Source organism: Vipera ursinii (genome assembly GCF_947247035.1).
Source record: "Vipera ursinii genome assembly, chromosome: Z".
Classification (NCBI taxonomy): Eukaryota; Metazoa; Chordata; class Lepidosauria; order Squamata; family Viperidae; genus Vipera; species Vipera ursinii.
Genome location: NC_139517.1, coordinates 49,811,510 through 49,926,649, shown reverse-complemented (window position 1 = coordinate 49,926,649; position 115,140 = coordinate 49,811,510). Strand labels below are relative to the sequence as shown.

The 115,140-nt window shown below is 40.6% G+C and overlaps 1 protein-coding gene across 1 annotated transcript; it reads right to left on the bottom strand.

Moving 5' to 3' along the window:
- Nucleotides 1-29,119: 29,119 nt before the first annotated feature.
- LOC310648746 (zona pellucida-binding protein 1-like) lies at nucleotides 29,120-106,611 on the bottom strand (the record flags this gene model as incomplete). The annotated part of the gene is made up of 8 exons (XM_083376770.1): nucleotides 29,120-29,214; nucleotides 39,211-39,388; nucleotides 48,582-48,658; nucleotides 56,767-56,985; nucleotides 61,706-61,855; nucleotides 84,660-84,785; nucleotides 90,872-90,934; nucleotides 106,506-106,611. 8 exons carry the CDS (start codon nucleotides 106,609-106,611, stop codon nucleotides 29,120-29,122), a joined length of 1,014 nt encoding a protein of 337 aa, XP_083232896.1.
- Nucleotides 106,612-115,140: the final 8,529 nt, after the last annotated feature.

The following is a 115,140-nucleotide window of genomic DNA, read 5'->3' as shown; positions in this document are numbered from 1 at the left end:
ATCTGAGGTCTGCATCTGAGCATCTATTTGTGACACTAGATGAGACTCTTCTTTTGCTTTCCATAAGTCAAGTAGAGAGGCTTTTGGCAGGATATTCATTTGTGATGGTCGAACTGACTCTTCTAGTTCAAGTGAAGTCTGCTGCTGAAAGTCAGCATGCAAATGTGAAGGAATGCCAGTATCTGATGTTTGCACTTGAGCATCATCAGTCTGAGATACAAGAGAAGGTTCTTCCATTTCCTCTAGTTTATCAGCAAAGGAAGTTTGTGCCTGGGTGTCCAATTGTTCTTTTTTCTTCCATATATCTGTCAAAGATGTCTGCATTTCAAAATCAGCTTTCAGCTGGTGAGAATGCTCCACTTCTGCCTCCTCTAACTTAGTGTCAGATGTCTGCTGCTGCATGTTAATCAATTCTTTGGCTTTCCATATATCAGTAAAAGAGGTCTGAGCTAATTTGTCTATCTGTTCTGCAGAAGGAGATGTAATTCCTTGCTTTGAGAATTCACTTACAGAAGTTTGTGCTTGAACATCCATTTGTTCTTTTACTTTCCAGATGTCAAACAGTGATGTTTGTGCTTCACTATCAACTACTATTGGAGGAGACGATTCCACTGTCTTTGGTGAGTCTGATACAGAAGCATGTTCCTGGACATTAGCTAAGTCTCTTGCTTGCCATATTTCAAGCAAAGAGGCTTGTCTCCGAGGTTCACATTGTTTTGGAGAAAGAGATTTTGTTTCCTCTGTACTCAATTCAAGTCCTGAAGTCTGAGTTTCAGTTTCAGCTTGCAGGTGTGATGCCCGCCACCTATTTCCAAGTGGTATCTCAACATATGATGTTTGTACCTCACTGTCAACTGCTGGAGACCAAAGATGGTCTCTTTGGAAAGGAGTCTGAGAAGCTGATGTTTGAACTTCTGGAAGCTCAAGATACCACTTGCGGATCTGAGCTTCTATTGCTTGTGGTGTAATAAGGTACTCCTGTCCTTCTGTGATCTCTTGGTTTTCATTTTCAGCCTCAATTAAGGACAAAGAGGAGCACTGCTCCTGGAGTTTGGTCTGTGACAAAGAACAGAGTTTTTTCATTGGTTCTAAATCAGATGTTTGCACTTGAGCTTCTTTTTTGAATGAGGAGGAAGAAAATGGTCTTGCAGATTCATATTCTGAAGTTGGTAACTTTTGTGCTGAAAAGGGACACTTCTCAAAATGCTCATCACTGAGAATCATGTCTTGGGTCTCAATATCTGACCAAGAAGAAGCCTTCCGCATTAATTCATGACTTGGCTGTTGCAACTGGGGTTCAGCCACCAATAGTGAAGAAATTTTCTTTAGAAATTCAGCATAAGAAAGTGGTTCCATAGCCTCAATCTGTGACAGCAAAGGAAGCTTCTTTAACAATTCAACAGTTGATGTTTGGACCTCTGCACTAGCTTGTGGATGTAATAAACACCACTTGTCCCACTGCTGGATCAAAGAGTCAGATGTTTGTGCAGAAGCTTCAATCAGTTGAAATGGGAGAGCTTTCTTTTCTATGAGCAGAGGAGCCCCCAACTCTTCTCTTTCTAATTCAAGCTCTGATGGTTGTACCTGGATTTCTGGTGACTCTATTACTGAAGCAAATGAGGTCTGAACCTGGGCCTCAGCATTCAATCGAGCAGCACGCCAATCATTCCCAGAAGGTGTTTCTACAGGTAAAGTCTGCACTTCAGCATTAACATATGTAGGGTATAAGTTACTCGGTTCCACCAGTGATGACTGGGTAAATGACAGCCTACTCTGGAACTCATTCTCAATAGAGGACACATCCTCCTTTTCTGACATGTAGTCTGAAAATGAAGTCTGTACTTGCATGTCTGTCTGTGAAGGAATGTGCAAATCAGTAGGTGAAGTCTGCACTTTAGCCTCAAATAATATTGGCAAAGAAGCAATCTTCTCTAACAATTCTAGATACAAAGGTGGAGACTGGATACACTCTTTCAAAGATTCTGCAGGCTCCCTATCTGGTAAGGAAATAAATGAGGTTTGCGCCTCAACTTCCTTTTCTTCAGGTAGTGATGATAATGATGTTTGCACCTGGGCCTCCATTCTTTCTGGTAATGACAATAGTGATGTTTGCACTTGGGCCTCTTTTTCTTTTGGTAAAAATAGCAGCGATGTTTGCACCTGGGCCTCCTTTTCTCCATGTAATGACAGCAGCGATGTTTGCACCTGGGCCTCCTTTTCTCCATGTAATGACAGCAGCGATGTTTGCACCTGGGCCTCCTTTTCTCCATGTAATGACAGCAGCGATGTTTGCACCTGGGCCTCCTTTTCTCCATGTAATGACAGCAGCGATGTTTGCACCTGGGCCTCCTTTTCTCCATGTAATGACAGCAGCGATGTTTGCACCTGGGCCTCCTTTTCTCCATGTAATGACAGCAGCGAAGTTTGTACCCGGGCCTCCTTTTCTCCATGTAATGACAGCAGCGATGTTTGCACCTGGGCTTTCTTGTCTTCTGGTAAAGACAGCAGCGATCTTCGCAGATGAGCTTCAGCCTCACAGAGTCTTCTTAATTCTGCGAATGAAGTTTGGATTTGGGCATCAGTATCAACTGGGGTTGGGCTCCGCAGGGAGATACATGAAGTTTGCGCATGAGCATCAACTTCTGTAGGCAAGCTTGAAAATGAAGTCCGGATCTGAAAATCAGCCTCAGAGGGTGACTCTGCTTCTACAATGGGTACTGAAATAGTGGAAGTTTGCAACTCAACTTCTTTATGTAGTCGTGACCACCGCCATCGGTTTCCTTCTGGAATTTCCACATTAGACGTCTGTACCTCAGCTTCAATATATAGATCATCTTCCTCCTGTTTGGAGAAAAAATGATTATTTTGTATTGAAAGTTAAGTAATCTTTGGGAGTTGAGAAAGTTTCTTTTTTGCTTGCAAGAGCAAAAAATCTGGATTCCTACATAATGTACTGCTTGACCCTTTAGAGGTCTGCCTAAAGGAAAGGAACATTAAATTAAATAAATAGGATTGTTTTCTTCTAGCTGCACCGAATTGTTAATTCACATGAATAAGTAGAGGTCTAGTATTTGTGCATGCTAGTTCTTAATCTGGTTTGACTTAAACTGTCTAATTTTCCTTAGGAAACTGTCTGTAATAATACTCTTGCCAAACTACAATTTCCTGCCTCCTTTAGATGATGCTAAGGTATTATATATTTATCTGTGTGTATATGCATGCATGTATGATTATATTTCATAGATTTATGAAAGGACCCCATCTCAAATAAATGATTCTGGACACCCTGCAACATTAAAATAAGAAACACATCTAAAATCTAAAATTCATATGAGCAAAGAATCATTAACAACAACTGCAATTGTCATGGCTTCATCAGATCCTGATTTGGAGGAGGTGGCAGCAGCATTGGAACTGAGACCATACAACAGGGAGGACATGGTCCTCTCCAAATGAGTGAAAAGTCCAAAGGATGAGGCAGTCCCAGGCCTGTCTGGCAATTGGTGGCTGGGGGGGGGACAGGACAGGGAGCTGCCTGCAGAAGTGGAGCACTTGTAGAGATCCAGAAGAGAAGACAGGCTCCAGACCACCTCTGACAAGAAACAGCTCCCTCCCGTATCCGATCCATAGGTGAGGAAAATAGAGTGAAAAGAGGTAGAGGATGTCAGTGAGCCTGTTTGTGAGGAAGCAGTCCTGCCCCTCCTCACAAGGAACAGTGGAGAATGGTGATTTAACCAGAGACTGGGAGAAGGTGTGCTTAAACATCTGCTCGTTTTGATGTGCACCTTCCTGGCTTTGCTGGATCCTGTTTCTTGAATTTTGTACTGTGTTTTTGGGCTTTGAACCTCGGACTCTTGTGGACTTTGGATTTGACTCTTGGACTTGGACTGTGGTTTGGTGATTGGAACTTTGAACTTTTGGGTATGTTTCTTCTCACTTGCCTCATGGGTCAGCTAGGACTTAGGACTTATTTTGTGAATCCAGCTGAGGGAAAACTTAGGGCTGAGGCAGAGCTTCACTGGCATCATTGGTGGGTCACTTAACACTTTAAGTGAGCAATAAACAGACCCTCATTAACCTCTGCCTTGCCAGCATGACTTGGATCAGAACAGGAGTCAATATAACCAGAAGATGAGTCCCTCAAAGGCTCAAACACCCTAACCTCAAGTGCCAAAACACACCATCAGGGCTTTATAGCAGATATGAGGCCAATTTAATCTTTAGGGGGATGATATTCCAGAAGCAGATGTCACTACAGAAAAGGGTCTCCTGGGCCCTGCCAGTTGACATCCTTGGCAGATGGGATGCAGAACATACTCCTTCCGCCAGGTCATTAAAATTAATATAAAATGCATTCAGTGACATTATAAGAGCAAACAAATATGTGGCACTATTTTTTAAAAAGAAAGTCTAATGCTAGCTTAAAATTATTGGTATAAATCTGTGATATAAATCTTACTGAACAGTTGAATCTGGCTCTCAACCACCAAATTTAGATCCCATCACAAAATACTTTATTTTTGCTGCAAGAAATTCTAGCCTATCTAGAATTGGAATCTGCTGCTTCATAACATAGTGTTAGGATTCTTAATGGCAAGTTGAATCATCTCTAGAAAGCTCCATACTCAACACATGAAATGTTTAAAATATTTTTAAACATATTTTAAATATTTAAAATGTATCAGTAAAGCAATAGACCCCAACATATTCATACTGTTGCTCAATTTTTCAGTTGCAACTTTAATTGATGGCTTTTAATTTTTGATGCCAATTTAAAATGGAGCAATTACTTTTTGAAATAGAAAAATGACAATATTCATATTTAAGTAAATAAAATAATAGTATTTTACTATTTTACTAAAATAATATTATGTATTTTACTCATTAAAAAAATCAGAATATTCTCTTGCAGTTCATTTCCCTAAAAAGTGCAGTACAAAATTGGAGAGAAATAACTGATACAATGCATCATATCAATACAGTACAGAAATGGTTAATACCCAGGAATTGAGTTCAACTTTTAAAAACCATATGTTCCTTTACAGGTAAAAGTCCTTTTCTCATGGTGGAAAAACTATTGATTGTTACTGCTTTCCTAGACAAAATAAAATATCATTTCACAGAATGGAATAAAACACTTTAAGTTATCTGTCTTTTGCTCCTCTCTTTATGGCATTTCTGGTATTTTTAAAAGAAGAGTTTTGAACAACACAAAAATTGGAATTTGATATCAAAATGATGTTGAAACATAGGAATGTGGACTTGTAAGAAGTTTATTCATGAAGCCAAAGGTACTAATAAACCTGTATCAGTGATGTCATGCAAGGGCTACCAACACATAAATAAAACACCACTAATTATTCAAAAATGAATATTATACATAGATCAAACAATAAACACAGACAAAATATTGCAACATGGAATGTTCTTCAGGATTTCAATTCTTGGATTATTTTTAGTCTCTGTTTTGTTTTCAATTCTTTGATTATTTTTTAGTCTCTGTTTTGTTTTCCCAAATGTTGTTTACTCAAACAATTGCGAAGGTTATAATTCTATTGATGTGTTTTTAATATTATTTTGGTTAACCAATAGCATTTAATTTATTTATTTTATTCTGACTATTGGAAGTAGAGGAAATTACAGTACAAGGACATTAGCAGTATTAATTATTCTGATATTCAAAAAACATCCATAGCTAGAAAAGATGAGTTTGATTCATTAATAAAGCTCTCCTGATATTTAAAGTTTTCTGGCAATTAAATGAAGCTTCATAAATTAATATTTCTTTATAACCTAATGATTCTGAACTCCTGTAAAAGTTTGGCAGAAAGCTAAGCATTCTTCCTACCTCCCTTTCTTTAAATTACAATGTAATCAAGCTCATTTTCCTATTTTATATATGTACAAGAAAACCATAAAAACAATAGTAGTCAATGACTGACTAGTCATATCGGTCATGATAGAAAATACACTATGAAGCTAACACCTTCATTAAACCAACTGAAAGTTCATAAAATAGTTGCAGACTTTCCAGTTTTCAAGAATTAATTAGGCCAGGTAGAATTAAAAGAAGACAGAAAGAGCTAGGGCACTGAAGAAAGCCCAGCTTGCATTTCTAACCCACATATGCACTGTTTCCTAGCTGTTTCTTTAGTGAACTTAACCGTAAAATATGGTGCCAAACACTTAAGGAAGATCTTAAGATAATTAATGTCCCTTGGAATGATGCCAAAGATGCTCTGAATGATTGAAACCACTGGAAAACATTTGCTGCCCAACCACTGGAAAACATTTGCTCTGCACAGGATCTAATGATGATCCTGTGTTCTCCTAATGAAGAACTATCCCAAAACTGAATTTGTCTGGGTAAAGAAAAATTAATCATATGCAGATTTTCAAGAAAAATAAGTCAATTATTCAGTGATGAACTTTGAAAAGGAAGACAGTTCCCCAGGTACCAAATCTCCACAAAATGTCACTACATATATTGTTTTGATTGTTTCAATGCCTAAAAAATTCATCACCAGGAAAAGAAAGCTTCAATAATTTTATTTAGCAAACATTCATTCAGCCTTGTGCATCTCCCAAATTTGGGAACCATGTTTCTGTCCCCATAAAGGAAATAAAATTTCCTTTATGGGGGGTAGAAGGTAATAAAGAAATAGTTATTCAGAAGGAAGTCTTACATTTATTTTTCTCTTTCCTTTTCTCATAATGTAGAAACCATTATTTAGCTAAGCAGGAGAGGGGGAAAAAGTGTTTTTCTAGTAAAGGTAACTTGTTGCCAGAACCATTTGGGGATCAGTTTATCAGCAGTATCAACTTTCAAACTTTAAAAAGAGATATTATCAAAATAGATGTTGTAGTTTTTAAATATAAAAGGCAGAAAGCAGCCATCTATAAGCTATTGCTATAGGTTTTAAGTATAAAAGGCAGCAAACAGACATTATCACAATTTTTCCTAAGTGTAATGACTTCATGACTTGCTCGTTTCCAATTTCGAGGAAAACATTGTAAAAGCTATCTTCTTTAGTGAATTACCTCATTGTGGTCTAGCTCCAGGTCCGGTTCAGACAACACTGAAGAAGATTTGAAGTGATCAGGCCCAATAATATTAATGCTGAAATATATATGACACAAAAAGTTTCAGAGCCTGCTAAGCAACCTCATCTTTATCAGATACCAAAGACTAAGGTAAAGGTAAAGGTTCCCCTGCACATGCGTGCTAGTCGTTTCCGACTCTAGGGGCCGGTGCTCATCTCCGTTTCAAAGCCGAAGAGCCAGCACTTGTCCGAAGACGTCTCCGTGGTCATGTGGCCAGCATGACTAGACGCCAAAGGCACACGGAACGCTGTTACCTTCCCACCGGAGTGGTCCCTATTTTTCTACTTGCATTTTTATGTGCTTTCGAACTGCTAGGTTGGCAGAAGCTGGGACGAGTAACAGGCGCTCACTCTGCTATGTGGCACTCGGGATTCGACCCGCCAAACTGCCGACCTTCTGATCGACAAGCTCAGCATCCTAACCCACTGAGCCACCGTGTCCCAAAGACTACAGAGGCATAAATCAGGCTCCTCTGACCCACTGCGGTACCTCATGCTTCTCCTCTCCATCCTGCCCCACCAGGTCTCCACAGGTTTCTGTTCTCTGCACTAAAAGGTTTTCCAAAGGGAGAGAAAGCTTTTGGGGAGTGATCTTGTGGTGCTTCAGGCCTCTGCCCCTTTGCAGAAGCTATTGGCGTGGAGAACAGAAGCCTTTGGAGGCGCAATCTTGCACTCCGTCAGGACTCTCTTCTCCATGCCAAAAGCTTTTAAAAAGGGACAGAAGGCTTCAAGCAGTACGAGATCGCTCCCCCAAAGCCTTCCATCCCTTTGCAAAAGCTTGTGGTGCAGAGAAGTGTGAAGGAGCCTGATCTCGCACTCCTTCAGACTCACGGAGGCTAACTGGCGCTCCACTTTTGAAGCGCTGTGAGCAGGCAAAGAAACCGGGCTGCTGTGCAAACCCCTCAGCAGAGAGGCTGGAGAGGAAACAGCTTGCTTGAGGAGAGAGGAGGAGCAGTCAGCCTATTCTGGAACTCTGGATCTTCGAAAGGTTAAGTGAGCCTTTGAGGGTAACAGGATAGGGAGCCAGTGGGCTAGTATAGTAGGGCCAGTCCCTGTTAGATCCCGGGGATGGGGGAAGTAAATAGGCAGGAGGAATGTTCTGCTGTCTCTGAAATCAGTTGTAAGGGTGAACGACTGCCGTGGCGCTACAACATTCATAACTTCTGGACTGTATCGTAAGTACTTTTAGGGGGAGCTGTAACTTTGAACCACTGCTAAATGAACTATCGTAACTTGAGGAGTACCTGTATAATATCATCTGCAAAGTCAATTTATCTTTAAGAAATTGTTTCTCTATCAAATCACTATGATAATACAGTGTACACGCATCAATTTTACTTTTTTGTTTTAATATTTCTCACATTAGATTTATCTCCCAAGCAATTTTTGACAGCCACACAAACAAGAGGAAAAGTATAACCATACATCCAGTGTATTCATATACTGGGCTATTATGTAGTCCAGTATTATACTGAAACGATATTAATGTCTAAGGCAAGCCTCTAAAGGTGCCATTGGCTATTAAAGAGGGATGGATCTTACCAAGTTGAGGACTGACTTTCTGATGGAACAGCACAACAGAAAAATTTTCTCCAACTGCCTATAAAACAGATGGAAAACAATTTTAGAAAAATATTTTTTGATCTGCATTTCATTAAGAAAGCATCCCAGGTCATAAAAAGGAAAAAATGTGTGAGAATGCCTTTAACACGAAGTTTCCAAGAGCATTCACCTGGTCCCAAAGGCATTTTTTAAAAAATAGTAATAAAATGCCAAATTTCATGGCACACATCACACTCACACATCATAAGAAGTATCCCAACTGGTGACAGATCTAACACATAAAAACTGTAAATATTTTTACAGTTTTTTATTTCTGAATTTTTAAATAAGACATAGTCAAATAATCATGAGAAGGATAGACAGATTTTTCTTCCAACAGGCTGGAAGGGATATTGGAAGTCTTCTACTCTAACCCCCTGCCCAGGGCAAGAATTCTTATATTATCCTGGGCAAATGCATGTGCAATCTTCTTGGAAGCCTCCAGCAATGGAGCATGCACTTTAACTGTCAGGAAATTTCTTCTTAGTTCCAGGTAAGATTATTTTTTTAATCTAACTTCTACCCATTGCTTCTTGTCCTTGTGCTTTGGAGCATATGTCAACCCCCTCTTTTCTTGACAGCCCCTCAGGTACCTGAAGACAGTTATCATGTCTTTAATAGCCTAGACCAGGGGTGTCAAACTGCCGGCTCACAGGTTGGTTGCATCATGCGGAGGCCGCACCCAACCCAACTCCAGCACTGAAAAAAAAGTCATGATACATTGTGAACACGTCACGTGACGCAGCAAGTTTGAAACCCATGGCCTAGACCAAGGGTAGGCAACCTCAGCTCTTTTATAACTCATGGACTTCAACTCCCAGAATTCCTGAGTCAGCATCAGGAATTCTGGGAGTTGAAGTCCATGAGTCATAAAAGAGCCGAGGTTGCCTACCCCTGGCCTAGACAAACCTAGTTCCCCTAAGCATTCATTATAAGGTTTAGCTTCTTTTCATCTTTGTTACTCTTTTTGGCACTCTTTCTAGGATCTCAGCATGATGTAGCATGTTGTATCATGGAGACTAGAATTGGATGCAGTATTTCAAATGTGTTCTTACTAAAGCAGTATAGAACGGTACTATCACTTCATGCAGATGCATATTGATTTCCTTACAAATGATTCATTAGAGAATATTTCTAAAACCCATGCTAAGAAAAGCTTTCAGACAAGAAACTATAAGAAGCAGATTTGGCTATGTTGAATAGAGTAGAGTGAAGTAGAATAGAGTAGAACAGAACAGAATTATTATTGTCACTTTAAATGTACACTAATCAGCATACATTAAAATGAAATTTATAAAGATTTGGATATAAGCCTGGTAGGTGGTTGGCTTACCAATTAAGGAAGAAACAGAAATTACGTACTATAGATAAAATAGAATATAAAGGAAAAGAAGTCTATCAACAAAAGCTGATTAAGAGGAGTTTAGATTTTTATTCGAAATTATATTCTAGAGAAAACATACAAGCTTTAGATATAGATAAGTATTTACAGGAAGCTCATTTTCCGAGACTCTCAAAAGAACAACAACTTGAGATGAATCGCTTAATAACATCAGAGGAAATCTCTTTAGCTATTAAACAGTTGAAAGTGGGCAAGGCCCCGGGAACAGATGGATTAACAGCAATTTATTATAAAATGTTGTTGGTTGAAATGATTGAACCTTTAAAGATCTTGTTTAATGAAATTCAGACTGGAGGAGCAGTTCCTCCATCTTGGAGGACAGCTTTTGTATCATTGATTCCAAAGGAGGATCAAGACCTTACTCAACCTAAAAATTATAGACCTATATCGCTTTTGAATACAGATTATAAGATTTTTGCTAAAGTATTGGCTAATAGATTAATGCAAGTTTTGAAACAAATGATTCATAGTGATCAATCGGGATTTATATCTGGAAGGTATATGAAATATAATGTAAGACAAATTGTAAATTTGCTTGAATACTTGGATAAGAACAACCAAGTCCCTGCAGCATTGATATTTTTGGATGCAGAGAAAGCTTTTGATCAATTGAATTGGCAATTCTTATTGAGAGTTGTTGAGGAGATGAATTTTGGAGAAGGATTCCTACATTCTATTAAAGCTATATATCAACAACAAACTGCACAAATTATAATTAATGGGGGGGCTAACAGAGACGTTTAAAATTGAAAAAGGTACAAGACAGGGATGCCCCCTATCACCATTATTGTTTGTTCTAATGTTAGATATTTTATTAATTAAAATTCGAGAGTCCTCTATGATAAAGGGAATTAAAATAAAACAGAATGATTATAGATTGAGAGCTTTTGCTGATGTCTTGGTTGTGACAGTATCTCAACCGATACAATCGGTTATAGATTTGATGGAAATTATAACTCAGTATGGTAAGGTTTCTGGGTTTAAGGTGAATATTAATAAGACTAAGATATTATCTAAGAATATGCCTATGAGTGAAAGGGAAATGTTAATTAAATTAACAGGTTTTGAAATAGTAAAAAAGGTTAAGTATTTGGGAGTGTATATTGCAGCTTCAAATGTAAAATTATATAAGAATAATTATGAAACATTATGGTTGAAGATACAAAGGGATTTAAATAATTGGAAAAAATTTCAATTATCTTTATTGGGAAGAATCGCAGTTGTTAAAATGAATGTTCTGCCAAAGTTTCTCTTTTTGTTTCAAATGATACCTATATTGAAAAAGGATGCCAACCTTGATGAATGGCAGAAGGGTATTAATAAATTTATTTGGGCGGGGAAAAAACCAAGAGTTAAATTTAAGATTTTACAAGATGCTAGGGAAAGAGGGGGACTCAAGGCACCGAATTTGAAACTGTATTATGATGTGGTGGTCTTGACATGGGTTAGTGATTGTCTTAATTTAACTAATAAGAGAATACTTCACCTTGAGGGTTGGGATTTGGTATATGGATGGCATGCATATTTGCTTTATGATAAAAAGGTGGATAGGGCTTTCAAATCTCATATTCTTAGAAGTGCCTTGTTGCATGTCTGGAAAAAGTATTATTATAAGTTAAATTATAAAATACCAATTTGGGGAATTGCTGGACACGCGATAGAAGGTGTATCTATGGGAGTGAGTTTGGATATGTTTTCCTATAAGGAATTACTTAGATTGGAAGGGAATGATTGGCAACTTAAATCATTAGATGAGTTAAGACAAGAAAACATAAGTTACTCTTGGTTTCAATACACCCAATTGAAAGCTAGGTGGAAGTTGGATCAGAAGGTTGGTATCACAATTACAGATGAAAATTTAGTAAAACAAATTAGAGATTTAAATTGTGCCATATAAAGAGGATATATAATGTTTTAATTGGACTCGGAAACGGAATTAGTTAAAGACTGTATGATAAAGTGGGCACAAAATATCCAGGAACCAATTCCGTTGGATACTTGGGAGGTAATTTGGGTTAGAAATGTTAAATTTACTCAGGCTCAAAATTTAAGAGAAAATTTTTATAAAATGTTTTATAGATGGCATCTGGATCCCAACAAGTTGTCTAACATGTATCCTAACTTACAGTCTAAATGCTGGAGATGTGGTAATTTAGAAGCCACCTATTTTCATATGTGGTGGACTTGCAGAAATATAAAAGCTTTTTGGGTTAAAATTTGGTGGAACATTCAAAAGATTTTTAAGAGAAAGATAAAGTTCTCTCCGCAATTGTTTTTATTGGGCATTGTTGTAGATTGTGATGTTAAAGAAACCAATTTGATGTTGAATTTGATAACAGCAGCACAGTTACTGGTGGGACAATACTGGAAGAAGGATAGTTTGCCTACTATAGAAGAATGGGTGTTTAAAGTTTCGAATCTTGCAGAAATGTCTAAGATTTCTGCTTATTTGAAAGATCATTCACAGGAAAGATATATTTCAGTTTGGAGGAGATGGATAGATTATATTCAGAATAAATATGGGACTAAAAAATTCCATTTAGCTTATGAGTAGATTTTAGAGGGATATTGTTATTAATTTTAGTACTTTGTATGTATCTATGTTAAAGGGGAGTTAAAGCACATTATGAATTTGGTTAATTTTATATTATGGATATTTTTAGTTAGAATATGATTATTATAACTATAACCCTGTATTTAGCTCTGGGAAGTGGGGGAGGAAGGGGGGTGGTTTGGGGTGGGTGGGTTTTGGGGATGTATTGTAAAATCTTTTTTTGTAAAACTCTTTAATAAAAAAAAAGATTTGGCTATGTTGGAAGAAAGCCTATGGGCTCATTTAAAATGTTATCCCCATTATGCCTGAAATTGAACATTAAATCAGAAGGTATGTCATTCACAATGACATTGTTATGCAAATGACATAAAATTATGTGAACACAATGAGAGCCCAGCTCCTGTATCTAAGTGCTGTTATATCAAAGTCCAATAAATCAAAGTTTTATTATATTTTAAATCATAACAGCAAAGAACTATCTAAGACTGTCTCAGAAATGGTGTAGAGATGAAGAACATTTATGGCCAAAAAGAAATTGCTGATATCACAAAAGGATTCTTTTAAATTTTTACACTGTTCCCCACAGTTCATCTGCTAATTTCACAGTTTCAGCATTGCCAGCCTTTATCCCTCATTCCAAAATACTGGATGTCAACCAATCAACCTTTTCTAACATTTTCCCAATAAAAAGATCTGGAGATCTCAAAACTTGTTTATATTTGTGATATCTCCATTAGTCTCATAATTGTTTTATCTTCAGAATGATTTTGTTTGTATTTATCTGTTCAATTTATATCCCAGCTTTCTTCCAGGATCTCAGGAAAGCACTATCTGCACTATTATTTACCTCTGGCAATAGCCTTCTAATGTAAGTGGACTCATGATTTATCCAAAGCACGGAGAACTTTACATTTTTTCTGCAGCTGCTTCATTTTTGTTAATTATGGAAGGTTATTTTGAGAAGAGCAGGAGCCAGAATATGTCAGCTTTTCCTCATTCCTCCCCACCCCCCTTTTATTTTCACAATCACTATCCTATCCTGGAAGCTGGAAACAAGCTTGCTCATCTTGGTTCAGTCATAATGAAGTTTGTTTACTCTTATCTTAGTATGCAATATGTAAAACTGGTTAATGAATGACTCAGAGAACTTCTGGGTTGACTGAAATTGGCTTTCAAGTTATCTTCGGATTCACTTTCGAACTCTTCGCCAGTACACCAAGTCTCCTATCGCTAAAACACAGATGTCGCTTTCAGTGGTAATAAACCGGTACTTGGACCTCTCTTGCTAGCACATTAGCAATCCAATTCTTCCAGCGGGCTCCCCACGTGCGTCGCTCACCTTTCTTCTTCCCCATGCTTTCAACACTCGCTGTATTCCCGCATGTAGTTGGTAACACGGCAGCAGCAGAAAGGTGCGGATTGCTGGCTTTCTCCGGGCCCGGCACTGAGCGTCCCCAGCATAGCGCCTGGCTTACCAACACACGGCGCCTAAAGGACAGCAGGTCCGACGTCACGGGAGGCTTTTTGACATCACGATTCCGGGATTATCTCCCAAGGCCTTGCAGCAGCCGCCGCCGTCCTCCTCCCAGTGGACATCCGGACGGCCGTAGCTTCTCGGCGATCCCCTCCAAAGTCAGCATCTGCTCATATGTTTCAGGAGAGAATGTGCACTTCGCCGAAGCGCACGTCGCACCACACTACACATAGGCCTTGTTTCGAAGGCAGAAAACAGTGCTTTTGGACGTCCTCATTAACTTAGGCTTGAACTTTTTGAGGGGTGGGAGGCTAGGAGTAACGCCTCATGCGTTTGCAGCGGTTCAATGGATCAATATTTTTCATTCAAGATAACAAAACTTGTGATGTATGGAGAGGACTCAGATGAACCTCTCCCTAGGAAAGGGGTAGGCAACCTCGGCTCTTTTATGACTTCAACTCCCAGAATTCCTGAGTCAGCTATGCTGAGAGTTGAAGTCCATGAGTCATAAAAGAGCCGAGGTTGCCTACCCCTGCCCTAGGGTATCCTACCTTCGGTATATATTTTTTTTTGCCCATCGATGTCTGTAGCCTTGATAATCCCTTAGCTTTTGTTTGTTCATCATCTTCCCCACCTCCTTCCTCAGAAATGGCCAGTTCCTGTGGCTGGGAAGGAGGCTGGCTGGCTGCAGGCAGAGGGTGGTTTGGGGGGAGGGAATCTCCCACCAAATCCCCCCAGAGGCCCCCCTTGAGATCCCCCAAAATATCTTCTGTCCACCCTGCTCTGAAAGGGGGATTTGAGGTTTGTCAGTCTTCGGTAGGGGGGAGAAGCTCTTCCTTCAGGGGATTCTGGCAGTGATGGGGAGCAAATGGCTGCCCCTCATTGGGGTCCTTTGCCCTTTCCTTAAAAATGTCTCTGTGTTGATGCTGCCGAAAATTGTTGGACTTTGCACTTTCCCCCCTTCTTATATTGTGGGTCACAAAGGCAAAACAGGGAAAGTGAAAAGGAGAAATTTTCTTTCTCCAAATAAAACTTTTTGAAAAGTGATTGAAACACAGGAGAAAATTAGGAGAAATATGGGCCTTGGCTTGAACCATTCAAGCTTTCCTTTTTTTCTTTTTTTTCTTTGATTTTCTTTCTTCTCTCATGTATTTAAAATAGTGTTGTTATTATTATTATTTTAAAAAAGATATCTGTGAATCAACACAGTATTATGGAAGGCATAGCATTCTTTCTTCCAGCATTCTGCAAAGTTTGTCCTCACAGCCTTCAGCTTGCACCTTCATCAATTGTGGCATTTTTATTGATGTGACCCCTGCGGAGGGGAGGTGGAAGAGCAATGGTCATCCCAGAACCCCTCGTCATTCAGAGGCTTCACTACCCCCCCCCCAGAGTTTCCATGTCTGGGGCTCCTGGGGTCAGCCGGGAGTGAGGCTGCTGTCCCAGTCTCTGCCCACCGTTCAGTCAGTTTCAAGAGCGAAAGAAACTGTTTCTTCCAGAGCGGAACTGGACTGAGATTAAACCACAGAGGCACAGAAGCAGCAGAGCTGGTTCTGAAGTTTTTGCACGAAAACAGCCTAGGTGAAATCCCATTTTTTCCCCTCAGACTTACATCTGCTCATCATCCACCAATCAATTGCCTTCGTTTCTTTTTGGGAAGGATCAGAGGGCTTCGGAATTTCCCTGCATTTAGCCTGGGGGTGCATGGATGCACACGTGTCCCTCCCAAAACTCTCTTCCTGTCTAGAATCTGGGATCCCTTTGATCCCTCCCCCCTGAAAACCCACCCACATATGTGTTTGGGGGTTGGGATGAGAATCCAGCAAGCTCTCTCTCTCTGATCTTCTGCTCACTTCACACTCTTCTCCGACAAACTGACACACCGCGGACATTCTGATTGGACTGGCTTTAAATTGGCTCTCTTCTCCTGCCCTTGCTGCATCTCCCTCTTCCTTCCTGGCAGCTGGGACTCTGGCATGCCTTCCCAGCCAGCGGGGCCAATGATAGCACCTGCTGGGGATCTCAGGGACTGCACTCCCTTGGGGCCGCGGCTTGCAAGGGGGCTGCCCTGCTCAGCAGAGGTTCCGATGGACCATTCTCGGGGGGAACCCAGGGCTGCCCCACGCAGCTCCCCGGCCATGTGCACATCAGATGGGGCCACCCAGGAAAGGGACTTCCTGGCTCTGCTTTTCCCGGGGGGGGGGCGCCTAGGCGCTGGCTGGCCAGGTGAGCAGAAGATTGGAGAGAGAGAAAGAGGGAGAAGGGAAGCGAAGTGGAAGGCTGAAAGACCCACAAGCGGCTCCAGAGCTGCGGGTTGGTGACCCATGGGCTAAAGGGTTGGTATTTCTGGATCATGGACTGCATTTCCTATGCGAAGGACTCTTGACAAGAGATGGGCTGCACCTCACTAAAACAGAGAAAAATGTACTCGGAAAAAGACTGGTCCAACTCATCAGGAGGGAGAGTAACCAATCTTTAGAATCTCTAGAACCCAAAACCATCATAAATCCCAAGAAAACAAATCAAAAAATGAGGTAGAAAAAAGAAAAACCCAAACAACAATCAGGAGATGCAGGAAACATGCACAAACAGGCATAAAAGTCTTAAATGCTTTTAATACAAATGTTCAAAGCTTGGGAAACAAACAGGGCGAACTAGAAGCAATAGTACGTGAGGGAGTTGGCATTACAGAAACCTGGTGAGATGAAACCCATGAATGGAATGGACTGATGGATGGATACAAATTGTTCAAAAGAAACAGGTCTACAAAAAGGGGAGGGGGAGTTTCACTATATAAAAGAGAACACTAGAGAAATGCACATAATCCAAGATAAAATTCCTCCAGAATGTATATGGGTCAATATAAAAGAGAAAAAAAGTGACATTACCGTATATTACAGGCCACCCAACCAATCAGAATAGATGAACTCTTTGCCAACCAGTTAACAAGTGTATATAGGAAGCATACCACAGTAGTAATGGGAGACTTCAACTCTCCAGATATCAACTGGGAGACAAATTCTGCAGCGAGGGGGAGATCAAATAGATTCCAGACCAACCTAGCTGACAACTTTGTCATCCAAAAGGTGGAGGAGGGAACTAGACATAAAGCCATACTGCACTTAATTCTAACTAATAGAGAAGAAGTGATAGAGGGAGCTGAAGTTACCAGAACCGTAGGTGAAAGTGACCACATCATAATGGAATTTAATATAACTCAAACACTAGCAATAGAAAACAATCCAACCAGTGTCTTGAACTTCAAAAGAGATGACTAACAAACTCAAAGAGCACCAAGAAAAGATTCCATGGATGAAAATCCTAAAGGGGAAAGCAACCCAAGAAGCGTGGGAAACTGAAAAATGCAATCATAAACGCCCAAACCAGCACAATATCATTGAAAAAGAAAAACAAGAAATTCAAGATGAAACCAGCATGGCTGCATTAATATCTCTCTGACAAACTGAAAGACAAAACGGACAAATACAAAACATGGAAAGAGGGGCACATAACTAAGGCCAATTATCAGCAGGCAGCCAGAACATGCAAAGATAAAGTCAGGAAAGCAAAGGCTCAGAACAAACAAAGACTTGCAACACAAATCATGGATAATAAAAAAGGTTTCTTCCAATATATTAACAAGAAGAAAAAAGTCAAGGAAACTGTAGGTTCACTAAAGAGAAAAGATGGCAAGAAAATAACAGGCAACAGGGAGAAAGCAGAGCTGCTTAACTCATACTTTGCATCAGTCTTCACACAAAAAGAAACTACAGCCCAACATAACAAAAAATCACTGCAAAAGACAAATTAGAAACAAAAATTTAAATAAGCAAGAAAATGGTAAAAGAACACCTATCTGACCTTGACGAATATAAATCACTGGGGCCTGATAGATTACATCCCAGAATTCTGAAGGAGCTGGCAGATGTTATCTCAAAACCATTGCGCCATATCTTTCAAAAAATCTTGGAGCACCGGGGAAGTACCTGAGGATTCGAAAAGGACTGATGTGGTTCCCATTTTCAAGAAAGGAAAAAAACTGTACCCAGGAAACTACAGACCAATCAGTTTAGCATCAATACCTGGAAAGATCCTAGAGAAGATAATAAAAAAACAGATCTGCAAACAACTAGAAGCAAACAAAGTTATAACCAGTAGGGTTTGTTAAAAACAGATCATGCCAAACCAAGCTTATTTCATTCTTTGAGAAAGTGACTAAACTTAGACCAGCAAAATACTGTGGACATAGTATATTTATACTTCAGTAAAGTAGACCACAACCTACTGCTTGGTAAGCTAGAAAAAGGTGGAATAGACAACATCACCACCAGATGGATCTGAAGCTGGCTGGCAAAGTGTACTCAACGAGTAGTCCTCAATGGCATTACATCCACATGGAGAGAAGCAAGCAGTGGGGTACCACAAGGTTCCATCTTAGGCCCAGTACTCTTCAATATCTTCATCAAGACTTAGATGTGGGGATTCAAGGGGAACTCATCAAAGATGCAGATGATGCTAAACTGACAGGAGTAGCCAACACCCCAGAAGACAAACTCAGGATCCAAAAAGATCTTGACAAACTTGAACAATTGGCCTGTCCAACAAAATGAGTTTCAATGTGGAGAAAAGCAAAGTTTTACATTTAGGCAGGAAAAAAAATCAAAGGTATAAGTACAGATTGGGTGAGACCTGGCTTAAAAAGTGAGAGGGATCTTGGAGTCCTAGTGGACAATCACTTGACTATGAGCCAGCAGTGTGCAACAGCAGCTAAAAAAGCTAATACAATCCTGGGTTGCATAAACAGAGGCATAGAATCAAGATCACACAAGGTATTAGTACTGCTTTATAAAACCCTAGTAAGACCACACCTGGAATACTGCAGCCACTTTTGGTCACCATATCACAAAAAAGATGTTGAGAATTTGGAAAAAAATTCAGAGAAAAGCAACTAAGATGATCAAAGGCCTGGAGACTAAAACATAAGAAGAATGGCTGCAGGACTTGGATTTGGCTAGTTTAAAGAAAAGAAGACATAAGGGTCTCATGATAGCATTATTTCAGTATTTGAGGGGCTGCCACAAAGAAGTGGGGGGTCAAGTTATTCTCCAAAGCACCAGAGGGCAAGACAAGAAACAATGGTTGGAAACTGATCAAAGAGAGAAGCAACCTGGAATTAAGAAGAAACTTCCTGACAGTGAGAACAATTAATAAAAATCATGAGTGTTCCATCACTGGAGATTTTTAAGAAGAGGCTAGACAGTCACTAGTCTGAGATGGTATAGGTCAGTGATGGTGAACCTTTTAGAGACTGAGTGCCCAAACTGCAACCCAAAACCCACTTATGTACCATCGGGTGCCGGATGGGCATGGCCCATTGGGTGGGTGTGGCAAATTGGCTGGGCGTGGCTTATTGGGTAAGCATGGCTGCGGTGGTAACAGCAGACTGGGTGGGACTAAAAAGTTAAATCAATCAATTCCAACTTTGCGATATCTTTTTTTTCCCATGAGAAGTTAAAATTGATTGATTGAACTTTTTTTTGCACACGGCGCCAGAGGCCTAAACCGAAAAGGTTTTATAAAACCCAGCTGAAGGCCTAGGACTGGGGCGACAGTGCGCGTGCCCACAGAGAGGGCTCTGCATGCTACTTGTGCAACGCATGCCATAGATTCGCCACCACAGGTCCTCCTGCTTGAACAGGAGGCTGGACTAGAAGGCCTCCAAGGTCCCTTCCAGCTCTATTTTATTCTAGACTATATATTAGATTAAAATATAGACTCTAAAATTCACATTTATGATGTAGCACAATTTCAGTGTTTAGAATGAAAGTCCAGAAATAGTTTCCAGATAAGATTAAATTGCATATCAGATTTTTGAAATATGAAGTTACTCTAGACATCGAAGCATATTTGTTTAACTTTGCAAATACTGTAGGTGATCAGATTTTCCCCCAATAAAAAGCATAAAATATTTTACAGCTTTTATCATATACAGTGCCAATTCAATATATTTTGAATAAATTTATGGTTTAGTGAAGTTCAATAAAAATGTCTCTAATTTGGAATGGAACTATGATTTTCAAAATTTCCTCTTTGTAAGTCTAAATCATTAGTCTGATTTTGTTCTGTCTCCCTTCATCTAGATGTTGAACATATGACATAGTCGTTGTCCCACAAAGTTCCTATTGTTTCTCCCTTACCTTCATTGGTAAGAATTAAGTCCAGTACAATTGTCTCTCTAGTTCCCTTCTCTACCTTTTGTATGATAAAGTTGTCAGCTAGGCAAGTCTGGAACCTGTTCAATCTTCCACTTCCTGTAGAGTTTGTTTCTTAGTTGATGCCAGACTAAAGCCACCCATTACTACAGTGGTGTTTTTCCTGCAGCTAAATGATTAGCAAAAAAGACATCTATTTCCTTTGCATGTTTGTATGGCTTATAATACACATCTATAGCAAAGTTGTTTCCCCCCTAATATTTACCCAAACATTTTCAAGGTTTTTATCCTTAATATTGTGCTTTTCTGTAGAGCCATAGTAATTACTTACATAAAATGCAACCTCCCCCTTTTGTTGGGTCTGTTTCTTTTGAAGAATTTATATCCTTCTAACTGCGTGTTCCAATAATAGGTTCCATCCCATTAAGTTTCAGTGGGATAGCAACAATACCATACTTGCCTTCATATACTAGGATTTCAAACTCTCCATTTGTTCCCCATACTATGAGCATTGGTATATAGGCATCTGAGTCCTTTATGCTTGACCCTGGATTTTCTTCCTATGTCTTCTGATTTGTACTTGTGTGTCCCTTCTCTCTCACCATTCCTTTTCTCATTGGCCGATTTGTTGTGTTGGGCTCTATGCTTTGGGTTTAGTCCTAAAATTTGGTCTCCTTCCCTCCCTATTTTAGTTTAAAGCCTTTTGGATGAACTGAGGCAGTTCATGTGTTTTCCAAATACTTTCTTAGAATCATAGGCTGGAAGAGACATTTGAGGTCTTCCAATCTAACTCTCGCCCATTATAGGAGACCCCTCCAGAAAAATGGTTGTCCAATCCTTTATTGAAAATGCCCAGCAATTATGCATCTATAACTCTGGGAGGAAAGCTGTTTCATTGCTTGAACCCCTTCCTAAAGATAATTTAAAACCATGGTCTAGAAATCCAAAGTTCTTGCAATAGCACCATCTCTTGAGTTAATGGTTTACTACTAAAACTACTAAAACCTTCCATTCCTTCATTGGGGGGTTGACTTTCCATTGGAAGTACAGACAAGAATAGAATCCAAGAATTCAAATCCTTTGCTTTTCTGCCTGGTTGCTCATAGCCCTTTAAAACTGATTTCAAACTCTTAGTTGTAGCATTTGTCCCATGTGATATTTAGAGTCTGATCTTATCCCAAAGATGCTTTTTCACAAGGTAACTGGACTTTGTTTTTCTTTGAAGACATTTTGCTTTTCATCCAAGCAGCTTCTTCAGCTCTGACTGGATTCTGGGGAATGGAAAGATTTATGTTCCTGCAGACAGCTATTCATTTGCATTCTTTTAGCAAGTCATCAAAAGCTACCTGAATGCTTATCTGTGTTTTCAGGGTCACCTGAGTAGTGCAAATGGGTTTTGAGCTTTCTTGGAATTATTAAAAGGACTGTGTTGTAGATTGGAGATAGATGATGTTGGACACAGATGGCCTCTTTTACCCCTCTTTCAAACCAGCAGTCCTCTCTGTCCAAAATGTGAACTTTGCTGTCTTCAAAAAAGTGTACTTTGTCTTTTAAATGCAGGTGGACTGCTGACTCTTGTCCTGATGGGTTTGTTCCCCTATGTTGTGCCATACATTTATGAAGTTGTTGTTTCATTTCCCCAATGTACACATCTGCACATGGCTCACTGCATTCTACTGCATATACAACATTGCTCAATTTGTGTCTGGATGTTTTATCCTTGGGGTGGACAAGCTTCTGCTTTAATGTATTCTTAGGTTTGAAGTGTGCACATATGTTGTGTTGGTTGAAGATCCTCCTGAGCTTTTCTATATTCCTGCAACCTATGGAATGACTACATTGCTTCGTTTATTGTTTTCTTCATCTGTTACAGAGAAACTCCTGCTAGGTCTTTTTTGAGATTTGATGAAGCCCCATTTGGGACAGCCACACGTTCTGAAGGCTTCCTTGATGTGTTTTATTTCTCTTTCTTTTCCTTCCTTGCCATTAGACAGGTCTTCAGCTCTGTGGTGGAGGGTTCTGATAACTCCCATTTTGTGTGCCAGTGGGTGGTGTGAATCAAAATGTAAATATTGATCCATGTGAGTGGATTTTCTATAAATTTCACTGTTAAGGCTTCTGTCTTCCTTAATGTATACAACACAGTCCTGGAAGGCTAGACTATTTTCCTTAACAGCTTCACAGGTGAATTTGATGTATCTGTCCACCAAGTTGATATGTTTGGTGAATGCTTCCAATTCCTGTGTTTTGATCTTGACCCAAGTATCGTCCACATACCTATACCAGTGAGTGGGTGGAATTCCTGTGAAGGAGTTTGGGGCTTTGGTTTCTACCTCTTCCATGTAGAGATTGGCTACAATGGGGGACATAGGTGAGCCTATGATGCAGCCATATTTTTGTCTGTAGAAACCTTCACTGCATTGAAAATGGCAGTGGTTGGGCAGAGGTCCAGCAGGGCACATATGTGGTCTGGGCTGAGGTTGGTTCTGTCACCTAGGGTGCTGTCTTGTAGCAGATGTTTTTTAACTACCATGAAAGATTTCCCAAATCTTGCTGGCAAAGTTGTGTCAATTATTGATGTGATGTAGTGTTACCAATTAGAGGAGCTAGTATGGTAGTTAGATGGTCAAAGAGGTGATCTATGTCAAAACTGAACAGTGTTCTCTCAACAGAGGGGGAGGAATCCAACATCATTTATCTTCAATCTACAACAGAGTCCTTTCAACAGTTCCAAGAGGGCTCCACGCCCACTTGCACTACTCAGGTGGCCCTAAAAACACAGATAAGCCTCTAGGTAGCTTTAACGACTGGCTAAAAGAATGCAAGGAATATAAATCTTTCCATTCCCCACCATCCAGTCAGCTGAAGAAACTTGTTGGATGAGAAGCAAAATGTCTTCAAAGAAAAACAAGAAAGTCCAGTTGCCTGGTGAAAAAGTTATCTTTGGGATAACTATGACTTGGATGACTGAGAATCTCCATAGACAGACTCTGATCTTCTTTGCAGTAGTTATAAATACAATTTTAGATTTACCTCTCTCTTAAGTTACATTGTAACTTTCTTCTTTCTAAAATCTATCCTATCTAATCATCAAAACCATAGATTTAAAAAAAACGCAAAAAATCCAAGTCTAGCATTTTCCTTGACTACTGGTACCCTTACTGTTGATAATTGATTCATAAAGGTGGAAGCCAGCAACCTTTTCATTGTTGATAGTCATTGTTGATTCTAAAGCTGTTTGTTGTACTAGTTCTCAATAGCTTGTCCTTTGTATTTACATTTTTTCATGGATATTTTTTATTCTGAATACTAGTTTTCCAGATCATTTGCATTTTCACTAGTCAGAATAGTGGCATTATTAGCATAATGCAGGTAGATATTTCTTTTTTCCCCATTTTTTTATTGATTTTTAAAAACATAAATCACTTAATAGTTGGTAAACAGTGTGTTTACTGGGTTTACATTTGTAAAGAAGAATCATTAACAGTATCTATAATCCATAATCCACATAGTAGATTTAGTTGATTTCCCTTTCCCCAAAATGTCTTCTTTGCAAACCTTGAAATAATACAATTATTATTTTGATACATAACAGTTACATATTTGATTTTTCCCCAATATTCCTAGAAATAATGATCACATCAATATAATATTTCTTTTCTATCTAATCATTCTGGTTGCCTCATCTTATATCCTGTTACAGTCCTTATTTAGATTTGTTTCTGTTGTGTCTGTAGATTAATTAAATGGGCTTTCCTAGAAGCGGGAAACTCTGAGTGCAATTATTGGTCGGTGCAATTTAGGCGGGAGTTTCTGGGCTGGGGATTGGCCACTGTTTGAATGTAGCAGACTATATAAGGGGGAGTTAAACGGTTAATTGCCCGTTGACTTATGTGTGTGTTAATAAACGTTCTTGCATTAAACCTCACGGTGTCGATCGTCTATTCGAACCTAACAGTTTCTCCCGTAAAGTTCAAAGTATTCTTGCTGGTAAAGATTTTCTCAACAGTTAATTATATTTAAAATTTTAAATCCATTTTTCCCATATAAACCATCTCAACACTTTTACACTTCTTAAAGAACAGGTAAAAACAGTAAAGAAAAGGGGGAAAAAGAGCAAGAGTAAAGAAACATAAAAAGTAAAATACTACTTAAAATATATTTTCCTCCTAAGCTAATATATATTCATTCCCAAAATTTCTTTTTTTTATTGAAAAGTTTTACAATACATTTTATCTTTAACAATCCCTCCCCCCCTCCCCCCACCCAACCCTTCCTAACCCTCCCTAACCCTCCCCCCACCCCTTCCCCCCTCCCCGACTTCCCAGAGCTAAATACAAGGTATAAAGGTAAAAACAATCATAAACAACCATGTTAACAACAATAAACTATTAAGTCTATCGCACTCTAGCTCATATAAAATGACTACAAGCAATACTAATATCACATCAAAACTTATACAAATGCTAAATGAAACTTTTTAGTCCCATATTTGTTCTGGATGTAATCAATCCACTTTTTCCACTCCATAATATAACGTTGTTGCGAATGGTCTTTCAAATAAGCCGAAATCTTTGCCATTTCCGCCAGGTCAGAAACTTCTATAGTCGGCAGTTCCTCCTTCTTCCAATATTGACCTACTAAAAGTCTTGCTGCCGTAATTAAGTTCAACATCAACTTAGTGTCCACAACAGTAGTATCCATAATTATGCCCAATAAAAACAATTGCGGACAAAACTTTATCCTTTGTTTAAATATCTTCTGCATATTCCACCAGATTTTAATCCAAAAAGCTTTAACCTTTTTACAGGTCCACCATATATGAAAATACGTTGCGTCTTCGCCACCACATCTCCAGCATTTAGGTTGATAGTTCAGGTACATACTTGCAAGCTTTTTAGGATCTAAATGCCATCTATAAAACATTTTATAAAAGTTCCCAAAATTTCTTATTCTTTTTAACCATAATTAAAATATATTTAATCTTTATTTTACTTTTTATAAGAGTTTTTATTGAATTTTATAGAGTTAGGAAGATGATATAACCAAGGTAAGGATCAGGATTTGGGACAGGTTTAGGATTGAGATTGGGGTAGGATTGGGCAAATGCTATTGGGCAAATGCTATTCTTGCTGCTGTTAATACATGTTGTTATTGGGAACAACATTGTGGTTGCCTCCCAATAACATTTTCAAGCTTTAGCAAACAGACTATTGTCTGGGTACATATGTTCAGTTAACATTAATTAATATAACAGTAAATAGCTATAATATAAATGCTAAATGATAAATATCAATTAGTCAATAGATATCATTCTCCTTACTAATATATTCAAAATAACCTATCACATTCATTTCTCACTAGTTCATTTTCCTAATCATTGGTAAAATTTATCCCATATTTTAAAATAAATTGAATCCTCTTTCTCTTTAATCTCTAAGGTTAATCTGTCAATTTCTGCACACTCTAAAATTTTCTTCATTAAAATCTCCTCAGTTGGTAGGTTTTCATTTTTCCAGTATTGGGCAAATGCTATTCTCGGTGCTGTCAATACGTGCAATATTAGATACTCATTCTCCTTCTCATACTTAGCTCCTAATATTCCTAACAGAAACAGTTCTGGTTTAAATTCAACCTGTATTTTAGTCATCTTTTCCAACCATGTATGTATCTTAAGCCAGAACTTTTTTGCTTTAGGGCAAACCCACCAGATATGGTAATAGGTACTTGGTCTTTGTTTACATTTCCAGCAATTATCTGAAGTATTTTTAAACATTTTAGCTAATCTTACTGGTGTCATATGCCATCTGTAAAACATTTTATACAAATGTTCTTTATATGAAACTGCTTTAGTCAATTTAATATTTCTATCCCATAATTTTTGCCAGTCCTCCAAATCTATAGAATATCCAAAGTTTTTTGCCCATGTTATCATTGTATCTTTTACTTGTTCTTTTTCCATCTTCAAGTTTAGCAGAAATCTGTAAAGTTTCTTAATTAGGTTTTTGTCTGTTTTTAATAATATTTGATCAAATTGAGCCTGTTCTTTATAAAATCCCATTGTCTTTGCATCTTTTCTATATCTTGTTTGAATTTGCAAATATGGCCACCTTGCTAAGTCAACTGTCTGTTCTTCCTGATCCTCAGGTTTCTTCTGGGTTATATAGAAAGTCTTTTCCATTTTCAAAGTTGTCAATCCCTTTTCTGGGTTTTCCGTTAACTGTTGATCAGTTGAATCTTCTATCATAGTATTTAATTGCTCCACTTCTTCTATTATATTCTGTGTAGTTAATTCTTTGGTTGTGATCAAAGTTTGGGTTCGTTTATCTAGTCTGACAACTTGTTCTTTTCCATAGCCTCTTATTTCATCAGTGGCTTTAAGAATATTTTCATGAATTGCTTTCAACATAAATAAAATCTGTTCTTTTAGTGGTGTGAATTAAAAGCTTTACAATCAGAAAGTAAAAATAATTTTATCACTGAGTATAGAGCACAACTGGGCTTCTCACAGCTGATAGCCAAGGTTACAAAAGTCTTATCATGAATATGTGGTCTTCAAGCCAAGTCTCTTTTAGACAATAACAGGTTGTAATATCAGGTTTAGCCACAAGATGTCGCCCATACCATTTAGGATTTTCTTTTTTAAATCCAAGATTTTTATAGTCCTTTTTTCAATTTTATTTCTTTTTTGTAAGTAAGAACCCAAATCTTCAATAAGAATAGGAAATCTTTTAATCCTCAAGTTTTAGAAAAATAAAAATCAATTAAAATCAGGCTATTGTTTCAATGTTTTAAACTCCCCTGGATAGCCAGTCACTACTGTTTCTAGAGGGTGGGATAGAATTTCCCTTCCCTCTCTACAGGGGGGAAAATACCTTGGGCAGTTTATACAGGTGGAAAAAATAGGATTGAAGAGAGGTTCAAATCTCACCCAGTCTCATCCGCACTGCTTTGTAGGTGCCTGGTGGTAAGTTTGACTTCGGCTGTCTGCAGCCTAGTGGCGAGCCATTTTTCTATGGCTGGTCTTTTGTCTGCTGGTTTGGATTGGGCGGATGGGCTACTGCCCTCCTGTGATCAAGCATGGATCCCCTCCTTGCTGGTCACCCCTACCAGGTGACTTTTGACCCTTTCCAGGGTCCCCCAGCGTCGGTAAACCAGAAGTCTGGACACAATATATTTCTACCGCCATGCATGCGTATAATAGCATGAAGAATGACACCACTGGGTATTCCCCGTATCGCTTCATGTTTGGTAGGGAAGCCCACCTGCCTGTAGACATTGGCACCTCATTGAATGAGACCTCACTTAGGTCACATCGTAATTATGTAGATAGATTGAAGAACAATCTGAAGGGGGCTTATGAAAAGGCCTCAGTGGCCACAGGGGTTCAAGAATGGTGGAATAAGAAGAACTATGATTTGAAAGTGAGAGTTCAGGATTTGCAGTCTGATGATCAGGTGCTATTAAGGAATTTAGGTCCCTCTGGGAAGCACAGCCTGACAGATTGGTGGGGCTCCCAGTTGTATGTTGTTAATGAGAAGCTGCCGGGATTACCAGTGTATCAGATATGACCAGAGGGAAGTTCAGGATGTTTGAAGGTGTGGCATCAAAACCATTTATTGCCCTTGAATAAGGCAATACAAGTCATCCAGCCACCCAGAATTTTTTTAAAAATATTTTCAGTTTTTCTTCTTGTTTATAAGGAAAAACCCAAATTTTCAACAGAAATAAATAATAAAAAGTAAAGAGTAAAAAATATTTCAATCCACAAGCTTTATGAAATAAAATTCCAATTGGGATCCAGTTATTTTTTCAAACATTTTAAACTGGTTTATTTCTATAATGCTTTGTTCTCTCATTGAATGTTAATCTTCCCATGAAAATACCACTTATAATCCCAACTCCTTAACTTTCTTGCCTAAATAACTTAAATGATACCTGAATAAGAGCTCAGTGGTTTTTCTTATCAGATATACTCTGAACCTCCAAATATCCAAAAGAACACAAAAAGCATTTTTAAAAGAATGGAATGGTGAATTAGGTTTTCCATTTATGTCAGATGGAAGGGAGGTGGTATCTATTATAGTTGTAATGTAAACAAAATTAATGGAAACCTTGTTTAATAGAGCAATTCTAAGTATTGTATTTTTGCTTTTAGTGTTATTTACTATTTTTTTACTGAATAGCAAAATGCATCTTAAACGAAGAAAAAATCCATTTTTTTCTCATACAAGATTGAAGTGTTGAATCAGCAAGTATCAGGATCTATCATTCTTTGCATACCATAAGACTATGAAACTGAAGATGATATATTATGTTGTCATGTTTCCTATCTATGGTTTTGAATTTTCTAAAACCAAAGATACTTGAAAGGTTCCCCGCTTGAAATTTAAACATAATTGCATCTTCAGAAATATAAAATTGCCAGGGGAATGCAACTATTTTTTAGAATGAAATAGAGTAAATGAGATGGAAGGGACCTTAACAGTCTTCATCCCCCAGCTCAAGCAGGAAACCTTATACCATTTTGGACAAATGGTTTGCTTCTTAAAACCATCAGTGGTGGAGCACCCACAACTACCGAGGGCAAGCCATTCTACTAATTAATCACAGATAGGAAATTTCTCCTTATTCTCTTCTGCCACATATCATTCCTCATATAAATGTAATCTTGTAATATAAATTACTTTTTTGAAAAATCCTTTTATTTGGATTACAGAGATGAAAGTACAGGAAAGTTACTAAACATAGCGAAAGGATTATGCCGACAGCCTAGTAACAATGTTTGGCTCCATATGCCAGATTTGTGTTGCATTGAAGACAATGAGTTCCTTCATGAGGATTGAATGATCCTGGACTGCAAACCACTATAACAAAAGAAAGGAAAACAAAACAAACAAAAATAATCATGTCATCAAATATATTGCAATTTGCTGTAATAGAATGAAAATTTCAAATTCAAAGCCAGTTAATTGCTTCAAGATTTATTTCCTAAATTTGGGGTTCACACTCACAAAAATGTTTTAAGAAAAAATAAGGAAATAGTAAGCATAAGCAGAAGTAAATGTAAAATGTGTAAGACAGCCATCATAGGTGCAAGAAACTTTGAGACGACTCCATCAGTTATCTGCAACACATTGTATACAGCTAACATCTCTGCTCCATCCCATCATATTCTGAGATTTATCTTCAACTATATTGTGAATAATTACAAGTACAGAACATCTGGTATTGTTTTTCTTGGGGCTTTGTATTGTATGAAAACTCATAAATATTTCACAACTACGGTGTTTCCCCAAAATAAGACCCAATCTTATAATTTTTTTTGATTCCAAAAGAAGCATTAGGTCAGGAGATGTCTTATTTTTTCCACTGTCTTGCCTCACAGCGGCAGCACCAACAGCCATGCCATTGGCCCACTTTTTCTGTGGCTGCTCACTGCTGCTTGCACACATCACCCCTAGCCTCACTATTGCCAATAGAGGCCTTTAGGAAAGGCCTCTGCAGCGGAGAATGGAGCCCCAGGTTAATGTGTGCGTTGCCTCCGGGCTCCATTTCGCCATCAGAGACCTTCAGGAAGGGCCTCTGCAGCCAGGATTGGAGGCCTGGGTTTCCTGAAGGCCTCTGCCGGTGAAACAGAGGCCAGGAGGGTGATGCACACATCAACCTAGGGCTCCATTCTTGGCTGCAGAGGCATTTCCTAAAGGCTTCTGCCAGTGAAATGGAGCCCGGGGGGGTGGGTGATGTACATGAGTGGCCACAGAAGTGAGCTGGTGGTGGCCATGAGAGCTCCTGCTGGATGGGGCTGTTGATGCCGCCATGTGGCAAGTGTCGGGCGTGGTAGGGATGGCTGCAGGGCCCCCAAAGTAACTGGGTACGGAGCGCATGGGGCAGCTCCACCCCCTCTCCCACTATGAACAACCAGACTGGGTGGGCAAGTGGCCAACTGTGCAGGCTCTTAACTAAGGCTTACTTTGGGGGTAGGGCTTATATTAGGCACAGGTGTAAATATCAAGCCAAAGTTTATTTTTGGGGAAACACAGTAATACCAAAATAAAATATAAATCTTGTAATGTTATGTACCTACTATTTATTATTATGGTTGGCTTAGTTTGTTATGTAGGTATGCTTCCAACAATTCTTACAAACAAAACTATTGAAACTCAGTCCTTGAGTGATTTCTCCAGAAATTTAATGTCAAAGAACTTTAGAAAATATAGTAAGACAGGGTCTGCACTGTTCATTTGCTTCTAAGAGTAGGATCTTCTTGAGTCCAAATAGCCCTCAATTTACAATCATTCATTTAGCAACCATTTGAAGTTACAACAGCATTGGAAAGTGACTTACAACTGATCCTTGCACTTATGACCATCATAGCATCCCCAGAGACACATGATCAAAATTAGGGCCTTTGCAACCAGAATGTATTTACTATGGTTGTAGCATCCTGGGTCAAGAGATTACCATTTGCAACCTTCCCAGTCTGGAATGGGACAATTAGCTATAACCACATTGCCTCAGCCACTTCACTGCAGCCCCCCCCAGCTGCCCCCAACACATTGCCATGGCTACCCAGCTCCCAGTGCACCACCACAGGCTCCACACCCTGGGTGTCCCTTCACCACTGGCCTTCTCCTGCTCCTCATCCCGTCCCCCGCTGCCTTGCATTGGGTGATTCACTGTAGAACAAATCTCCCTGGCCACTCTTCCATGTGGGACACTTAGCCATGGTATAACTCACCAAACACTGGTGTGGGGAGACCAGGAGGCTGCTTCCTTCCCCCCCCCATGTGTCATTGGTCACTGGTGGAAGGATGCACCAGCTGGCCCCCTTGCCCAGATTCGGCCCTGCATTCCATTTGTAGATTTCTTTGGTCATATCCTCAAATGGTAAGGAGGACAAAAATAAGAGAATGAAAATAAAAATATCTATCTCTAACCAATTAATTCAGAATTTAGCTTACTTCTCACCCAGGATAGTATCTTACTCAAGTCCAAAGCCTTTATCTACCTTTGGGCAGTATGTTGTTAATCATCATCATCATAACCCCCTGCTTTCAAAGTTTTCATAGATTGTAAAATTCTCAGCTTTGACTTAATCTCACAATCACCTCCCACAACATTTTCCCCTTGCAGAGGGGTCACTACCTGAAAGAGGAACTAGGGGGATCGGGGGAAGGAGCACCTTCCCACTCGGCTAATGCAGCAGCTGAAAAGCTGCAGCTGACACACTCTTCTTTGTCTCCTCTTCCTCTTCCTTGCTGGCTCCAGCCTCTGCCTTGCTGCTGCCTTAGTGGGGGAGCCAGGTAGAAGGAAGCCAGGAGCAAGCAAGGACCAGCGGAAGGAATTTAGGCCCTTTTCCAAAATTAAGTTTAAAAAAAGGAGAAAATGAGTCATGCATCTGTAAGATGAGCGGCCATATAAATCTGAGAAATACATCATATAAATTTAGCAACAGGCTGGAGCAGCAGAGAGAGAATGAATTGTCCATAGTATCTACAATAACTATATTGGTGGTTCAGTGGTAGAATTCTAGCCTGCCATGCCGCAGGACTGTGTTCGATTTCTGGTCAATGCAACAGATCTTTTGTAGTTCTAGGGTTTCATTTTGCTAGAAAAATATATTTAGCCATAGATTAAATAGCTGCATGTTTTCTAGAAAAAAAGTTATATTTAGCCAGAAAAATAGATTTTACTTGCCTAGCTGCCTTTTCTCCCTAGAGTTGGACCCACAAAGACCATTTAATTAAAAGAAATATGTACAATAAACAGTAAAAATATTCATTGTACAAGTGAATAAATTAAAGTAGCCAGAAAGGAAAGAACTAAAGGAAGGCAGCAAAAGCAGCAGCAGCACTCTTGTTGGCTGGGAACTGAACCCAGGCTTCCAAGTGGCAGGTGAAAATTCTACTACTGAACCACCAAGCTGGCTCTTGGGAAGAGCTGGATGGCTGCTTTGATGGAATAAAAAAGGCATTGTTGGTCAAGCTAGAAAGCTGAAGTGCAATAATGATTTTAAATATTCTCTTCATGCATTTGCTCTATATGAGAGTTTCTACCTGCTCTCTGCACATGCTTTAAATGCTTAGAAGGATAGCTTTCTTTACATAAATTCAAGAACCCCATGCCTCTGAGCAAGTGCAGAAAATGCCTTGTCCATCCGCTTGGCAGATCGTGCTATGTGGTCTTGCATCACTGCCTTTGGGATTCAAAGCTGCCTCACCCAGCACTCATGCATCTCACACACACATGCAATCTCCCCCGCTCCTTAGCCCAACTTTTGTGCACCAAACTGAACAGTGGAACAAGGGGGAGGGTGTAACATGGGACATGTGAATGCTCATGTGAGCTTCCAGCGAGGTGCAAATCAGTCCCAATGGGAGACCATCAAAGGATAGGTGACTTTTGACACTGGGGCATGTGGAAGATTTTCCGAGGCTCTCCCAGGGGATGGAGGGAAGCAGATCCCAGCACATTTGCTGGAGGGGAGGGAGTGAAGGGGGAGAATCAGGTGGTATATGAAGAAGCACACAGTCCTGGTCTCCCTCTACTGCTGTTCCCCTGGCAGGCTCTGAGGTCCTGCACACGTAGGTAACTCTACCAGAGAGGAACACACTCCTTCCTTCCCTCCCTCTCTCTCCCCACAGGGCACAGCGGCACTCTCCCTATGCAGGTGTTTGGTGAATTATCTTGTGTAGCTAATTGTCCCATGCAGGATAGCAGCCAGGGAAATTTGCCCCACAGTGATGTGAGGCAGTGGGGACAAGGGATGGAGAAGAGAAGTGCTGGAGGATGCCTGGGGCATGGAGCCCATAGCAGTGCCAAAAGCCCTTTATTGAAAGAAATTAAAAATGGCAAATGTAAAGAGGAATAAAAATATTTTTAAAAATGCCAAACCAAGGTAAGGATAGAAAGAACAATTTTGGATCATTTTTAATCACAATATACTAATCTGCACTTCCGTTTATCTGGATATACTTCAAGTGTCTTTTCTACTTAAAAAAGGTTTGTTAAGATACAGCCCTTTCAGCTTATTCATGGTTTCTTAAATTGAAAATGAGAGTTTTCGGCAACTGATTCCCTGTCCTCTTTCTCTCATATACCAGAACTGAAATTATGAAAATGAAAATTATTAGCTAACAATTTCCATTTTATGTCCATACCAGAAAACTATGGGTTGATCTTGGAAGTAAAGAAAGTGCAAACAGAGTATTCATACTCAAATTCATAACTCTTGGTTTCTTATATCAACACTGTTGAATGTGAATTGGTCCCAACCAATTATTGTAAATATTTGTAGGTGTCAGAACCCATTCCTATTTCATTTCTATCTATCCTCTCTGACCCAAAATCAAACCTTACATTTCTTTAGGTTCTGCCATACTCCCAAGGGGGAGGGGTTAGGAGCAAAATATGCAGAGTAGCAAGCAAGATTAATCCATTGCTTTGCAATATTGTGATTTTGGTATGAAAAACTTCAATATTCTATTGCTTGCACTGATGAAGAAGAAAAAGGGTAAGGTTTTCACAAGAAGAAAAAATAGATACAAGCCAATATATTAACCATAATGACAATCATAATACATTTTGATTTAAATTTGATGTTATACTGGCACAGAATCTATCAGTCACAAAGAACAAATGCCAACAAGTTAGTCTATCATAGTTACCAATTCATTTGCAGTTACATTCCATTTCCAAGAAATAATAATAATAATAATAATAATAATAATAATAATAATAATAATAATAATAATAATAATAATAATAGAGAATATAATAGAGACAAGCCGGGGGAGTTGGCAGTGAAGGAATCCAGCAAGATATACAACTGTTCTCATTTGGAAACAGGAAGAACAAATCCCTCTAACTAAAGAAATAAAAGAATTGAAACAAAGAATAACTGAGCATCTAGAACAGCACAAAAACAACAGAATAAGGCTGCCTGCATTGAAGCTTTTCCCAAAGAAACAGCTAGCACAAGCATTAAAAGATGCAAATACTGCAATATCAAGTATAAGCACCAATTCACTGCAAGAAACAAACCAACTAATGTACAGCACAGCTGCAGTTATAACTGAATACCTGGGATGCAAAATCAACAAAGAAGAAAAACAAACAAACAGTGCACCACAAAAATGGAAGGTTAGACTACAAAATAAGATCAGCAAGTTAAGATCACATGCAAGCAAGCTAGAACAGATGAAAGAAAAGAAGCTGAAGAACAAGAAGACCAAAGAATACCTAATCAAGAAATACCACTTAGAAACAAGGAAGATCAAGGAAGCAATGGAAATAATAAAACAGCAAATGACAGTATAGCCAGGAAAATCAGTAGATATGAAGCTCGAATTGCAAATTATAGGCAGAACCTCCAATTTTAATCCAATCAGAAAAGTTTCTACCAATCCATCAATGAAGAAAATGCAATGAATCAGTCAGTACCTGACAAGGAAGAAAGAGTGCAGTTCTGGAAGCAGATATGGGATAACCCAAAGAAACACAATAAGGATGTGGCTTGGTTAAAAGAGGTGGATGCAAATAAAACAGAAGTTGAAATGAAAGAACTAGTAATTACAACAAAAATGGTAGAAAAAAGAACAAGGAAGATCAAAAATTGGTCAGCACCAGCTGAAGATGAACTGCATGGGTTTTGGTTGAAACATCTGTTATATACCCATCATTGCCAAGCAGTTCAGAAATATACTACAAGGAGGAGAAATTGAAAAGTGGCTCACAACTGGGAAAACTTACCTAATAATGAAAAATCCAGCAAAAGGGGCAATACCAGGCAACTACAGGCCAATTACCTGCTTACCAACAACTTTCAAATTGCTAACTGGTGTGGTAGCTGATGCAGTACAACATCATCTAATTGAAAACAATCTCTTTCCACCCGAGCAGAATGGAAACCGCCCCAATAGCAGAGGAACAAAAGATCAATTCTTAATAGACAAAATGATCTTGGAAAACTGCAAGAAAAGGAAGACCAACCTGAATGTGGTATGGATTGACTACAAAAAGGCATTTGACTCTTTGCCACATGATTGGATAATCAAGTGCCTAGAAATAACAGGAGTCAGTAGAAACATCAGAAAATTTGTGCAAAGAACGATGGCACAATGGAAGACACAGTTGCAGGTCAATGGTGACAGACTAGGAGAGGTTGATATCAAGAGAGGAATATTTCAAGGAGATTCATTATCACCACTACTATTTGTTATTGCACTGTTTCCTCTGTCAACAATACTGAGTAACTCAGGACATGGCTGTCAAACATCAAAAACATCTGCCAGACTATCCCAGCTCCTTTACATGGATGATCTGAAGCTGTATGGAAAAACATCATCTGAAATAGAATCACTGCTGAACACTGTCCATATATATAGGCAAGATATTGCAATGGAGTTTGGCTTGGACAAATGTGCCACACTTACTCTCAAACAAGGAAAAATAGTGAAAACTGAAAGAATCAAGATGCCCCACGAAAATAACATTAAGAGTCTGGATGAGGAAGATTACTACAAATACTTGGGTATCCTTCAAGCTGACAACATCAAGCACACTGAAGTCAAGAAAAAGATTAGAGGTGAATACATCAAGAGAGTGAAGCTCTTAAAATCCAAACTCAATGGAGGAAATATTGTGAAGGCAATCAACACCTGGGCAATTCTAGTCATTAGATACACAGCTGGAATAGTGGACTGGACTCAAGCAGAACTAAAAGCAATGGATAGGAAGACCAGAAAAATAGTGACAATGAATCATGCCCTTCATCCACGCAGCGACATTGACAGACTCTATCTACTAAGGCAAATAGTGGAATGCTGCAAGTACACCAGATGGTTGAAGAAGAAAAAATGGCTTTGGAAGAATATCTGAAGGACAATGATGAAGATGCACTGAAATTAGTATATCAGGAAGGCTTATAGACTACTGGAGGGAACTAAACTGGCCTACAAGAAAGACCAAATGAAGAACAGCACTACATGGCCAGTACATTAAATAAAATAGCTGGGAAAGCAGATAATAACAAGACCTGGCAATGGCTAAGAGCAGGAAAGATGAAGAAAGAGACCAACGGACTAATTCTGGCTGCAAAAGACCAAGCCTTAAGGACAAATGCACACAAAGTCAAAACTGAGAAGACAGCAACAGACAGTAAAGAAGCTGAAGAAACAGTGGATCTCCTGGTAAGCTGCTGCAAGAAGATCGCACAGACTGACTACAAGCAGCAGCTTGACAAAGTAGCAACAATGGTGCATTGGAAGATCTGCAAGAAATATCATTTGCTTGTAAGCAAGAACTGGTGAGATCATAAATTAGAGAGTCATAGAAAATGATAAAGTTAAACTGCTCTGGGACTTCAGAATTCAAACAGACAAGCACTTGCAACATAACACTCCGGACTTAACAATTTTTGATAAGACAGACAAAAAAGTCTGGATAGTGGACGTGGCAGTGCCTGGAGACAGCAGAATAGACAAGAAAGAACTGGAGAAGATAACAAAATACAAAGACCTACAAATAGAAATAGAACGACTGTGGTAAAGGCAAGCAAGGGTAGTACCAATAGTAATAGGCGCCTTGGGTGCAATGCCAAAACTGGAACACCACTTGAACACCATTGGCATTGACAAATTCGCCATTAGTCAATTGCAAAAGGCAGCCTTACTAGGAACTGCTTCCATCCTGCGATGATATCTGTAATACCATCAAACATCCACATCTGCCTATCCAAGATCCTTGGTAAGGACTCGATAGGTAGACAAAAATGCCAAATCCAGTTTGAACATCTGGCTGACTGTGCGATGATCAATAATAATAATAATGGTGATGATGTCGATGATGATGATGGAAGGAAGCTTGGAGGTCTTTTAGTCCAACCCCGTTCAGGCAGGAAACCCTATACCATTTCAGACAAATGGTTGTTGTCTCTTCTTTAAAACTTCCAGTGTGGGAGCATTCACATTCTGGGGGAAGGTTGTTCCGCTCATTAATTATACTGTCAGAAAATTTCTCCTTGGTTCTGGGCTTCTCTCCTTGATTAATTTCCATCCGTTGCTTCTTGTCCTGCCTTCAGGTGCTTTGCAGAATAGGTTGACTCCCTCTTCTTTGTGGCAACCTCTGAGATATTGGAACACTGCTATCATGTCACCCCTAGTCCTTCTCTTCGTTAAACTAGACATACCCAATTCCAGCAACCTTCTTTATGTTTTAGCCTCCAGTTCTCTGATCATCTTTGTTGCTCTTCACTGCACTCTCATGGTGACCAAAACTGGATGCAGTATTCCAAATGTGGCATTACCAAGGCATTATAAAGTATTAACACTTCACATGATCTTGATTCTATTCCTAGCACTGTGTTGGGTTTTTTGGCAGCTGCAGCACACTGCTGGCTCATATTTAAGTGACTGTCCACTAGCATTCCAAGATCCCTCTCACAATTACTACCATTGAGCAAGGTACCACCTATATTGTACCTATGCATTTGGTTTTTATTGCTTAAAGGTAGAACCTTAGTTTTTTTACTATTGAATTTCATTTTGTTCAGTAGTACCCAATGTTCAAGTCTGTCAAGATCCTTCTCTATCTTAAGCCTATCTTCTGGAGTGTTGGCTATTCCTGGCAGCTTGGTGTCGTCTGCAAATTTGAAGAGTTCCCCATCTATGCCCTCATCCAAATCATTGACGAAGATATTGAAGTGCACTGGGCACAATATACACTTCCCTCCATGTAGATGGAGTTCCATTGAGGACCACATGCTGAGTACAGCTGGTCAGCCAGCTACAAATCCATCTGGTGGTGATGCTGTTTAACCCACATTTTTCTCTTATCAAGTAGTAGGTTGTGGTCTACTTTATCAAATGCTTTATTTAGGTCCAAGTAAATTATATCCACAGCATTCCTCTGGACCACTAATTTTGTCACCCGGTCAAAGAATGCAATAAGATTTGTCTGGTATGATTGTCAAGACCCACTTCAATCCCACATCTTAAGAAAGCAGAATTCTTGGAAGTGATTTCTTCCAACAGGAACTTTTATTAAGAGTAGTTGCTAGCAGGTATAATAGACAGAATCTGAGATTTCCTGCACAGAACGATACATTAAGGTATCCCCAAGCAAGATCCCAACCCATAGTCCGCCCGACCGGTATGGGACGGCCAATCCCCAGGTGTTAGGTCCATCGTGGGAAAAGGGGAGATAACATTGACCCATCTCCAGTTCATATAGCGATGGTTGGCAGCTTCTTCACACCTTCCTCTGAGAGTGTAGAAATAAACCAGGCACTGAGGTTACATTCCTTATTTTCTCCCTTGTTCTAGCTGTCAGTTTAGGGAGATAAAGTCAAAGAGAGAGATAACGCAGGAAGCAATATTTTACATTGTAGCAGGTAGAGGACACAGAGGCAATAAATGAAAGCAAAAGGTTATATTGTAACAGATAGAGGAAGCAGAGGCAATAAACCCATGGGCACATCCCCCCTCCCCCTTGGGAGTATGGCAGAACCCAGGGAAAGGTGAGATTTGATTTTGGGTCAGAGGGGATAGATAGAAATGAAATAGGAATGGGTTCTGACAATGATCTGTTTTTGACAAACCCATGTTGGCTTTTGGTTATGAGTTTGTTTGCTTCTAGGTGTTCACTGATTCGTTGCTTGATTATCTTTTCCAGAATCTTCCCAGCTGATAGGTCTGTAGTTTCACCATAAACTATGCAACAAAACCATAAGAACTAACCAAATTAGTCACAAGCAATAAATCTACTATCTCTGTTGTAATAAATAGTTAACTAGATAATTCCTCTAAAATATCTAGTAATCTGTATTTATAATTCTGAAAACTGTTATGTTTCCAACCTACCACAACAATTAGGGCAATCTGGATGTAGTAGAGAATTAATTCCATAACCTGGAAAACAGCGATTAATCCACACCATTTGCAGAGTGCCTTCAATGTAGTATATTTCAGGTAGTGGTGCTGTTCTTTTTCCAAGAACTTCAACTTGTTGGCTAAAGAATTTCTTTATTAGGTCTTTTGCCTGAAGTAAAAAGAAATTACTTTCTTGATAAAGATAAAAATCAGCATTTTTTTACTTGCTCCTTTTCTTACTTGTATAAAAATACAAACTGTATCAATAACATTAAGTGTTTATCCTTGGCTAATGTATTTATTGCAATATACAATGAATAAATACTCTTATACATGAGAGAATGTCTTTGTGACATGCTGGTTCAGAGCACTAAAAACTAAATTTCAAGAAAAAGGATTGAAGGAGTTATGTTTGTTCACCCTTGAGTAAAGATGACTAATGTATGTGGAGGGGAGAGAGAAAAACACTTTTCAAACACTTGAAAGGATATCAGAGAAATTTGTCCTTTCTCATCCTAGAATGCAGGTTGTATAATACTGAATATGTTGCAGGATATTTGAAATACAGAGTATTAGAAATCTTGCAATGATTAGCAGTTTGGATTAAATGGCCTTAGTGGCCCATTCAAACTTCTTGATTCTCTTACAGGACTCTGGGTATCAAGATAGTAAATGGTTATGATGGTTGAGAGAGATATCTTAATCTTAGCTCCAATTATCAAATCTGATAGATCAAGTTTCTTAGTTTGGCCTGGTATTCAAATAGCTACAGACTTCGGCAAAAGTGAGGATAATTAAATACATCTCTCCAATGAGAGGATGCTGTCAAATCTCTCCCAATTTCTCCTTCAATTTCTTTTCTTTCAGAGGGTGGATACATTTTTTTCTAAGAACTAAATGGAAAAAGTATACTTTTGTTCTTGCTTTAGTTTTTCCCCCCCTTCTGGTCTCCAAAAAAGATTATCTCCTAAAGTATCTAGAGCAGTGGCCCCCAACCTTTTGAGCACCAGAAACAGGCTCCATGGAGAGAGTTTTTTCCATTGACTGGAGGGGGCACGGTTTTGCAAGCTGCCTGCATCCCAGATGGGGCTCCGCTTGTTTGTGTGGCCCGATTTCTGGTATGCCATGACCAGGACTGGAGGTTGTGGACCCCTGGTCTAGAGGGAGAAGTGGAAGATTATTTATAGAATCATAGGACTGCAAAAGAGTTTGGAGATCTTCCAGTCCAACACTGTACTCAAGGCAGAATTCGTTATACCATCTTCGATGAATGGATGTCCAATTTTTCTTGAAAGCATCCAATGATGGAGCACCCAAAATTATGGGATGCAAGCTGTTCCTTTGGTTAATTGCTCTCACTGTCAAGAAATTTCTCTCTTTAATGAGCTGCCACTCATTGCTTGTTGTCCTGCCCTCAGATGGTCTGGAGAATAAACTGATCAACTTCTTTCAAATACTGGAAGACAGCTATCATGTCACCCCAATTGTCAGATCTGCCAGCTTCAGCACTTCAGACTGCACTTCTGCTGACATCAAAGGACAGGAGGGAGGGGAAGGCTATGAAATGTGGATTAGAACAAGCGTAAGAAGGGAAGAAAGGAGATAGGAGGGAGGGGGAAATTGACAGGGGTAAGAATAATCAGGTGCCTATATTAGTTTGCTCCAAACTTCAAGGACAACCGGCCTGAGAATGAGCGAATGAACTGCCCACCATAAAACAGTGCACAAAACATCCAAATGACTTGCTATTGGACACTGGTCACTGGCTCAAGGAGGGTGAACTAAGAGGAAAGGAGAAATCTATTGCTTTCTGCAGGAATTCTTCAGATCCCACCTTACTTGCCTTGCAATCATTCTACTCTAGTAAAAGTACCTATTACTTCAAGCAAATGGAGTCTATGGTCATTCTTTCCTAGAGTTAGATTTGGGACAGTTTTGACATTAGGCAGGATCTGCAAAATCGGTCAAGCTGGAGACACCTTTTACCATGTAGATCGTGCACACAATGTCAACTCACGACAGCAAACAGGAGGAGGGAGAAGACTGGGCTGAAGCAGTGGCCAAATCCCAGAGTGAAGATCATGCTGAGTGGCTTGTGGAACTCGAAGCCTGTGACAAGCAGCCGAAGCCCAGGTGGTCCCTAGGTATCTGGAAGGAAAAAGATTGGGAGTAGAAGCCTTCTGGGATTCACTTCTGGGATCCACAAAGGGGAAGTTGTGGAAGCTGCCGCAAAGAACCCACTGCTATGAGGAAGAGTTCATAGCACCTGACAAGCCTGAGCCCAAAGATGTGCTATTTGAACAGGCACTCAATTTCCTTAGAGGAGCATTTGGCAACTTCAAGGCCATGGCCCAGATGGGGCTTCTTGCCAGTCACTGCCACATGGATGATGGAATAGCTGCAATCTCCCCTGTGGCCACACTTTCTCCAGTGGCTACAGCCAAAGCCCCACCATCTTAACCACAGATTGCCCCAGCCCCAGTGGCTCAGCATACTCAAGCCCAGTGGGTTCCTGCACCAAGGAGAAGGAGCAGAACCCCCTGCCCTGGGGGTAAAGTTTGGTGGCGATCCAAAGCAGTTGGCCTTCTTCCTGATGCAAATGTACCTGCAGGTGTATGGGGAAGATCTGCCCACCAAAGGAACAAAAATGTAGTGTGTTACCCTTGCCCTAGAAGGAGCCGCTCCAGAGATGCGCATTTTCAGTCAGTTCATGGTGGCCCTTTGTAAGACATTGGAAGACCCCCTTGCAGGCCAGAATTTGCATGAACACCATTAACCAAGGGCAAATATCTGTGGCTGCCTACACCCAAGAATTTTGTACCCAGCCTGCAAGCTGACCAACTGGCTGCAGGACATGCTAATCTAGACTTTCCAGGACAGCTGAATGATGATGTATACAAAGCCTGCCTCTCCTGAGGAGCCCCTCGCACGCTACATGCATGGTATGTCCTCGCTGAGGAGATAAGAGATTAATTTAGCCAGATCCTGAACCCGTGCCAGCCACGGATGGAGAACATCCCTCACCATCGAAAGTGAGACCTAGAAGCTGCAATCAATGCTCCACTGGTTGCTTCAAGTGTGGAAAGGAGAGGCACTGAGCTACTGACTGCTGCGTGTCAGTCCAGGAACTCATGATGGGTCCTGCCAAGAAGCAAGGGAAACCGGCGACAAGAACCCGAGAGTTAGCTCTGAAAAGGATAGAGGACACAAAGTTCACCCGTCCTCCCACTGGGGACATGGGAACTTCGACCAGGATCCAAAGAGCTCAGGTGAGAGCAGACGATGACCCCTTGGTAAGTTGCCCCGATACTGATGACTGTACAAGTAGAGCTAATGGTTCGCTCATCAGGTCACAGGGGAAGTTGGTACCTTTCTGGACTTAGGCTACACCAAGTGCCTGGGCAGTCCTGTCTAGTGGAAGAAATGGGCTTGCACCTGAGGCAACTTAAAGTGCCTGTGGCATTCTGCCAGCTGGATGGGTCAGTGGCTGGTGGAGCCCTTGCCACATTTATCACTGAACCAATAGAAATGAAGATGGGGGAGCAGACAGATAATTGAAGTTTCATTGTGGCACCTGGCATGGAAAGGCCCCTTGTGGTACAGTTAACATGGCTTCCCAAAATGGAATCCCTATGTGAACTGGAAGAATTGGCTCTTAAAGATCCAGCAGCAGAAACCTGAGGGAATCCCAGGGGAAGAATGCTCAAAATTGGAAACACAGAAATATGGTGAAACCCAGAGAGGAAGTGGGGGTAGAAGTGAAGGAAAGACCCAAAGCCGAGTCTCAAATCCCAAAGCAGTATCAGGACCTACAGGATGTATTTAACAAAAATGGCTCAGACGAACATCACCTCACCATCACAGACTATAGAAAAACTGCCAGGGGCTACACAACCTAAGCCCAAGCCATATTCAATGACTCCAAGGGAGTTTGACGAGGTGCAGGCTTTTATTGACAAAAACTTAAAATGAGGCTTTATACAGTCAGCTAGACCACAAGTAGTGGTACTTTTTTGAGGAAAGAAGGATGGGTCTCTTCATCTCTATGGACTATCGAAGGTTAAATGCAGTATACCCCTTGACACTTATGTGGGACATGCTAGCTCATCTGGCCCAAGGGATTTTTTATTTTTTTTACTAAACTGGATCTCAGGGAGGCTTACTATCGAATCAGGATCAAAGAAAGGGATGAATGGAAAACCGCTTTTTATTCCCCGCTCTGATGTTTTCAATTCTAAGTACTTCCATTTGGACTGCAAGACGCGGCCATTGTATTTATGCAGTTAATTTACCAAGTGCTGCAGGAACGTTTATTCGAGGGAGTCCTAGTGTACTTAGGTGACATTCTGATCTATATGGAAACCATGGCTGAGCAAGTAAAGCTATGCAAGCTGTGTTAAAAAAGCTGCAGGCTGCCAAACTATATGCCAAGCTATTGAAAGGTAAATTCCATCAAAGCAAAATTAACTATCTAGGGCACAGGTCTGCAACCCGCGGCTCCGGAGCCGCATGCGGCTCTTTCAGCCGTCTCCTGCGGCTCCCAGTCTTCTGCCATGTGCAGTGCAAAAAAAAAAAAGTGGGACTAAAAAAGTTCAACCAATCAATTCAAATATACAGGGCAGGTGCATATCTCGCCTTGGCTCCACTCTTCAGCCAAACCCTGTTCTGCGCATGTGTGCATGTACGCCCATGCGCACACAATTTTTGTGGCTCCCAGTTTTTCCTTTTGTGAGGGAACCGGTTCCGAGTGGCTCTTTCACTGTTTCAGGTTGCTGACCCCTGAATTCTAGGGTGTCACATCATCCATAAGGAAATCAAAATGGACCCTGCAAAAGTCCAAGCACCAGAAAGCAATTTCAGAGTTTCCTAGGTTTCGCCAACTTTTAAAGCCAATTCATCCCTGCATTCGCACAAACAGCCCTACCCATGATGAACTTGCTAAAGACCAAAGAGGAGCGAAACCAAAGGGCAACCAATCTCTTAAATGGTCAATGGAATGTCAAGCTACTTTTGAAAAACTCATACACATGTTTGCGGCTGAGCCTGTGCAAAAGCACTCTGATCCCACTTCCCATTCATCATTCAGGCAGATGTAAGTGACATGGTGGTGGGGCTGTGCTGCTACAGAAAAAATGATCAAGGAATCTTTTAGCTTTGTGCCTATACCTCCAAAAAACTTACTGAAACCGTGTGCAGGTGGTAAGTATGGGGAAAAAAGAGGCATATGCAGTATGGTGGGAGCTGCTTAGTTGGAAGCATTTTTTAGAAGGGAGCATAATCCCATTTGAGGTCTGAACTTATCATAAGAATCTAGAGGCACTAAAGACCCCGGAGACTATCACCTAAACAGGTCTGGTGGGGCCAATATTTTAATTGATTCAACTTTACCTTACGATACCTTCTGGCAGGGAAAAACTTTCCGGTGGATGCCCTATCCAGGCTGCCCCAGTACAATAGAGAAAAGAAATAGTCCGAGTGGTGATTCCCTCAAAACAACTAGCAGCTCCAGCAATCACCTGACGGGCAGGGAAACTCTCTTCTCCCTGGCAAAAGACTTACTCACTTTCTTAAAAGAGGCTCTAAGCTCAGACCCGAGGTTTAGGGACCGTAAAGCGGAATGCACAATGCTTGATGAACTTGCTATGGCATACATCCCCCAAAGCCAACAAATAACAGTGTTTCAAAAGAACCATGACTCTAAAACAGCAGGTCATTTTGGGTTCGTAAAAATTTTACACATGGTAAAGCGCCAATTCTGGTGGCTGTGAGGCACTGTGTGCCTCAGCAAAACAGTGCCAGGGGAAAAAACAAGAACTTATCCAACCAGTAGTTAAATCCTAAACCCCAATGGAAAGAAATATCCATGGACTTTATAGTCGAACTCCCTGAAAGCATTGGCAAAACCTCATAACTGACCTCTTTTCTAAACAAGTGCACCCGTCACAAAATCCTTTCAGTGCACATGCTGGCTAAACTGTTTATTCAGCACATCTACCACTTAAATGGTCTCCCTGAATGCATTATCTCAGAGATGAGGGAGTTTAATTTACCTCTTGGTTCTGTCAACAAGTTCCTTAAACTCTTGGGAACTTCCCAGGGATTTAGCTCTTCCCATCATCCGGACACTAATGGATCCTGTCAACTTACAAATTCTGTATTAGACACGTACCTCAGGTGCTATGTCAATTATACAATTGGATTCATCTGCTTCCCTTTGTAGAAGTAGCCAACAACAATTCCGTCCACAGGAGCACTAGCTTTACATCGTTCAAAGTGGCTTCTGGCCAAGACTTTGTAACCATGCCCAAGTTACCTCAACCTTACATAACCACCCTGGAAGAATGAGTGACCCAAATTCAAAACACCTGGCTGGTCGTTTATAAACATTAGGTGACGCAGAATTTAAGAATTTAAAATAGGAGCCCTATTTTACCTATCCACTAAGTATCTTCAATCAAGACAGCCCTCCAAAAATACATCAGCCTTTTTCCAATAAATAAAATCAACCTAGTAATTTTCCAACTAGAATCACTTAGAATGTGCTAAGGCACATTCACCCGGTGTTTCATTGCAACTTGCTTAAGTCTGCAAGCACCTCTCCACTGTGCCCTACTGAACCAACACTTCCATTCCTATCCTCAACGAAGGTGAACAATATTTTGAGGTTAAGGTCATTCTAGACTCTTGCACACATAAGAGGGAAAATCCTGTTGTTTGGAAGCATTGTCCCCCAGTAGAAACTGAACAGGTAGATGCCCACTATATTAACGCCCTGCACTTGCTGAAAAAATTCCACTCCAAATACCTAGACAAACCAGGCTGACATCTACATTTCTTTCTCTCTCTCCCTTCCCTTCTCTCTTTTTCTTTTCCAGGACTAACATTCCTGCTCATGGAGGGCAAATGTCAGGTCTGCCAACTTCAGCACCTCAGACCATGCTTCTGCCGGAATCCTGACATCAAATTTCAGGAAGGAGGGGGATTATGGAATGTGGGTTACAGCCAGGGTGAGAATGTAAGAAAGAAGCCAGGAGGGAGGGGGAAATTGACAGAAGAGAGAATAACCAGGTGCTTTTACCAGTTTGCTCCAGACTTCAAGGATAACTGGCCTGAGTATGAGCAGATGCACTGCCCACCATCGAAGAGTTCCCAAAACATCCAAACAACTTGCTATTGGACACTGGTGATTGGCTCAAGGGAGGTGGACCAGGAGGGAAGGAAAAATTTGGTGCTTTTTGTGGGAATTCTTCAGATCCCACCTTACTTGCCTTGCAACCATTCTACTCTAGTTAAAGTATATATTACTTCAACCAACTGGAATCTAGGATCATTCCTTTCTAGAGTTAGATTTGGGGCAGGTCAGACACCAATCCTCCTCTTCATTAGACTAGACACTCATTTCCCTTAATCATTCATCATATATTTAAGAGGTACCTCCAGACCTCTTATCATGTTTGTTGCTCTTCTCTGTACTTTTTTTAGGATCTCAGCATCTTTTTTTATCATGACAAGAACCGGACATATCATACCAAGTGTGGCCTAGGTGCAATGCAGAGCAGTATTATCGCTTTTTGTGATCTTGATAATATCCCTCTGTTGATGTAGCCTAGGACTGCATTGGTTTTTTGGAAGCTGTTGGCTCATGTTCAAGTGGTAGTCCTCTAGGACATCTAAATCACTCTCAGTTATTACTGTTCAACCAGGTACTAACTATTCTATACCTGAGCATTTGTTTTTTCAGGACCTTTTCTCATAACCAAATTGCATCTTATTGGATAGGACTTATTGCTCAAATCTGTTAGGATCCTTTTGAATCTTGAGTCTATGTTCTAAAGTATTAGCAATTCCCTCCAGGTTGGTGACATCTGTAAATTTTGTAAGTTCCCCTTCTATCTGGTTATCTACATCATTTATGAAGATGCTAAAGAACACGGCCTAAGGCAGAACCATGAAGTACCCTACTACATGCTTCCCTCCACATAGTTGTAGTTCCATTGAAGACCAGATGTGGAGTGTCTGTTGTCAGCCAACTGTGAATCCATCTGGTGATGGTACTATCCAACATTGTTCTATCTTACCAAGAAATAGGTTGTGGTCTACTTTGTGAAATGTCTTATAGTATACTCAGACCCCCAATACCAAGTATACTATATTCACAGTATTTCCTTGATCCACTTCTTTAGTCACTTTATTAAAGAAGGCAAACCTTGTATTCTGGGCAGCATAGATTAAAAAATAAAACCCAATAGTAATTGGGAAGTTGAATGAAATACTCTTTTGGGCTTAAATGAAGAGTATCTACATTTCTTTGTTTCCTTTTCACTTCTCACAGGGATAAGTATTCTATATGAACAATGGAAAGATTTTTCACTCTCACAAATAAGAAAATAAGTCTTCTGAACTGGTATCATTTTTTCAGTTATGGTAATTCCTGGGATAATTGTTTTACACTGCTATGGGCTCCTATTCAATTTTTCTATCATATTTTTTCTTCTTTGGGGCCAAAAATATACCAATATTCCTTGAAGTACTCCACCCAAGCTTCTAGAATCTCAAATTTCCATTTTGTGGGCTTCCTTCTCTGACCAACATGAATAGCAGTAATAGCAAAGAATTGCCATGGCTTAGTAGGCATAATAGCTTTACAATGAATAAGGAAACATTGACTTGAATTATAACTTGCACCATAGTTTTCTCAGGTGGATATTTATTCCTCTCCCTACCTTGCTAATGAAAGATAAAGAATCTGGATTCTTTAAGAGGAGGGCCCACTCACCAGAAGTGCAAAGAATCAATAACAGCACAGCCCTACTTGGGTGCTTTGCTAAACTGGTCAGAAATCACACAGCATTGATAAAAGCATACCATCTCAGCTAGAGATCCCAAGGGAGTAAAGTGACCACTGGCTCGATTTCTATAGTTTTCTCCACTTGCTATTGTAATCCATTTCTACTTTATTAAAAGAAGTAAATATTCAGGGAGAGAGGTTGTTTATACTAAAAGCAGAATTTTATATTCTTTTATAAATGGATGTCCACAATTTTTACAGAACAAACCAACAGTATGTATGCATAACCATCACCAAGTTGGAACAAAATTTAATATTTTGTATATTGATCACTCTTTTTGAAACGAGGTTTAATTCTTTAGTACTGTTAACTAATTTGACAAAAACTAACTTCCTGCATGAACCTCTCTATTTCATCCCATATTCTTTGATAATAAACTATATTATCATTCTTTTTAACTCAATCTTTATTTTACAACTTACACAAAAATATTAAAGCTATTTACTTTTTGAAAGATAAACAATAAGTTACATTCTTGTGAACTTCATTTCTTTTCTGAAGTATTTATATTACCTTTCGTAATCTTCTTGATACATCACATACACTTTTCTGACACAGACTTTTGCCTTTTACTGCTTCTAGAGAAGAAACTATAAAAATATTCAGCTATATGAGAAACTATACAGTATACATAGTCTTGTTTTCTAAAGGAAATTAACTATGAATTTAAAGGATAAAAGACTCCTTTGAGTCAACTTCAACTCCTCCTGACTAGATAACTATATCAGTTTCTTGGCAACATTTGGTAAGTAATATGTCAATGCAATCTTCCAAAGTACTTTTCAACATCTTACTTTACTCTGCAATGCTAGATTTTCTGGAAGTTCCCCCACCTAAGCACTAATTTGGTCCATGTCGCTTAAATTTTTGAGATCTGCTGAGGTCACTAAGGTGTTCTCAGCCACTATGGCATCTATTTAATAGTATATTTTTAAATAATTAAGGAATTTAATCCTCTTGCACATATCATTGAAAAGTACGCTGCCATCATCAAATTTTACTTTTATACTCTGTATATGTAAGTGATGCAATGAACAATCTTTTAGAAGTATGTGGTATATTTAGAACTCTGGCATAGAATACATAAATTAGAAGTCCGTTTTTAAACTGAATATTAAGACCTCTTTTTAAAGAAGAGAATCCTATTGTCCAGCACACACTATTGGACTAAACAGATCAAAGATGTGACTTGACGTGGTACAAAGGAGTTAAGATTGAGACTAAAAGAACAAGAGGATATGTAGTTATATAAAGACCACAAAATATATTTACTGCTTATATGAATAATCATATTTGTCATCACTGTCACAATTTTATTATTCCACAAAATACGATTTCCTGGGTGGGTCAAGTATATTTTTTCAGTTCTTATCTGCTGATATTAGATCTAAATAGAACCCCGGCCAATAATGAGGATCACTTGTATTTCAACTTCAGGCTGTCAAAGCCTATACTTTTTGAAATGTGTATTTACCAACTTAACTCTGTGCAACCTTCAAATTTCACAGATTTGATGATGGATTCTAATCCACAATAAATATGTTAATGGTTTACAATATGTTCAGTAATAAATCTGTGCATATAACTATTCATTGTCTACTAAATACATCAATATTTTAGTGTTCCATTATTAAGTACAGATAGTCCTCGAGTTATGAATATAATGGAGCCTGCCCAATCCATTCGTTGTCTTCCGGGTGAGGTTCAAGGTGTTGGTAATGACCTACAAAGCCCTTCATGGCATGGGTCCGGAATACCTTGGGGAGCACCTGCAGCCGGCATCAACTTCCCTCCGCCCAGTACGCTCCCACAGAGAGGGCCTCCTCAGGGTGCCACCGGTCAAAGAATGCCGACTGGTGGCCCCCAGGGGGAGGGCGTTCTCTGTGGGTGCACCAGATTTATGGAACCATCTTCCGGTTGAGCTCCGGATGGCGCCCGATCTCCGCTCCTTCTGGCGCGATCTTAAAACCCATCTCTTTAAACAAGCTGGCCTGGCCTGATGGGACGGGGTGGGATTTTTATAAATGAACTTCAATTTTAATTTGTATTAATTTTATGGGCATTGTTTAATCACGTTTTAATAATTTTAATTTTTATATCTAGTTTTTATGTATTGCCCTGTTCACCGCCCCGAGTCCCCCGGGAGAAGGGCGGTATATAAATTAAATAAATAAATAAATAAATAAATAAATAAACTCAAGGATTCGTAGGAGTGAATCTCATAACTTGTATGTGATTCACTCCCAGCTTTCACTAATCGAATGCATTATGCGCGGCTCATTAAGTGAACATGAGGTATCTCAGGGTGGGAAAGGCCGGGGTGGGGTATTGATGAAACAGGCCACCTGCTTCAGACCACCCAAGCTCCTCCCTTATGCTCCCTCCCCTGGGGTCCCCATAATTGCTCCCCCACCCAATCCTGCCATGCTGGGTCACTTACCTTGTGAGGATCTGCAGCCTGTCTGTTTCTTTCTCTGTTCCCAGCAAGAGCAGAGGGAAGCCTCTGAAGCCCAGAACAGACCTCCAGAAGCATGTGGCTGCCACCCACGGCCTCTGTTCTGGGCCTGGAAGGGCCCAGAACAGACCTGCAGAAGTGCGTGGAAGTCCGTTCTGGGCCTGGGAGGCCTCCCAAGCCCAGAACAGACCTGCAGAGGCATCTAAAAGCCATCCCCTCACTCCGTTCTGCATCTGGGAGGTGCATAGGAGGCCTCCTAGGCCCAGAATGGACCTGCACAAGTGCATGGATGCCACTTCCAGAAGTCTGTTCTGGGCCTCAGAGGCCTAGAGGAGGCCTCAGAGGCCTGGATTGGCCTTCTGGAGGCATGCTGAAGCATCCCCTGGCCTCATTTCTGGGCAGCAGCAGCTTGGAAAAGCCCTCCAATGCCTGGATCAGGCTTCAGAGGCACAGGGAAGCGTCTCCCAGTCTCATTTGCAGCAGCAACAACCTGGAAAAGCCCTCCAATGCCCAGATTGGGCCTTCGGAGGCACGCAGAAGCATCACCCAGCTTCAGTTCCGTTCTCTATTGCAGAGAACAGAGGCTTAAAGTACCATGAGATCACGCGACATCAGTAGCGTGAGATCTCGCACTACTGATCTCGTGTGATCTTGCATTACTTTAGGCCTCCATTGTCTGCGAACACACTGATGGACTGGAACAGCCAAGAACGAATGAACCTTTATTGTTAAAGTACAACCATGTATACGTTGAGATTAGCTGAACCTTCCTTCGTGCCCCAACCACCACAACTCACAGTGACAACAAACCCACCATCTTCACAACATGTGAACTAATTGCACAACACACCGGCCTCATAAGTCAATCATACATAAAGTGATTTCCCGTTCAAGAGCCTGACAGCCCATAGATAAAAGCTGTTCTTCAGCCTGTTGGTACAGCTGGCTATTCTCCTGTATCTCCTACCCGATGGTAGGAGAGTAAAGAGGTACCGACTAGGGTGTGAGTTGTCCCAGAGAATTTTTCTCACTCTTCCAAGGCAGCGAGCCCTGGCAATGTCATCCAGTGATGTCAGGGGACAGCCCACAATGTCTTGTGCTGTGCTCACCACCCTCTGTAATACTTTCCTATCCGTGGCTGTCAGGCCAACATGTTGTTGTTGTTGTTGTTAGCTGCGAAGTCGTGTCCGACCCATCGCGACCCTATGGACAACATTCCTCCAGGCCTTCCTGTCCTCTACCATCATCTGGAGTCCATTTAAGCTCACGCCTACTGCTTCAGTGACTCCATCCAGCCACCTCATTCTCTGTCGTCCCCTTCTTCTATTGCCCTCGATCTTTCCCAGCATTAGGCTCTTCTCCAGTGAGTCCTTCCTTCTCATTAGGTGGCCAAAGTATTTGAGTTTTAGCTTCAGGATCTGGCCTTCTAAAGAGCAGTCAGGATTGATCTCCTCTAGGACTGACCGGTTTGATCGCCTTGCAGTCCAAGGGACTCGCAGGAGTCTTCTCCAGCACCATAGTTCAAAGGCCTCAATTCTTTGGCGCTCAGCCTTTCTTATGGTCCAACTTTCACTGCCATACATTGCAACTGGGAAGACCATAGCCTTGACTATACGCACTTTTGTGGACAGGGTGATGTCTCTGCTTTTTAGTGTGCTGTCTAGATTTGCCATGGCTTTCCTCCCCAGGAGCAAGCGTCTTTTAATTTCTTGGCTACAGTCCCCATCTGCAGTGATCTTGGAGCCCAGGAAAATAAAATCTGTAACTACCTCCATTTCTTCCCCATCTATTTGCCAGGAATTGAGAGGCCCGGATGCCATGATCTTGGTTTTCTTAATGTTAAGTTTCAACCCAAGTTTTGCACTCTCCTTCACCCGCAACAAGAGGCTCTTTAGTTCTTCTTCACTTTCTGCCATTAGAGTGGTATCATCTGCGTATCTTAGGTTGTTGATATTTCTTCCGGCAATCTTAATTCCAACTTTTGATTCATCTAGCCCTGCCTTTCTCATGATGTGCTCTGCATATAAGTTAAATAGGCAGGGCGACAGTATACAGCCTTGCCGGACTCCTTTCCCAATTTTGAACCAATCAGTGGTTCCGTGTCCAGTTCTCACTGTTGCTTCTTGACCAGCATATAGGTTTCTCAAGAGACAAATAAGATGGTCTGGTACTCCCATCTCTTTAAGAACTTGCCACAGTTTGTTATAATCCACACAATCAAAGGCTTTAGCATAGTCAATGAAGCAGAAGAAGATGTTTTCCTGGAACTCCCTAGCTTTCTCCATGATCCAGCGTATGTTGGCAATTTGATCTCTAGTTCCTCTGCCTCTTCGAAATCCTGCCTGTACTTCTGGTAGTTCTCGATCCACATACTGCTGAAGTCTAACTTGTAGGATTTTAAGCATAACTTTACTAGCATGAGAAATGAGTGCAATGGTGCGATAGTTTGAACATTCTTTGGCACTGCCTTTCTTTGGAATTGGAATGTAAACTGATCTTTTCCAATCCTGTGGCCACTGTTGAGTTTTCCAAATTTGCTGGCAAATTGAGTGTAGCATTTTTACTGCACTGTCTTTTAAGATTTTGAATAGCTCAGCTGGAATACTGTCACCTCCACTAGCTTTGTTGTTGCTCAGCTTTTCTAAGGCCCACTTCACTTCACATTCTAGGATGTCTGGCTCGAGGTCAGTGACCACCTCATTGTGATTATCAGGGACGTTAAGCTCATTCTTGTATAGTTCTTCTGTGTAATTTTGCCACCTCTTCTTAATCTCTTCTGCCTCAGTTAGGTCCCTGCCATTTTGGTCCTTTATCATGCCCATTTTTGCATTAAACGTTCCCTTCATCTCTCTAATTTTCTTGAAAAGATCTCTGGTCCTCCCGATTCTATTGTTTTCTTCTATTTCTTTGCACTGATCATTTAAGAAGGCATTCTTATCTCTTCTAGCTATTCTCTGGAATTCTGCATTCAATTGGGCATATCTATGTTTTTCTCCCTTGCCTTTCGCTTCCCTCCTTTCCTCAGCTATTTGCAAAGCAGGCCAACATACCAAACCACAATACTGTGCAAGAGGACGCTCTCTATAATAGACCAGTAAAATAAGGTCATTAGCCCTTGTTCTACCCTGTTCTTCCGCAAGACCCTGAGGAAGTGGAGTCTCTGTTGGGCCTTTCTGGCCACCTGGGTTGTATTGACTTTCCAGGTAAGATTTTCACAGAGGTACTCTGGAGGAAACTCTCTACGTGCGCGCACGACACACACACACACACACACACACACACACACACACACGATGTAAAGTGGGGCAGGTTCCTCTCTTTTCCTCCGGAAGTCTAGCACCATCTCCTTTGTCTTGCCGATGTTCAGGTGCAAGTTGTTCTCCAAACACCATATGGATAGTTTTTGTACCTCCCCCCCTGTACGCTGTTTCATCTCCACCTGTAATAAGACCCACTACGGTGATATTATCTGCGAACTTAATTATCGCAGTAGATGGGTTGGACGATAAACGTATGTGTACAATGAGTACAGGTTGGGGCTAAACACAGCTTCAGGGGGATGGATAAAACAGACCCGATCCTCACTGTTTGTAGCTGGTCCCTTAGAAAGTCTTTAATCCAATCGCAGATGGAGGGGGGAAAATTCAAGTCAGTCAGCTTTTCAAAAAGGATGCTCGGCAGAATGGTGTTGAAAGCCAAGCTGTAATCAATGAAAAGCTTCTTGACATAGCTTCCAGGTTTCTCTAGATGGCTTACTACAGAGTGTAGAGCAGTAGCTATGGCATCATCTGTCGACCTGTTCCCCCTGTAGGAAAATGAATGTTTGTTGAAGTCCGGTGGGAGGCATGTTCTAAGATGTTGGAGAATCAGTCTTTCGAAGCATTTCATCACTAAAGACGTTAATGCAACAGGTCTGTAGTCATTCAGGCCCTCAACTGCTGTTTTCTTCAGGACTGGGATAATGGTAGCTGCTTTCAAGCATGATGGTACACAGGCTGTTTGCAAGGAGATGTTAAAAGATCCTTATCAGGACCCCTGCTAATTGATCGACACGGTTCTTAACCACTAACCCCAGCACCCGATCTGGGCCTGCAGCTTTGCTGGGATTCACAGCCTTCAGTACAGCTTTCACTTGATGTTCACACAGGGTGAGTGGCTGAGAATCAGAAGGCTGGCCAGCAGAGGCTACGGGGTCTGGTCTTTCCACCTCGTAGTGAGCGAAGAAGATATTCAGCTCCTCTGCCAACGAGGCATCAGTATTAACCATGTTTCTTGTATTGCCCTTGTGGTTGGTTAGGTGCTACAGTCCCTGCCACACTTGCTTCAGATTGTTATATGCTAGGTGGTTCTCCACCTTGTTTATATTGTTGTTTTGCCATCCTAATGCCTCTTCTGAGATTTGCCCTGGCCTCTCTGTATGTGTCCCTGTCCCCTGCCTTTAAGGCAGAATCCTGGGCTCTCAGGAGTATTCATACCTCTGCAGTCATCCAGGGTTTGCAATTCCCGTAAACTCTAATGCACTTTTCTGTTGTCACGCTATCAGTGCACGCTTTGATATAAGAGAGTACGGCATCCGTATATACATTCAGGTCTTGATCTTCGAATACACTCCAGTCAGTGGTTTCAAAGCAATCCTGCAACTGACTTGAGGGCACCTGCTGGCCAGATTTTAATCCTTTTCGTGACTGAGTTCTTTTCCTGAGAGGAACATACTTCAGGCACAACAGGAGTGAGAGATGGTCGGATGTACCCAGGTGGGGGAGGGGGAATGCTCGGTATGCCTGTTTCACGTTAGAGTACACATCGTCTAGTATTCTTCCCTCTGGTGGAAAATTGCACATATTGCACAAACGTGGGGAGAACTATCTTTAGACAGGCTTGATTGAAGTCCCCAGCCACGAAAAGAGGGCCCTCTGGGTGAGTTTGCTGCTGCCTGGAGATGACATCATCTAGCTTGGAAAGTGCCAGGCTGACACTGGCATCAGGTGGAATGTAAACAGCTACAATAATTACCACAGTAATTTCTCTAGGCAGAAAAAATGGCCTACTTGTGACAGTCATCAGTTCCACATCTGGGGAGCAATAATCTACTGTTGGCACACTAGTCACAATGTATATAGACACAGAGTCCTCCTTCCTTGCTCTTACCGGAACCTCCATTTCTGTTAGAGCAGTGAATGACTTGGCTTGTCAGTTCTACTGCTGCATTTGGCACAGCTGAATGTAGCCAGGTCTCTGTGACAACCATCACACAACATTCACGGAGAAGCCTGCTTGCTGCCATCTGCAGCTGTAATTTGTCAATTTTATGGATGAGGGATCTGGCATTACTCAAGAAAGCACTTGGCAGCGCTGGTCTATAAGGCTGCTTCCTGAGCCGAGCCAGCAGCCTGGCTCTGCAGCCATGTTTTTGTTTTTGCTCTTTTCTCTTTCACTTACGTCGGCTCCTCCCCGGCCCGATGACAATCCACGGAGATCCTGGAGGCCTCTCTACGCAGTTCGGTATGTTATGGGACTGGTGGAAATTGCTGGTAATTCCAGATTGCCTTGCGAGCCCGATGTTTAGCAGCTCTATGCGTGTGTAGGCTAATTTAGCCCCTCGCACTACATTGTGCACACTCATCAATACACACATTATTCCAATCACACATACCAGTACTGGGAGCTCAGGGCCACTGCGTGTGAATGCACCGCCATCTTGAGGGGAAAAAAAGAAAGCAAAACATCTCAATCTTCACAAGACCTACTGCCTAGGGAGACCCAGGGTGGTGGGAGGGAGGGAATAACCAGGGTGAATGTTACAATGCTACTGCGGTCGTTCGTAAGGATGAACGACTGCCGTGGTGCAGCAACATTCATAATTTTGGGACTGTCTCATAAGCACTATGGGGCGCTTATCACATAACTTCAAATGTTCAGTAAGGGAACGCTCGCAACTCAGGGATTACCTGTAATACTGAATTATGTTTTATTATTGCAAATATCTCTAAAATCAAGGAAAACAGGACTCTGCTGAAATCATTATTTCAATCATAATATATTTTCTTAATATATAATTAAAATGATCTGGTCATTTACTAAATCAGCAAGCTGTCAAATTATTTCATTGTACATTATCAATTAACATCTCAATTACTTTTTCATAACTTCTGTCAGATACACCTTTAATGTATGGGACAAAAATAGTTTTCAACTTATCATGAAAAACATGCATCCATGAACAACTCTTCAAACTAGTCTTACCTTTAAAAATGAAGAATAGTTCATTTTGCATTCCAGCTGTTTGCATTTTTACATGATGACATTCAGATTTTTGTAATGAAACCTCACAAGCTAGCTCCACAACAAGCTTGGCCAGTATCTGATGCAGCTTCTTTTCAAAATTAGTATTATAGATACTATTGCAGGGAGCTGAATGATATCGTGCTGTTAACTCATAGTAAAAGTTAGGATCAGAATAAGCTGCAGAAAAAAAAGTTTAGATTCAAACAAAACCAAGATACCAAGATTAAGATTTAAAATTTCTGAATTTAGTTTTAAACAAGAATTAATTGCACCAAAGGAAAAAAAAATACCATCCCCTAGAATATTATACTTGGGAACTAAGCTGCTTAACTTTAGGTATAATCACGTAGTTGGAATTCTCCTGTGGGATCTTTTTTCTTTTGAACAGCAGATAAAATTTTATCCAACCACTGTTAAAATACTGTTCATTGTTCAAAAATCACAAGAGTAAAGATTTCATGATTAAAAATAACTCATGCATTTTTGAAGTTGAGATCTAGATATTTAATTTTCTTTATTTTTTTATTATCATGGATTGTATATTATTAAAATTACTGGCTTAAAAGTAGGCAGATTAAAACTGGAAAAAAATGCATTTAGTAATGGAAGTAAGTTGGCTGACTAAAAATAAAAGTACTTTTCAACCTGAAAAATACCTGTCAGTGAAACTGACAAAAATTTTAAGAATGGCCTATCTCAGAGCAAAATTTGACTTGTTGGATTCCATGGCCAAATATGGGTGTTTCCACCACTTCTCATATTATGAGAGAACCTGTATATGCAGTACCCTAGCCATTGAAAATATTTCTCATAGTTTATTCAACTACGCCCCCACTAGGCTTATTGGAAAGAACAGCCCTTTGGGACCTGAACCATAGAGTGACATGTTTTTCCTGGGATCAGATGTACTGTATATATTTACGCAAAACTGCTAAGTTTATAACTAAGGCAGTGGTCCCAAAAACCTGGTACACTAAACAAATTTCTCTGCAAGGGAAATTCATCTGATTACTGATTATAACTATATATGTATTTTATCATTGTATTTCCTATCTACTTTATTCTGGAATTAGAGTTTGTATTTTATTTTATTGATAAGGTCACAAGTCAATAAGTGAGTATTGTTTTATAGGAAAAGATTCATATGATTTAAAAAGGGCTTAGGGGAAGAGGACTGCCACATTAGTATGCATTAATAGTAGCATACCCCATTAAAACAAGACTATTATTTACAAATTAAAATAGAGAAAAGAAGCAAATATAAATAACTAGAAACAGCATATTCACACAATTCAAATATTGCATATATAGCATTTTATTAAAGAGTATAATTTCAACAGCAAGAACTACTACATGCTGAAAAAATAGAGTAGATGGATAAAATAGAGAAATACAAAAGAAAAATAAGATTACAATATAAATAGAAACATATAAATAAATCATTTCCAACCTTCCTCATAACAAGTATAAACAATTTTAGTAACCTATCACTTTCTCTTATAATGCAACAAATAATCTCCTCTTCCCAGATCTCATTTCTTTTCTATAAACGAATCCATAAAGCATTTCAGTCCTGATCTCAGCAGGAGTCCACTTAGGGTTACTGTAGATAGCAATATATCTATTTCAAATTTGATCAAATATACCAAGTTTATATTCCTTCTTTTTCTTCTGACTATAAAAATTATCTTCTGGATCCATTATTCAAAAAAACCTCTTTCAGTATGTCCCATGTTACAGTATTTTGCTTCAATCTGTAATTATGTTACAATGTTCTTCTCTTTCAACTGTAATGGTTAATTTTCTCTAGTATCCAATTTTTACAACAGCAAATTTAAATAATTTCATTGACACTGGAGAGTAGGATAAATAATAATGCCTGATGCAAGCTTATCCATGATATTTCTTTTAAATGTTTTACCAGAACCAAAGAAATTAAAAATTGTTCCTACTTTCAAAAATTCCTTCTAAGAAAATGACTCAGTGAGCACAGATGCTCTAATTTCCCAAAGAGATAGATCTGTTTAATGGTTCTGCTACAGAGCTTAATTTCAATGCAATCTCTATAATAATATCAATTAATATTTCTAAGATTAAGAACTGACCAAAAATAAACTAAACATGTCCCAGTTGATTTTATTCCACTAGTCGTTGCCAGTTATAGAGGGTAGCGCTCATCTCTGTTTCAAGACCATTGAGCCAGTGCTGTCGGAAGACATTTCTGCAGTCATATGGGCAGCATTGTATCACAGAGTGCTGTTACCTTCCCACTGAAGTGCTAGCTATTTATATACTCAGATTTGCATGATTTCAAACTGCTAGATTGGCAAGAATTGGGGCTAGGAGGAGAGCTCCACCCATCGCATGGTATTCTGATTTCAAACCTGGGTTGCCTGCTTTTCCAGCGAACAAGGCCAACATCTTAACCACTGAGCTACTGCATTTCCCCAAATTGCCCAAAACAAGACCCAAATTTGAGAAACAACTTTACATAACAAAGAAGGCCTGTACAGCAGAGTTGCTCAACCAGTCTGGCTGGGGATTCTGCGTGAGAGGCAGGCAAACGTACATGTGTAGCTCCATTTGTGCATGTATGTGTTTGGCTGCCGCTCACACAAGTGGAAATGCATGTGTGCGCAAAGGCTCACCTGCCACTTCCGCAGCCCAATTCCAAAGGGTTCAAGGCCCTATAGTGAGCTGTGGCCCGGGGGCTGGGGATGCCTGTTCTATAGAATATGGAAAATAAAAAAGAAAGTGCTATCATAGCAAATATTACCCTCTGAGATTAGTCTAATCGTAATATAAAAATAAATGTTTCTGTGAAATTAAGATACTTTTTGCATTGTTAATTAACAATCATTGATATAAAATAATTAAAATAATTAGGGTTCAATAACTTTTCACTTAAAACAAAGGAAATAGTTCTATCAGTTGGATCGATTCAACCCATGCATATGTAGAAAAAAGCTTAGTAAAAATAAATCATATTATATCATGATCAATATTTTAAAACTTAGGCCTTGTTGAAACCTATTTTATTGCCTTTCGATACACCATTTGATACTTAGTTTATTTAAGCTACAATTTCCATTTCTATCCCAATCCAGAAACTGTAGAGACTATGATAGAGGACACTAACAGAAATATGTAATCTCTGCTGTCAACGCAAGTGGTGAAACGTTTTCTATGTCCACAATGTCCATTTAATGTTTAGAAGTGGGTCAGAGACACCTCCTTAATTCACTAGAGCAGGTATGTCAAACTGCCAGCCCGGGAGCCAGTTGCATCATGCAAATGCCGCACCCTTCCCAGCTCCAGCAATGAGAAAAAAGTTGTGATATGTCGTGACACGTCACGTGATATGGCGAGTTTGACACCAGTGTACTAGAGTATAAGAAAGATGGCACCATTCAATCAGACTTGCACAACTTCGTTATTACAGTTAACCAATCTCAATAAAAGTAGTTTTAGACTTCCTGTGGAGTAGATTTCATCAACCAAGTTAAGCTGACGTAAACTATTATTTAGTTAACCTTTACTAACTAAAATCTGAAAGTCTAGGAAGAGGAATTAAACTAATTTAGTTATCCTGATGTAATAAGAAACTATTTGAAATATATCTCAAATAAGCTACAGGTTTTTGGGAAAGGGGCAGCTTAAAGAGGAAATGTGCAGCCAAATAACATATTCACATTATGATTTATCCGAACCCAACTGCAGAACAGCTTTTGCTGTGAATTCTTAATTCTCTAGTAGAGAATGAAAAATATTTTCTAAGTAATACTCTAAAGGGAAAATATTTTAAAGAAGTAGTTTGATTTTAGAATGCATTATGTTTACAGTATATTACTATGTAATATTGAATAGGATACCCAAATTTTGTTTCAAAGTTGATATTAAACAAAGAATTAAACATTGTTTTGTCAGACTGTTTTAAGCGGTTTCAATCCTAATAAACTATTTTGTGTGTTCTGTCATATGGAATAATGGCAACTTGACACTAGACTTTCCTTTTTCATTCTACAACCACAGAATGGATATGGCAAATGTGAGTGCCAGTTATTGGTCAACCTACCCCTCCCACCAAAAGGACAACACCAACACAATTGAACACAATGAATAAACTCAAACTACTTAGAAAATATTTTATCAGGGAGGCAGCATTATTTTTCTTATCTACAAAATATTTCTCAGTATATGAAATATGTGGCAGCGAAGCCAGTGGCAGCAAAGACTGAAATAATGCATGTTTTAAGGTCATGGCTTTAAGGAATGTTTTAATAAAACCAACCACAGAATACTGAAGCATTTGCAAATACAGAAAAAATTACCTCACATTGATCCAAACTTGAGATAAAACTCTGGATCACAGGATGTTGTTTTTTTGAAGCTTGAGATAAAATACTGTAATTCAGTTTTATTCCAAGTAGTTTAAACATGACCTTAAGCTGAACATTCTGCTTATCCCCAATATTCAAGCTATTAATCAGATGTTATTTTTCTACTTACTTAGAGCTTGCTACCTTTTTAAAAGAAGAAAAAGACTACAAGAAAATCGATATGCCTATATTCTATACCAGGGGTAGGCAACCTTGGCTCTTTTATGACTCGTGGACTTCAACTCCCAGAAATCCTGAGCCAGCCATGCTGAGGGGAAAGGGAGAGGTTTCCAAGCTGAGCTATGCTGGCTCAGGAATTCTGGGAATTGAAGTCCACGAGTCATAAAAGAGACAAGGTTTCCTACCCTTGTTCTATACCAAGGATATTTTAAATACCAATTGTTCTGAGTTAGCTGGTTACAGATTAATTGCAGCAACATTTAACTATATATGAATTTCATTATACAATTCTGACAAAAAAACTAAACACTAAAAAAAAGGAGAGTTATTCATCTTACCGTAAATAACATATTTAATTAAATAGCTTTTTTCTTCTTGCTCAGTTGTAGGCTTAAACACTAGGGAACATGTGTAAATTCCACTCATATAAGATTTGAAATTTTGGAATAAAAGTGTTCCTGTTGGGGATATTGTCACAGATTGATTTCCTGTTTTGAAAAGATAAAATAAATTTTTTAAGGACTTGCAAACCATTTTAATTATTTAGTCTTGATTTTAAAGCATATCAATATATATATATATATATATATTGTATATATCAATACCTCTCTCTATATCTATCTGTCTATCTATCTATCTATCATCTATCTATCTATCTATCTATCTATCTATCTATCATCTATCTATCTATCTATCGATATATTATACACACACACACACACACACACACACACACAGAGAGAGAGAGAGAGAGATACATACAAACATCCATATATATAGTGTGTACAGGTAGTCCTTGGGGTACGAACCTAATGGAGCCTGCCCACTAGGCTCTTAAGTCAAAATAAATTTGTCAAATAGATCACACTCAATTTTACAAATTTTTAAAATAAAATTCATTAATTGAATCAAATGGGTTATTAAATGAACAATGATCTGACTTACTATTCCTGATTTTTTAATTGATTGTTGCCACATTAATTGAACTGAGAGGCTTTTCTGCCTGCTACCCATCAGTTTTTTCCCATACAGCCAACTCAGGAACTAAACTGCCTCCAGGTAGGGCTTGCAGCTATTGCAGTTGCTTTTTTAAAAAAAAAAAACCCACTTGCTGTTAGGTAGCACAAGCATTTTCAACTGCCCAGAACAAGTGCTTTAAAAAAAAAACCACTTGCCACTAATTAGCTTAAAAGTCTCCAGCCAGGCACAAAGAGGGACATGGGGAAGGGATTTGCAGAACTCTGTTTGCAACAGTAGCAAAGATGGAAGGTACCTTGAGGTCATCTAGTCCAGGGGTATGAAACCTTGTGTCAGAATCCATTTATATCCCATTCATAAAACTCTTATCTGTATGTTCTAAAATCTTATATCTCTCCCTGGATTCTGCCATTTTTCCATGGAGGAAAAGAGAAGATGTTAATAGGGGCAAGGACTGTTTATTCAGCCTGCCGGGAGGCTGTCTTCAAAGACCAGGGGAAGAACCTTTGAACTGAGAACAACAAAAGAAGTGGGGGGGAAGAGATCTGGTTTGTATCTCCGATTAGAATCTGAAAGGAAGGAGGTAATTGTCGTAAAGGCATGGGAAGATCCCTCTTTCCCATGGAAGGGTTTGACACCTGAAGTTTCATTGATCCGGGACTGACCAGATGGTTTGAGGGGAGGGGTTTTGACTGGGGACTCTTTAAAAGTACCAAACTGTAACACAGTTTCAGATCCTGTCTAGTATTCCCATTACCAATCATGTTTTAGTAAAAGCTCCTTTTGGGCAATTCCTGGTTCAAGAGTTCTTTCTTTCCTAAGAGGTAGATGGGGGTGGGTCCTGACACCTTGGCTCTTTTATGATTCATGCACTTCAACTCCCAGAATTCCGGAGCCAGCATGGCAGCATGGCTAGCTCAGGAATTCTGGGAGTTGAAGTCCATGAGTCATAAAAGAGCCAAGGTTGCCTACTCCTGATCTAGTCTAACCCACTACTCTCACAACAGAGTATTTCTGATAAATGCCTATCCAGTCTCTTCTTAAAAGCCTCCAGTGATGGGGCACCCACAACTTCTGGAGGCAATTTAAATTTAAAACCTACAAATTACAATAATATACACATTTCTCCAAAATAAAAGCAAGGAAACACAACGTTATAGAATGCTTTGTGTAGATCCTGGCTAGCATTTCTACAAGTTTCAAGAAGAATGCAGACAAACTTTATCTTTGCAAAGTACTGTATTTACAAACATAATAGTTTCCAAAGTACAGTGCTTAAAAATGGTTACTATAGAGCAGGGGTCGGCAACCTCGGCTCTTTTATGACTCGTGGAACTCCCAGAATTCCTGAGCCGGAATTCTGGGAGTTGAAGTCCACGAGTCATAAAAGAGCCGAGGTTGCCGACCCCTGCTATAGAGTAACCAAAAAATATATATTTTAAAACACTTGCAGAAGCAGTCCTCAAGCCCAGGCAGCTGCATTCTCCATGCAGCACCAAAAAAGCAAAACAAACCTGCACTGGTTCAGCTCGTTTGGCCATGTGACCAGAGGGGAAAAAAACACCACCACCTTTCCGGCTTCAGGAAATGGCATTTGTAACTGGACAGGGTTGCTGCAGCAATAACTGAATCCAAGTCACATGGCTACAGAGGCCTCTTTTTGCTTGCAATTTTGAATTTCTAATGTAAGTAACCTTTCTGAATAAATTCATTTTTGTAAAAACTCACTAAATGAATGTTTGTACCTGAGGATTACCTGTATTTGTGTGTCTTTTTCAAATTATAATACTCCTTAGAAATGTTTTTAAAAAGATCAACAGAACCAGGCAGTACTGAGGCAGGTCATAAAGAATGATACAAAGAATACATAAAAATGCTGCATGTCATAAAAGTGAGGTAGGACATAAAAGTGAGGCATGAAGAAAATGTGTGTATTAGTTAGAAAAGAACAAGGAAATGGAAAATGCCAAACCACGAGTTCATCTGTTTCTCACACCTATTTAGTCAAGCATAGAGCTGTGATACATCCACCACATATGTCTCGTTTGTAGCTAACCACAAACATGGTGCCGGAAACTTAAGCGGTTAGGAACCTGTGACCTCGATCAGTAAAAAGGTTGCAAGATATTTAGCTAAATTCAGCATAGCAACAAGGGGGAGTTGGGGGCTGTAATTCAAGTAACCAATCAATGCTCATAAGTTACATTTCCGTGTTTTGCTACTTTTATTTTTTTATTTTTTATTTTAATTCCATTTATATCCCGCCCTTCTCCGAAGACTCAGGGCGGCTTACAAGCTTAGCAGTAGCCTTCATTCTATGTATATGCCTGCTTATTAGGGCTTTCACACACACACACACACACACCCCAAGCGGCATTATTACAAAGTCACCTTATTGCCCCCAACAATCTGGGTCCTCATTTTACCTACCTCGGAAGGATGGAAGGCTGAGTCAACCTTGAGCCTGGTGGGATGAGAACCTGCACTAATTGCAGGCAGCTGGTGTTACTTAAGGAGGCATTAGCCCACTGCTCCACCAAGGCTCTTTGAAGACTATACAGTATATGCACTTGCTTTTCCCTGAAAATGTGTTCAGACATTGATATTGCTTTTTGTTCTGAACATTTTGCGCAAAATAAAACAAATTTCTTTTGATTCTGGGGTCTGAGTCTCTTGATTCTGCAACAGTACTAATTGGTTCAATATATCCAGACTGGTATAAGAGACAGAATTAAAAAGAGATCTTCATAAGTTGCAGAAGTGCATAGAAATAAAATTACTTTAAGATTTTTGTGTGTGTGCTCAGTTATTGCCTCCATTATCCCTATATACAAGAGAGTAAAAATGTCTTTAGCAGTGTATTATATTCTCAACCACAACTCTGTCAGGTGTGAGATATTTGAACACTATATTGACAGAACTGAAAAAGGGGAAATTGTGACTAGTCTACAATTTGCTGCTGCTGTAGTTGGGTCTTGTCATCATGATACCAATCTTACAATCAGGGCTTTTTTTCTCATAGAATGCTCAGAACGGCGTTCCAGCATCTTTTTTTTTTTGCAAAACAAAAAACAACAAAAAACCACAGCTCCCTTATTGGATTTTCTAAGCCTATTGCAGGGAGAGCAATCTTGGCTCTTTTTTATGACTAGAGGACTTCAACTCCCAGAAATCCTGAGCCAGCCATGCTGAGGGGAAAGGGAGAGGTTTCCAAGCTGAGCCATGCTGGATCAGGAATTCTGGGAGTTGAAGTCCTTGAGTCATAAAAGAGCCTGCACTAGAGAAGGACATCAAAATTATTTACAGGATTACTTCTTTAGGAACTAAAGTTTAGAATCTAAAACAGCTAATTCAAAAAAACCAACAGGAAAGAACCTCACATTTTCATCTGCTTCTGTCTTTTGGAAGGTAAAATTAGATAACAAAATAATCTATTTCTTATGTTAACATCTCTGCAATGAAATCAAAGGTAACAGGAAAGAAATGAGAAACATTTTTCTCAATGTAATATGTCTAATTTAGCTGATTCTAGAAAAAAAAATAGTATCTTTTGTACACACTTGAAAACTATTTTGAATCTAAACAATTCTTAAGAATGAAATATTCTTAATTTGGACTTTACTTTTACTGTTTGGACTGTTGTGTGTTTTGAAAAATAGATTATTTAGAATCTAGTTATGTTGCACTTCAGTCTTTACATAATTAACCTAGTATATACATAACAATATATGATGTTTTCCTTCGTGAGCTTAACATCAATAACAACATTTATTAAAAAGGCTAAAATAATTTCTGGTGGTATGATCTGTATAGTAAAATTTTGGACAAGCAGTGATCATGTTACATATGTGCATAAGCGTAGTGAGTAGCATATGCCTTTTTAAAAATATCAAACATGCAAAGAAACAAAAATAAGTCCAAAATATCTGTATTACATCCAGAAATGCCAACTTTGCAACCAATATTTCTTATCCATAACTATGGCACCCTAAGGATACCTGCATACATGCAAATGCTTCTCTGGGATCAGTAACACAGCAGGGATTCCTTTTTTCTTCCAGTAACTTATACCTAAAACCAGTTTATTGCATTTGGCAATTGTACTAAAAAAATCTCATTGTCAACCAATATAATTCATTTAATTTGAAATCAAGTGAAAAATTGATTTAAATTATTTTATTAAAACAAATTAATAGCAATTCTTTTATAAAAAGTTGCCTCAAACAAAATGAGTTTGACATGCGTGCTCTAGATAGTTGAATGCTCCAAAATAAATTCTAGACCAGGCCTGTACATGCAGCCTACCAAGCACCCTTGGACAGAGCACAGACTTTTTTTTTAAAGTAGTAAAATCACCACTACTGCCCTGAAAGTCATGTTGCCTAGTGCCTCAATGGCTTACCATGACCACGAACTCCAACACTGTAGATGCTCCTCTAGTCACCAAATCATTGATTAGCCCACCAGCATTCCTTTGCAGACCACAAAGATTTTTAATTTATCAGTGTGGGCCTTTCCCTTCTACAAGTTGCACAGATCTCTTCTAGATTTTCCTCTTGCCTTTCCGAGTTAACTCCTTGGTCTATCATTGAGCAAGAATTGACTTTGTAGGGAAGCATATTATCATTTGATGTATATTTAACATATGTTCTACCTTTATTTACCTATTATATAATATTTGTATGCAATGCACATGGTGAGGTTTGGGGAAACTTACAATAGAAAAAAATATATTTTTACAATTGTAAGATTAAAACATCGCCTGGCCCGCACCGCCTCAGCTGCCCGCACCGCGCAGCCCCGCCATATAGAGTGGGCTCTGCTGCTCCCAAAGGACCAGCTGCGCTGCCTCCAGCCCCGTGGGGGGAGCCCGCCGCGAACACCTTTCGCACCTGTGACTGCAACAGCACCGCTCCCCCACCCCACCCCTCCTGCGCCCGCCAAGATGAGAATTCCGGCACCTTTTTTTTTTAGAAAAAAAGCACTGCTTACAATTACACTAAAGTAAGTTGCAGTTACATGATAACCATTTGCAACCTTCCCTAGCAACTTCCCAGAAGAAAAGTCAACAAAGAAGTTGGTAGGCAACAATTCGCTCTCATAAGTCATTCCTATTGCTTTTTCTCCTAGCCTCCCCCTATAAATCCTGAGATATATACTCTGTAATACCCCACTGTCTCCAGAGCCCACCTGTTGTCATTGCTCCCCAGCACCTATTCAGAGGATCCTCCCCATTCCCACTTCTTTTCCCACTTAATAATCCATGCAGGCATGGGGTTACAACAGCGACAGGGAATGCCAAGCTTTTAGTTATTAAATGGCATTGTGCCTTATGGTAGCACTAAACCTGATAGTGTGGTTTATGACCACACTCCCAACTGCCATTGAAAATAACATCAAACAGAATCAATGACAAAAATAATGTGACACTGATCCCTGGTCTCTCTCCTGGTATCAACCCAAATTAATGAAAGGGCTTTCTTCCACAGATATTACATGGCTGCCCAACATTAATGCTAATTCCAGGAATATCTATTCTTAGACTGATGCAAGCCTATTCAGAAATCCAACAAATCCATAACAATTTCTTTTCTCAAAATGTTGCTACAGTTTATTCTAGTAGATCCAAATTTGCAAGAAACAGAAATATTGCCAATGTTATCCATGTACTAGTGCTAGTGGGCTCCAAACCCCATGAACTTTTGCAAAAGCCTTAAGTAAGAGAAACAATATGAAATTTTTCAACATGATGCAGAAAGTTTCCCAGTATTCAAGCAGTATTTACCAACACCATCTTTTGACTGTTTCACAGTCAGCATAGGCCTATAATCTATAGAATAGGACTCCAGACCCCAGTAATTAGATCCACTCCTAAACCTCGCTGGAACTTCCAAAAACAGATTGGAATACTTCTGTCAAGCGAACTGATGCTAATATTGGATGGATCAAAGCAGTCCCTAAGAACTGTGACAGGTTTGTTGGCTTAATTAAATCTGTAGCTAAAAGAAACATTCCCAGAGGCCACCATAAAGATTATGTCTCTGGATGGAGTGAGGAGATAAGTCACTTGTGCAACGAGTTTGAACAGGACAGTAACCTGGAGAAAGCAACCGAACTGCCAATGTCTCTGGAGAGTGCTAGGAAAAAGAAATAATCCAGGATTGTAGAAAATCTAAACTTTATCCCTCTGATAGGAAAACCTGGTCCCTCATCTGAAAATTGGACTCATCATCTGTACCACCCAGAAAACATTCTACCATCAGTGTGGAATCCATAGCTAACCATATTATTTCTACTTCAAGGACAACCAGACAAATTAGATCTGAATTTAGATTACTGAGACAGGACTTTCCACTACATGCTTTATGCCAGGAGTGTCAAACTGCCAGCCCACAGGCCGGACACATCACAAGGAAACTGCACCCAGCCCATTGCCGGCAATGGGGAAAAGGTTCCAATACATCGTGCAACATCATGTGACATTGCGAGTTTGACATGTCTGCTTTATACTTACACTCATTTACACCAGAAGTGTAGAGGGGACTGGATTCTTTACAAAAAAAGAAAAGAAAAGCTACAGGATTTGATGCCATGTACAAAGAACTACTGAAGAACTGTGGACCAGCAATTAAACATTGCCTTGCCTTCTTTTTTAGTTCCATACTCTACTCAGGATGGCTGTCTCCTATATTCAAGAAGACCAAAATATTGCAATTTTGAAATCAGGGAAGGATCCTAAAGCTACAGGCCAATTGCTCTTCTATGTTTCACCTAAAAACTTTTAGAAAGACGTGTTAAACAGAACAACCTTAGCAGTAGAATCTGTAATCCTAGTTAAACAAGCTGGATTTTACACGTTAAGGAATTGTTGTGCAGTGGTCTCCTTGTGCTACCAAGGAGTTGCACAGATAAGGAAGGGTACTGAGAGCAGTAAGAGTCACACAGTAACCACAAGAGTACACTGAGTTGTGAAAGCAAAAAGTACTTTACTTTTGAGGTGGTGTAAAAACAAAAATGCATGGTCAAAAATAAACAGTCCAGGTCATACACAATAGCAACAGTCCAAGGAGTAATCCAAAATACAAAGTCTTCTTACCAGTCCAGAGGTCAATACACAGTTGTACAGGTTTATCACAGTAGTAAACCAACAGTATAGCAAAACAGAGCAAAAACAGTAATAGTAGAGAGCAGTGAATTCAGAGAGAGAGAGAAGCTACGTTCCTAGCTCCCTCTTATGGCCATGAGAACACTTACACACCCATTGGCCAATTAACATCACAACATCATGGTTAATATATTTTCAATCCAACACTGTATGCTATCACCATATGCCTAACAACCCCAAACATGATTGTAGTGATCAAGTCCTTGGATTAACTTTCTACCTGGAGAATGGATTCCAAAGGAAAAGGAAAAAATTCTCTATTTTTCTTGACCTCTCAGCAGCCTATGATTATGATGAGGACTTCTCCTCGAATTAATAAAGATTTGTACTTTGTATTAACACCATGGCCTTGATGGAAAGCAGTTTCAGTAACAGGTTATTACAGTTTTTCACAGAATTCAATAGAAGCAGATATAAATTTAATAACTGACTTCCACAAGGATAAGTGCTATCCTCTGCTCTTTTTACATCCATGATCTGTCTGAAACTGTTTCTCGGAAATTCATTTATGCCAATGATATCAATCTCATAATCCAAAGAATCAACTTCAGTGATGCAGAAGGCATCCTCTCTCAACATCTCCAAAAATTGGATGATCATCTAACAAAAACAGAAGCAGCCACATTCCACTTTAGCAAAAGGTACATAAATTACTAGCCTTCAGTGAAGTTCTAGAACTGTATTTTACAATACAATAATTCCCTGAAATATCTGGGTGTAACACTGGACAGATCACTAACCTTCCAGCAACACCTGGAAAAAACAGCTGCAAAATTGAAAAGTTACAACTATTCACTGAACAGACTGGCTGGAACTTCCTGGAGTGCTGATCTCCTAGGCTTTGGTTTATTCCACAGCTGAATTGTTCCAGCATGTACAATAACAATGCCCACACCCAAATGGTTAATGTCCAACTCTGCTAGACAATGCATATCAACTCTGGCACACTGCATCCCACTTTTGTGCACTAGTTACTTGTACTTAACAATATCATATTGCCCCACATTATAAGCCATCAAACTCATTTGCCCAGGTTCGCCTGGTGCGCCAGTTGCGGCCCTATCTGAACCGGGATGCCTTGCGTACAGTCACTCATGCGCTCGTGACCTCTCGTTTGGACTACTGTAATGCTCGCTACATGGGGCTGCCCTTGAAGACCACTCGGAGGCTCCAACTGGTGCAGAATGCAGCCACACGAGTTGTGTTGGGAGTCTCCCGATACTCCCATGTTACACCTTTGCTCCGCGAGCTGCATTGGCTGCCGGTTACCCTCCGGGTGAGATTCAAGGTGCTGGTAATGACCTACAAAGCCCTACATGGCATGGGTCTGGATTACCTACGGCAGCACCTGCTGCCGGCATCAACCTCCCTCCGTCAGTGCGCTCCCACAGAGAGGGCCTCCTCAGGGTGCCTCTGATCAGAGAATGTCGACTGGTGGCCCCCAGGGGGAGGGCATTCTCTGTGGGCGCGCCAGACCTGTGGAACCGCTTGCCGGTTGAGCTCCGGATGGCCCCCGACCTTCGCTCCTTCCGGCAGGATCTAAAAGCCTATTTATTTGAGCAGTCCGGCCTGGTCTGATGGGTTTGGGGTTGGGTTTTTTAATATGGTTTTAACTATTGTATATATCGGGCATAAATTATTTAATTGTTTTTTAACTTTTGTACTTTGTTTTTTAATATTTATTGCCCTGTACACCGCCCTGAGTCCTTCGGGAGAAGGGCGGTATAAAAAATTAATAAATAAAATAAATAACATAAATAATAAATAAATTTGGCTATGGCCAAGGATGCTGAGGCCCTCCCTATTCATTAGGACAATACACAGTCTATCACAACACTGAAATCCCGTAGACCAGCTTGGAAAACAGCTAGTTAACATCTACCCAGTTTAACCCAGAGAATGTCTGGATATGGGAATAGTCCAACGTACCTTCTTGGGCTTGACCATTAATGATCCCTCTACTAAACCACTTAGTTTTGACTGTCAAGTTTCCAACGTATGGGCTTTTCAAGTGACTCTGAGGCATTGTTTACCTTAAAAGTCCTTTATTAGCCTAATACACCAGCAAATGCTTGCTCGAAGGAAGCTGGAATCTGAAATCTCCGCCCCTTGCACAATATATTAAAACACAATTCTCCACCTTTCTAATTTTGTCATTAATCATATTCTCCAATTAATTTAAAAGAATCAGTTTCCCTTCCGTTAGAAAACCCTCCAAGGTCTTATCTTCTTTAGTTAGAGATGGCCTTGAAGGTACAATCCTCTTCTTCCCCCCTCCCAACTTTAAACTGAGTCTCTTAAAGCAATACACAAGTTTAACATATGAAATGGCTACTTCTTCATCTCTTGTCAAGCAATAACATTCAATGTTAGCAGCGTTGACATCGACCTGCCTTGCTTTGTCTGGTTAAAATTGAACAGAATTAGATATGATACTATTGGAAGTGCCTCAGTCCTGTATCAGTGGGAATGAAAAGATTTCCTTTGTTGCAGTTATGGTGCTGATTTGCAAACTATTAAACGTATTGTGCAAGATTGCTCATAACATGCATTCTCGTTTCCTAGAAGATCTGCATGAAGCAATGCCAGAGGCAATCGCCTAGAGCGCTGAATTGGACATCCAGTTATGAGGCCACCCTCATAGAAGTTTTACTTATAATTACATGGACTATGTATATATGTTTACTTTTCTTCTGTTGTGTTCTCATCATATACTAAACAATAATAATTGTTTCACAGTAGTTAACAGAAAAGTACAGTGAGGGAAAAATTATCTGATCCCCTACTGATTTTGTACCTTTGCCCACTGACAAAGAAATGATCAATCTATAATTTTAATGGTAGGTTTATTTTAACAGTGAGAGACAGAATAACAACAAAAAAATCCAGAAAAATGCATTTCAAAAAAGTTATAAATTGATTTGTATTTTAATGAATGAAATAGGTATTTGACCCCTGCAAATTATGACTTAGCAAAACATTCAGATGTTCATTGGCAAACTTCAGACAGGCCTGAACACGTGCTTCCTTGAACAGAACTTGTGGGCGCTGCAGGATTTAAGTGCTTCACTGAGTAGTGTGTTACCAATTGTTTTCTTGGTGACTATGTCCCAGCTGCCTTGAGATCATTGACAAGATCCTCCCGTGTAGTTCTGAGCTGATTCTTCACCGTTCTCATGATCACTGAAACTCTACGAGGTGAGATCGTGCATGGAGCCCCAGACTGAGGGAGATTGACAGTTATTTTGTTTCTTCAATTTGTGAATAATTGCGCCAACTGTTGTCACCTTCTCACTAAGCTGCTTGGAGATAGTCTTGTAGACCATTCCAGCCTTGGGTAGGTCTACAATTTTGTCCCTGACATCCTTGGACAGCTCTTTGGTCTTGGTCATGTGGAGAGTTTGGAATCTGATTGATTGCTTCTGTGGACAAGTGTCTTTTATACAGGTAACAAGCTGAGATTAGGGAGTGCTTAAAGGGAAAATGCAAATCAATTTATAACTTTTTTGAAATGCACTTTTCTGGATTTTTTATTGTTATTCTGTCTCTCACTCTTAAAATAAACCTACTATTAAAATTATAGAGTGATCATTTCTTTGTCAGTGGGCAAACATACAAAATCAGCAGGGGATCAAGTTAATTTTTTCCCTCACTGTAGCACCTCCAATGTTCAGCACTAAGTCTCCAAAAAGTTATTGCTCTTAGCCGTATCAAATATCACTGAGAAATCCAGAGTATCAATGTTGTATACTCCATTTCTCTCCCACTACATTCTTCTTTAGGAAACCAAAGTACTTCCATGCCAATCTAGGTATGAACTGAATCTAGACTGGAAAGGATCCAGCCAATTTGTTTCTCCTAGGAGTTTCACGATCAGCAACATTACTGCTTTCTCCACTCATGTGATTAAATATGGAATATTGGATTTAATATCCTATGGGTTAAAACACTGAGGAAGGTACTTGGATAAGCAGTGAAATGTTTCAAACCCCAAAAAAGCCCAGTTGCCATGATTCAACTTTCAGTATCCTATCAGTTGTTAAAATTAAGTAACAAGATATTTCAGTAACATTACTTTTTCTATAAACGAAGTACAAATTTTATTTACTCAAAATTATCACCAAGATTTTTATGAAGATTGTGTGGGCAGGGTTTTAAATCATGAATGATTACAGGAAATCACAGCAATAGCATAACATCCTAACTCCAATTCTGTACGCAACTCAAATTTTGAACAGAGAATATTTACCTTTAAAAGCTAGATTTTTACAATGAAGATTTTATTTTTAAACAAGTTAAAAATATTGATGAAGAAAAAAGATTAATCAAAAATATTATGCAATAATTATTTTTCAATCCAGTAAAATACCGTATTTTCCGGCGTATAAGACGACTGGGCGTATAAGACGACTCCCTACTTTTCCTGTTAAATTATAGGGTTTGGGCTATACTCACCGTATAAGACTACCCTTCTTCCAACGCACACCAAATAAAAATTAAAAAACATCAGATTTGATTTTAATATGGTAATTTTAATTCAAATGCTTATGACATGCAGGTACTTAGTAGGAAAACTGTCACTTATAAACATAAGGCTGTTTGTCATCAAACATGTAAACATAAAACAGTGCAAGTGGATTAAACCTTTCCTAATTCACTCTAAAGCTGAAAGGAAGGATAAGACAATAAACCCATGGGAGCTGCCATGCTGTTTGTTTTCTAAGCTGTCAACCAAACTGGAACTGATGATGATAGGAGGAAGATAACAAACAATAGAGAGCAAGTGCCGGGCAAGTCCCTGGCGAGTCAGCAACGCCCATCATAACTCCAAGCTATTTTTACAGGATTTGCTGGCATGACAGTTTCCCTTTAAAAGCCTTCAAAATCCTCCTGTTCATCATCTGATATCATAAGTACATCAATGACATCTTGTGATACATTTGTAAGGAAGTCATCGTATGGATCTAATTCTGTATCAGATGGTGTGGTCTCAGCTTCTGCTTCCTCTTCATCTTGCCACAAGTAGTCGTCCTCCATACCATCTAATGAATTTGATATGCTACACTTCTTGAAAGACTGTTTCTGCATCAATATCATTCCAGGCTTTTATGACAAGCTTGCACAAAACATTCAACTGTGGAGCACGCATGTTTCCTCCTTTTGTGAATGACTTTTCGCCACTAACCATCCACTCATTCCACTGTTCTCGAATGCGATCTTTAAATGGCTTATTTAGGCACACATCCAGTGGCTGTACCAACAATGTCAATCCTGCAGGAATAACTGCCGCATCTGTGTTTATTCTTGCCAGCCTTTGCTTGGTGCTGGGAGTTAAATGAGCCCTGAACATATCCCACACCAGTAGACTTACGTTTTTGAATAAGTCCACCTGGTCGCCTGCTCCATACATTATCAAGCCATAGCTTTACCCCTTCTTCATCCATCCAGCCTTTTTCATTCACATGTACAAAACAACCAAGAGGGAACTTGAGTTTCGGCATTGTTTTTCTTTTAAAAATAATCATTGGTCTCAGTCTGGCGCCATCAGCTGTGCATGCTAGTACCACTGTAAAACTGGACTTCTCATGTCCTGTTGTTGTTTTAATTAAAATTGTTTTTTCACCTTTTGGATGGACAGTTTTATTTCCAACCATATCAAAACTCATTGGAGCTTTATTCATATTTCTGATACTACTTAACTCATAGCCATGTTTATTGCGCTGTTGTATTACGTATCGATGGAAACTAGTTACTTTGGCTTCAAGATCTGCAGGTAATTTTTGTGCAATTTTCATCTTTTGCCTCAGTACCAGATTATGCCTTTCCAAGAATCTAGTACACCAGGTTACAGTGGCCTTAAATCTGTTGCTGTGATCTGGGTTAGATTTGGGCCACTGAAGTGCAAACAAATGTATTTTATTTCGTGTCACTACATAACCGCTTTGGCAATGCTCATTCACCATGTCTGTTACATGTTTTTCGACTTCTGGCCAATGTGGGGTGCCTCTTCTTAATGCACACTTACCCCTTGGCATACTCTTTAATGCTTTTTCATTTGCTTTCCAGTACCAAACCATCTTTTCTGTTACTCCATATTGTCTTGCAGCAGCAGAGTTATTATGTTCTAAGGCAAAGTTTACAACTTTAAGTTTGAAACTGGCTTCATATTTCTGACTGTAATTAAAAACAAGTCGATCGTATTTCAGTTGAACATTTCAAATAACTGAAAATGCATAAGCAAAAAAAGAAATCAATGAATGCAAAGGGTTTATTTTATTTTAAATATTTAAATACAAGTTTATAATGACATTATACTTAAAGTGATTTCCAACATCAAGAAGATAATAAATAAACTGCAGGAAAATCAGTTGAAGTTATAAAACTAGTAGAAGCAGCAATAAAACAATAGCTACACTGATTAATTTAAAGGTGGTACAATCGAATCCCGAGTGCCGCGTAACAGAGTGAGCGCCTCTTACTCATCCCAGCTTCTGCCAACCTAGCAGTTCGAAAGCACGTAAAAATGCAAGTAGAAAAATAGGGACCACTGCGGTCGGAAGGTAACAGCGTTCCGTGCGCCTTTGGTGTCCAGTGATGCCAGCCACATGACCACGGAGACGTCCTCAGACAAGCACTGGCTCTTCGGCTTTGAAACGAAGATAAGCACCAGTCCCTAGAGTTGGAAACGACTAGCACGCATGTGCGGGGGAACCTTTACCTTTACAATCTAAAACGGGTCCCCAACCCCTGGTCCATGGACTGGTACTGGGCCACGGCATGCCAGCAACCAATCTGTACAAACAAGCAAAGCCCCATCCACGGGATGCAGGCAGCACACAAAACCACACCCCCTCTGGTCTGTGGAAAAACCTCTCTCCATGTAACTGGTCCCTCATGCCCAAAAGGTTGGGGGCCTCTGATCTAAAATGTCAGCTAAATTAGAACATTAGTGTTGACAGCCAAACTTCCCATGTCACTCATTACCTAATTTTTGAATGCAAAGACATAGAAATAAATCTCTATGTAGAGAGAAGTATTTAATTCTGGGCTACTTCATTAAAAAACATAAAAAACAGAGCCATTTATTTCTTTATAGTTGAAAGTGAGCCCTTTGGACTGTGCCAGAACAATGCAAGTTTAAAAATTTGCTTTCAATTCAGAAATAAAATTCCCAAGCTGGCATATTTTAGGATTCCATTTTAAAAAATCTTCATTTTCCATTAAAAAATGAAACAATGAATTATATACTTTGATAACTTTCTTGCATATTAGGGTCAATACCTGTGAATATAGGATGCTTTGTATCAAAAAAAATTTTTATTATTCCATTTATATCCCGCCCTTCTCCGAAGACTCAGGGCGGCTTACAAGCTTAGCAGTATTAAATTAATAAATAAATAATAAATAAATAAATAAATAATAAATAAATCTCCGAACAACCGTAGGTGCGCGCGCACCTCCCCAAACCTTTGGAGAGGTGCGCGCGTACCTCCACGCGAACGGGCAGCGGCGCCGCTCTTTGAGAAAGCTGCCGCGGCACATTTGCAGGCTGCCGAAAGCGGCAGCTTTGCAGACGGGCCGCGGCAGCTTTCCCAACAAGCGGTGCCGCTGCCCATAGCGAGAGGTGCGCACGCACCTCTCCGAACGACCGTAGGTGCGCGCACACCTCCTCACTTACATTTTCTTGCCTATCTTAATTTGTGTTTCTAATCTATTTTTATGGTACTGTTTTTGATAGGTTAGACTGTTTTTTTCCTTTGTTTGTGTAAAGACAGATGCAAAAAGAAAAAAAAGAGTTAAATAATTCTGCTTTCTCCCTGTTGCTTGTCACCTTCTTGCCACTTTCCCCCACTAATGGAGCAATCATTTCCTTAACTTTTTTTCTTGTTTTTTTACATGTCCCCCATTACTATTGTGATGTGCTTCCTACATACCTTAGTTAGTTGACTAGCAAAAAGTTCATCTATTTCCTGTGTTTGGTTGGGTGGCCTATAGTATACACCTATGACAATGTCATTTCCCCCCCTTTTATAGTGACTCAAATGCATTCAAGACAGTTTTCATCATTGTTGTGTTCTATTTCTATAGAGATGTAGTTATTTCTTATATAGAGAGCAAGTCCGCCTCCTCTTTTATTTGGTCTGTTTCTTTTAAACAATTTAAATCCCTCTAGCTGAGTGTTCCATTTGTGGGTTTCGTCCCACCATGTTTCTGTAATGGCAACAATATCATATCTGCCCTCATTTACCTGAATTTCTAGTTCACCCTGCTTACTGTTCATACTCTGCGCATAGACATTTGTGTCCTTTATGACTGACCCTATGTTTACTTTCTATATAACCTGTGTGGTGCCAGAGTTCCCCTATTTTCTTATCACGTTTGGTTAGTGAACTTTGTGTAGCACTCGCTATTAAAAGCTTGATTTTGCTTGATAGCAACGTTGATATTCTTGTCCACACACACATCTATGTTACATGCACTGCTAACCCTGTAATTTTTTTGATTGCCGGGGACAGGGATGTTCTATATCAATTAACTCAGTGTCCCTGTTGTTTAGTTTAAATATTCCTCCAGAAAATCTTTGAGTTTATTGCCAAGTAACTCAGTCCCTTTCTTTGATGGATGCAAACAGTCTCTTTTGTACATTGTTTCATTGGACCAGCTACAGACATTGTAACTAATATAACCAAAACGTTCCCCTATTTACACCACTCCTTTAGCCACATATTGGCAGGCATATTGGGCGGAGGGAGGTTGGTGCCGGCCGCAGGTGCTCCCCAGGGTATTCCGGACCCATGCCATGTAGGGTGCCACCCTATGCACATAGGGTGACCCTGCCTCTATTAATTTCTCTTCTCCCCCAAAGAATTACATGCCACATTTCACGTCATTGCCTCATGTTTCCAGAGCAATTAGTTTGAGTGCAATGTGCAAAGCATGAAGAAGGTTGGAAATGAAGTCTCCTGTATGAGTGATTTTTTTTTTTAAAAAAAGTGTAATTGGCTTTTTTGTAGCTTGTTTAAATTAGATCCTGGATAAGGTTCTTCACATTCAATCTGGAATGTATATGTCTCTAGCATCTTTCACACAAGTTCTATTTCCATTAATATTTGTATTTATTGTATTTTATTGTTGTTAGCCGCCCTGAGTCCTTTGGGAGATAGGGCGGCATACAAGTCTCATTATAAATAAATAAATAAATAAATATTGAATTCTGGTATAAGCTGGTCTTTTCCATTTTACTCCTTATACACTGGTAAAACCTCTGAAAAAGTAAGCTACAGCCTGTCCTACTAAGTTCCTGCCCCAAGCTCTGGAAATCATTCTGCAATGTGTTGTAAATGGGTATGTGTTGTAAATGGGTTTTATCTGTCTATCCTTTTCCTGAAACATGACCAGCATTTTTCAAGTTGCAAATCCTTAAGTCCTAACATGTTGCAAATGTTCAGTTCAGAAGTGAAACTTTTCATGTATGTTCTCTTACCAGAATCCAGCCTTTCTCTTGTCCTCATCTGTGATTTCCTCATTTTGTCTGCCTATCTGTTTAACTACAGTATTAATGCCTTTTCAAACTCTGCCTACAAGCTATCCCATCCCCGCTACTTCTCCTATTCTTATCGTCTGTTCTCCATGCCTTTGTCTGCCTCTCCTAGGAGAGTCCACCCAGAAAGGGGAAAGGAGTTCTTGCTCTCATGTCTTTCAGCCCTGCAGATGACCCCTCCCAACCTTTGGAGGCAGAGCACACTGACCCAGATGCTGCCTCCATCCATTTGAGCCATGGAATTGGGTTTTCAATCCAGCCATCCACTAAAAAGTAACCATGCAACCAGAGTGGAACAGATCTTCCCAAGTTCTACCATTCCCCCAAATGCCTGTGAACAATGCAGAGGAAAGGAAGGAGTCCTGGAGCCATGGGTCCCCACATGAAGCCTCAGAAGAAAATTAGGAAGACTATGGGGGGAGGGTGGAAACTCACTGTAAAGTTTTCTTTCTTGCCCCATTTGTCAGTTGAGAGATGGCATTTGGGAATTGTTGGCACAGCAAGTACTGAACACCTTGGATTTCTGTCTGGTGGGAGGAAAATTTATCCAGAATGTTTGTATTGCCTGTTTGTATTAGTAGCTACACACACACACACACACACTGAGTCTCTTTCACCTACCATCAGTAATCAGGTTCCAGCCTGATTCTTGCCCTGTGTCCTTAAAACTTTGTAGGAACAACTTCCTGCAAATTCCAAGGGGGAGGGAACCAGGCCCTCTCAGGCAATTTGCAATTCATATGCCCTGACTGAGGAAGTAGCAGGAAACAGATCTCTAAAACTAAGCCCTGAATATCTTGCTCTGGTGGACTCAGATTGGGACTCCTAGGGATCACTATGTGCAATTTAAGAAAAATGTAATAGCCTGGCTTGCGTACTGGCTAACCTCAATTGGACATTACAAACCTGGATGCACTGCACAAAGAGCTAAGGCAGGAAACAACCCCTGAAAATGGGCAGCCAGTAGTTAAGTACTGAGGCAAACCATGGTTGTGAAGAATTTTGAGAGGAATATGCAAACCTGATTGGAAGCTCAAAGTGACATCCAACATTTGAAAATGATTGCCACAGAATATTGGAAAGTATAAATTTCTTTCCCACCAAACAAAATTTTTGCACTGATTTTTAGAACTTTATGGTTTGGAAGCTCCCCTTTTGGGAGCCACTGCAGGGATCTTTTTCTGCTTGCCTCTATTAGTGTCCTCCTTTTTTGTCTTAACAGTTTAAAGTTTGTTTACCAAGTCTCTCTGACCAGATCAATTTTAATCTTGAGTCAGTAAGTGTGTCATTCACACACTTATGGCACAAAGGGATTTGTGGGAAGTCAGCCCCGACAGAGAAGGAAATATTAAAAGGGCAGAATATATTTCCCTAAAGGATTTTAAAAGCAGAAACCAATCCTGCCCCCAAGTCTCTCTGTCCCAAGCAGAAACCAAGTCTGTAGAAATGCAGATTTGATAATCTTGTCAGGAAACTGGGATTAGGAAGAAAGATCAATATCAGCCACAGCCCCAGGGAAGCAGGGTATGAGCCTTGGGACATAATAGGATTAACCCACCACCAGAAAGGCACACCCAGACTCAGGTCAGAATATGTGACACAGGAAATACAAAGCCTCAAACAGGAAACCACTCCAAACAAAAGGCTCTAGAGGGTATAAAAACCCACTCCCTACATGTGTTTACTTCTTTTCCTTCCCGACCCGTCTTTCTGTCTGGCTCTCCTCTTCAATAAACTGCAACCTTCTTTCTAAAGCAGTCGCCATGTTATTTATCCCCAGTTTGGATGAAACATTATGAAGACTTTTCCTTCAACAATACAAAGGCAGCAGCTTTAGGGCAAGCTTCTCAAAACCTTTCCCTTGTTTTAACCTCCTCCCTCCCCCAGAAATCCACAGTTCTTCAATAAAAAAAATCTTTTTCCCTTTCCCTCCCCAATTAGGTACAAAAAGTACTCTCCATTTCTGCTCTCCAATCTCTATCCCTTTTAAAAACCTTATCTTGACTTCAGGTTGAATAGTAGAGGAACAAACAAAGAAAAGCCTTCTGCAGCTTTCTGTCTTGAGGAGCTGCAGAAAAAATTCAGCCCTGCAAGTTTATGCAGCAAAACCAAAACAGGAGAAGAAGCCAGTTCCTTAAAAACTTTATTTTGCTGTTTATGCAGCAAAACAGGAGAGAAACTGTTCATCTGACTGCCTTTAAAACCCAGCTAGAATTCACTTTTAAGTCCTACCTGGATTTTTCAGGTAGTCACACAAACAGCAAAACAACTTTTCAAGGACCCAACATCTCCCATTTTGTTGCACATATGTTATAACCGGCTAAGCTTTTGGAGCTGAATTTTTTCTGCAGCTCCTCAAGCAAAAGGCAGCAGAAAGATTTTCTCTGCTTCCTTGCTTCTATCCCTCTACTCGTCAGCCTGAAGCCAAGTTAAGCATTTTAAAAGGGATAGATATTGGACAGCAGGATTTTAGTTTTTATACCTAATTGGGGGGACGGAGAGATTAACAAGTCCATCCCTCTCAAGTTTTTTTTGTTTTTTTATTGAAGAAGTGTGGCTTTCTAGGGCAGGGAGGGGCTTAAAGCAAGGGAAAGGTTTTGGGAAGCTTTCTGGGGGAGGGAGGAGATTAAAGCAAGGGAAAGCTTGTCCTGAAGCTGCTGTTCTGCACACAGGGGTTGGCTTCCTAAAACCCTGCAAGAACCAGGAGAGACTTGTAGCCTCTCTCCAGCCAGGAGATCAGTGGCCAGCTGATAGAATTGAAATACTGGAACACTGAGAAGTCCTCACTGGCACTACATCCACATGGAGAGAAGTAAGCAGTGGGGTACCACAAGGTTCCGTCTTTGGCCCAGTATTCTTCAATATCTTCGTAAATGACTTAGATGAGGGAATTGAAGGGGAACTCATCAAATTTGCAGATGACACCAAACTGACAGGAGTAGCCAACACCCCAGAAGGCAAACTCAGGATCCAAAAAGATCTTAACAAACTTGAACAATAGGTCCTATCCAACAAAATGAGTTTCAATGTGGAGAAAAGCAAAGTCTTACGTTTAGGCATGAAAAACCAAAGGTATAAATACAGATTGGGCAAGACCTGGCTTACACACAGTGGGGGACCTTGACATCCTAGTGGACGATCACTTGACTATAAGCCAGCAGTGTGTAGCAGCAACCAAAAAAGCTAATACCATCCTGGGTTGTATAAACAGAGGCACAAAACCAAGACCACATGAAGTATTAGTGCTTTATAAAACCCTAGTAAGACCACACCTGGAATACTGCAGACAATTTTGGTCACCATATCACAAAAAAGATGTTGAGAGTTTGGAAAAAATTGAGAGAAGAGCTACTAAGATGATCAAAGGCCTGGAGACTAAAACATACAAAGAATGGCTACGGGACTTGGGTTTGCCTAGTCTAAAGAAAAGAAGAAATAGGGGAGACATGATAGCAGTGTTCCAGTATCTGAGGGGCTGCCACAAGGCAGAGGGAGCCAGGTTGTTCACCAAAGCACCAGAGGGAAGGATGAGAAACAATGGTTGGAAACTGATCAAAGAGAGAAGCAACTTGGAATTAAGGAGAAACTTCCTGACAGTGAGGACAATCAACTAGTGGAACAGCTTACCCCCAGGAATCGTGGGCGCTCCATCACTGGAGATTTTCAAGAAGAGGCTAGATATTCACCTGTCTGAGACTGCTTGAGCAGAGCGCTGGGCTAGAAGACCTCCAAGGTCCCTTCCAGCTCTATTTCCATTTCTATTCTCTTCTGTTCTATTTATTGGCCTAGTGTGATTGGACACACAAGGAATTTGGTACATAATCTCTCAGTGTGCATACAAACAACAAAGTAATAAGTTATAGATCAAAAATCATAAGAAACCATCATAATTCATAAGATACTAACAAATAATAAATCATAAGATACCAGTTTGAGAAGGTAGTAGGAAAGAGAAGAAAATGAGAAAGATAAGAAGGATAATAGCAAGGTAGGTAAATATCTTTAGGCTTAAGATAATGCTGTTTAACAGAGTAATTTAGGGGGAGAAAACTATCTTTGTGTCTCCTTGTTTTGAAGAAGTTGAAATAGTTTATGTCCAGGATGTGAAAACTCTGAAAGGCTAGGGAACTGGTCCTTTTTTTCTCCCAGAAAGGAAGGGAATCTTGGCAGTAGGAAAGGCAGAAGCAAAATTAGGAAAGCAGATCTACCCAGCATTTTCCTTCACCAGTTTTTCTCTCTGGCAAAATAGCTGTGCGGCAAGTCAGAGAGTGGGAAGTGGAACATGGGTATCTCAGGGTGGTAGAGGCCTTGGAAGGTGTGAGGCAGGTGGGCTTGTGCCTAAACTAGGTCTCCAGGATATCCCCGACCCCCAAGCTCCATTTAACAATCCATGCCTTTGTTTCATAAATGCACTGGGGAGAGCAGGGATAGCTAGTCATTACTTGAGGCAAATTGTTTAATATTGTCCTAACATTCCACTTAAATGTACAAGGTCCATTACGGTCGTAACTCGACGACTACCTGTAATAAATCTCCATACATAATACTCCCTCCTATTTTTGACCCACAACAATAACGCTCTGAGGTAACTGGCTGAGAATGACTGGCCCAGTTACCCAGTGAGTTCTGTGGGTGAGGATAGAATACAAACTGTAGAAGCACAAATGTAAGGGAGCAAGACAATATAACCAAAGTTAAATCATATCTGTATCTATAATTTCTCTTGCATTTAAACAGAAGAACACAACTTTTTTGGTCTAAGGAATACCTCTATTTGAGTAAATTTGGGGGTTTGAACTTCAAAACCTGACGTACAATGGCAACTAGGGCTGAATTTCCACTACTAAATGATTTGGTCTTAAAGTTGCATCCACATAATTTAGCAACGGCAATGTCTACAGTCCTGGTTGCCGTTATTAACCAAAAGCTACAGTAGTTTGGTGAGGCAATTTCCTGCCAGCTTCCCACAAGTCAGTAGAGAAGCCAGCTTAAGTTTCAAATCCCAAGCAGCTTGCAAGGAAGTCAGCAAACTGGTAAGAGACAAGCAGCAGGTAGGGAAGGGTAAAGACGGACATGAGGGTGACAGAGAGACAAGCTTTGGGTGCATAAGGGTAAATGTATGGGGATACTCAAGAGTATAAGGGAGATGCAGAGCTATGATCTTGTTGGGTATGGATGCAAGAATGCACAAAAGCAAAGAAACTGGAGAAGAGCATACAGGTGGGGAAGACTTCCTGGGGAAGCTGACAAGGAAGGTTGCAAATGGCAATCAAATGATTGAGGGAGCTACAACTAAGACTGTAAAAATCGATTTCCAAGCACCCAGATCATGATCCCAAGACCATGAGGATGGCTAGAATTCCAAGAATCGGTTGTAACCACCATTCATTTAGCACTGTCATTACTTTGAATGGTCACTAAATGAATGCTTGTAAGTCAGGAACTAGCCATAATTGTTAGCTTGGTTTATGTGTTTAATTATAACTAAAATTAAATTAAACCCTTTAGATTTAGTTAATATACAAGAGCGTACATGTAAATTGACATTCTGTTTTTGTTTTTGATGAAAAACAGGAAAACGTTATTATGTAATATTAGAGGAAAATACCTGTAACCAAATCACCGCTTGGTCCATGCCATTCAAATATTGGGTCGATCAATTCTGAATTTCTCAGATGATTTGTTAAACATAGAATATGTGGACTGTTATGATGCTGCCTGACATACACTTTAACTGAAAATATAATTTAATTAATATTTGTTAAAAGAAAGTACATAAAAATAAAATTCATTTCAAATAACAATTATCCAAGTAAATCTATGCTACTTTCAACATTTATACATTTACTTATAAGGTAATACAATTAATTTCAAGGAAATTTGCTTGTAAGTAATTCAGGATTGCATGAAATAATTTAATTAGCATACACAAAGAACACATGTGTTCAGACTTTCAGATATAGGATGTCTGTTATAACTAGCAAAGTTATATCTTTAGTTATGGCATCTTAATAATTAAATGTTACATTAAAAAATAAAGATTATATCCTTTGCTCACATTCCATTCTTCTACGAGACTGATAGACAAGCCGGGATTCACATTTTTAGCAATAGATTTCTTAGAAACATAGAATCATAGAGTTGGAAGGCACCTTGGGGATCTTTTAGCCCAACCCCCTGCCCAGGGCAGGACTCCTTATACCATCCCAAAAAATGGTTGTCCAATCCTTTCTTGAAAACCTCCACTGATGAAGCACCCACAACTCCAGGAGGCAAGCTGTTCCATTAATTGTTCTGACAGTAAATTTCTTTGTTCCAAATTGAATCTCTCTTTAATTAACTTTCACCCAATATTTCTTATCCTGCTATCAGATGCTTTGGAGAATGTCAGCTCCCTCTTCTCTATGACTGTCCATCAAGTATTGGAAGATAGCTATCATGTCACCCCTAATCCTTCTCTTCATTAGACCAGCCATATCTAGTTTCCTCCACTGTTCCATTGTATGGTTTAGCCTCCAAATCTCTGGATGCAGCATTCCAAGAATGGCTTTACTACTACAATGCAAAGCAGCACTATGATTTCAATGCTGTCCTTCTGTTGATATAGCCTAAGATTGCTTTAATTTTGGCAGCTGCAGCACATTGCTGGCTCACACTTAGATGATTGTTCATGAAGACATCTAGAGCCATCTCACAGTTACTGCTATTGAGCCAAGAACCATCTATTCTGTACCTGCTTTTGATTTTTCCTGCTTAAGTGCAGGACCTTACTTTTATCATCACAGAACTGCATCCTATTTTGGACAGGACCAAATGCTCAGGTCTGTCAAGATCCTTCAAAACTGTGAGTCTCTCTTTCATGGTGGTAGCAAGTGCAGGTTCGCATCCCACCAGGCTCAAGGTTGACTCAGCCTTCCATCCTTCCGAGGTAGGTAAAATGAGGACCCAGATTGTTGGGGGCAATTAAGCTGACTTTGTAATAATGCCGCTTGTGGGGTGTATGAAAGCCCTAATAAGCAGCCATATACATAGAATGAAGGCTACTGCTAAGCTTGTAAGCCGCCCTGAGTCTTCGGAGAAGGGCGGGATATAAATGGAAATTTAAAAAAAAAATTCCCTCCACTTTGGTTTCATCTGCAAATTTAATGAGCTACCCTTCTATCCCCACTTCTAGATCATTTATTAAGATGTTGAAGAATACTGCCCCAAAATAGAATCTGAGGTATCCCACTGCATACATCTCTCCATATACAGTAAATGAAGTTCCACTGAAAACTACATGCTGAATGAAGTTGGTCAACCATAAATCCATAGGGCGATAGTATTGGCTACCCCACATTGTTCTATCTTACCAAGAGGTAGGCAGTGATCTATTCACATTGTTTTTATTCTATCAAGAAGTAAGCTGTACTCTTCTTTGTCAAATTCATTATTGAAGCCTCAGGGTGGATTTGATTTAAATCAAGTCAATTTAAATCATGATTTAAATTTAAAGTAAAAGGCTTGCTTTAAATCAACTCGATTTAAATCATGTTTTTAAAGAACAACTGTCATTTCAGTCCTGCAGCAGCTCCTCCTCTGACCCGCTGTTGACTCACCGACAATCCCATTAACTTTAATGGGATGACTGGTGATGCGGCAGTGACACAACAAGGTGAGGGATGTGGCAGGCAGGTAAGTGGATGCCCGCTAACAGGAGCTGCCATGATGGATCTGAAATGACAGGTGCTGTTTAAACATAAGGACTCATTCTTGCCAGTAGTTAAAATCTTCAATATTATTTTCAAACAAAATGAAAGTTTCCTATTTAGAACAATAAGCTGTCAGGTTAATAAAACAGCAATATCAGAACCAATTTTAGGTTAATCACACATACCGTTTCCCTGAAAATAAGACCTACCCTGATTTTTTAGGTTGGGCCTAATATAAGCCTTACTGCAAAAATAACCCCTAGTTAGGACCCTGTCCGCTCTGTCCCACCTCACACTGGTGCCGCCACAACAAGGCAAGGCAGATGGGGGAGGGGGTGGAGCTTCAGGGGCCTCCCAGCCAGGCCATTCCTTGCTCAGCGACCTTCCCTTTCACTCCCCTCCCAAGCCAGACTACCATGCTATGGAGGATGGATAGGATAGGCCTGGTCCCCCTCCGCCGTTTTGGAGCCAAGGGAGGAGTGACAGCGAAAGGCTCTGCTGCCGCTGTGCACCGCTGGAGGAGCTTTCTTCACGTTTCACCCCACAGATCATCTGCCCGGCATCAGCAACCTACTCCTACTGCACCAACTATTCCGTGGCGCCGTGACCAGGCAGTGCAAGCCTCTCCTGCCATCTCCCTCCGTCGCCACTACTGGAGAGAACAGAGAACAATGCAGAGCAGAGAAGAGTACTTGCTTGCTGCCCTGCATAGCCCTTTGCAGGGAAATGGAGTTTGTGGGACCAAAAACAGTTTAGTCAGACCTTCCAACTTTTCTTTTTTTTCCCACGAGAAGTTGGAAGGTCTGACTGAACTTTTTTTAGTCCCACAAACTTTGTTTCCCTGCAGAAGGAGAGAAATGTACCAGAGCTGGGAAGCAGGTTAGTGAAGAAATGCCTTTGGGAAGAGAAAGGAGCTGGGTGGTGGTGCACCAAACACTGCAGCAGCACTGGGAGAAGTGGCAGGAAACGGGGCTGCCATTTCCAGAATGGAGAAGGGAGATGCAGTGCAATGCAGGGCTGCAAGCAAGTATTCTTCTCTGCATCATTGCACACAGACGCCCCCCCTCCCTGTTCTGTTCTCTCCAGTGGCGGTGACGGAGGTCTGGCAGAGGGAGGCGGCAGAGGAGGCTTGCACTGCCTGGTCATGGCGCAAGCCACAGGAGAGTTGGAGAAGGTGGCAGCTGCCACCAGGCAGATGATCTGTGGGGCAAAGAGTGAAGAAAGCCCCTCCAGTGGCACACAGCAGCAGCAAAGCCTTTTGCCATCACTCCCACCTGGCTCCGAAACGGTGGAGGGGGACCAGGCCTACCCCGTCCATCCTCTGGAGCATGGCAGTTCAGCTCGGGAGGAGAATGAAAGGGAAGGTCGCCCAGCAAGGAATGGTCTGGCTGGTGGGGCCCTGAAGTAAATGGGTGCAGGGCGGCTGTAGCAGCTCCATCTCCTCCCCCGCCCTGCCTTACCTCGTTGTGGCGGTAGCGGTGAGATGTGCCACGCGGTCTCCTTCCCCAAGCGGCCACAGCAGAAGTGGACTGTCTGTTGGAAGGGGCTGTTGGTGCCACCACCGCGAGACGAGGCAAGTGTCACAAAAAATATAAGACATCCCCCCAAAATAAGACCTAATGCCTCTTTTGGAGGCAAAAATAATATAAAACTGGGTCTTTCTTTCAGGGAAACACGATAGTTGGAGAACTATTCAAATTCTTTTATTTAAAACACTTAGAGCCTGGTAGAGATGCATTGTTCTTCGAACAATCAGTTTGTAGTGTACATAGATTTGCAAAACAGTGGGATAAAAGAATATTCCTGAAATGTAAATATTGCAGAATATACAGCCTGATGCTACATAACTAAACTCCATTTCATGCTGAATAAACTAAATTATTAATGTATCTTAAATAGAAAACTATATTTAAATTTTTTACTCCAAAAGCATTTTATTTCAATATATTTGATAAAAAATCAAAAAAGCTTTTAAATTAAAAAATCCATTTTTTTAAAAAAATCATAGATTATTATCCACTCTGTGAAGTCTAAGTATACTATATTCGCACCATTTCCTTCATCTATTAATTTAGTCACTTTATCAAAGAAGACAATAAAGCAAAATCTGTTTTAAACAAACCCAGGCTGGTTTCTGGTAATCACCCTTTTCATTTGTAGGTGCTTACAAATCCGCCACTGCTGGATCTATTTGCAGATCCATTACTTGATTTTCTTTTCCAGGATTTCCCCAGATACTGATGTCAAGCTGATTTGTCAAATCAATTGGCTTCTTCAGAATCCTGGGATGTAAATCATCTAGTCCCAGCAATTTAAACTCATCTAAAATGGATAGGTATTCACTTAGTAAATTTTTCCTTATTTTGATCTGCATTCCTGTTCTGTCTCCCATGGTGCTGCTTTTGATAGGCTGGGCTAAGTTTTTTCTTTTTGCCTGAAAACTGATGCAGAGAAGGAATTAAGAAGGTCTACTTTCTCCCTACTGTCTGTCACCATCTTGCCATCTTCTTCCACTAGTCGATCGATCATTTCCTTGACTTTCTGCTTATTTCTTACATATTAAAAGAAACTTTTTTTGTTATTTTTGGCATTTGTTGCAAGTCTTACTTCATTCTCTGAGCCTTGCATTTCCTAACTCCACCCTTGCACATTCAGGCTATTTGTTGGTATTCTGTTCTTAGTATTAGCTCCTCTTTCCATTTTTATACTTCTTTTTGTATCTCAGTTTGTCAGAGAGCTCCTTGCTGAACCACACTGATTTTATCTGGTCTCTTGTTTTTCTTTCTCTGTGATATTTTGATTGGGCTTTTTAAATCTCATTTTTCAATGTTTCCCAATATTGAATTATTTTTTCCCTTAGAATTTCCATCAATGGAATCCTTCCTAATTTCTTAGTTTGTTGAAGTCAGCTCTCTTGAAATCTAAAACACCTCTCTGACATTTTTCAACTACTGTGTGTGCATTATATTGAATTTTAGTATGACATGGTCACTCTGCTCCTAAAATTCCTACAACTTCTACCCCGTTCATCATTTCATCCATATTAGTAAGAATTAACTGACCTTCTAATTTCTTCCTCTAACATTTGGATAATAAAGTTGTCGGCTAGGCTCATCAGGAACCTGTCTTGATTTCCCACTTGCTGCAGAATTTGTCTCCCAATTAATGTCCCTCACTACTATAGCGGTGTATTTCCTGCACACCTAGCTAACTGATTAACCAAACATTTATCTATTTCCTCTGCTTGGTTGGGTGGCCTGTTTAGTATGTACCTAACAATGTCATTTCTTTTTCTTCTAATATTCATCAAATGCATTCAAGAAGTCTATTCTCCTTGGTACTGTGTATATCTGTAGAAGTCTGGTGATTTCTTAAATACAGTGCAACTGTTCCTCTCTCTTTTTTTTGGAGTCTGTTTCTTATTACAAGTAGTCCTCAACCTACAACCATTTAGTGACAATTCAAAGTTACAACAGCACTGGAAAAAGTGACATGTCCATTTTCACACTTACAATTATTGAAGCATCCCCATGGTCATCTGATCAAAATGCAGATGCTTGGCAACTGGTTCATATTTATGACAGTTGCAATGTCCTGGGGTCTTGTGATCACCTTTTGCAACCTTGTGATAAGCAAAGTCAATGGGGAAGCCAGAGACACTTAATAACCATGTTACTAATTTAATAACAAGTGATTCACTTAACAACTGTGATCAGAAAGGTCATAAAATGGGTCAAAATTCACTGAACAACTTAGCAACAGAGATCTTGGGCTTAATTGTGGTTGTAAATTGAGGATTACCTGTACATGGAGATCAATGAACTATTAACTATATTAATTATGGTAAATAGGTTTCAAAAAAACAGGAAAAGAAACCAACTATAAATCAGGATTTTATATGGTGACACCTTTAGTTTAACCCTTAACCACAGTTTTTGTTAATTCTAGTTAATAGGAACTTTGTTTTCTTGATTTGTTTCACTTCTCATAGAAAGTAATGAGAGTAAAGAAATGGCATTAACATTCATGAGGCATGAACTGTGTATTTCATTTAAAGACAAAATACGAACATGTGAATATAGCCAATGCTGAAAACCTCTCTAAAATTTCAAATTTGTTTACTATATACCTGGTAAATTTGTTGATCCTACAACTTTCAGTGCATGAGGATCTATTCTGGTAGAAGAATGAACTGTCAAAAAAAGGGAAAAAATAGCATAATTTCAAAACTTAGAAAAATAACTAGACACAAATGACTGTTGACTAATCAGAGAACAATAACAGATCAAAGCAACCACAGTCACTTCACACACAATTGCAAGAATACAGAATGAAATGGCTATATTCAAACAATAATCCAAACATTTTAAAATTATTTCAAGATACCTTGGATAAATGCTGAAATATTACATTCTTCTTTGCTGTTCCCATCATGCTAGATTTGGTGTTAAAAACCAGACTTGCACAGGATAAATATTTCATTCTATACTCAAATCAGAAAATGCTGGTTTACTATTAGGTATCAAAGTGATAATATCCTGAATAATTTACCTATGTTGATTATCGTTACTCTTTTGAAAAAGCCAAAATTTTCATAACTCAAAAATAAATTGGATGATTTCATCAAAATTCAATGCATGATCTTATGAACAATCTCAAAAAAGAGGTAGGGCCAGAGCAGAACATATCCAAATTTTCAAAATCCTTATCAGTCTTTATTTATTAATTTGCAAAACACTTTTTTATTTATATATTAATCCCTATGAAAAATATAAGACTGATACGTTAATTTGACAATTGATTTCTTAGCACATTCCTCGCATTTCAGAAACACAATATTCATTTAAATTATATTTTAATTTCCTATTCAGTTTTGATCAATTTTTAATCAATTCATGTTATTTACTGCACTTATAAATTACGGTACTTGCAAATATTAATACTACTGATTTTTAAGACCATTAAAGGTAAAGGTAAAGGTTCCCCTGCACATGCGTGCTAGTCGTTTCCGACTCTAGGGGCCGGTGCTCATCTCCGTTTCAAAGCCGAAGAGCCAGCGCTTGTCCGAGGACGTCTCCGTGGTCATGTGGCCGGCATGACTAGACGCCAAAGGCGCACGGAACGCTGTTACCTTCCCACCGTAGTGGTCCCTATTTTTCTACTTGCATTTTTACGTGCTTTCGAACTGCTAGGTTGGCAGAAGCTGGGACGAGTAACAGGCGCTCACTCTGTTACACGGCACTCAGGATTCGACCCGCCAAGCTGCCGACCTTCTGATCGACAAGCTCAGCGTCCTAACCCACTGAGCCACCGCGTCCCTTAAGACCATTAAGAACATCTAATTCTTTTTGATGGCTTCAAAAAGCACTTTGCCTCTAAATATCAAAGTATCTGCTACTGACAGTCATGATTTCCAAATGTCATTGTGCAGGAAGAATGGAATCATAATTAAAGGAAAGCTAAGTAACAGTTGAGTGATACAGGGAACAAAAAATATGTTTGGCATAAAAAGTGCCAATCAGCTGATCTGCTGCCACATTTTGGTGACAAGACACCACTAAATTTTAGAAGCAATCTAAGGCATACCCAAAGCATTACAGGTAGTCCTTGACTTACAACCACAATTGAGTCCAACATTTCTGTTGTTAAGTGAGACATTTCTTAAGTTAGTTTTGCCTCATTTTATGACCTTCCTTAACAGAGTTGTTAAGTGAATCACTGCAACTGATAAGTTAGTAACCCAGTTAAGTGAATCTGACTTTCCCACTGAGATTGTCAGGAGGCAAAAGGTCATCACATGACTTTGGGACAGAGCAACAGTCATAAATATGAACCAGTTGCCAGGCATCTAAATTTTTATCATTTCACTATGGGGATGGTGCAAAGGTTATAACTGAAAAAGAGTCATAAATCACTTCTTCCAGTGCATTTGTAACATTGAAGAGTCACTAAATAAGTCGAGGACTACCTATATTTGGTAATTGTCCTAGGTGAACATATGAAAACTGCATATATATATTCAAATGCTACGCCAAATGATGGGCATCTTTGATATCTAAACTGTTAACTAAAGCATTATTGGGCTATATGCAACCTATGGGCATTCATTCCTGGTATAACAGAATGAATGTATGATGAAAAGGTAACACATAAATTCATGAACTATACAACTTCAGACAATTATATAAACAAATTATTAGCATAGTAATATTAATGAAATCCCCTCCATGGATTACTGCCTTGTCGTGGCGAAGGGGCTTGCTTAATTCAATGAAGCTATGAGCTATGCCGTGCAGGGCCACCCAAGACGGAAAGGTCATAGCAGAGAGTTCTGACAAAATGTGATCCACTGGAGAAGGAAATGGCAACCCACTCCAGTATCTTTGCCATGAAAACCTTATGGACAGTACCAAAAGGCAATACGATATGACGCTGGAAGATGAGCCGCTCAGGTCGGAAGGCATCCAATATGCTACTGGGGAAGAACAGAGGGCTAGTACTAGTAGCGCCAGAAAGAATGAAGCAACTGGGCCAAAGCCGAAAAGACGCTCAGCTGTGGATGTGTCTGGTTGTGAAAGGAAAGTCCGATGCTGTAAAGATTTTTTCTGCATAGTAACCTGGAATGTAAGATCTATGAATCAAGGAAAGCTGGACATGGTCAAAAAAGAGATGACCAGACTGAATATCGACATCTTAGGTATCAGCGAAATAAAATAGACAGGAATGGGTGAATTTAATTCAGATGACCATCAGGTATACTACTGCAGGCAAGAATCCCTCAGAAGAAACGGAGTAGCCTTCATAGTCAATAAAAGAGTAGGAAAAGCAATACTGGGATACAATCCTCAAAATGACAGAATGATCTCAGTTCGAATCCAAGGCAAACCAATATCACAGTAGTCCAAGTCTATGCCCCAACCACCAGTGCTGAAGAGGATGAAATTGACCGGTTCTATGAAGCCCTACAGCACCTTATAGAACTAACACCAAAAAATGATGTCCTTATTATCATGGGGGATTGGAATGCTAAAGTAGGAAGCCAAAACATAACCGGAATAACAGGCAAGTTTGGCCTTGGAGTACAAAATGAAGCAGAGCAAAGGATGATAGAATTTTGTCAAGAGAATACAATGGTCATAGCAAACACTCTTTTCCAACAACCCAAGAGACGGCTCTACACATGGACATCACCAGACGGTCAACACAGAAATCAGATTGATTATATGCTCTGCAGCGAAAGATGGAGGAGCTCTATACAGTCAGTAAAAACAAGACCAGGAGCTGACTGTGGCTCAGACCATGAGCTTCTCATTGCAAACTTCAGGCTTAAACTGAAGAAAGTAGGAAAAAGCACTAGGCCACTCAGCTATGAATTAAATCATATCCCTGTCGAACATACAGTAGAGGTGACAAATAGATTTAAAGAATTAGATCTGATAGACAGAGTGCCTGAAGAACTATGGACAGAGGTTCGCAACACTGTACAACAGGTAGCAACCAAAACCATCCCAAAGAAAAAGAAATGCAAGAAAGCAAAATGGCTGTCTGAGGAAGCTTTGCAAATAGGAAAGGAGGGAAGCGAAAGGCAAGGGAGAAAAAGCACTCATTTTACATGCTAGTAAAGTTATGCTTAAAATCCTACAAACTAGACTCCAGCAGTATGTGGACCGAGAACTACCAGAAGTACAGGCAGGATTTCGAAGAGGCAGAGGAACTAGAGATCAAATTGCCAACATACGTTGGATCATGGAGAAAGCTAGGGAGTTCCAGAAAAACATCTATTTCTGCTTCATTGACTATGCTAAAGCCTTTGATCGTGTGGATCATAACAAACTGTGGCAAGTTCTTAAAGAGATGGGCGTACCAGATCATCATATTTGTCTCTTGAGAAACCTATATGTGGGCCAAGAAGCAACAGTGAGAACGGGACACGGAACCACTGATTGGTTCAAAATTGGGAAAGGAGTCCAGCAAGGCTGTATACTGTCGCCCTGCCTATTTAACTTATATGCAGAGCAGATCATGAGAAAGGCAGGGTTAGAGGAATCAAAAGTTGGAATTAAGATTGCCGGAAGAAATATCAACAACCTAAGATATGCAGATGATTTCACTCTAAATCAAATAAATAAATAAATAAACCTTTATTGTCAAAGTACAACATGTGTACATTGAGATTAGCTGAGCCTCCCCCCGTGCTCTCTCCCCCCAACACACAGTGACAACAAACCCTCCATCCCACCACACTATGTGAACCAACTACACCACACACCAGCCTCCCAAGTCAATTCTGCATAAGATTATGTCCCATTTAAAAGCCTAACAGCCCACGGATAAAAGCTATTTTTCAGCCTGTTGGTATGGCTGGCTATATTCCTATATCTCCTACCAGATGGTAGGAGAGTAAAGTGATACCGTCCAGGGTGTGAGTCATCCCTGAGAATCTTCCTCACTCTTCCAAGGCAACGAGCCCTGGCGATGTCATCCAGTGGTGTCAGGGAACAGCCCACAATGTCTTGTGCTGTGCTCATTACCCTCTGTAATACTTTCCTATTCGCGGCTGTCAGACCAGCATACCAAACCACAATACCATACGAGAGAACACTCTCTATAGTAGACCGGTAAAAGAGGGTCATTAGCTGTTGTTCTACCCTGTTCTTCCGCAAGACCCTAAGAAAGTGAAGCCTCTGTTGGGCCTTTCTAGCCACCTGAGTTGTGTTAACTTTCCAGGTCAGATCTTCACAGAGGTAGACTCCCAGAAATTTAAAGGAGGAAACTCTCTCTACACAGTTCTCCCCGATGTAAAGTGGGGCAGGTTCCTCCTTTTTTCTCCGGAGGTCTAACACCATCTCTTTCGTCTTGCCGATGTTTAGGTGCAAGTTGTTGTTACTACACCATATGGATAGTTTTTGTACCTCCGCCCTATATGCTGTCTCATCCCCACCTGTAATAATAAAATCTCTAATGGCAGAAAGTGAAGAAGAACTAAAGAGCCTCTTGTTGCGGGTGAAGTAGGAGAGTGCAAAACTTGGGTTGAAACTTAACATTAAGAAAACCAAGATCATGGCATCCGGCCCTCTCAATTCCTGGCAAATAGATGGGGAAGAAATGGAGGTAGTGACAGATTTTATTTTCCTGGGCTCCAAGATCACCGCAGATGGGGACTGCAACCAAGAAATTAAAAGACGGGAGGAAAGCAATGGCAAATCTAGACAGCACACTAAAAAGCAGAGACATCACCCTGTCAACAAAAGTGTGTATAGTCAAGTCTATGGTCTTCCCAGTTGCAATGAAAACTGGACCATAAAAAAAAGGCTGAGTGCCAAAGAATTGAGGCCTTTAAACTATGGTGCTGGAGAAGACTGCTGCGAGTCCCTTGGACTGCAAGGCGATCAAACCGGTCAGTCCTAGAGGAGATCAATCCTGACTGCTCTTTAGAAGGCCAGATCCTGAAGCTAAAACTCAAATACTCTGGCCACCTAATGAGAAGGAAGGACTCACTGGAGAAGAGCCTAATGCTGGGAAAGATTGAGGGCAATAGAACAGGGGTGTCAAACTCAATTTCATTGAGGGCCGCATTGCGGTTGCCCTCAGGAGGCCGGGTGGGTATGGCCAGGCCGGGCGTGGCCTACTGGGTGGGTGTGGCTAGAGTGCGTATGGCCTACTGGGTGGGCATGGCCAGCTCTACATCGTTCGCATCAAGGGTGCCTATGGGGGCCTGGGCAGGAGTGGGACAGATCTGAGGGTCTCTGGCAGAAGGAGGGTCTCTGGGCCAGGGCCAAGGCAGTGGGGGCCGTTCCCTCACTGTTTCCAGGATTGCTTCACGGGCCACATGGAACCACTTCGCAGGCCGGATCTGGCCCCCGGGCCTTGTGTTTGACATGTCTGCAATAGAAGAAGGGGATGACAGAGAATTAGGTGGCTGGATGGAGTCACTGAAGCAGTAGCTGCGTGAGCTTAAATGGACTCCAGAAGATGGTAGAGGACAGAAAGGCCTGGAGGAACGTTGTCCTTAGGGTCGCGATGAGTTGGACACGACTTCGCAGCTAACAACAACATTAATGAAATGTAACAAAACATGATTCGCACTGTTAAACAAATGTATTCTTCTTGGAAGAGACTGGAAGTAAATATAAAAAAGTTGGTTAACTTTTCCAACATATCCAGTAGATTAGGGGGGTCTTCAAACTTGGCCCTTTTATGACTAGTGGACTTGGGAAAGATAAAAGTAGACTAGCTATAGTTTACTTTATTAAATGTCTAATTAAAGTCTAAATAAATTACGTCCACAGTATTTCTCTGACCTATCAATTTAGTCAGTTTGTCAAAAAAAGAATGCCATTAGGTTTCTCTGCCATGATCTGCAAAGCTAATCTACAAACGTTTTTAGTAATAACTTTGCTTGTTTCAAGGTGTTGCAGATTACTTGCTTAACTTTTCCAGGGTTTTCTCAGATATTGATATAAGGGTGTTTTACCTGTAGTTTCCTAGATCCATTTTTCCTTTTTTGAACATGGGAACCTTGGTTCTAGTGCTCCAGATTTGGTTCAGAGATTTCATATGCCTAGTTCAGAGATCCTTCAGAACCCTGAGATGCAATCCATCTGGTCTTGATGATTTCAAGTCAACTAGAGTGAATAGGTGTTGTCTTATTATTTCCTTGCCTATTTTGACTTGTACTCCTAGTCTGCCTTCTGCAGTACTTCTTTTGATAGGTTGGATTGTTTTTCTTTTTGCATAAAGAGTGAATTAAGACGTTCTGCTTTCTCCCTGTTACCTAATATTTCCTTGCTAACTTCTCCCTTTTGTGGAATGATTGTTTTCTTCACTTTTTTGTTTTTTTAACATGCTGAAAGAAACTTTATTTTTATTTTTGGCATTTGTTGCAAGTCTCAGTTCATTCTAAGTGTTAGCTTTCCTGACTTTGTCCCTGCAGATTAGGGCTGTTTGCTGGTGTTCTGTTTCTGTTATGTGTCCCTCTTTCCATTTTTATACCTGTCCTTTATGTTTCAGGTTATCTGAGAATTTTTTATATATATAACCATTCTGGTTTCATATGCGGTCTCTTACTTTTCTTTCTCAATTGTATTGTGTTAGTCTGGGCTCTTATAATCTCATATTTCATTGTTTCCCAAGCGTTTTGAGTTATTTACCCTTTCAGATTTCCATCCATGGAATCCTTCCTAAGCTCTTTCTAAGTTTGTTGAGGTCAGTCTGTTATAATAAGTCTTTATTGATTAGCCCTTGGGCCATATCAAAGTGCAAAATTTCAGCAACAAATTATTACTAAAATTTGATAAAAGCAATTTAAAATGGATTTTGATAAAATACAATTTAAAATGGAATTAGAATAAAATACAATTTAAAATGAAATAGGAAGAAAATACAATCTAAAATGAAATTATAATAGTGTACAATAATTTAAGATATAGATAAAATATGATAAAATTATATTTTGGAGTCACCCTTGCAATCTACCACAATCAGTCCCACATATGCAGATCTCAACCGAACCATTTTGTTTAAGTACTGTGCTGCGTTAAATATTATTTTCAAGTTCTGGCCAGACATAAGCTAAGTTGTTTTGATATGGGGATCCCAATGGGTCATTCGTTTGATATATAGACCAAGATACCTGTCTCTCACCCTCTTATATAGGCAACAATGAAATAGGATGTGAGCCAGGTCTTCAACCACTGCCGCTCCGCAAATGCAGAGATGCTCATTGTAGGGTATAGCATGAAATCTCATGTGTGACCATTGTGTCAAGCTGTTCGAATCTCGCCCGCGTAAATATTTCCCTAAGATGTTTTGGCAGTTGTAACTTCAAATAACTGTCTACTTGAAAAGTATGTTTGTATTTACTCAGCCATTTCAAGTTACCTACCTTACCAAGGATAGCTATATCATTTTGTGCTTCTATATCCTTAATTCTTTGGGCAATTCTTTTTTGGGGTTGTTCTCCTGTTACACAAGAGACAGGAAGGCCACAGTGTCTTACAAAATTTGTTATAAAGTTCTGTTATAGTCTATGATATTAATTTGACTCTGGTAAATTACTTGTGCCTGCATTATACTGAATTCCAATATGACATGGTCACTCACTCCTAAAAGTCCCTGCAACTTCAATCCCTTCTATCATTTCATTTCTGTTAGCAAGAAATCCAGTATAGTTGACCTTCTAGTTCCCTCCTCTGCTTTTTGGATGACAAAATTTTCTGCCAGGATCATCAGGAACTTGCTTGACCTCCCATCTGGTGCAGAGTTTTTCTCCCAGTTGATACAATTATACTGTATCATGCTTCGTGCACCCCTTACCTAAGCAATTAGCAAAAAAGTTCATCTATTCCTTTTTTTTATTTTATATTAACCCAAATGCATTCAAGATTTTGGTTCTTAGGGATTTTTTTGCATTTCTATAGAAGTGTACTTATTTCTTATATATATAAAGCAATTCTATATCCTCTTTTTTTAGATCTGTTTCTTTTGAACAATTTGAATCCCTCTAATCATACATTCCAGTCATGGGTTTTACCCCACCACATTTCAGTAATGGCAACAATGTCATAGCTACCCTTATATATTTTTGGACAAAGTGAAAAAAAAGATAAGTAGAAAAAATGGAAAGAGGGCCACATAACTAAGGCAGAATACCAACAAATAGCCCAAATGTGCAAATATGAAGTTAGGAAAGCTAAGGCTCAAAATGAAGACTTGCAATGTGTTAAAAATAATTTAAAAAGTTTCTTTCAACATATAAAAAGCAAGAAAAAAGTCAAAGAAACAATTGGTCCACTAATGCAGAGCTTTTCAACCAGTGGTACGGGTACCACCTGTGGTACATTGGCACCTGGCAGGTGGTACATGACCATCCTAGAAAAATGGTAGCAGGGGCGGGGAATGAGATGAACTGGTGGCAGCACCACACAAGCCTGAGCGAGAGATGGCTGGAGCTGCAGGGCTGTCGGGGCTGAGCGGAAGTGCCAGGATCAGCGCCAGGCTCCATCTGGAGCTCGGTGCTGATCCCGGCACTTCTGTTGAGCCAAGAAGCTCAGCTGGAATGTTGCAGCATCCCCAGGGTCTTGTGATATACATTGAGATGCTTGGCAACTGATTTATATTTATGATGGTTACAGTGTCCCAGGGTCATGTCAAATGACCAAAACCTGCTGCAACCACCCAGCAGACAGGGGAAATAAAAACCAAATGCCCACCCCACCTGCTGCCAATCCTGAACAGAAATGCTCACAACAATAAAAACCTTGGACAGGAGGAAAAGCGCCAACAGGCAGGCAGGCAGGTGTCTTGCTCGGCTGTGGCTTGGGGGGCACTTTTTCCAGTGCCATTGTAACTTCAAACAGTCACTAAGCGAACTGTTGTAAGTCGAGGACTACCTGTACTTCATCACTTTTTCCTTTTTTTTGGTCATCTAGTTTTTGACACCTTGCTAGGCGACTGGTGGTACTCAGATGTTGCCATATCCTAAAAGTGGTACAATGGGTGAAAAAGTTGAAAAGCCCTGCACTAATGGGAGATAATGGCAAGTAACTACCAGGAGAGAGAAAGCAAAACTGCTTAATTCATACTTTGCATCTGTGTTCATGCAAAAAGATAATACAACCCAACTTACCAAAAATAGAACCATAAATCACAGGCTAGGAATGCAAATTAAAATAAGCAAAAATAAGGTAAGAGAACACCTGTCAGCTCTAGATGAACTCAAATCATTGGGTCCTGATGGATTACAACCCAGAGAACTGAGAGAACTGGCAGGTATGAACTCTGAACCACTGACCTATATCTATCAAAGTTCTTAGAGCACCGAGGAACTATTTTAGGACTGGGAAAAAACTGATGTGATTCCCATCTTCCAAGAAGGAGAAAAATGTATCTAGGAAACTACAAACTAATCAAAAAGTCTTGGAAAAGATAATCAAGCAACAAATCTGCGAACACTTAGAAGGAAGTCTGGCACACGTGCCATAGGTTCGCTACCACGGTACAAGGTGAAGCTTGGCTCTGTACCAGTAACATGGAAGGGATCTTGGAATCCTAGTGGCAATTACTTTACTATAAACCAAAAGTGTATGGCAGCAGCCAAAAAAGTCAATGCAATCCTTGGCTTCATTAGAGGGATATGATCAAGATCACATGAAGTATTAGTATTGCTTTACAAAGCCTTAATAAGACCAAACTTAGAATGTTGCATCCAATTTTGGTCATCAAAATATAAAAAAGATGGGGGGAGGTGGGGGGGAGGAGGGAGGGGGGGAGGGGGGGGAAGGGGGGAGGTAGGGAGGGGAGGAGGGAGGGGGAAGGGGGTTTTTTAAAGGAAAACTGTATTTTTAAAACTTTTCAATAAAAAAAATAAAAACTAAAAATAACTATAAATAAAAAAAATAAAAAATAATAAAAAATATATATAAAAAAGATATTAGAACACTGGAAAAAAATGCAGAGAAGAACAACAAGGGGTGATTAGGGGGCTGGATGCTAAAACTTACGAAGAACATTTGCAGGAACTGGCTATGTCTAGTCTAGTGAACTAGGACTAGGGAAGACATGATAACAGTGTTCCAATATTGGAAAAGTACCACTAAAAAGAATGGGTCAACCTATTTTCCAAAGCACCAGTAGGTAAGGTAAGAAAAGAAACAACGGATAGAAACCAATCATAAAGAGAAGCAATCTAGAACTAAGGAGAACAATTAACAGTGAGAACAATTAACCAGTGAAATGCCTTGTCTTCAGAAGTTATGGGTGCCCCAAAGCTGGAAGATTTTAAGAAGAGAATGGACAGCCACTTGTCTGAAATGGTACAGCGTCTCCTGCTTGAACAGGGGCTTTTCAACTTGTGGTACACTGACCACTGGTGGTACTTCGGCACCTGGCAGGTGGTATGCGACCTAGACATGTGTAGCGGGGAGGGGGAGGGTGTCAGCTGAAGTGGCAAAAGTACTAGAGAGACCTGGGGGAAGTCAGCTGGAGCTGCAGTGTTGCTGGGGCTCTGCTGAGGGCACTTCCGGCAGTCTCTGCTATCACTGGGAGCAACAGACAGGCCTTGGGGTGAGAGAGTCAGCTGGAACTGCCAAGGGCCTAGGATCGGCATGTGTAGCTCCAGCTGATCGAGCTGTGTGCAGCAGCCAGCTGGGGAATGGGTTACTACGTGTGGGAGTGGTGGCAACCAATGCTGGAGCTCTCCCTGAGCCCCAGAGAGTGGCGCATCTGGAAAAGAAAAGGAGGAGGCTGGAGGGAGGAGAGGATATAAAAGGAGGGTTTGGTGGGAGAGGGAGAGGAAAAAAAGACAATAGGAAACAGAGAAAGAGAGAGGGAGAAAAGGAAAGGTTTCCGTGAGAAGCAGTGAAAAGAGAAGAGAAGCTTCTGTGAGAGAAACAGTGAGAAGAGAAGGAGAGGAAAGGCTTCTGTGGGAGAAGTAGAGGCTTCTGTGAGTGAAGCAGTGAAAAGAAAGAGAAGAGAGGCTTCTGTGAGAGAAGCAGTAAGAAGAAAGAGAGAAGAAGAGGAGAGGCTTCTATGAGAGAAGCAGAAAGATCAATGGAGTAGACTGTGTGTGCGAGAGAGAAATAGCACAGAGAGAGAAAAAAAGGCCGGCCAGCCACCTGACCACCAAAGTAGTGGTGCATATTAATAAATATGCATAAATTCATATGTTTGTCAGTGCAAAGCAAAAGTGGTTCAACAAAGGAAATGCCATGAAAGAAATTAAAACTGGTACTTTTTTGGGGGGTCATCAAGTTTTTGACACCTTGCTAAGCATTGTTATATCCTAGAAGTGGTACAATCTGTGAAAATATTGAAAAGTATTGGAGTAGAAGACCTCTAAGGTCCCTTATAATTCTGTTATTCTATGTTTTACATTCTTTTTGACTGTCCCTGAATTTGCCTTCTATGTATCATGTTTTATGTCTGAGTTCCCCTTCTTTCGCACTATATAATTGGTTGTCTTCAGGTTTATGCTTGGGATTACATCCTAAAGATTGATCTTCTTTCCATTCCATATTTAAAGTCCTTCAAATAAGCTGGGCCAGTTAAAAGTTTGAAAGTTTGGTCACCAAATTAAAGCCAGACATTCTGCAAACTGAAGTAAGGGGATTCTAGAAAACACAGCTAACAATAAACTTGGAAGAGTTAGGAAAATAGGGGCAAGACTATTTATAATCTTATAAGGTGATGCAATTAAAGTCAGATAAAATTATATACAGTTTGCAAACCAGGTATGGATAAAATGGCAATGCTCAGTGGAGTAAAAAGAAACTACTCATCTAATAATGGGAGAACTACAATGACAAATATAGATAAAATATTAAAGTTCATACTAATAGTAAAGTTATGCATTGTCAAAGCTGTAATTTTTCCATAAAAGGTAGATCATCAGAAAGAACAAAGAAAAGTTGATACCTTTGAAACTGGGGTGCTGGAAAAACCACATCTGACTACAGGAATAATTAATTACTAAGTAAAGTAAAATCAAACTACTTCTAAGGAGCAGTCTGTTTTTACTTATCAATTATTCTTGTAGCCAGAGGTGTGGTTTTTCCAGCACCCCAATTCAAAGGCATCAGCTTTTCTTTTCTAAGGACTGTACAAAGTGTTATTTGTTCTTTTCTAGAATGTAATTATTTCAGTTGTTGTGAGTTCATGCTTGTGATAAACAGTTTGTGATCTTTTGACTATTTTTTATTATCTTCAGGATCTTCAAGCATCAGGGTCTCCTCTGATTATTCTTGACTTCATAAAATCTTATAATGTTCATATAATGTTCAAATATTTAAGCTTTAGATTATTAGATAATCTAATTTAGGTCACCAACGGGAGAATAATGCAAATAGTTTGCAATTATGTAATAATCTAAAGCTTAAACATTTGAACATTATATGAACATTGTAAGATTTTATGTAGTCAAGAATAATCAGAGACCTTGATGCTTTTGATTTTTAAAATAGTAAAAAATGACCAAAAGATGACAAACTGGCTATCACAAGCATGAACTTAAAACAAATGAAACAATTATACTCTAGAAAAGTATAAATTATACTTTGTACAGTCCTATAAATTCTTATTCAGAACTCATTTTTTTCAAATATAAGATTATCACATAACTTTTTATTTTAAAATTTTAGTCCAATCAATACATAGTTAACATGCGCTAAGTCACATATAAAATGGGATATACAAATACATAATACAGCTTGAATTATGGCAGGGGTAGGCAACTTTGGCTCTTTTATGACTTGTGGACCAGCTATGCTGACTCAGAAATTCTGGGAGTTGAAGTCCACAAGTCATAAAAGAGGCAAGGTTGCCTAACCCTCGGTTAAGGGAAGCAATATTATAAAAGTTTTATCTATGGTTCAACATAGATTTCTAATGATTCACAAATTTGTGCATCATCCAAACCTTGATTATATATATTATCCTAAGGTTGACTACCTAAGCAATTTTCAGGCTCAGAGAAGAGGCACAAAATGTGGTCTAATCCAGCGAATATCTGTTTCCTAGTTCGGTGAACTAAATATTCTACTGCTGAGATGACCATAAGCCTGAAACCAAACCAAAATTAAATAAAAACTTCCTTTCGATTAGCCATTAGATGCCAGCTGACATGGAGAGCAACCAGAAAACTCCAACTGATTATTATTTTTGTGTTATCAGCATAGCAAGTAGCATAGCAAGTATTTTATCTATGCTTTTCACTAAGCAAGGCTTACGGTAACTATAATGTAGTCGATCTTTCTTATACATTTCTAAAGCTAGCATTATTTCAATCTGAAGCTCAAAAAGGGTTAGTATAATTTCTGCTTTCTGGTCTTTTGTTTCAGTTTGCCTATGAACCATGCATCCCTTTTATTAGATTAACAAAACAAAAGCCTACCATTTTTGGATTTTAGTTTGAACACCAAGCCAGAAATAAAATTGTATACAACTAACTAACCTGTTTTCATGATTTGTATTTTGCTGTTCAATTGAAGGTAAATTTCTTCCCATGTGCTTATTTCTACGTTTTAAACTATAGTACACTTTTCTGAGAAGAAAATAACTACAATGCATAGCCACAAGATGGAGTCATACAACCATATATATGTAAATAATGAAAAATATAATAAATTACAGTAATTCTAAACATTTACAATTTTTCTACAACTGTTTTCAATTATGAAATCTGGAAAAAAATACATTTTAATACAATATTCTTTCTCAGATAAAAATGAAATCCATTTATTTTGTTCTCTCAACTATTAGTATATTTGCTTAAATGCATTTTAGGGTCCTTTGTTTGAAAGGTCTTGAATCTTGAAATAAATGTTACTTTTATTTGTCTAATACAAAATAATAATTATTCCAAATAACTTTATTTTTTAGTTTCATTTTGCTTTCATATCCTTTTAGAAAATTACAAAAGAAAACTACTAGAAAATAGTTCGCAAGTTCATCATGGTGGAAGCAGACAGAAATTTGCATAACGAATAGTAGATCTGTGATTTATCACTGAACAAAGCCATTTTAGTAACTGCGACAACACACATGCCCAAAACTGGTTTGTTGAAACAAAGGAAAGTTGAACAGAAAACTAGGAAGCGATGAAAAGTCTATATGCTTATATCTAGTACCCAAATTCCGGGACTGAAATTTATTTCAAGATATTTTGTACCTTTTCCTGACACATTAATTTTTGGTGGGAGGAAGGGAGAATAGATATATAACATTGAAATCATTCCCTTCAATTATGTGAAACCTAATAGGCATTGGGAAAATTTAATATAACAATGAGAATTCATCAATATTATCCAATGTTTGCCAGAGAAGAAAGTACTATACCTTTCCAGTTAGTAGAAATAATTGGCGATATTTTTGGCAGGCAAATAAATCCATTGTTACATACTTCTATCATGAACATATGTATTACAATACTATGATAAGTACATTATGGAAGTAGATCGATCAGTTTCCCAAAAGGTTATTTTGCCAATCCCAAAATAGGTGCCAGAACAAATAAGGATTCATCAGTGAGCAGGCCACCAGCATTCCTCCAGTCCCGAGTCTACTCCATCAGTTTCTCAACACATTGTATAAATCTTTGGTTTAAAAGTTTTGAAGGTTTAAAATAATTCAAATTCAATAATCACTGTGAAGAACTGTGCGACATGTCCCAAAAAGATTTTTAAGTTTCTTCATGATCATTAATCCACATGATTATTATTTTTTAAACATGAAATAACAGAATTGTCAGACTCAAGACGTCTATTGGTGAAGCACCTGGGATTTAGCACTTTATATATTCAACTGGGTGAGGGCAATTTACATAGGAAGCATCCTACCTAGTTCCCCAAAAATTACTTCAGAAGGCTTTCAGAAGATTGAAAGGTAAAATCTATATAGGAATCAAACACAAAATTCTCCAGTCAATTTTTTTTTGCAAAAACTGGGTTATTCATACGGAGACCATACATTACTAGCCCAGGAAACATGGATTGGAAGACAGAATGCCAACTGTCCAACTACAAACACTGGCTTGTAGGCTTTTCTATGCGAATCATTACTATGGGTTTGCTTGCTAGTTATACTCCTCCGTCCAGCAACCATAGACGATTCAACCAATCAAACATGCAGTATTATAGGGGACTTTCCTCGCGAATTACGCTACCAATATACCAGGAGGAAGACAGAAGGCACATTATGGACTCAAGGAGGTCGAGCTGGGATGCCTCCTGTACCCTTCCTCCTAAATATTGAAGTACGCGCTCTTTTACCTAAGGGAAATCCCTGCAATAGGGACAATGCCAGAGCGACCCAAGGCACACAGAAACTCCAGTATGCAGAGAAGTCACGTCTACTCCGCAATCCTAGACGCCGCATCTCCGCATGCCAACAAAGCCTGCGGGACTGGATAAGTTCCCGCTCTCCGCTCCACTTTTTCGCACGCGGACGTCAACAAATTCGTTAGTCGCTGGCGTCGAATGCCTCTCGTCACAACGGAAAGGGGGGGGGGCGGAGGAAGTACAATGAAGCTCGGCGCAGAAGTGTTCGGCTGGCGTCTTCGCGTGGCGTGGAGCGCTCGGCTGCGACTCTTACGCAATTACAAACTATTGGCTATATCATCGTATCGGTGACCTAAAGGCCTAGTTGGCTTATTGGCCATTATTTCTCCGTGTATTTAAATTACCACTACTTTGAGCAGTACATGACTTAATAGGTTTTTGCCTTTTGCTGCACTCTTAGAACGTTCTCTATGTCTTACCTAATTCATTTGTGAAGGTTAAGAAGTTCTGCCTCTGCTAATTGTAATTTAGCTACGAATCAGTGTCACTTTCAGCAAGAAAGGACACAATAGCGCAGATCGTGGGGGTGGGGTGATGGGGTGGGAGAATGTACCGTGTCTTTAAATGAATTGAAGAAGAGGTCTGGAATATATAGGTGAACTTTTTTGCTGGTTAACAAATATATGTAGGAAACACCACGTAGTCATGAGGGACTTTGAAATCAACTGGGAGACAAACCCTGCATCAAGTGATGGATGGTTCCTTACAAACAAAGTTGCTGACAACTTTGTTATCTGAAAGGTAGAGGGGACAGCTATACTGGACCTAATTCTTCCTAACAGAAGAAATGATAGAGGGGGTTGAAGTTGCAGGAACTTTAGGGGAGAATGACCATGTCATTCAATATAATGTAGACACAAGAAATGGAACATAATCAAACCAGTGTCTTAGACTTTAAAATAACTGATTTCAATAAACATAAGAGTTTGGGAAGGATTCCATGGGTGAAAACCCACTCTAAACAACATGATTATAAAAGCCCAGTCCAGCTAATATCATTGAAAAAGAAACCAGCATGGTAACTCTGATAAACTGAAAGACAAAAAGGATAAAAAATGGAAAGAGGGACACATTAGTCAGAGAGAATATCAGCATATAGCCCAAATTTGCAAAGATAAAGTGCAGAAAGTTAAAGCTCAAATGAACTTGCAAATGTCAAAAATAATAAAGTTTCTTTTAACATATTAAAAAACAAGAAAAAAGTCAAGGAAACAAGTGTTCCATACTAATGGGCGGCGATGGTAAGGAAGTGACTCACAACAAAGAGAAAGAGCTGCTCAATTCTTTCTTTACATCTGTCTTCATGCAAGAAGAAAAAATAGCCAACCTACCAGAAACAGAATTGTAAAAGACTAGGAATGCTAATTAAATTAGGGAATAAAATGGTAAGAGAACACCTGTCTACTTTAGACAAATTCAAATCACCAAGTCATGATAGATTACATCCCAGAGTTCTGAAGGAGCTGGTAGCTATGATCTCAGAACCAGTGCTTTTTTTCTAAAAAAAAAAAAAAAGGTGCCGGAACCTGCCCCACTTTACATCAGGGAGGACTGTGTGGAGAGAGTTTCCTCCTTTAAATTTCTGGGAGTCTACCTCTGTGAAGATCTGACCTGGAAAGTTAATAAAACCCAGGTGGCTAGAAAGGCCCAACAGAGGCTTCATTTTATTTATTTATTTATTTGTTTGTTTGTTTGTTTGTTTGTTTGATTTGTATACCGCCCTTCTCCCTAAGGACTCAGGGCGGTGAACAGTGAAAATAAATAACAGAATGTACAAATAGTTATCTTAAAACAATAATTAAAACAGAACTCGTCAGACCAGACCGGATTGCTTAAACAGATATGTTTTTAGGTGGCATCGGAAGGAGCAAAGGTCGGGAGCCATCCGGAGCTCAACCGGTAAACGGTTCCATAGGTCAGGCGCGCTCACAGAGAACGCCCTCCCTCTGGGAGCCACCAGATGGCATTCTCCGAATGGCGGCACCCTTAGGAGGCCCTCTCTGTGGGAGCGCACTGGACGGAGGGACGTTGACGCTGGCAGCAAGTGATTCCTAAGGTACTCCGGACCCATGCCATGTAGGGCTTTGAAAACCATTACCAGCACCTTGAATCTTATCCGGAGGACAACTGGGAGCCAATGCAGTTCACGGAGTAGGGGTATAACATGGGAGTATCGGGAGACTCCCAACACAACTCTCGCAGCTGCATTCTGTACCAGTTGGAGCCTCCGAGTGGTCCTCAAGGGCAGCCCCATGTAAAGAGCATTGCAGTAGTCTAAACGAGAGGTCACGAGTGCATGAGTGACCGTACGTAGGGCATCTCGGTCTAGATAGGGCTGTAATTGGCGAACTAGGCGAACCTGGGCAAAGGCTCCCCTAGTCACAGCTGTTATGTGGTCTTCCAAGAAAGCTGTGAATCTAGGAGGACTCCCAAGTTGCGGGCCCTATCTGTGTGGGGTAATAACTTACCCCCTATAGAAAGAGATGGAATGTTCTGAATATCTCGAGATGCCGGTACGTACAGCCACTCAGTCTTGTCGGGGTTGAGTTGAAGCCTGTTCTTCCCCATCCAGACCCGAACTGCTTCTAGGCAACGGGACATCACATCAAGGGCATCACTGAGGTGGTTTGGGGTCGAAATAAAGAGCTGGGTATCATCAGCGTACTGGTGATACCCGACTCCAAAACCACGAATGATCTCACCCAGCGGCTTCATGTAGATATTGAACAGGAGAGGCGAGAGAACCGACCCCTGAGGGACTCCACAAGTGAGAGGCCTCGAGCTCGATCTTTGCCCTCCTGTTAATACCGAGTGCGAGCGTCCCATGAGATAGGAGGAGAACCACTGGAGAACCGTGCCTCCCACTCCCAATCCCCTGAGATGCTGCAGTAAGATACCATGGTCGATGGTATCAAAAGCCGCTGAGAGGTCTAGGAGAACTAGGACAGAAGAACAGCCTCTGTCCCGAGCTCTCCAGAGATCATTTATTAGTGCGACCAATGCCATCTCTGTGCTGTGTCCGGGCCTGAAACCCGATTGGTATGGGTCCAGATAGTCAGTTTCCTCCAGAACCGAAGGGAGCTGATGTGCTTTCTCAGGGTCTTGCGGAAGAACAGGGTAGAACAACAGCTAATGACCCTCTTTTACCGGTCTACTATAGAGAGCGTCCTTTCGTATGGTATTGTGGTTTGGTATGCTGGTCTGACAGCCGCGGATAGGAAAGTATTACAGAGGGTGGTAAGTACAGCACAAGACATTGTGGGCTGTCCCCTGACACCACTGGATGACATTTCCAGGGTTCGTTGCCTTGGAAGATTGAGGAAAATTCTCAGGGATGATTCACACCTTGGACGGTATCTCTTTACTCTCCTACCATCGGGTAGGAGAGTATAGGAGTATAGCCAGCTGCACCAACAGGCTGAAAAACAGCTTTTATCCGTGGGCTGTTAGGCTTCTGAACGTGAAATAATTTTTATAAACTTTATGCAGAATTGGCTTGCGAGGCCGGTGTGGTGCAATTAGTGCGATAAGATGGAGATTTGTTGTCACTGTGAGTTGGGGGGTGGGAGCACGAAGGGAGGCTCAGCTAATCTCAGTGTATACATGGCTGTACTTTGACAATAAAGGTTCATTCATTCAACTCTCATCTTGGCGGGTGCAAGAGACGAGGGGGAGTGGTCATGGGTGTGAGGGGTGTTGGTGGCAGGCTCCCCCCCCCGGGGCCGGAGCCAGCACGGCTGGTGCTGTGGGAGCAGCAGGGCCCGCTCTATATGGTGGGGCTGTGCGGGGTGGCCAGCAGAGGCGGTGCGTGCCAGGTGATGCAGGGTGGCCACTTGATTTGATTTGATTTGATTTACTATATTTATATGCCGCCCTTCTCCCTAAGGACTCAGGGCGGCTCACAACAATAAAAACTAAAAAAGAACATGAAAATACAAAATTTAAAAAAGAATTAAACAGTAGATATGTTCAATATATAGTAATTTAACCCCATAAAACCAAATTTAAAACCATAGTCAGTCCAGGCCCGATTGTTGAAACATCCATGTCTTCAGGTCACGGCGAAAGGACTGAAGGTCAGGGGCCATCCGCACCTCCGGAGGCAGCTCATTCCAGAAGGTCGGTGTGCCCACAGAGAAGGCTCTCCCCTTAGGGGTCACCAGCCGGCATTTCTTAACTGATGGAACTCAGTTTGCCACCCCCCACCGTGGGGGTATGGAGCCAATTAGATGGTACCGCCCCAGACGCCTAATGGATCCTGATAGATTCCAAGCGGCGCTGGGGTCCCCACCTGCCTCCATTGTTCACAGCTCGGCGGATGCCTTAGTGGAAGCCTGGGAAAGGGCAGCCACTGAGGCACTTGACCGGGTTGTACCCTTGCGGCCCCTGACCTGGCGCAGATCCCAGCGAGCTCCATGGTTCTCCACGGAGCTCCGGGAGATGAAGCGTCGGAAACGGGGCCTAGAGAGCCATTGGAGGTCTAGCCGATCCGAACCCGACCGGTTGCGGTTAAGAACCTATATTAGGTCTTATCTCGCAGCGATGAGGGTGGCGAGGTGTAATTACTTCTCCACCCTCATCGCGTCCGCAGATAATCGCCCGGCCGCCCTGTTTAGGGTGACTCGCTCACTTCTTAATCAGGAGGTGAGGGAGGATCCCTTGCAGGGTCGTGCCGAGGAATTTAGTCAACATCTGTCGGATAAAATCGCTCGGATTCGGACCGGTTTGGACTCCAACTGGGCAGAGTCAGGCGATCAGGACATGGGCGGTCTTGTCAATGTTACCTGGGAAGAGTTTGATTCTGTGACCCCTGATGAAGTGGACAGGATTATGGGGAGGCTGAGCTCCTCCACATGTTTGTTGGACCCGTGCCCTTCCTGGCTGGTTTATGCAGCCAGGGAGAGGACACGAGGCTGGCTCCAGGCGGTCATATCTGCTTCTTTGAGTGAGGGTTATTTCCCCACCGTCTTGAAGGAGGCGGTGGTGAGACCTCTCCTCAAGAAGCCTGCCTTGGACCCAGCTGTATTGAACAACTTTCGTCCAGTCTCCAACCTTCGCTTTCTTGCGAAGGTTGTTGAGAGTGTGGTGGCGCATCAGCTCCCTCTGGTCCTGGATGAAGCAGATTTTCTGGACCCCTACCAATCGGGTTTCAGGCCCGGGTACAGCACGGAGACGGCATTGGTCGCTCTGGTGAATGATCTCTGGAGGGCGCGGGACAGGGGATATTCCTCTGTCCTAGTCCTATTAGACCTCTCGGCGGCTTTCGATACCATCGACCATGGTATCTTGCTGCGGCGTCTCAGGGGATTGGGAGTGGGAGGCACAGTTCTTCAGTGGTTCTCCTCCTATCTCCTGGGACGCTCGCAGTCGGTGTTGGCAGGGGGGCAGAGATCGGCCCCTAGGTCTCTCGTTTGTGGAGTTCCTCAGGGGTCGGTTCTCTCGCCTCTCCTGTTCAACATCTACATGAAACCGCTGGGTGAGATCATTCGTGGTTTTGGAGTTGGGTATCATCAATATGCTGATGATACCCAACTTTTCTTTTCGACCCCAAACCACCCCAGTGATGCCCTTGCTGTGATGTCCCGTTGCCTGGAGGCGGTTCGGGTCTGGATGGGGAGGAACAGACTTCAACTCAACCCTGACAAGACTGAGTGGCTGTGCATTCCGGCATCCCGGGACATTCAAAATGTTCCATCTCTTTCAATGGGGGGTGAGCTCTTACCCCCCGTGGATAGGGCTCGCAACTTGGGAGTCCTCCTAGACTCACGGCTTACCCTGGAAGACCATATAGTGGCCGTGACTAGGGGGGCTTTCGCCCAGGTTCGCCTGGTGCGCCAGTTGCGGCCCTATCTGGACCGGGATGCCCTGTGCACGGTCACTCATGCGCTCGTGACCTCTCGCCTTGACTACTGTAATGCTCTCTACATGGGGCTTCCCTTGAAGACCACTCGGAGGCTCCAACTGGTACAGAATGCGGCCGCGAGAGTTGTCTTGGGAGTTTCCCGGTACTCCCATGTTACACCTTTGCTCCGCGAGCTGCATTGGTTGCCAGTTGTCTTCCGGGTGAGGTTCAAGGTCTTGGTTATGATCTTTAAGTCCTTACATGGCATGGGTCCGGGTTACCTCAGGGACCACCTGCTGCCGGCGTCAACTCCCCTCCGCCCTGTGCGTTCCCACAGAGAGGGCCTCCTCAGGGTGCCTCCGGTAAGGGAATGCCGACTGGTGGCCCCCAGGGGGAGGGCCTTCTCTGTGGGCGCTCCGGCACTATGGAATCAACTGCCGGTGGAGCTCCGATGACATCAGACCTCCGAACCTTCCGTCGCGGCCTGAAGACCCATTTATTCGAACTAGCTGGTCTGGCCTGATGGGGGAATATGGGCTTTTAAAAGTGTTGTTTTTATTATTGTATTATTGTTTTTTATTTGGGCATTGGTTTAATCATATTTTAACTTTTGTATCGTAATTTATATGCCCTGTGAACCGCCCTGAGTCCCTAGGGAGAAGGGCGGTATATAAATTAAATAAAACTAAAACTAAACTAAACTAAGTAGGCCAACCCTGTGGGAGTGAGCCGGGTGATGGGAGGTTGACAATGGCCGCAGGTGGTCTCGCAAATACCCTGGGCCTAAGTCATGTAGGGCTTTAAAGGTAATTACCAGCACCTTGAATCGCATCCGGAGGACAACTGGAAGCCAATGAAGCTCACGCATGAGTGGAGTACCATGGGAGTATCGAGGAACTCCCATAAGTACCCGTGCGGCCGCATTTTGCACCAGCTGAAGCCTCTGGGTGTACTTCAAGGGCAGCCCCATGTAGAGAGCGTTATAGTAATCCAGTTGAGAAGTGATAAGGGCATGGGTGACTGTGCATAGGGCATCTCAGTCCAAAAAGGGGCACAACTGTCACACCAGGCGAACCTGTGCAAAGGCCCCCCTGGTCACAGCAGTTAAATGTTCTTCCAAATTAAGCCGTGAATCCAGGAGGACACCCAAGTTGCGAGCCCTTTCAGAGGGGAGCAATACCTCCCCCCATCAAAAGAGATGGAACATGTTGGACAATACGAGATGCCGGTATCCACAGCCACTCGGTCTTGGAGGGGTTGAGCCTGAGCCTGTTCTTTCCCATCCAGACCTGTACCGCTCCAGGCACCGGGACATCACGTGAAGGGCATCACTGGGTTGGTTTGGGGTGGAGATGAACAACTGGGTATCATCCGCATATTGGTGATACCTCACCCCAAAACCACGAATGATCTCACCCAGCGGCTTCATATAGCTGTTAAACAGGAGGGGGGAGAGAACCGACCCCTGAGGCACCCCACAAGAAAGAGGCCTCGGGGTAGATCTCTGCCCCCCTGCCAATACAAACTGCGAATGGCTCGAGAGGTAGGAGGAGAACCACCGTAAAACAGTGCCTCCCACTCCCAACCCCTTCAGCCGTCACAGCAAGATACCTTGGTCGATGGTATCAAAAGCCGCTGAGAGGTCAAGTAGGACTAGGACAGAGGAACAGCCCCTGTCCTGGGCCCACCAGAGATCATCTACCAGTGCAACCAATGCAGTTTCCGTGCTGTAACCAGGTCTGAAACCAGACTGATACAGGTCCAGATAGTCCGCTTCATCCAGGAATTGCGGAAGCTGACGCGCCACAACACTCTCAACAACCTTCGCTACAAAGCGAAGGTTGGAGACAGGACGATAGTTATTCAACAAGGCCAGATCCAAGGCAGGCTTCTTGAGGAGGGACCTCACCACCACCTCTTTTAAGGTGGAGGGGAAGACACCCTCTGTCAATGGAAGTGTTGACAACTGCCTGGAGCCAGCCCCCTATCACCTGCCCGGGGGCCGAAACTAGCCAGGAGGGACATCGGTCTAGTAAACAGGTTGTAGCACTCAGTCTGTGCATAATTCTGTCCACATCATCCAAAGATACAGGGTCAAACTCACCCCAGATGGTATAACCAAGACCTGCCCCTTCCATTCTGCTGGATTCCACCCAGTCGGAGTCCAAACCGGACCAGATCTGAGTGATTTTGTCCTGCAGATACTGTACAAATTCCTCAGCCCTACCCTGCAAGGGGTCATCCCTCGGTGGTTGATTAAGCAGTGAACAGGTCACTCTAAACAGGGCGGCTGGGCAGTTATCTGCAGACGCGATGAGAGCGGAAAAGTAAGCATGCTTTTCTGCTTCCATCGCCACTAGGTAAGACTTAAGATAAGTTCTCAACTGTGTTCGGTCAGATTCGGATCTGCTGGACCTCCAACGATTCTCTAGGCATCTTTTCCAGTGCTTCATCTCTCGGAGTCCCTCGGTAAACCAGGGGGCCACTTGGGATCCACACTAGGTCAGAGGCCGCAAAGGCACAACTTGATCCAAGGCCCCAGCAGCCACCCTCTCCCAGGCTGCCACTAGGGCCTCGGCAGAGCTCTGGGCAAGGGAAGCAGGAAATGTCCCAAGCTCCGTCCGGAACCTCTCAGGGTCCATCAGGTGCCTGGGGCGGAACCACCTGGTCAGTTCTGCCTCCCAGCAGTGGGGGGTGGTGTACTGAAAGTCTAGCTGGAGAAGA